The sequence below is a fragment of the Enoplosus armatus genome, chromosome 2 (genome assembly GCF_043641665.1).
Source record: "Enoplosus armatus isolate fEnoArm2 chromosome 2, fEnoArm2.hap1, whole genome shotgun sequence".
Taxonomy (NCBI): domain Eukaryota; kingdom Metazoa; phylum Chordata; class Actinopteri; order Centrarchiformes; family Enoplosidae; genus Enoplosus; species Enoplosus armatus.
The window spans coordinates 6,024,230-6,168,408 of NC_092181.1; the positions used below are offsets into that span (position 1 = coordinate 6,024,230).

General features: G+C 41.8%; 4 protein-coding genes and 1 pseudogene across 4 annotated transcripts; all 5 read right to left on the reverse strand.

Moving 5' to 3' along the window:
• Positions 1-11,745: 11,745 nt before the first annotated feature.
• Positions 11,746-18,157, reverse strand: LOC139303193 (high-affinity choline transporter 1-like). The gene is made up of 8 exons (XM_070926928.1): positions 17,974-18,157; positions 17,238-17,351; positions 16,777-16,932; positions 16,537-16,685; positions 16,072-16,215; positions 14,256-14,409; positions 12,476-12,693; positions 11,746-12,309 (listed from the first exon to the last, which is right to left on the reverse strand). Exons 1-8 carry the CDS (start codon positions 18,155-18,157, stop codon positions 11,746-11,748), a joined length of 1,683 nt encoding a protein of 560 aa, XP_070783029.1.
• Positions 18,158-22,252: 4,095 nt separating this feature from the next.
• Positions 22,253-28,768, reverse strand: LOC139293952 (multidrug and toxin extrusion protein 1-like). Its single transcript, XM_070915662.1, has 16 exons — positions 28,577-28,768; positions 27,637-27,738; positions 27,475-27,543; positions 27,108-27,256; positions 26,353-26,395; positions 26,168-26,212; positions 25,977-26,074; positions 25,505-25,602; positions 24,709-24,890; positions 24,448-24,556; positions 23,792-23,867; positions 23,157-23,226; positions 22,921-23,053; positions 22,742-22,836; positions 22,575-22,638; positions 22,253-22,494 (listed from the first exon to the last, which is right to left on the reverse strand). Exons 1-16 carry the CDS (start codon positions 28,766-28,768, stop codon positions 22,253-22,255), a joined length of 1,767 nt encoding a protein of 588 aa, XP_070771763.1.
• Positions 28,769-31,859: 3,091 nt separating this feature from the next.
• On the reverse strand, positions 31,860-40,583 carry LOC139303202 (multidrug and toxin extrusion protein 1-like). The gene is made up of 16 exons (XM_070926940.1): positions 40,422-40,583; positions 39,395-39,496; positions 39,221-39,289; positions 38,926-39,074; positions 38,706-38,748; positions 38,262-38,306; positions 38,069-38,166; positions 34,355-34,452; positions 33,991-34,172; positions 33,704-33,812; positions 33,385-33,460; positions 32,786-32,855; positions 32,553-32,685; positions 32,369-32,463; positions 32,230-32,287; positions 31,860-32,104 (listed from the first exon to the last, which is right to left on the reverse strand). The coding sequence occupies exons 1-16, from the start codon at positions 40,581-40,583 to the stop codon at positions 31,860-31,862; spliced, it is 1,734 nt and encodes a 577-aa protein (XP_070783041.1).
• Positions 40,584-42,647: 2,064 nt separating this feature from the next.
• On the reverse strand, positions 42,648-48,743 carry LOC139303211 (multidrug and toxin extrusion protein 1-like; annotated as a pseudogene).
• A 3,468-nt stretch (positions 48,744-52,211) lies between these two features.
• Positions 52,212-72,135, reverse strand: LOC139300089 (FERM and PDZ domain-containing protein 1). The gene is made up of 14 exons (XM_070923076.1): positions 72,017-72,135; positions 71,540-71,703; positions 66,560-66,662; positions 66,355-66,400; positions 64,741-64,845; positions 62,288-62,383; positions 61,620-61,745; positions 61,340-61,459; positions 60,535-60,671; positions 60,007-60,226; positions 59,701-59,883; positions 58,962-59,106; positions 57,544-58,857; positions 52,212-55,693 (listed from the first exon to the last, which is right to left on the reverse strand). The coding sequence occupies exons 1-14, from the start codon at positions 72,133-72,135 to the stop codon at positions 52,212-52,214; spliced, it is 6,360 nt and encodes a 2,119-aa protein (XP_070779177.1).
• Positions 72,136-144,179: the final 72,044 nt, after the last annotated feature.

Consider the following 144,179-nt stretch of genomic DNA (forward strand, 5'->3'; position numbering starts at 1 on the left):
AGGGGTTTTAATTGGTTGTAGAAATACAATTTTATGATTTGTGGCAAATCTTTATCACAAAGACAAAGAAACACTCCAAGCAACTCCACGAACAGGTGATTGAAAAGCACAAGTGAGGGGATGGATACAGGGACATTTCACTTAACATCCCTTGGAGTACAGTGAGATCAGAATCTGCCTGGAGCAGCAAACTGAGTGAGCGTGAAGGAAGGAGATGAGTGAAGGAGGCCACCAAGCGATCTATGACACCTCTGATGTAGTTCCAACATTCAGGGGCTCAGATTGGAGAAAGCGTCGCAGCTTTACGAGAGTGGCTACAAAAACAGGGTTAGATATCATCTCAGCTACAGTTTGTGGTGGAAAAATGTAGCTTTTTGGCCTAAAGGCTAAATGCCACGTTACACTTTGCGGTTGAATTTGTGGTTTGACTTTGACTGAATGTGCAAAGCTGATAGAGACCTATCTGCACTGTAACTGCTGCTACTAAATACTGACTTGAAGGGGGTAAATACTTCAGCAAAGTATTTTGTGTTTTATAGTTGTAATGACTTTGTAGAGATCTGCTCTCCCTTTGACTTTTGGACTTTGGATCGATGTTGTACAAACAAAACATTAAAACTCCCAAGGTGGGTGAATACTTTTTATAGGTACTGTGATGTTCACAGTGACAATAGCATTACACCTACATATATGTGTGTACATAGCAACAGATCCAAGAAGCTCCAACTTAATTTAAGCACTGGTCTAACTCAGTGTAGTTTGTGGGTAATCAACAATGAGCTAACCTGCCAGTTCAAAAGTAAAAACAGTACTCATTCAGCAGCGACGCATGAGCGGCACCTGATGCAATTTGTTTCAGGTTGGAGATTACGTTTCTTTAACCTCGAATAAACTCTAACCTGCTGTTTGAATTCTAGTAGATGCTGGTTTTATTGACACAGAGAACACATTTGCCCAGGCAGGAGCGTTCAATTGATCTCAACCATCACAATAACAATGTGCAATAATCTGCAGGTATACTGTAACATAGCCATCTATGTATTTTCCTTATAACGTGGCACTAGCACGGCCGGCTCATACTTGGCGATTCCAAGAAGTCATTCAACATCTCATTTCCATGGAAGTAAAACTTGAAACCACAACAAAAACACAATGAGTGCCCTGATGAATGCCACTCTGGCAACCTAACAGAGATATTGGCTCCTTCTGTTACAGCTGGCCTTGAATACCTGGCAACACTAGCACTGGGGACATCTTTGTTATGGCAATTGCAGGGGAAAACTGAGCCCAATGGTATCATGTGTTGTGGAATAAGAAAATTATCAGAAAACTCCAATAAGAAAGATCAATTCAATTCTGTATAACAAGAGGGGTAAAACATGTTCTCACTAGCTTTTAATGGATGGATGGATTATTATCACTACTGTAGAATAATAATAGGCAATTATTTATTTATTAGAATAAATATTTGGGCACGGCAATCCATCCAACAGCTGTTGAGTTTTCAGTCTGGACCGAAGTGGTGGACTGACTGACCGACCAACAGACTGCCATTCCTCTAACCATGCAGCTAGCGAGGCTAAAAATACCTGCACTTTGGAAATAGGTAGAGAGTAAAGAGATGCTTTACACTTTCAGCTGAGCTTGAGCGTGGCTGGGAGGGCAGTTATTATGGAGGTAGAGGAAACCAGGAGGTGTACACTGTAATAGGCCTTAGCCAGGCAAGAAAGGCAGGTTGCTGTACATTTCTTACCATATATGGACATGATAACAGAGGATGCTGCTGTGTCAGATCATTGTGTTCTTACAGTCAAGTCTGTGTTGTCTGCGATCACGATGTACTATCCTCGATGCCCAGTAGGCCGTCAAATTTTTTAAAGAAAGTACGTTTATTGATACAGAGCAGACACAAAGTGCTTCACAATAAAAGATAAAAGACCTGCACTGCAGCGATTACTGGCAACTTAAGTGTTAGTCATTTGTACTTTGCAGTCTTGAATATCAATAGCCTTCATTAAAAACGCATCATTTATGTTGTAATGTATCTCTAATTAGTTTTTTTTTCCCTGTTTTCTATGAAGACTCAAACTATTGTCTGGGTTTTTACTCATCAAAAATTACTATATATTTCAACACCACAAAAAGGTATGTGTGGGGAGGGGTATGATAGAGACGCACTGTGAGAGAGGCTCTTTATTTTCATTATTATATGTCATTATGAAAGACGCCCCAATAGTTCTGTCTGGTTTACGTTAGACTGCATGTTTACATAATTAGTGACTTCAAGTGAAACTTTGAGCAGCAGTTCTTCAATATAGTCAATAGTCATCTAAAACAATTACACTAAAGCCAATGTCTCAGTAGGAAAACACAGAGGCAGAAAGGTCCACAGGGGAAAAAAATGTGTGAAATAAACTTGTGCAAGCAAAGGTGCTCCCAGAATCCTTTGTGTGCACAAAGCTAACAGACCAGTCTTAAGGGGAGAAACTCTACTCAGAGTGAAACCAGACCAATGCAGTCAAACTTCTAATGAAAGACAAACTTCCATGAAAGATAAAACAATCCAGGGACATTTTGTCAAAACAAACAACAAGCGAGCAAGTCTCATCAGGATAAACTGGTTGTTTATAAGCGTGTCTCTGCTCTTGCTCATGAATTCAAATTGATTTAGATTGCATAAGTCAGTGAAGTATGGTCTACAATAAGTACGTCTCTGTGTGAGGGGCTTTTGGCACAGAGACGTGTGATACCGCTTTAAAGGTTAGACTGACTTCAAACAAGTATTTATATCAGTGTGGGGGACACATTACAACCAAAGCTTTTCTCTAACCGACACAGTACTACACTGTATGTTGTATGTTTTAACAGGCTTAGGCACACCAACTCCATCTTAAAAGTACACAAACTCACTACTTTACATTCAGCCCTCTCCTCTAGAACAGTGGTTCCCAAACTTTTTTAGACCACCCCTTCAAAGGAAATGTATCATCATGGCAACATAAGCCACCTGACCTACATATATGTACACACATGCTCCCTGGTCTTCACATTTTTAGATTTAATATTATCATATTATATCATAGAGCACAACCCACAGGTCTTAGGTGGTTTCTTGTTTTCATGTATACCACGGATGACAGAGCCAGATCACAGATACATGATATTGGGAACGCGCAATACTGCACTGAAGGCACAGAGAATGAATCGAACAATGATGGATATCCGTCTGCAGCCAGTGTTCAGCCTGATATATCTCAGCCCTCAACACAGTCTGACAGGACTGAATCTGAGCCCACCAAGAAGTTTCAGCTTGACTTTGAGCTCTGTGTATTGTGTTGTTTATCTCTCCATTGCTTTGCCTGACCGACATGTCATTGGCTGCGGCGCAACTGCATATTACAGTTTGTAATAGTAATTTCCATATGTATTGCTTTTTTCTTCATATTTGAAATGTTTGAAAACATAACATAAAGTGTAGTGTAATGTTGACTTTTTAAAATGTGGTGAAATGTTAAATGTAAAAACGCACACTAAATGAACAATATACGATACACTGTACAGTGATAATTTACTTATCCAAATCACAATGACAATAAAACACAGGCAATTATTTAGTTTGTTGATACCAATTAGTAAATGTTCAATAATGTCCCTTAGTGTTCCTTGGGACAGAAAGACAGGACTTTCACCCAGGAGGACTCATTATTTTAACCCAAACCATGATCTTTTCCTAAACCTAACCAAGTAGTTTTCATACCTAAACCAAACTGGGACCATTTCACAACGTTAACCACGTGTTAGAAAGGCTTTCTGGCAGAAAGGCATGAGCCATTTTAATGTTTGTATATTAACTGGCCCCATGGCCTACTGTCATTTTGCAAAAGTGGCCGCCGAGCAAAGCAAGTTGAGTATCCCTGCTCTAGAGGATGAGAAAAAGCAGGAATACAATTCTATAAGAACACAATAAGAAAGAGAAAAATGTTACGTATGATTGAAATGAACGACCTCTAAAAGGCAAAAGCGTCACAGCCTCCTCCTGCATCACACAGCCTCCTGATTTCTCTCCAAGAACTATGTTTCTTTGGGGTGTCTTTGTTGTCTCAATGCAATAAATTGGGGATACAAATGAGGAAAATGGCGCACACTTTCAGACACTCTCTCGTCAAAGGCATTCATGGTGTTGCACTCAGTTGTACACATAAGAAGTGATGGAGGTAGCTGTGCGAGGAATGAAAAAAGAATAGCTTGAGAAAGAGGGTCAAATTCTGCCTATTTTCTCTCCTCTGCAAACCTGGCCAATCACTGCGTGAAGTGGACGTGCTTGTTGGACTGTCGGCTTCAGAAAGTCCATTCTGACGTGGTAAAGGTGTGGTGGGGTTACGTTGAAAGCCAGGGTGAATGTAATAACCACACGTGCAGTGCTGCTTTTCAATCCGTATTTTCCACAACTGAGTGTGAGTGTGTTTGTTGCCGACTCTATAAACTGTCCAGACTTTCTTCTTGTTGTCCCTACAGTGACGCACATCAACTATCAGCATTGTCTCCGACCTTGAGAGATTCACAGCCGACCCACTGAACCTAAACAAGTGGCCACAGGATCCTAGCATCCGTAAGAAATCATTACATGAGATTAAATGTACCAGCACTGTGAGAGAGGCTATCATCCCTGACATCATGCTATCTGGGTCACTAAACCTCCGATTGAACCTTAAAGGTACATGTCACCAATTAGTCACAGAGGAAGCACATTTAAGTCCACAATATTTACCAGCGTTCTCTTTCTTGCTGCAGTCAGCTGAAGAAGCCTACATCACTTCATGTACTACTTCTACTGTATTAAGTCATTATGGAAGGTGGAAGAACTTTTCCTCTCTTTGCCTGGGAACCTCGCAACAGTTCTGACGGCTACCAGAGCTGTGAACTGTATTTCAGAAAGACAACTTTGCTGATGATTATGTGTAGACAGGTTTATTCATATTGCTGGTATCATTTTCAAGTTAAGACACTGATGGCTTGAAAATGACCAGATCAACTGAAATTACTGTTTAATTATATGGTTTATTGTCTATCCTTTGTCCTTGGTTTTGTGAATGCTGTGCAGCCACTCCTTGACTATAAAAAAGCTCTCATTGTTTGGTTGTTGTGTGTTGTGTGTGGCATCACATGCTGTAGCCCACATAACATGTTGCAATACTTGCAATGGTTTTTTTTTCAGTAGGCAGACATAATAAGGAGCTTAGATCAACAGGCAGGTAAACAACTTATTCTCCAAGTTCAGAGTTTCCAGTTAAGAGCCTCACACTGTTGAGATGGTTTGTCAGTTTTAATGGACCACATAGACCACAGGCACACTGTTAGACTACATGCAGAACAGTGGAACCATTGTTTAACCACAATTACTGTCTGATATGAGGTTCTTTTGATGCCAAATATTAGAATGTCCATTCTTGGTTAATGTACACACAACCCACACACACACACACACATAACCCCACCCTTGGCAACGTCTTGTAAACCACACATTCAAAAGCAAATTTACATTTGTCCTACAACAAAGTTAGGCAAAGATTGGCAAACACACCTGACATGAAACACCAATCTGGAAAGACAGCTACCTTGTAAAGACAGGAGCTTTCTCACCTGAAATGGGCTCAGGCAAGAACGACACATTATCAAATATACTGTAGACACAAAATTTGATAATGATCATTGTGCTGGAACAGGATGCCGGATCTGGACTGGCACATACTGCAATCGTGGGATCTGGCACTTCATGTAGTCAAGTTTTTGTGTATAAATCAATATCACACTCATTGTCCTAAATGAGCTTTACAGGGCTTAACAGAGTGCTGTTGTTGCATTATTACAGATGAAAGGCCCTACTTATGAGAATGATTAAGTTGTATGTTTCCCCCGAAAGAAAACAGGAGCGCCACTGAAGTGCCAGAATTCTTTTTTTTTATCTTGTTGCACACAACAATAAATTGTGTTCGAATTATTATCTTATGTGCATTAAAGATATAATATATATATATATATATATATATAGAGTGAGTACTAGGAGTTTTTAACTGGTTAAGAATTTTTTAACACTGATACCTCTATATGACCTACATAAGAAAACGAGACCATCAGCGAAGAAGATTGGCTATTTCTATATAGTAATTCTTGATGCCTGTCTCCGGGGCCGATTCCCTGTGAAATCAGACGAAATGATTTACGGTATGCAGACCAGAAGAGCCATCGTTTACATCTTCCCAGGCAAGTTTCGCAGTGAGTTGTACGTTAAAAGTAGTAGTAGTAGTTCAAAGGAAGCACGTTATATTTTGTGGTTGTCACTGGGGGCAGGATCAGCAAAGAGAAAAAGAAAAGAATGAATTGGTATTTGAAAGGATTCAAAGCTGACCCTGAAGTGACCTTCTTCCTCCTAGACAGGTTTGTAATGTGTCTGTTTTATTTATGAAATACATTGTGAGACGTGGTTTTACGTCAATATATGAGTTTACATTGGTGGCTAAAATAAAGCTAGCAACCAACATGCACCAGACAGGCAATCGACAGTAGTTTGTATATAGTTGAGAGGCTAGACCACTGGAGGGTTAACATATTCATGACGAGGCTTTGCCCTTCCAGTATGTGAAGCAAGTTTTTGATTGCCAAGACTGACTTTAGGTAATGTAAACATTGTGAGGCTAGGCTTTAGGTAACGTTAGCGTGGCTAGGCTAGGCTTTAGTGGGTAATCGCTACAGTCACATTGATTGCATATTGCGTTTTTGTGGTTGCGAAGGAAACATGCAGACTTTAACGCATGGGTTGTGTTGTGTCTTTATTTCACTCGCTTTCAAAACGAAGGTATGTGTATAGTTATAGTAAAACTGTGACGTGTAGTCAGAACCCTGCTGTTTGTTTAGTAGGTGAGTTGGCAGTGTTTCAGTCCAGTGACACGCCTGTACAGCTCTCCACTGACACCTCATAAACTTTGTTTTCCTCCTAATCATTCAACACTGGGTGTTTGTGACAGCTGTAGCCAACACATTCAAATGCAAAAAACTAACCTTGACCTGAAATGACACACACAAGCTCACCCTCACACTTGCACCAACAAATACCTATTTATCCACATTCATCTGTTTGTCTAATGTTTGCTTATAGGACAGAGACTGAAACAGGGTGACGTAGATCATGTATATTTTCATGTGCAATACACACACATGCTCCATCTGTCTTGTACGCTGTCATTTCAAACTCTTTTCTTAAATTTTCCTCTTTACCTCCTCCGCCCACGCCAACTGCCTGACAAAAGCTACTTGTTTCCGTTTGGCCTGCAGACATCTGAAGTTTAGGGACACACTGTGCTGGAACAGCTAATTGGTTCATCAAAACTCCAGTTGTTTTGATGACAGGGAGGAAGCTCCCGATTCAAGTTAACTATCACAACCTACAGATCGGGACTGCTGCTCGTGTGGACAGGAACTAGAGGGAGACCAGACAAGGCCGAGCATTCCTACATGTTATCTTTTTGATCATGAGGCATTCTGTGATAATAAATACCTGCTAACCTCTAGACAATGAGTGAGCTATTGAGTGATACTAATGAAATGTTTCACTTCTCAGTTCATGATGCTTACTCATTAGAGGCTGCAGGCAAAATAGGTAAAGAAGCAAAGCAGTGTGTATGTCATGGCATTAAAGGTAGCGATGAAACATTTTGACCATATTTAGATTTGAACATGTGACATAAAGGCTGACATAATGTTATCATGGCAGCAGCATCTCTGTCAGTGGTGAACACACAGAACCAGCTGGCTCGAGAGAGAGAGAGAGAGAGAGAGAGAGAGAGAGAGAGAGAGAGAGAGAGAGAGAGAGAGAGCTCAGTACTTTTCCATGACGTCTCTAATGCATGAGAGTGTGTGCAGTATATTTCCTGTTACATCATAGCACTTTTGTTCAGAAGAAAATGACTTATTGCCAGACCTGCCATCGAGTGACACATAAAATCGAAAACTACATCATGATGCGAATGTGACACCTAGCTTTTCTACGAGTAATACCTAAGAGAGTCGATGTTTATGGACAAATAGGTTACGGTGGCATGCCCAGAACCTGTACAACTGATGGGAAACCTCGCAAATGTTACCACATTAGTTTGGACAAGTCACACATTAAAGAGATTTCCTCTGTGTCATCCAACTACAAAGGGATGTGAGCAATTGTACACCTTAAGACATATCCAAGAGCAATGATAAACTACCGTCTACCGTGACAGTGCGGTATCGAGGTTGAGCAACATCATAAAATCTTCCTCTAATACACACACGCAAAGAGTGGCGATAAAGAGGAAACACATGACTTACACATACACATACTTGAATGCCATGCAAAACTGTGCCGTTTTTAAACACACAATGTGGCGAGATCATTCTCAAGCCACAGTAATCTGTGAGAACACCGCGATGGGAAAAGCACAGCCAGCACCAAAACACACAAGCATTTAGTGTCATTTGCTTTCGATCCCTCTTCTGAATAAATGAAAAGGAAGTGCGTAATTTGGCTAAATGAATCAATAGCAACCTCTTTCGGTAACTCACAGCAGTTATGAAATTGCCGAACCAGTGGTGGAAAGTAACTAAGTACATTTACTTAAGTACTGTACCTATGTAGAATTGTGAGGTACTTACGCTTAACCTGAGTATTTCCATTGTTTACTACTTTATACTTCTGCTCCACTACATTTCGGGGCAAATGTTGTAATTTTTACTCCACTACATTTTGCAGATTTAGAACATTCATTCAAAATAAAACTCAACTAATAAATCATGATATATTACTATAAGCTATGCTACTCGAGGGTTTAACGACAAACGGTGTTGTATGCTATACAGACTGTAAAACCCCCAAAGGTAAACTTGTGATATGTGATATTGGGCTATATAAATAAAATTGACTTGACTACCCAGCAGCATATGAAGTGATTTAAATTAGACGGGGAAACAGGAAATGGCTCAGCCAAAGAAATGGACAAGCATGTGGTGGGAAGCAGTAACAGAAAGGCAGAGAGAGGTTCCAACAGAAATCCAACATATTCAGGCTGAAAGATTGGGTCGGACAGATGAAGGGAGCTGGCCTACTGGGTATCTGTGGAATGAGAACACGGGGAAAACAAACTTACTGAGAGATAGTAGGAGACCTAAGCAGCTGATAAAGAAAAATGAGGGCCTTGGTGACCAGCAGTAGGAGAATTAATGAACTAAGAGGTTGAAATAGAATTGGCTGATAAACAAGAGAGGAAATAAGACGCTTCATGGTCATTGCTAATAGCCTGACTAGCCTGAATAAACAGATCAAATTTTGTAGTTCCTAGGTTTAGGCTAATGTAGGCTGCCACCACTCCCAAACCTGCCCCTCCTTCCTCTCTCTGTGGCACCTGCCAGACAGATCAATCCACATTAGCAGTAAGGGGAGGGAGGACAGTGAACTATCTTCTATGTTCTTCATTCTTTTTAAGATATTATTGATTTTATATAGTATTTTGTAGCTGTTAACATCGCAATTGCTGCTCAAGAAACAATATTTTGTTTAATCTAAAATCTAATAACTAATTAGAGTCGATAAACTACCGGCCAATAGGAATATCGAGAGTAGTAGTATTGATTAAATCCTAACGGTACCCATCCCTAGTTTTGCCACTTGTTATCAAAGCTCGGTGTACAAAACAGTCAGGTAGCAGCTTCTCGTTTTCAGCTGGCTCTGATCGTCTCTTTCGCCGGTTAAAATGGAAAACAGCAGGTCACATCAGCTAATGCTAATTCCATGAATAATTTGATAATGGACCAAAATGAAACTTTGTTGTTGTCAGGTTCGTGTGCTCACTGCAAATAGGTCTTGTTTCAATGTCTGTTCCCCCCTCGAATAGTGTTTCCCTCCACTTCAAACTGTTTCCCAAGCCGTTGAACAGTAATTAGGCTGCCACTCAAAACTTTCTGTCTTGTAACCTACAGATCTACAGATCTTTTGAGCTTTAGTTATTTATCAATCTAATAACTTTTTCAATTTGAAGAATAAACATAAAGAGGTTCACTACCAACTATGAAAGAATTCAGATTAAATAAGCAGCTTCGATACTGGATTCAGATTGGATGAAATGTTGAAACCATAACACTAATTTCAAAAGATCTGGATTTTTGTTCTTGTTGAAGGTACATCCTGTGCAATAATGAGTTTCGTTTCGTTTTAAAAGGCATTAAAAAGTAGCCAATTGTGACTGGCAGGCTGTGGGATAAATTGCTTCTGTGACTTTGGCTATGACATAACACTAACTGAGGTTATATATGCGCAGGGCTGTTATAATGGACAGCATCTAGATCCGGTTTTAACCTCTTTCTCAAATGTATAACAGCTGTCTTTAGTGGCTTTAAATACAGCATCCCCTTACCAAAGTTGCCAAACACTCGAGAACCCAGGGTCACAGCTTTGGTAACATGGTTGGTGTTGGGATCTTCACGACACCAATCTCATCACAAAGAAACAAGTGTCAGGGCTTCTTGTCTAAATTTAAGATGCAGGCCTATAAAGTCTTGCAGCTCTAAAATAGACTGACCCATATCTTAACTTAGCGGCCTTTTTAGGCCCCATACAACCCCATCCATCTGTGTCAGAAGCATATGGTGACAACCTCATGCTGACAAAAGGTCAACTCCAGACAAGTCACTAAAGAAGTTACTGTCTCTTTGCAGCTTAGACTACATATTCAGCTTATTCAGCAACACCAACAGGGCATCCCAGTACAAGTGATTAGTACTGCAGGTTCACAGTCATTATCTACATACTGGGTTGTTTTGCAGAATGAATCGGCCCTGTTAATAACTGCGTCAACAATAGCACAAGGCCAGGCACTAAAGATTATCTGCCCTTCAAGGCTTATGTTACACTACTATAGGAGCAAATTTAACTCACTGGCATGATGTTAGGAAAACGAAAGGTATTATATAACTCCAGGAGTATCAGTGTCTGTATAGTACACAGGGGTAAATGTCTTCTCTATTATTATTATTATTACTGTATCGTAATAATAATATTAAGATACAGTAATGTGTCTAGAGATTACTGTATGGTAATAATAGTCAAAATAGATTTTTAAATTGGAATAAACATCAATATTAGTCTTAAAGTAGAGCAGAGTAGCATCGATCAACAAATCCACTTTAATTGTATGCACATTTGTCACTAACCACAACCAAATAACCCTAACCCTAAGACAATAAACAAAGACAAATCATTAAAACTGACCAACAAACAAACTTTAGTGCCATTAAAGTGACAAGTAAAATAAGCTTGGTCATATGGTCCTACTGTTGAATTTTTAAAAAATCTCAATGCTTTGAAGAGCACAAATAGAATACTATTCATCTCCATCATATCTGGGTAGCAACAGAAATCTGAAACTGATATCTCAAAACCTCAACAAACACAAAATATCTACGTAGGTAGATACCATTAGGCTATCTAATCTGATGCTTACTGTGCTCATTGAGGTCTTAGGTCACTTATTAACTCTTGAAAGGGTGATACCTTTTTTTTATTTTGAGTAGTTAACTGTTTTTTGAGATAATCACTTTTTCATACGACTTGAAAGAAAGAAACAACTACTAGCAGTTAGCAGCTAAAAATAAAGGCAACTTGCAATTTCTCTATATATACACTCTAAGATCATATTAAAATTCAGGCCAGCAACAAAAGACAAGCGGTTACGATCCAGTCTGCAACATTGGCTGTAAGGCAACTCCTTGTCTGTTCTCGTCACACTCAGCATCACTTTCAGCTTCTTCTTTGAGATTCTGTGTGACGGCATCCGCTGGTGATACAGTAACATTATGTTTTACTTTGAAAATGTCCCACCTCTCAGGCAACAGGCCGTGGTTGAACATGAACGAAGCCAGCAAGGAAAACACTAAGATGGTTACCAAAGTGCAGAGCATAGAGAGAGTTTTGACAGGGGACTTTTGGACGTAGACGCCATCTTCCAATGTGCAACCCGGAAGATGAAGAACAACAGGAAGACCTATAGCGTTCTCTCCCAGCAAAATCCTTAGACTCAGCCCTAAGATGTAGCCCACCATGGCACCATAACCATTCGACACTTTAAAGAAGAGCACTGAGACCAGATGGGGGAACATAAGGGTGTAGGAGATGTCTGCTCCGAGAATCCAGAGGACCAGGGTGCTGTTGGCGTAGAACGTTATGGATGTCCCAACCAGACCCACCACCACCACTGTGACCCGAATGACCCATTGCATTTCATAGTCTGATGCCTAAGAACATGGAATCATACAAAAGAAGACGCTTCATTATTCATTCATATACCTGTGCTTTCCAAAACGGATTGTTTTGATTTGTTTGTGCTTTTTTAGTTTGCAATGATTGGTAAATGACAGGGCATCCTAACCCTGACGCCTTTCAACATCTTATCCTCCTTACCTGTTTACGCAGGATGTTCTTGTAGATGTTTGAAGAGAAAACAGAAGTCGCAGACAACAGGCCAGAGTCAGTGGATGACATGACAGCAGCGGCCACAGCTCCGATTCCAATGATTGAGATGTAAGACGGAGTGAGGTATTGTAGGGTCAGGGGCAGGACAAATGTATGCTCACCACGTACATATGGAGGTGGAGAGCCGTACAGCGTTAGGTTCCAATCTGGACAAGAGAAATAACAAGTTTCCTCACCACAATGCTAGATCAATGCAGCAGTCACACAGAAACCTGGGCTCTATTCTATGATTGAAAGGTTTTACCATCTAAGGCAGGGGTATTCAACTAAAGTTCGAAGAGGTCCAGTTAGAGAAAATGTCCTCAAGCAAAGGTCCGGAACATCACAATGTCGAACTTGCGTTGTGAGTTAGCGTGATATAAATTGAAGTAGCCTAGTAGTTGTATCAACGTCTGCATGTAATCAACAACTGACTGTCAAATTAAATAAAGAAAGTACAATTCAAAAACATTTTGACAATATTTATTGTCATTTAACATTGAACTCTACAGATATATAATACTGTAGATATGTATAATGTCCTTTTCTCATTAACTAAAACAAGCGCTGCATTTAAAAATAAAATAGAGAAAATAAATAAAATAGCTTTTGAAAAATTGTGCATCTTAAAATGAAGTGCTTAATTTTAGAAAAACAAAATAAAGTGTAGCAGCAGCTTGAGATTCCCCTTTTCTTTGTTAACTGTTTCACATCTTGACTTAACAGTCTCAACCAATTTCATAAGAAATAATGTGTCTTCTCTCCCTCCCGGAAGCGCCCCGTCAAAAATTTTAAATCCCTTAATAATTTATTGATTATAGGTCCGGGTCCATATAGGACGGCGTCTGGGTCCGGACTCGGACCACGGTCCGCCTGTTAGTGACCCATGATCTAAGGTAATTGCACTTTAGCAAGTAATTGAAATTCCTGAGGGAAATATCCATCTCTTTAGCTACTAAATGTTCACCAGCTAGTCGCTAACTTTGTCTGCCTTTCGTTCAGCGTTGGGCAGGTAGAGTGCAGAGCTTTTTCACTGAAAACAGCTGCTTGCTATGATTAGAAATGGGGTTGATGAGAGCGGTGAGAGTGATACATATTAAATTGCTCCATAGAGGGGAACTATAGAGCTGGGAGATGTTTCTTTGTGAGTTTGTCACTATGAGTGACCCCTATCTCATATCACGTTTGGTCCACACTCAACAAACTATAGTATTTGTCGCTTTAGACCATAATCTATAATACATGACAATTTAAGGAGTAGTAATGGGCTCAATATCTTCCAGGACATAAGTATCCAAGTGTTATGAGAGAGTGTTATGGTATGGGCGATACTAACTGCTGGTGTGACAAGCAGCTCTGTTTATCACTGAGCAAATTGACTGTGGTCAATCAAGAGATAAGCAATGAGTGTTATACAGAAAATCTGCAAACAAGTGTTTGGCACCACCATAAGTTGAGTCTAGTTGGGTTTCCAGTAGTTCTGCACATCTCAGCACTGTGTTTGTATAGCTTCGGGAAACCCCAAGGGAATACCTACACTGCTAAATGTAAGCTACACTTTGTCAACTTCTGGTAATGTACAGAGGCCATATGTAGTCTTAGGAAGGCAACTATCCTGTTCTCTCTGTCATATTATAAAATGACTGAATCAATATTTTGGCCAAACAATCCAAATAGCTCCCAGCCACTGTCTGTATTAAAGGTCTGTCATCTCTAACCTAATTCCCACCTGTGGAGGCGGCGACAGCCCCAACCAAGACAGGGGGGATTCCCAGTATGGCGATGGCAACGGCAGCAGCGTAACAGGTTAACTGGGCTGTTAGTGATGAGGAGGCAGACAGCGTTCTCTGGTGGAAGCTCTGAAATGAAACACTACCAAGACCCTGGGGGAAAAAAAGAACACAGCAGGAAGGAAGATGGACATTGAGGACATGAAAAGATGAGGAAGATAAGGGAAAAAGGAAATATAGTGATATACAAGTCCTGACCATTTCTCCATCAGAATGAAGGAAATGTTCATTGAATAGGAAGAAACAAAGCTGTGCAGATTTCTAATAATGCTCAGACAAACTGAAATATTTGCAATATTTACTTACTTCTGTTCAAAGGTTACACTCTACCCCAGGATGCATTAGGCAAAAGCCAGGGCAGAACTTTAGTAAGGTCACTGTTACACGGACAATTTAGACTCTCCATTTCACCTTACTTACATGTCTTTGAACTGGGGGAAACCAGAGCAACCACAGGAGTTCACACAGAAACCTCAGGGACGTCAATCAGACCAGAGACCTTACTTGAGTAAAGTGGTTCGGCTGCATGTGTGAGAAACATGTTTCAGCCGTAAGAAGCAACATGATATACTGTACAACTGCTGTGGTGGTGACTACAGAGCTGTCCTCCTGTCGTCTCTCTTCAGCCTCCAGTTACTCTGAATAACATTGCATCGCCTGTCTTTTCAGAGCCTGTCAAAGTCCACATGCCACAACTGCTGATATTCAAGGCAATCTTACCCCAGCTGTTCCCCTTTTCTCCAATCAACACCAATTATACAGTATACGTTTGCCAGCTTAAGCTGCCATGTAATCAGTGTTGCCCAAGATTGCCAGTCTCATTCAAGTTCTGTATGCCTCCGCCTGCCTTTACGACCACCTGCCTGCCCTTGCATAACACACTTACCAACTGTAAGCTGACCAATTTATCTAGTAAACACTGCTTTGACCAATACTTTCTTGCCTGTGGGTTCACACTCTGATCAGCAATTACAACTACATTATTTATAGCCGCAATTACCTACTGATTTTCCACAGGAAGAGCTGCTTGTCCTATTTTGTTTTTTCACGTTCTTGATAGACAGAAGCATGTCAATACCACCATACAGGCAGACAAATATTAAAGCAGGAGAGCGGGATCCCTGCTGTTGTAATGTCAGCTACAGGTAGGTACTGGTATTCTCTTTTGGCTCGTCCTGCGAAACGTCCATGTTCATCAAAATGCCAACCAGAACAATCACTTACATTTTTGATGAGCACAGTGGATATTTTTTCCCACACATACCCCGGTAATATTAATTCCGTCCGTATGGCGTCAGTTAAAGTTTAACAATTCAATTGCTTTGGATACAAGGATGCATTGCTAAGTGTAATGATTATTATCATTTCAGTCTGCCGCAGTGCTGTTACAGAGATACTTTGCCTTTAGTCTTTGTCATGCATATAAAAAGCTGATTGGAAACTTGATTTTGCATCTCCATTGCCGAGAAATTGTCTTTCGCCAGGAGAAATCTAGCTGGGGAGATCAGGTTTCTCCAATCTCCTTCCTAAATTGAGATGACTTTTGTTGTGATTTGGCGCTATATAAATTAAATTGAATTGAAATTGAATTAAATTACATAAACAGGGTTTCTCATTTACATGACATTGAAGAATTCAGGTTAAGTGCATGCATGAAAAGGCATTGATGGTGGTTTGTCTGTCACTGGCATGTAGCCGTGCTCTGAGCTTAGGATGGAACCAGGAAAGTATGATACTGATGAATATTCAGCTCACAATCATGAAGAAGTCATCAATCCACTTCCAGATGTTGTCCTGCTCCACAGTGCCGACCCAGGGTTCCTGGAACGTGTGGTTGAAAGCAGTCTGGGCAATGTTTGCAGATGTGGGGTTGAGCAGTAGGAAGGGGACACACAACCACTGCAAATATATATTGAGATCATCAGACTGACGACTTTGGCAGAACAAGTCAGTTATTTTGTCAGATGTTAAAATACAAACGTGACCTTACATTCAATACATTGTGTTTACACACCACACCTAACATTTCTGTTTTTTTCTTGATTTTCTGTGTTTCTTTCCCTTTCTGTTGAAATGTTCAAAAGGTGTGAACTCTGTATTAAATAACTTTTATAGCAGGACTGACTTGAGACATTGTTGTTGAGGATTAACTGGATTGTTATGCTTTATACTAAGAGTCAATATACAACGTGTGCTACTGTACGAGGCACTGTAACTCACCAAACTGAGGAATGCTAGAGAGAGCTGGATGACGTCAGTGTAGGCCACTGAATAAAGGCCACCTAACAAAGTGTAGATAATGGCCACAGCTGATGAGAGCCAAACAGAATAGGAATAGGGCAAGTCCAGAATCACACTCATAGTAGCTCCTGTTGGACAAACGCAGAAATTTAAATGTTTTAATTGCATCCACTAATTTAAAAAAAAAAAAAAAAAAATCTGGTAGGTATGTATATTTACCTAAGCCAAACAGAGTGCAGGACACCCACAGCACATCCACCAGCAGACAAGGCAGCACTAGAGCACCACTCAGCACTCTGCCATACTTTATCTGAAATGGGTCCATCATGGTGACATACTTCTTCTCTCTCATTGGCTTGGCAAAGAAAAGACCACCTTGTGCAGTTGATGAGAAACTATTATTATATTGTATTTATGATAATTTATCAAAAACACTACTTCGTTGGTGCATAGTTTGCCCTGCTTCCTTTAATTACTGAAGCTGTGGGAACTGTGTACTGTAAATTGCTGATATCCAGTACATCAAGCTCACCAAAACAAATTCATGATGATGTTTAAAGTGTTACAGTGGCACATTTTACTCATAAAATGTTTATAAAACAGATCAAATGGGCCACACAGAAACAATACGTTTGTTTGACATTATCAAGAGTGTATGAATAATGTATGACTTGTCTTACCTAGTATGAAGGACACAGAGTATTGTATAGGCATAAGAGCCCATACTAAGCCCATTTTAGGAGTGTACACCGCCTCAGCCACACCAAGGATAAAACCACCTCCGACCCACGTAGCTGCAGAAGGATGACATTTACCCACACACATTAATAAGAATATACTGTATTTTTGTGCAGTATGTGTGCAGTTGCAAGTGTGAGTATATAGCAGGCCAAATATTGCAGAGGGCAGATGATGTCGTCTGTCCTTTAGAAGTCCAGCGCTGTGCATACTAGTAGGAGAGTATACGGAAATACAATGATACGCGAGGGCATGCCTAAGATTCCTGGAAACAAGCTAAGGTAGCACCAGCAGCTTAAAAGAAGGTCTGCCAGCTAACTTTACAAGCAACAGGAGCAATGAAGCCAGTTAGCGCCGAGCTGCTAACTCTGTAAGGAGAGCAAAGGATGGAGCGACTGGTTTCCTCCAATCTGGACCATCAGAACACTGCACAGCAAGGACTGCATTCAACATCGGAACTGCAACTTTTCCAAGCTTGGCTCATCCACAACCGACGGAATCGCCAGCTAACAAAGCAGCATTCCAGGGAATCCCTTTCTTCATAAACTGGTAACTAACTGGGCATATCTAGCTAGCATAGCGTAACAGTAACAGTTAACTAATAATAAGAGCTAATATCTACTCTGGCAGCTCTCTGGTGAGCTAAGATGAGTTTCTGACCTGCACAGAACAACTTACCAGTCATGGTGAAAATCCCAACCAGCAAGCTGATATTCCTGTCTCCGAGGAGAACCACTTCGGTCCTGTCTCCATGGCTCTTCCTCTCAGTCTTCCTCGACTTTCGGGCGGCCCACAACCCTGTCCCCAGAATCAGGATATAGAACAGCACCACTGCAACCACACCGGGGATGTTTAGAGACATGGTGGCCAACCACTATGAACCACACTGACTGGCAGAAGGGCTGAATGGGCAACAAATACAAATATATTACATGGGCCAAGAGTGTGCAAGAACAAAGGTCACAGACATAATCAGGAACCTGAAAACATGAAAAGCACTCCTGAGTTCACCTGAATTGGCAATGAAGAGTTCAGTTAATTTGTCCAAAACCAAGATTTACTTCTCACTGGTTAGCGTTAATAATACTACTACTAATAATAATTACTAATAATACTAATATTTTGGAATATCACCAAGCATGATTCAAACACACAATTCCTATAAGCCTTTTTGTGGCTTATGTTGACTTCTAGTTGTTTAGTTGTTAAATATTAACTATTCTTCCTCTCAAATTTTTCAAACATTTTCACTTGATTTAAAAGTTGTTCTCAGTTTTACTTGCTTACTACTTTTATTGATTCTACTACAATTACTATTACTAAACTCTACTGAATCTATGCATTCAAAGGTCATGGTGAAAACATTGGGAAAACATTTGTATACACAAGTTTAATACTAATAGGTCAGAGACACATAACAGGTGCACTGTGGCTGGTGTCAGTGGATGTAAGTAAAAATGGACATAGACTTGTACAACATGGCATACTGGAAATACTTACATAACATAATAGAGCCAACAGTATTAGATTAAGTCAATTAGTAGATTGATTAATTAGTCAACTGACTTAAAATCAATCAGCAAAAAAAAAAACACCTTACAAATTCTCAGTTTCCAGCCTCTTAAAAGTGCTTTTCTCTGTTATTGTAAGTTGCAAATCTTTGGGTTGTTATGTTTTATAGACCAAACAATGAGTCTACTAATAGAGAAAATAATCATGAGATTTATCAATAATCATCAAACATCACATGTCAAACCACCACCATGGGTCATCAAAATTACCACTAAAGCACAAAATTGATGTTACTACATTGACTTGCTCAAAGGTCAATGAGAACCTGCATATACATTTGAACCCTTTAAGACCAATACATTATTTTAAGGTTAGATAACTGCCTGCAGTATGTAGACTAGCTGTTATATATTTGACAAATATGGCTTTGCATCTAACCACCCAATTTACAGTAATTATGAGGACCAAACTGCTTCTGTCTTTATTTTTATTTATCTGAGCTACTGACGTTAAGTTAGTCAGCACTACAGACGATGACCTACTACATGAATGACACTAAGTTAGCAAACTGCTTGAAACACTGAAATATTAACGTTAGCTATTATTGGGTCACAACTATGCTAGCTAGCTAACGTTAGCGTTAATTTAGCTAGCGAATTAGCTGTCTTTGCACCATTCTAATAAGCAATGACTAAACAGTGAGAAGCTTAACAATTCAAAACATGTTTTGAAAAACTCATTCTACTATGTCAAAGAGAAATGACATAGCAGAATGGGCTTTCCAATAAATTCAAGCAGGTTAACATTAACTTACTTCACTTTGACATCAGGAGGTCCACCACGGTCGGTTGTTGTGTTAGCTTGGTTACATTCACATACAAACTATGATTCTGACACGACCCATTCCGCCGTGTAACAATTGAAACGATCATTTCCGAAAAAGGAACAACCACAAATCACGGTTTAATTAAGAAGACACCGTTAAAAGTTAAGAGCCGAAGTTCAGATTTGGCTCAGCTGCGCGTGCGTGGAGGCTCTCCTCGCGTGCCCAGTGATGGAAGGTTATGTTAGGGAGAGACCTCCAAAATGTAATTACATTAAAATGATTACTTGTTTGGTCATAGCAGCTGTGGTTTTAAAGCAATAACAAATTTATGTGTGACTCTTCAGCTGTATGTGGTGTATTACTATACAACATTACAGATTTTTAGTTTAGCAATTGAGCAAAACCCCCAAATTCCCAGACAAAATACAGACGGCCTGATCTCAGCGTCCTCAATGGTAGCTATAAGGCCCAGGAGGGGAGGCCCTGAATTTTGTCTGAACACTGGACATCCCATCCTGCAGAACATGGAATCAGCTCTTTTCCCACACTCAGATTCTGGAGGTCATGGTCAGTTTACCCACCCATGCTACACCAACTTTGTGGACTTAAAACCATATGTTATGCTGCGTGACTTGCTGCAGGGTTGCAAAACCATATGGGTGTTGTAGACTCAATCTCTTGACAGTTCCTTAACTCACCTTTGACATGTACATGGTGTCTGCACTCTGATGGTTTTACCAAGTTGTAGAGTTAATTTCTAACAAACAAAACACACATTGTACTTTCAACATAAAAGTACTCAAGTTTGGTTTGTGGTGTTACCCTGAGCTTGCATGGTTTCTTTAATTACAGGTTTATCAACAATGAAAAATCCCAAACTCCACATCCCCAGTTTGTAACACAGCCTTTCTACGAAAACAAAATTGTCTCCAAGCTGATGAAATCCTCAGGGAGGGAGGTGAGACAGAGCACACCATCTTCACAGGCCAACAGTACTTACTGTGATGAATAAACTGAGCTTATGTGTTAAATCAGTGGAGTGAGAGGGGCATTTAATTTAACTTTGCTTTCAACCATTTTTTCCCTCAACAAGCTACAGTATCTTCACAAAATCATGGTCAGAGCCTTCGAAATCACTTCAAACAGTAACTAATTACTGAAAACAGTAGTTTTCAAAATAGCAACTTCTGTACTTAAGAAGTTTTCAGCACAAATCATTTTACTTCTACTTGAGCAATATTGTGGTCAAGCTACGGTACTTGAGTTTCAGTGGGATATTCAAGAACTCCTTCCACTCCTGGACTGTAGTAGTTTAAAGACATCTTCCAAACAATGACACAGTCTCTTGTGTGCTGTGAAACACAGCTTTGAATATGAGGTATAGTGTGAGGTACTATTGAATACACACATAAATACAACACGCTTATATTAATCATTTAACTATTTATTTATATTGAGAGATGACAACGAAGAGAATACTACTCATTAGAGATACTCTCAGTGTATTGCTTACATTATGATTTTCACTTTGATTACCGTTTTTGGTATTCGGCAGAAAAACACATATTTTGTCACCAGTGTTGGCAAAGGCATAAAAATAAAAAAAAGTGGTATGTAATGTATTTCTGAAATGAACACATTTAGAGAACACTAGATGCCATTCATGTGCATACTATACCACAGACGTATTCAGGAACATCTACATCTCTACTCCATGTATACAGTGTATATGCTACAACAATATCCACAGCAATTAACCAAGATACCAAGAGTAACTCTATCTTAAACGGAGCCTGAATAAAACAATAGTATCAGAGTTCTTATGTTTTGGCCTTGATGATAGTACTAATGTCATATAATGTTACAAAGACTCTCAGCTGTCCCACTGTGGGGCACTATTTACCTATACTAATACCTATAAAAGTACACTCACATTTAAGTGTCTGCACTTTAAATTCACTTGAACCCAAGGCACAGTGTGTAAACATCTCAAAATGTTCCTCTAAAATCAAAACATCCTGGAATTTTCTTATCATAAAGATGTACAGCACCTTACTCTTAGTGCTTGTTGTGGTGATTCAGGCATAATGTTTGAACATTGCATGCCTGAGCAAATTCTTCAGTAAAGTTGCATTTCCTCCAAAGCTTTGCGTACTACACCAACTTTTATCAATTTGTTATGGCTATCATGTAGGCAAGCACTTGCATGATGTTACTCAAATATTTAACAGAAACAGAACATGAGCATCCCATTAAAGCCCTTTTTTGTTACTCTTTGAATACGTACAAATACTTGCATTTCAGCCCTGGTATAGTCCACTAACTCCGCAAAAGATATCTGGGTCCCTTTGGCTTGCTAGATATTCCGCCTTATCACTTTGTTTAAATCAGCTCTCTGTCATAGAGTGTCTGTCCACTTGTATATGAGAGGGTTGTTGGCTTAAAGTTCCACAAAGCTGCAGACTCGGGTGTTGATCCTCGGTGGGATCAACAGCACGAGTAACCCTTTCCCACTACACGGTGAGTCAGTGCTAACGTGAAAATATTGGTTAATGGACTATTATGCTGTCAATCCTGACAACCATCAGTCTGACTGCCAGCTTTACATCATCGGACGACTCACTTCAGCAGCCTGATGAGGAAGTGGCTGGCAATGACTCCAGCGATGAGGATGACGACCATGAGCAGCAACATGAGGCCACGCCGTAAAACCAGCTGTGTTACTGACAGAACATCTCCCACTGTAGTGGTAGTGGATTTATTCTGGCCTGGAATATGCACCTCCTCGTATGTGTGGTCCCGCTCAGCACCCTCACAAATGGATGGAGTCGTACTGACCTGAGCCTGGTTATAATTCGAGTCTGGAGGTTTGAGGGAGAGGCTTTAGTATTAACAAAATACTGTCACACGGGGGTGTTTCAGTTAGTGCGTCAGAGCTTACCTTTATTTTCCATCTCGGCCATATCTTTTTCTTCTTTGATCTGGACTCCTGCTCTCACAAGAGCCTGATCAGAGACATTAAAGACAGTTGTTGATAGCAGGTTTTAACTTCAAATACGTCATAGTAAAAAATAGCATTTTGATTGGTCAAGGGATACAGGTACGCACCTCTTCAGCAGCCTTCTTCCAATCGAGTTTGCACACAAATGTGACGAAGAAAATGGACTGCATTAACACACAAATGGTAAGTCCTGTCCATAGTCCTTTTACAGAAGATGAGAGAAGAGCTTTAATGGCTACATACAGTACTAATTGCATAACTGTACATGGTAATGGTCTGCTCTTACCTACAATGCCCATATTTGCTGCAAACATTAGGGACACACCAATAGGAAAACCAATGAAGTAGTACCCCACCAGGTTACACAGAGCACCAATCAACTGCTTTCCTGCTCCTCTGAGAACGCCTCCAGCCACACCCTGTCCATATCGAACAGAGATTTAGTCAAATCACAGTCTGTAAGTATATGTGTGTCAATATTGGGTCTGAAATCCTGATTACTTGCATGAAATAGTTTCTCACCGCAATGGCATCAGCAAGATGCATGAAACAAAATATGATCATGACGTCAGCGACCCGCTGTAAAATGTCTCTAAAAAACATGCAGATAGAGATTCTTGATGGACACTAAAACATGTTCTGGCAAGGAGAGGAACAGGAGAGGAACTGTGAGTACTTTAGTGAGGTAGCTGTATACAAAATTATCTCCGGCTGACTGATAAATACAATGAACATAGAGGGATACTGCACGGAAACACGACCTTTCCACTCATGATGAAATAAGAAAAGTGTAATTATATGACATGATGTGACATTTTTCTAAACCTCCATAATGGCTAAGGACTGTTATATGTCACTTAAAACTGGAGAAAAAATGTGCTCACCTGATGTAATATTTTGAAATGAATTAGGTTTGTTTAGGTTAACTGAAATGGAAACAAACTGCAAAACACTCGATGAATAGCTGTCTTAGCAGTGTTTAATGTGGCATCACCAATAAGGAGTTCAGTGTTAGTGAGCCAGCATGAAGATGATGACCTTAGTTAATGCAAGCCTGGAAAGCAATATGAAACTCCCATGAAGTGCAACTAAAGATACACAAAATAACTGAATCAGTCCAAGAAAGTGAAGGATATTGTGTGAAAGACTTTACTCACTGTTCTGATGTGAAAATGTATCCAATAACATTTCTGGCAATGCTGAGGCTGGCTCCAACAAAACATGCAATTATGACTGCCGTGGGAAAAAGAAACAAAAGACAGTTGTTAATATATTGAACGCTGAACGAAGGGAAAGAAGTGAACACAATAAATGTATTTATTCATCTTTTTTATATTTCAAATGGATGTTTCCATTGTAAGAAGTAGTTTGTAGCTATATATATATATGTATATACATCCAAACTGAGGACGTTATTATTGCTGCCATTTGTGGGTTGAGTTTTCTTAGATTCAGTGTGTCAAAAGTTCAATTACATTCCTTTCTTCAGGCCATGCTTCTAATTACATGACAGTCATAATCCTTGAAATGAACATTCAGACTGAACATGAGTTCAAACTAAATGTATTCATGAGGTTTTGAGAACAGTCCAGGTGACACAACGCTGCCATCTGGAGGTGACATTTACAGCAGCATTTACAACATAATGATGTCTGTGTTGCTGTTAGCGTTAAGAGGGTTTTGTGTTGATGAGACACTCGTGACCGATGTGTCAAATATATTCTTATTACAAATGGATATTAAACTACGACTACTGCTCAGCCCAAGTGAAAAGGAGTTTCAGGCCGCATGTACTGTATGCACTGGTTCTTACATGCACAAATGATAGGGACTTTGCAAGACAGCTTAGCCTGCTCTATGTTTCCTGCACCAAGAGCATTCCCAACCCGCACACTGGCAGCAGCAGAGAAGCCTAATGGGAACTAATGGGAAAAAATAGATAAGTAATTAAATTAAAATGAAACTAAAGCTACTTTTCCTTAACTATAATTTAATTGGAGCAATGGCCAAGCAGAGGGTTGGCATTAACAATTAATACATAATTAATGGTAGGAAAAACATTTAGAGGAGTTACCATGTAAGCTATAATCGCCAGCTCGTATGCTATGGACTGAGCTCCCAGCTCTGCCTCACTAATCACTCCGGCCAGGAATCCTCCCACCTCAAACATCCACCACTCCAGACAAAGCATGAGCATACTGGGGATGGCCAGCTGGACGAAGGGACCCCACTCCTGCAGACAGTCCAGTGACCAACCTGTGGGCCAGAGGTCTGTGCGTTAAGCTGTGGGTTGTTTCATTTCATGTTAGAGCTAACTCCTGCGTGCCGCTGGTTATGGCCACTAACAGTAAAGAGTAAACTCACAATACAGACAAGGATGGACATATGCTGATGTGAGATGTGTGCTTGACAAAATCTATCCATATTATCTAAATTATACAAATATTGCAGGTGTATTTTAGAAGTCATAAAGAGAGCTTAAAGTTTAACAGAGCCCAGGTGAAAAGGGTTCACACAGAAGAGGATCTGAATTCTTGAACTACTGGCAAATTTTTGCTACTCTTACATAACAGCCTTCTGACAAATTTGAACTTTAGTAAATCCTAACTCGGGCCAGCGGTGTCACCACTGTAACCTCTCCTCTTCACCACATTACACAGTTATAGAGTTGAACTGATTTTGTCAAACATTACACACTGGAATGTTCCCAATGGACAACCAATTAATTAAGTTGTGAAAGACCAGAGATTTGAATGATGAAAGAGGGTGAAATTAGTGGTTAGATTAAGAGAATGAATGCAGTTATCCCCATAAGAGCACATTTTGATTGAAGTCATATTGTGGTCAGTAAAAATCTGAAAACAACTCACCTCCCCATGTGGCCTTATGCAGACCCCTACAGCAGATGTAAACATATAAGACCACAGCCAGCAAGTACTGTGAGATAGCATTAGCTGCTGCAGATCCACTTAAAGAAACAAAAACAAAAACACTTAGTTGACAGCTTATCATGGTTATGAAACTAGGCTTCATATATACTTTGTGTCCAGAATCCGTATCTTACTGAATAATAATACACTGAGTGACAAGATAAATAGATGCCTCTGTACAAAGTCATACAACACAACAATCCAGTGATATTTGTGAAAAAGTAAAAAATAACTCCTGTACTGTAACGTATTTAATATACCTCAACCAACTTTTGAATCAGTGACAGAACATGTTAATCATTATAAGCAGAAATAAATACACATCTGATTGTTTCACCTCATGTAATTGAGTGTTACAATATTTAATAATTAGTTAGCTCAACTACAAAAAAATGATGATATAAAAACTCACGCAACGCCCAAATCCAGACGGTAGATGAAGACATAGTTGATGATTGCGTTGAAGACATTTCCAATCGCTCCAGTTATAACCTGGGGCCATATAATACCCTGTAAACCACAGCACAACCTGGTATCAATATTAATATGAATAACTATGGTGCAGCCATTAACTTTGACGTCCGTGGGTTTGCATCGCTGTACCTGGTTTTGAAGATACCTCCCCTGCAACTGGTACATAAAAGCAGCCTGAAGAAGGAAATACACAATTGAATTGTTGTCACTTTGGCATACTGTAGACTAATTTGAGCTTGAGAGTAACCTCTTTGAAATCTGTATGTATTGCATCACCATCTCCATACACAGGGTTCAGAATGCACCAAACTCACTGGCAGAGCAGGCATGAAGATCTTCACATACAGCTGGGAGAGACTTCATGCGGACACACAACAAGAAAATATGCATGTGAAATTGTGTGGTTGAAACATATGACTTCACACATAACGGACACACACAATATGAGGTTATGAGAAATTACAATTCATCCTCTGGTGACAATGTTGGGTCTGGATCTAAATCAGTGCATGAATGGAACTAAACATTTCTTATATGGCTGATAGACTGTAAACTACCCAATCTCAAAAAAACTGTTGGTGCCTTTAACTGGTAATGTGTGCCAGTTGTTCCCATTATCACCAAACAGTCCTGATACAGACAAAAGTATTTTGTTGTTTAGTAAGCTGCATAGGTATTAAGCCCTGTGGACAGACACTGATAGCAATGTGGTGGTGTGCATTTAACAAATGGTGAGAGAATACTGGACTTGAATAAATGCTTTTGTTGCTCTGTATCTGTTGGATGTGTAAATCAGCAACTATTTGCTTACAAGTTTGCCATGCCTATACTTAAAAAGGTGACAGTGTTGTATTTACAGCTTTTTTCTTCTGCTGCCCCCAAGTGGCCAAAAAATGAAATGACTGCAGAGGTGCACTTGAATTATTAAATTAATTTGCAGAAATGAACAGCGCAAAGTTACTGTATTCATTCCAGTGTAAAGAGTTTGTCAGCAAGGTCACATGTCAAGTAGGGTCACTAGATGAGGTGCTAAAGGTGCCTGTTGTTTTGGGGATGTATAATGACTGACCTGGCGACCTCTGGGCTCTGTTTGACAGCAAGTAGGAGGGGTTCAGTGTTGATGAGGATGGCCCAACAGGGGAAACAGGCCAGCAGCAGAATCAGAATCCCCCTCTGGAGAATCACACCCACACGCTTCAAGTTACCGCTCCCATACGTCTGCAGGAAAAAAGGTAGACAGATAAGCAGAGTCGGAAAACAAAAAATCACACCAATAACCAAGGGTATGACTGGTCAAAGAAAACTAACTTGATACAACTCAATGTTGAGTTGTTTTACAGGAGACCCCAGGACAACCTGGGAACCCAGCAGCTGTGCTTGTGTTTGTCTTGGTTAGATGAATACAGTGAAAAAACAACCTCTGGTGAGGACATTACCTGAGATATGAGGGTATCACATGTTAACGACAAACCAGTGCCAATGGAAATGCCAGTGACATTAACCACCTGCAATTAAAAGAAAATCATAATTCAGGGGAAAACACACACACACACATATATATATATAGACACAGATAGGGCTTGAGCAAGTCTCCTCACTGCGATTGATAATGATACTCCTGCAAGTTCAGTTTTCCCCAGGTGACCACAGAACACAGTGCTGACAAAACTGATCATGAAGATCATCAACTGGGAAATGACCTGGAGTACAAAAACAAACACAATACTCGTTGCTCATTTTCTTGTTTATACAAACACCAGACACATTCATACAAAAATAATACAAACATGTGGCATCATAGAAAATTTTGAAAAACAGCCAGTAAAGACCTAACAGATATCGTTAGTCTTACTGTATGAAATATGACAAATATATGTGTGTGACAATTTGATACATATTCCAAATAACCAACTAAATACCAATAGTTGCATAAATTAGGCAAATAAATTCAACACTGTAATTATCTATAACAAAGTAAAAATGTTTTCCATATAAAAGTCCATATATCTCATCACATTTTTAAAACTAAAGCATGAAAACACGTGAGTGTGTTAGCCTAAGTAATTAAATAAGTAAACATACAGTACATAGTATACCTACAGTGCAATCCCTAAATATTTATACTATTATAATACAGTGATTATCAATGATTAAGTTTAAGTGTCAATTTTTTCAATGTGAGGACATTTGTTCCCAGATCCTCAAGGGGCCAGAGGGTTCCAGGTTTACCATGTTATGTTTGTGGCAATTTGATTATTGCAAATGTGTTTGACAAAACTATATGTAGCACTACTGTATATGCACAATATAAACTGACCTTATTTCAGTGTATCTATACTTACACAAATACTGTATTCCTTAATAAATGTGTGCTTCATAAAGTTATAACAAACGTATTGCTAATACATACACAAAGCACAGAGAGTGGGAGATACAACAACAGAACAAATCTGTTCAAGGCCCCAACAGGGCACATGCATGACATACTGCCCATAAACAAACAGTAAACATGGAGCCGCCGCGGTGTGTCTAACTTACCACTGGTCCGGCTAGCTTAAAAAGTTGGACGAGCTCATTCCGGTATTCCGGCGAGATGAAGCCCCCCATGCGCTTCAGGCAAGAGCCACAGCCTTCACCGGAGCCCTGAGCAGAAGAAGCCGCTTCACCTGACTTTATATCTTCCTTCACCCCCTCAGTACATTTCACTGATGTTTTACCAGAAGCGTCCATGACAGAACAAACGGTGGTGTTCTCCACAGACACGCCGGACTCACTTATGTTCCCCTCTCAGTGACAATGTCAGACGGGGTTGGTACACTATGTATTTGACAAACAGCGAAGGAGGGAGAGGAGGGGTTTCGCACGTGCTTCAGGAGTGTCCTCGAAGCCAACCACCTCGTGCCGCAGATTTGGGGCGTCACTTCCATTGGGTAGACCTAACGATGCATTCAAGTGCAAATTATGAGGTTCAGGTATCAGAGTCAAACAAATTGTCTTTATACTTTCCACTACATTTTGGAGGCAAATATTGTAACTTTTTTACTCTACTTCAACATTTACTTGATAGCTTTCTTTACTAGTTAATTTGCAGATTTAAATTATTATTAATATAAAATATATATCAAGTAGTTTATGATATATTGTTATAGGTTAACCTACAGTAATTAAAATGACCCACCTTAACCAGCTGCAACATTGAACACATTAATGCACTGTAATCCAGTGATATAATACATATGATTCTGAAAGGGCCATTCTGCATAATAAGAACTTTTATTTTTGGTACCTAAATATTGATTAGATTTGAGTATTTTCACACTGTAGTACTGCTACTTTTACTTAAGGAAAAGATCTGAATACTTCTTCCACCACCGCACATGGCTCCAGTCATACAACATGTGTGTCTGCCATCTGTGTGCCACATGTGCCATAGCTCCAGGCTGTGCCTCTCATGTACTTTAGCCCTGATATCAAATATCAATGGCATTTGTAAATATTAGTAAAATATCTAAGGGGAGTTTTGTAAAGCTGATAAAGATGATCAGTTAAGCTAGGTTCATTTTCAGGAAGTTAATCAGGTTTAAATAGGTTTGACAAAGCTCATCGTGGAAACTCATCCAGATTATCCTGGTCCCAGTTAGGCTAGATTTCAAGCTTAGCTTCACTTCATCCTTTATCAGTGAAATCAGCCTCTCAGTCAGAAGACACCGCATGTCAAAGAGTCACACACACACAGCAGTTATTTGCTAAAAAAAATGTGAAACTCAGACATGAAAGCATCTGCAAAGCATTACGGTCAAAATATGTGCTTACAAATGCACTGAAAAATATTTGCTTTAGGCTATTTGAGTAGTGAGTTCTTTCATTAAAATAAAGCTGTTAAATGCTGTAGACCCATGGCTGCAACTCACTTTAAATTTCATATATTTGTCAGCATATTTAAACAGTATTTCCACCATATGGAGACTGTTATGTCACTTGTGCAAGCTAAACTGCGTAATCCAACAGGCCTTAAATAGCTAGAAAATGCTAATTATAATACATAACCTGTCTAGAATCATTCCTACGTGACGCTTCAGTATCTTGCACCTTGCACATGTAGATTAATTTTCAACAGTCACGAGAAAAAGGCTCACACTCACACTGGACTTGGACCAAACAAAGAAGGCACGGGCACAAACTGAACCAACAGGGAAGCTTGAGTTCAAATGAACATGTGCACTTTGAATACAAGTGGAACCCTGAGGAACTCCAGCACGTTTCATTCTGATTTGTGCTGACTTGAACTACAAGGTGAACCTCAACACTATATATTCCCTTAGCACCTGAAGAATGAAAACATCTCAAAAATGTTAATACTAACACTTAAACATCTTTGAATTCACATTCTAACCCCACTTATGGCACCTATTCATCTTTTCACGTGTCCAGTACCTGTGCTGCTGAACTTATATGCATAAAGATGTACAGCACCTTACTATTAATGCTCACTGTGGTGTTTCACATATAGTTTTGGAATATTAAAGAGGGAACTCCACTGATTTTTGCACAGCAAAATCAGTTTGCAGGTGTTGGGGAGTACGACTGCACATGTGGAAAGAGTTGTATAAAGCCTTTTGTGGCTCCAGAGGGAGCTGCATGAAATCTGATAAACTGCCTCAAGTGACCGAGGAAGTGTCAGTTGGGTCTGACTACATGTCTGAAAATGAAAAAACTCCGGTGGTGTGGAGTTACAAAGAAGTGATCTTATTAGACCCCTGCAGCCCGCTCCTCATTTCTGCTTGAGGCTAGCGGCTCGAAGCTACAATAGCTGCTACTGGCCTAACACACCCGTATCTCTGACCGCATTCTCTCCACCATATGGAGACTGTTACGTCACTTGTGCAAGCTAAACTGCATAATCCAACAGACCTTAAATAGCTAGAAAATGCTAATTATAATACATAACCTGTCTAGAATCATTCCTATGTGACGCTTCAGTGTCTTGCACCTTGCACATGTAGATTAATTTTCAACAGTCACGAGAAAAAGGCTCACACTCACACTGGAAGGCACGGGCACAAACTGAACCAACAGGGAAGTTAAATGGCACAGAGGTCATCTCTACTAAGAGCTGACCTCTGGGGGCAACATGCTGTGGTATGACAGTGGTTTTATCTTGTCTCTGTTTTCTTTATTGTGAGGCACTTTATGTCTTGATCCCATTAGCTGACTGTAGATGGCTTTATGGAACAACTTAAACCTGTTTATTAGGCTCATTCAAGCCAGCCTTTATGAAACACCTCACACACCTTGCTCATACTCACAGTTACACACGGTGACGCCTAAAAGCTGTCCACTTTATCCACAAATTAGCCAATGCAGAATCAATTGATTGCTCAAAGGAACATTATTTTTGTCGTCATACACACATGGCAATTCAAAGTGCTTTTCATTACACATTGAGACTAAAAGAACAGTAAAAATACAAAAAATAAAGAACGATCTTCACATCCGATCTAAAAAAGTTGATTGCACTTTTACTCCTTCTCCTTTAGGGACCTTCTCCTTTAGGGACCATTAGCTGACTGTAGATGGCTCTATGGAACAACTTAACTGCCTCAAGTGACAGAGGAAGCGTCGGTTGGGTCTGACTACATGTTTAAAAATGAAAAAACTCTGGTGGTGTGGAGTTAGAAAGAAGTGATCAGTGTCTCTGACCGCATTCTCGAAGGTCAACTTGCATTGTGGGTAATGTGAAAATCAACATGTTGGGCAGCCCTTTGACATTCAATGTTAACATTACAACATATTTACATTACAAAGCTTTTAAAATCAGTCATTAGAACAGTTTCACCAGCAAGTTGCTGGTTACAATTCCAGCAACGAGAATGCCGATCATGATCAGCAATGTCAGGCCACGCCGCAAAACCAGCTGCTTTACTGACAAAACATCCCCTACTGTCGTGGTAGTGGACTGTAGTGGACTGTGGCTTGGATCACGCACTTGTAGGTCTGCGTCATCCTCCTCAGCACTTACAGAGCTCGACAGAGCAGTACTGACTTGGGCCTGGTTCTGACTTGAGTCTAGAGGCAGAATTTGAGAACGACTGTCTAGTATTAACACAAAACTGTCACACAAGACTCAAAAGCAGGGATCTTTCATTTCATTACACAGAAGAGTAGAAAGTGAGGGCGGTGCCTGTACTCACACTTGTGTTCCAACTCAACCGTTCCTCCTGTGATCTGGAGTCCTGCTCTCACTACAGCCTGATCAGAGAAATTAACAACAGGTGTTGAATGTGTGTTTTAACCTCAGATACATCCAGACACAGTGATGTAGCTACCCACCTCTTCAGCCACCTTTTTCCAATCAAGTTTACACAAAATTGTGATAAAGACAATCGCCTGTAGTGACACACAAATGGTAAGTCCTGTCCACAGTCCTACACAAACATGGGAGAAGAGTTTTAATGGCTGAATGTACGTTGACTAGTAGGTGGCATGACAATGCATATCAGTAGTTTGGTCTTACCTACAATCCCCATGTTTGCTGCAAACATCAGGGACACACCAATGGGGAAGCCAATGAAGTAGTACCCCACCAGGTTACACAGAGCACCAATGAGCTGTTTTCCTGCTCCTCTGAGGACACCTGAAGCCACACCCTGACAATATCAAATACAGATTTCAAATCACGTTTTATGTCAATATGTCTAAGATGCTTAATGGATTATGCGCATGAAAAAGTGAATTGTCGTTTCTCACCGAAGTGGCATCACCAACATGCATGAAACCGAATATGAGCATGACGTCGGCTAATCTCTGAATAATGTCTCTAAAAAAGATGCAAATACAGATTCTTGTTGGACACAAAAATATATACTGACATGTAAGACTAAAAGACAGGAGAGGACTTTTTAGTGAGGAGACTGCATTATAAATGACCCCTAGCCAACTGATGAATACAATGAAGAAACTAAGAAACTGCTGAAACTTTAATTGCATGTGGAAATGATGTTGACCTCCCCAATATGACCTTTTGTTTTATCAGGGAAAATGGGATGAGCCGCTTTATACACATAATACAAACTACACATAAATACACATTTATACAAACTGAAAGATCTGTTAAACATAACTGAGTCTCACTAAACAGTCACAGTTCAGTGTTCAGCACGAAGATGATCAACATGAGTTTTTGTTTCTGTTACCTGCACCGGCCTGTAAGCCTCTTCTACCTTCTTTGTGGCAACAAATCATTAAAGATCCACCTGTCTGCCTCGACTGTCTGCACTCTGGTCCTTCCCCTGTTGCCACTTTCCTTCACTGTTGTGACAGTTATTGTGTCAAAAAGTATACTTAACTGCTCTGAGGTGAAAATGTATCCAGTGACATTTCTGCTGATGCTGAGAATGGTTCCAACCAAACATGCAACGACAACTGTCGGAACAAAGAAACAAAAACCTGTGAGAACAATGTAAGATTTCTGTGTTTTCTGGTACTGTATTGCCATGATTAGAGCGTTTATTTGGGTTGATGTGATACTTGGTCTAACCTATCAAATATATTCTTTAAATACAATATAGTAGTAATATAGTAATAGTAACATCACTACTACTACTACCTGCCTAAGTGAAATATGTGTTCTCATTATTTTACTGTACTGTATGCACTGGTTCTTACATGCACAAATGATGGGGACTTTGCAAGACAGCTTGGCCTGCTCTATGTTTCCTGCACCAAGAGCATTCCCAACCCGCACACTGGCAGCAGCAGAGAAGCCTGATGGGAACTGTGTGAAATCACATAATGATATAGATTATTGTTGTGCAAATACATTATTTTAGGTGATATTCAAAAAAAACAGCTAAAAATCTCCCAAAAAGGTGATAAAAGCTGCCTTTCCTGAATTAGTTAGTTCGTCATTAGCATCTCTAATTACAAGGTAGGAAAGTGGGAAGAAGAGTTACCATGTAAGCTATAATGCACAGCTGGTATGCTATGGACTGAGCTCCCAGCTCAACCTCACTTATCACACCGGCCAGGAACCCTCCTATTTCAAATATCCACCATGATAGACAAATCATGAGCATACTGGGAATGGCCAATTTGACGAAGGCACACCACTCCTGCAGACAGTCCAGTGACCAACCTGTGTGGGTCAAAGGTATGCAGTTAGTAGAGTGAAAATGTATAAAAAATTACACACCGGACTGTTAATCAACTACCACACTGGAGTAGACATGGATGATCACACAGGACAAAAGTCTAGAATGAAGACAAAAGAAAACATCATGAGGTCAAAATCTACACAAAATTGAGGAAAGGACTGACCTCCCCATGTGGCCTTGTGCAGACCCCTCCAGCAGATGTACACGTATAGGAACAAAGCCAGCAAATACTGTGAGATGGAATTGGCTGCGGCAGACCCACTTCAACAGTATCATGGAGGAGCAGCAGGTTTCAGAGTGAGAGCAGAAGAAAGAAAAGGTAGAAATAAGTCATTTGTTGAGAAATGACAGCTATTAATGGCTATTACAGTAAATTATGCTTCAAATACATTTTGTTTACAGGTGGATATTCACAGTGTTGCTAAATAATATTACAATAATTGACCTGAATATTAACGAAATAATAATATACTAATAAAAGTTTGAGTGTGCGACATTTACATTGAAGTGAACGTCCATTACAGGCCGTTGCCCAACGAGTCTACGCAATGCTGATTAAGCATACCACGGCCATTTCACAGTATACAGACTTTTTAAATCTGGTGTTGACATTCCCGCGCTGGCGCACAGGTAGTGATGCCAGCAATGATTGGTTTGCCAGAGCTGAAGGGGAGCAGGACTGTAGACTCAAACTGTAAACACAAGGTGTTTAAACTCGTTGTATAATTCAATCAATGAAGTTATTTTTTTTAAAAACCACAGACGGTTAAGCATCTTTGGTTAAAGCAACTAGTTAGGAGTATGGCGGAGCAACCTTTCTGGTGCTCAGTGTTCAGAGGAAGGGTTACAACAACAAAAAAAGAAAGCGATCGACAGCGAGGATTAACAGGGATAACCATCAGTGTAGCTTTTCCTCGCTGGAGAGCACTGAAAGAAGAGAGGGTACTGACGGCACACACGGAATGTCGCGTTACTGCTGAGTAGCTTATATAATTATTACAATTACTCTACCTAAATAATGGATTATTGTCTTGGAACTGTGGATATGTCTCTCTATTATTCTGAACAGGAGTCTGGGACTTTCCAGGGCTTTGAGTGTTATGCAGTGTTATGACACATTAGCGATCTAGCTAGTGTCGTTAACCATTTTTCCCAAAACATAGGTGACTGTTATGTCTCTGATAACTCAATTACTCCAACGCCAACCCCTAAAAGAAAATCGCATTTACCCTGCCTGACACGACTTACACTGCACCGAGTCTCTCACCAGTGGATCCCAAATTACAACTTCCATCCATTTTGTTACAGTTACGAAAGGTACCCAAAGGGCACGATTGCATCAACCCCCATGAAGGCTGGGGGTAACCCCCAGTCACTGTCCTGCTGTGGCACTGAATCTCAAAGGTAAGCCTGACAGGATAGAGGCGTTCGATTGCTCTAAAAGATACTCCATGGAGTCGGCTGTTTATTTTTTCCAGTAAGTACATTTACAACCTAACTTTGTGAGCAGCTACTTTGCACGCCATGGCCAGGAGCCAGGTTGCCGGTATAGGTAGGCGTGCATATTGTCTTCTGGTTCTCAGATCCCCAGCTCCACCCTCTCGTCCAAATATGGTCACTTCTGGTTCCAAAAAAACAAGGTTTCAAAACGGTAGTCCACAAACCAATTGGTGATGTCACGGTGGCTACGTCCACTTCCTTTATACAGTCTGAGTGTCAAAGAGGTGTAGATTTTTATTATAATTTTATCTCTACTGATTTTGCATTTGTTGTTGTATTTGACTGATTATGTAGAAAGGTGCTTGTAATATTTTTGCTCCTCCATGTATGTCGAAATTAGAATTAGAAACACCTTTGAAGAACTTCCCTCCAACACAACACAAATAGGAGCCTTCCAACTCTACCATAGAAGCAATACCTCTCTGACACAGTATCAATGGCAATTACCAAGATAAAAGGCCCTGAAAAGCGATACTGTCCTACACACACATTTTCTGACGAAATGTGGTTATTTCACATTAAAGATTTTAATGTTACAGAGAAATACAAACCAGGATTTTCAGGGGCTTTAAAAGTCTATAGCCACGATAGCAGCCCTGGTGACTTTTCTATTCTTAGATCCTTACTACGAGTGGCGCCAGAAAAGTGAAATTCGGCCCCCCTTTGGAAGCCATGTCGTGCCCCAGGCAGGTGAGTATGACGCAGCAGGAGAAGGACCCAAATGCAGATAGTCGAGGCAGATTGGGACAGTTCAATGATCTAATGACCGGTTGAAGATACAAATAAGCTTACAGGCAGGCAGGCAGGTGGCTCAAAAGCACAGAAACATGGCAACAAAGAACCTACAGTGATCTGACAACTAACTGGGGGTAAGGGGCTGGTTTATGTGCTGCAGGGCTGATTAGGAAATGATCTCATCTTGAAAGTAACAACACCCACACTTTTTGTTGATGTCAGCTAAGCTTTCAACACAATCTCCCCAATGAAACTGAAACTTAGCACTGGCTTGACTACCACATTCCACAACTGGATATTGGACCTCCTCACAAACAGACCCCAGACAGTTCGGCTTGGCGGTCAACACCACCGCCACTCCAGTGCTCAACCCCGGAGCTCCCCAGAGCTGTGTGCTCAGCCCCCTCCTGTTCACAGCGTACACCCAGGACTACAATCCCTGGCATGGAGAGAACTCTGTTTGCAGATGACACTACCATCATTGTCCGGATTACAAACAACAAGAATTAATATATGCGTAACGGCAGCAAAACCAAGGAGCTGATCATTCATTTTAGAAAAAATTAGACAGAAACATCAGTGGAGCTGAGGTGGAGCAGGTGAACAGTTTTAGGTTCCTGGGAATCAGCATCACAGAGAACCTGTCATGGACATCACACATCTTCACACTGGAAGGCAAAATTACCGCGCCAAGTCCTCGCTCTACTTTTACAGAGGAGCATTAGAAAGCATCCTGACTGGAAACATTACACATTGGCACAGGAGCGGAGGGCTCTGTAGCGGGAGATTGAAAGCGCATTTTGTTGTACAACCCTGTGTTGTATAATGATAAATAAGTGACCCTTGAACCGTGAGGGGAATTAGGTGATTGCAGGACAGATGGGAGAGGGTGTATCTGGAATAAAAGAAAAGTCTGGAGGCATCTGGTGGACAGGTAAAGAATAACACTGAAGGGGCCTGGGGAAGGGGAAATGTGTCTGAGGAGAGGGACAGGGAGGCAGAATGAGCAAGAATCCACACAATAGAGGTGGATATTGTGACACCACAACACTGAGGGCAGCACTGAGCTGAAGGGTTCACCTGAGGTGAGGGTTCATGTGAATATAGTTAATTGCGCACTTGCTTTGTTGTATAGCCTAAGGATGCTCATTCAGCGCTCAGCTATACCTTTTATATAAATGCATATTTTTATCTATGAATAAAACGTGTTAAAGTAACGTGTGTCCAGTTCTCCTAAAATATGCATATATTTAGCATGCTAAGGTTTGTTATGTTGACATGCTATATTAGCAGTGAGACCAAGCTGAGGCTGACAAAAAAAAAATCCTGTCATGAATTTAAGTATTAGACACATAGACGTTAGCATTGCCAGTTCAAAAGACAGGGGTTTGATTATTAGGATTCATCTTTTCTGCAGTTCTGATATTTCACTCTTGAAAACAAGATGTTGGGCCAGATGGACAGCCAGATAAATGACAAGAATGATTCCTTTTTCACATTTATTACAGATGGCATTCTATTATAATAATTAGCAGAAATTAAAACACATTGATTATTCTTGCGTGAGAGACCTAAAAACTGACTGTTATAGTACACTAATAATTCACCTCTAACACATAATTATAGTGATGAAAAAACTCACGCAACTCCCAACTCCAGAGGATAAAGGAAGATGTAGTTGATGACTGCATTGAGGACATTTCCAATCACTCCAGTTATGACCTGAGGCCACATAATTCCCTGTAAACCACGGCACAAGTTAATGTTGATTTTAATGACTGTGTTTCAGCCATTTTTAAATTTCACGTCGGTAGCCTTGTGTCAAGAGACTGCACCTGATTCTGAAGATATTTCCCTTGCAGCTGGTACATAAAAGTTGCCTGCAGAAGGAAGACAGACACAAGTTGAAACAGTGCTAAATCAGCAGAGCAAAAGAGGACGTAAAACAGTCTATGACAATGTCTACCGTGAGAAAATAAAGATTTGTGTCTTCTGAAGTAGCTACCCCTCCAATATCTCTTGCTGTATTAGGCAACTGTGGGCAATGTTGCAAATCATTGAGCAGGACGGCCTTATGGCAATATGGAATTGAAAGGCTTTGAGCTGCAGTGTGCTAAAATACAATACAATACATTCACAGGATTAACCAAAAACAGAACTGTATATTATGATTGTTTTGCAATGTAAATGTACATAGAAGACTGTAGTGATATCACCCACCATAAAGTGAACAGTTAGTACCTTGGGTGGTCAAGGAAAACAAAGAGCACCAAACTCACCGGGAGAGCTGGCATGAAGATCTTCACATACAGCTGGGCAAGACTTCATGTGGAAAGACAACAAACAATGTGCATGTAAAAAACATGTAGAATTTAATCATATGACTATTTATCATGGATATGTAGTATATGAACCTACTGGTAAATCGTAGGGCAATCAACATAAGCCCAGTTTACTCTGCTCCTATGGAGACAAAAATACTCCACCAATGGGACTGACCTGGCGACCTCTGGGCTCTGTTTGACAGCAAGCAGGAGGGGTTCAGTGTTGATGAGGACGGCCCAGCAGGGGAAACAGGCCAGCAGCAGAATCAGAATCCCCCTCTGGAGAATCACACCCACACGCTTCAAGTTACCGCTCCCATACGTCTGCATGAAACAGGTAGATAAATAAGTGGAGTTGAACAACACCGATCACGCTACTAAGCAAAGGTGTGAACAGGCCAAGAAAACAAACCTGATACAAAAGCTCATTGCTTTTAAGAGGAAAGAACAACCTCTGGTGAGAACACTACCTGAGATATGAGGGTATCGCATGTTGATGACAGACCAGTGCCAATGGAAATACCAGTGATATTAACCACCTGCATTTGACAAAAACCTTATCAATACATAAAAAATTCAAAGGGAAGCTTATAGAAGGCAATAACAGGCTGGGGTGCCAGTATATACACAGACAGTCTTCTCACCGCAGCTGCGAGTGATACCCCCGCCAGCTCTGTTTTCCCCAAGTGACCGCAGAACACCATGCTGATCATACTGATCATGAAGACCATCATCTGGGAAATGACCTGGAAAAGAAAAACATCAAACATCAACAACAAAAATGTCAGTATTAATATATACAGTATATATATTTAAAATGCCTGTTATACACTTGTCTATTTGGGGGGAAAATAACTCAAGTTTCCTAAAGCTTAAGCAAACACCAGAGGTGAAGAAGACATCTTAACATCAACTCACCACTTTTAACACCAGATATAAGTGTCTGACATCAGCACACTCACCTTAAAGCGTCTGCCTGACTGGTTTAGGATGTGCTGAAAATGTCAGCTCCAATTTGTTTTTGTCATTTTCACGTGATAAAGCTTGCCATCTGCTTGAATGAAAATATAGCATCTCCTTTTTCTACTATGGCCCTGAGAATAGTTTCTTTCCCTCCCCTGTGAGTATGTGTAATATCTGAACGGATGATGGCAAAAGCTGAGTCGTTAGGAAAATGAAAAGTCCATATTAAAGAGGAAGTCTTTATCTAAAGAGTTTGCAATAGTAACATTTTCTCATGAGGCGTTCGATGGATTTAAGGAAAAGGCAAAACAATGCATATCATCGTTTGAAATGTAGTCATGACAACAGGTATGTCATCTAGCTGTAAGATTTATAAATACGTTAACACACTGTACACGGAGAACAGCACAGGTGGGACTACAGGTGTGGTGATGATTCTCGGACCCTCAGATGAGAGTTACGAATTTAAAGTGTACCAGAGACAATCCAGGACCAGCGTGGGGTCACGCATGCCACCTCAACATCCCCTTTTAACACATGACTTCTTCACGTGACCTTCGTTTCCCTTTTTAGCCAAGTAACAATTGAGACAAAGAGTATTTAAGTAGAGTTACTGGCATTTAACGATTAAAAAGTGGCCTACGGAAAAGCGAAACGGTCTTTCCTGCCCCGCACAGCAGGAGCGGCGCCCCCCCCCCTCAGTCTTACCACGGGCCCCGCTAGTTTGAGGAGCTGCACGAGCTCATTCCGGTACTCCGGCGGGATGAAGCGTCGCGTGCGCTCGGGCTGAGCAGAGGGAGCCGCCTCAACGGCTGTCAGGGCTCCGTTCGCTCCCGTGGTGTGTTCTGTCGGTGGTGCGGGACCGTCCATACCCGAGCAGGCGCGCTTTAAATAGACGCTCAGGTCTGCTTTCTGGAAGTGCGCCGCCGTGTCTCGCCTCTGACCAACATCCTCGACAGTTATGCAGAATAAGAAATAAAGCTGGTAAAGGTTTGTGTCAGATGTGTGTGTGTGTGTGTGTGTGGGGGGGGGGGGGGGGGGGGGTGTCACACTTTTTTAGAGTCCACCAAAATCGCCTCGCGCTTTGAACAGAAACGGGATGTGGTGTGACGTGTCTGACGTATGTCTCCAGGGCATTTTGATTCGACAGGTAATAACACGCGGTGTGTTCCAGCCACCGTCTCTCATGGCGACGCGACAGTGTGTGGTGCTGCGCGGGTACAGTTACTTCAGTAATGACAGAAACGGTGGCACAGTTGGCCAGCGCGGAGCCGTTTCCACCGACTCTCCTCGTTGTGGTGACGTCACGTTGACGGGCAACCAAAATATCACGAGACCGCGGTGGCTGCAGCAGGCGAAAGCTGTTGCTCTCTCGCGCGCGGCCCGCGAACTCGTGAACTTGGCGCAGTCGCTCTCCGTTTTTAAAGAGACGCTGTAAATGTGTCCTGCCACAGCCTGGCCAAATGTGCAAGCAAAGCCTTTCTGGCGTCAAGACCAACCTGAGTCAGCATTATTCCCAGTAGCAGGCCATCTCCTCTGTCATTAGTCAAAGCAGAATCACCAGAATACACACCCCCTCAGATAACAACGCTGTCATACAATGGTGATGATCAACATTCTGTATTTCTTCCCGCAGGACTGGTGAGTATCCCATTGTAATAATCTACTGGGCTGTCACTTGGAGCTTAACAGTTTTATAGTAGCAAACCTCCACAGACAAGACACCAACGCACAAATAAGAGTTGTTTCATTTCTAACATTCGCTTCACTATGAAAATAAAACGCTTCCTTTTGGTGCGCTTACATTTGTTCAGTGCAAAACCGAATCAGATCAAAATGAAAAACAAAACACAGACAGTATCAACACTGTCTCTACTTTATGTCCACTTCATTTTATATCCACTTGACACCACAAAGTACTGAATAAAAATACAAAAACTAAACTAAAACTGTCCAATTTAAACATTTTAGAATTCACTTTCTAACCTGTTTTGACTTATACAATACCATACATGATGCTCTGATGGTGTCAAGTAAATTTTAGTTATGTAGCCCAATATCACAAATCACAAATTTGCCTCAGGGGGCTTTACAATCTGTACAGTCAAGTCTAATGTTACTTACACATTCAGCAGAGTCATAGCATGTGTATCCCACTGGAGGCCTCTTACTTTCTGCGCATAAGAATTAAGTCTAATATTTACTTGCATTTTAGTCCTGGTGTGCTGTAGCTGTGAGTAAAAAAAAAAAAACAGGATTCGTACGAAGTCTTGAGAGTTTGGAAAATGCTTAATAACTGTTTTCAAGGTTGGAAATGTGCTTGAATTCAAAAAGACTCCTTGAAAAATGCTCGATTTTCAACATGATCCTGTGTTTCATCTACACAATCACTCATGTAAACCAAAAATCTTTAAATGTTCAAAATGAAACGATTCCGTCGTCACATTTGTTTGTCTCCTGGCGTCTCAGCAAGCATTAAATAATCACGATCAAAACATACAATCAAAGTTCATATGAACAAGCTCGTAAAATGAAGTTAAAACATACATTGATTGCTGTGGGTACAAAGGAATTCTGTAAACTTGATCTTTCACAATTGCATTCATTGTAACAGTTTAGATTTGATGATAAAGGCCACGAGAGTCTGGAAATTTTTGGTTTAGGTACCCTAAAGGTGCTGTGAAAGTGCTTGACTTTTACTCTTAAAAAGCTGTACGAACCCTGAAAAAAGGGGGCCATTGAGAGCCCGTGCAGACAGACTGGCAAGCTAAAATATATGGCTGAGAGCAGCTGCAGACTGAAGTGTTCATCCTCAGTGTGATCAAAAGCACAAATACCCCTTTTCACATTTACAAGGAGTCATCGTAATCAGTGTAAAATATTCTTTAATGGAGTTTATAAAAGCTGTGACCAAAATCAGTCTGTCTGCCAGAGTCATTTCAACAATCTGACAAAGAAGTCACTGGTGAAGATTCCAACAACAAGGATGACAATCATGAGCAGCAATGTGAGGCCACGCCGTAAAAGCAGCTGTGTTACTGACAGAACTTCTCCAACAACAGTGGTGGTGGATTTATTCTGGTCTGGAGAATGCACCTCCTGGTATACGTGGTTCTCCCCAGCGCTCTCACAACTGGGGGAAGTCGTGTTGACCTGGGCCTGGTTCTGACTGGAGTCTAGAAGTTTGAGGGAATATTTTGCATTAACACTAAACTGACACACAAAGGATGTGCCACGTAAACACACACTTACCTGTATTTTCCATCCGGTCAGTCTCCTTTTCTTCTTTCATCTGGACTCCTGCTCTCACTAGAGCCTGATCAGAGACATTATAGACAGTTGTTTTCACTTTTTTTTTTAGCTTTCAATTATGTCTCAAAACAAATTAAAATGTACAAAGAGGCATTTTGACTGTTAAAGGAGTTTAGGTACGCACCTACTCAGAAACCTTCTTCCAATCAAGTTTGTACAAAAATGTGATAAGAAAAACAGCTTCCAGTGACACACAAACGGTAAATCCTGTCCATAGTCCTATCACAGACATGAAAGAAGAGTTTTAATGGTGGAACACTACTTGACAAGCAAGACATACATACTAACATACTAATTGTAGGATGATATTTTAATGGTCTGTTCTGATATAAAAAAGATGGCATGGCTGTGTCCAGACGCCATTGTGGCTTTTGGTATGAAGAATTTTAGCACATCCTCTCTAGAGTATGCCATCCCCACATTTTACTGCGTATGTTGAAAACATGTGTATGTGACAAATCTTTGAAAATCGAATCTTACCTACAATGCCCATGTGTGCTGCAAACATCAGGGACACACTAATAGGGAGGCCAACAAAGTAGAACCCCACCAGGTTACACAGAGCGCCAATCAACTGTTTTCCTGCTCCTATGACAACACCCCCAGCCACACCCTGACAATATCAAACATATTTGATCAAATCACATTCTGTATATGTCCATATATGGTCGGAAAAGCTTCGCTGATTACTTGCATGAATATTTTTTTCTCACCACAGTGGCATCAGTAACATGCATGACACCAAATACAGTCATGACATCAGCAACCCTCTCTAAAACAAGCAGACAGAGATTCCTGTTAGACACAAAAATATCTAATAGTCGACCGGAAATATAAGATTGAAGAACAGGAGAGGACTTTTGAGATCTTCTGGGAAGTAACTTAATGTGAGAATATGGGATTTTCCCACTTTTCTGGGATTTATTATTAATTCCAAATAGGTATCAGTTAATTCAGTTTAGATCAGCCACCATGTTCATTTGTCAAAACTCCTCAAAATATATCCAAACAGTAATCTCAGTTGTAATGAAAGTACACTGTGTGTTTTATGTGTATTTAATCACAGGTTGGTGCCAAAACAGACCAAAAAGGAGAGTGAATATTGAACTCACACTGATCAGGTGAACAGAAACACAACTCTAAATGAATGCTACTGTTGTGTAATAGGCACCTGATGGCTGACATGTTCACCATAACAACTTTAAGGTAATAATAATATAATAATAATAATGTCAGTGTTGTACTAACAGCTTGTTTCACTGCTCCAACATGGATAGGAAATCAATTATTGCTGTTGGTGATGTGAAGGTCATTGGGTTAAAGTCTCTACTCACTGCTCCGTGGTGAAAATGTATCCAATGTAATTTCTAGCGATGCTGAGACTACCTCCAACAAACCATGCAACTATAACTGCAATGAAAAAAACAAGAACAAAAAATGTAAAAACCATATAATATATGTAAAATAGACACTTCAAACTTCAGTCAGCATTCACTGGCTATGCTGTGCTAGCAGTTCAAGGCTAACAGGGTATGGAACTAAAGTTTGAATGACAAAAACATTCAATGTATTTTACATGTATAACATTGTTTTTGCTGGTTTCAAGTCCAACTGAAATCACTATTAGTCATCCATTTTTGCAGTCAATAATCATGTCACATTTTACATTTACATTTTCACATGTTGCATTTACACTGGGCTTGCCATTGCTTGGGTTTGATTGACAACTGAACTGGTAAGGGCACAATGACAATGTAAATAAATTTGCACTGGAAACTAAAACTAATAGCCAAGGACAGTATTTTGTTAGCAGTGGTGTTGAAGAATGAGGACCGAGCGGATGTTTGGTTGCCTCAAGTTCAACTTTAGAAACATGAATATCAAATCATCTGAACAGAGCTGATCTTTGAATGTGCAGGTGATCACTGGGGCTACAAATGTATTCTTAATACAAAATGAAGTAGTACTACTGCTGCTATAACAGTATATGTAATTTCTTATTGCGTTATCAAGATATATTGCGATGTAATACATTTTCTATAAAGTTTATTGAGAAACTGACAAGAATGGCCCATACACACAGACAGATTAAAGGGATAGCTACCATCGAATGGCAAAATCTCTGATGTCTGTAATGACAACTTTATATGATTTCACGGTATATATCATCATATCGCCCAACCTTACCACTCAGCCCAAGTACAAGATGTGTTCTCACTAACTTTGATGACTTTGTGTGCAATGCAGGCAATATGTCCTAAACCACATTGGTTCTTACATGCACAGATGATTGGAACCTTACAAAACTGCTTGGCTTGCTCTGTTTGCTGCACCAAGAGCATTGCCAACCATTACACTGGCAGCAGCAGATGATCCTACTGGGAACTAGGGAGAAAAGAAGAAATGAAAATCAGATGATTATTTTGGCTATAAATGATTTGTCTTTGTCTTTGATAACATGTTTATTGTGCCCATATCATTATAGGTGTAAATGAATAGTTGACAACCAAATCTAGCTGCTACATAAACAATATTGTTACTTGAACACAGACTTATATAAATCTTTATGCAGATGATACAATTTTGTATTCGCATTTGGCTGTTCTCCAACTCAAGATTACAGTCTGCCCTACAGCTGAGATTTTTTGTCTTAAATTTATACCAAAGGATGTCTTGTTTGTTTTTTGTCAAACGTCTGTGTACCTGGTTTTGTTTGTTGTGTGTTGTCTCTCTGTACCTACGACTTCTGTTGCACTCAGATCTTGCCAATGAGATATTGATCTAAATGAGATTACCTGATTAAATAAAGGTGCTCTTAGCCTTTGCTCTTAACCATCAAACTACAGCGTGATCATTAAAATGTAATTACCTGGAAGCCACCAAATGCTGCCTAAATGCTGTCTGCCACAGTACCAATTAGCCTTGTTAGCATTTTAGACTTCCCCAATATTGAAGGTACAGTAGGAAACATTTTAAATAAGTTACTGACCATGTAAGATATAATAGCCAGCTGGTATACTATGGCCTGGGCTGCCAGCTCAGTCTCACTAATCATTCCGGCCAGGATTCCTCCCAACTCGAACATCCACCACTCCAGACAAAGCATGAGCATACTGGGGATGGCCAGTCGGATGAAGGGTCCCCACTCCTGCAGACAGTCCAGTGACAAAACCTGTGGGCCAGAGGTGTGTAGGTGAAGCGTGTGAGTAAAAACTTTGCCTTTTCATTTCATTATGTTAGAACTTATCCTATGAGCAGTTGGTTATGCTGACTTAATACATTCAAAAAACATATAAAACAGATGTATGTGTGACATTATTGTTTCTGTTTGGTTTTATTCAAATACTGCAGGTCTGAGCAGATGTGTCACCACTGTAACCTCTCCTCCACATGTTTTTACAGTTATAAAGATGAACTATTTTTGTCAAAAATTACACATGAAAATGTCGACAATGGACAACCAATTAAGAAGTTGTGAAAGACCAGAGACTTGAATCATGAAAGAATTGGCATAACAGTGTAAGAAAATGTGTGTCAAAATCTCTAAGAAATAGAGAAAAGAATTAACCTCCCCAAGTGGCCTTTAACAGACCCCTCCAGCTGACATAAACGTACAAGACCACAGCCAGCAAACACTGGGAGATTGGAGATTCTTTTATCTTGGAATGAACTTAAGAGTTGGACGAGTGGATATTTTGAAATGAATGTTGCAAATGATAGCCAATGATGACTAATGACAACTGATGCCATTAGAATTTATACTCTGGCGACCATGAAAGTCTGTACAGAATGTCAGCCCACCCAGATACTTCATGGAATGGTGGCTGACCAGCCAGGTGACGTCGTCCTCCCTACGGACACATCACTAACATGGCTAAAATGTTTGGTTTCACAAAGGTAATGTTTATCACAGGATTGTTTGTTGTATCAGATTTTGTTACGATTTTTCTTGTCTCTCAGTGTTCTGTGACATAGTTTAATTCATTATGCAGAAATTATGACACATCTCAGTGGTTGCTGATGTGATAGTGAGTGTTACACACAATCCCCATGGTAGGATTACATATTATTATCATATTGTTAACATAGATGAACTAAACTGATTAAAAGAGAAAAAGATTGAGTGTTCAGTAGTTTGCTAATAATGTCTAATCTCTAACTCATAGTCATGATGATATAAAAACTCACGCAACGCCCAACTCCAGACGATAGACGAAGACATATAAGACATATAAGACAGATAATTACATTACACATGTTTGCAGTCACTCCATTTATAATCTGAGGCCATAAAATTCTCTAAACCACAGCACAAGGTCACAATATTGATTATTTCTGACATTATTAAATGTCACATCAGTAGCCTTGATCGTTAAGAGACTGCACCTGATTGTGTAGAAACTTTGCTTGCAGCTGGTACAGGAAAACTGCCTGAAGAACAAGGACAGATAAAGGCCAAATGGTTCACATCACTTTGGCATAGGAAGAGACACTTTGTGTGTGAGGGTAATGTTCAACCAAAAATCACCAGGAACCTGTCCAAAATTCTAGGCAGTCGGTTAAGCATCTCCCTCCATTGTTTTTCATTACCTATTTGAAATTTGAATCTACCCAGCGGAGCTGTTGCTTCTTCATATGTGCTGTAACAAAGTGCACCAAACTCACAGGGAGAGCAGGCATGAAGATCTTCACGTACAGCTGGGCAAGACTTCATGACACAAAAAAAACACAAATTGTAAGAAACTATGTGAAATCAAGAGAGAATGAATATATCATATACTGTATTACAGGGCTGGATTTGGTTGCAATAAACCTGAAGGTGATGCATTGAAAATCTGCGTTTTAGGTGCTGAAGGTGATTAAGGGATGTATAACGACTGACCTGGCGACCTCTGGGCTCTGTTTGACAGCAAGCAGGAGGGGTTCAGTGTTGATGAGGACGGCCCAGCAGGGGAAACAGGCCAGCAGCAGAATCAGAACCCCCCTCTGGAGAATCACACCCACACGCTTCAAGTTACCGCTCCCATACGTCTGCGGGAAACAGATAAAGAATCACACCAATAATGAAGGTTAGGACTGGACATCACTGTACATTGCAGAGCTCGTTTTAAAGGGACTCCAGCACAATCACAAACTGAATCCTGCAAGGTCAAAAAAACACTACCTGAGATACGAAAGTATCACAAGTTAATGTAAAACCAGTGCCAATGGAAATACCAGTGACATTAACCACCTGCAGTTGAAAAAGAAAAACAATATCAATTTTTGTAGAGAAAAGAGCCCAGTTTATGGGGCAAACGTACATATTAACAGATAAATTCACCAACAGGTAAATGAAGCCAGCTCCAACAGTTGAGGGCATGGCAGCAAACAGGGTGGCGGCTAGGAGAGCCAATCAAAGCTCCTCACCGCAGCTGCCAGTGATTCCCCCGCCACCTCTGTTTTCCCCAAGTGACCGCAGAACACCATGCTGATCATACTGATCATGAAGACCATCATCTGGGAAATGACCTGGAAAACAAAAACACACTTCCTCATTTTCTTGGTTACAGGGGGATGCAGAGTAAAAGGCTAATGGATCAGATTTTAATAAAAGAGACCAAATTTAATAAGGGAAGTGGGGCTGTTACGATTTCTATAGAACTGAGTTTGACGCAGGCGAATACTGCGCAGACAGAGCTAGCTTTGATCTTTTACCACTTTCTTATCTTTACACATGGGGTTTATTCTGATTTAGGACATTCTTAAAACGTACACAGCTCTAATTACTACAGTAATACGGCTTCAGATTAAGTTCATTTTTTTGGCCGTCTCCATCTTTGGGTGGAGGTGGGGATCAGAGAACCCGTATTGAAGAATACTTGAAACTTTCTACATGACACCTGCGACGCTCCGTATGAAATAAAAGCAGCAAGTAACTAACTAACCTGAATAAATAAACATACGCACATATCAAACACAAGTAACTCCTGTACATGTATGGCTGAATGTATACAGAGGGCACAGGCTAAATAGAGACACTAAATAGCTTCATCAACTTTTACCGCTGGCCACTTCCTCTGCTGTCAAGGCTCCGTTCACTTGGTCGGTATTAATTGTGGTCTTTGCAGAGCTGATCATAACTGAACGCAACAAGTACTGTTAAGAGTCAGCAAGGTCCAATTTCGACTGCTTCAGTTTCAGCCGACACCGACATTATGAACCGAGGCTGATAAATGTTTACGTTGATATCTAACAGAGCAGTCTGTGGAAGCCAATTTCCGCCAGTGCACCTAACCACACCCAACAGTGATGTCACCGTGTGCTGAGTACACTTGCTACAGCAAGGTGAGAAGATAATCCACCAGGGGTCAGCAAAAACAAGACATTCAGCTGTTGATAAGTTGCTTCTTAAAAAATCATAATTTTGATCCATAACAATGTTATTGGACTCCAATGACATTGGGGGGGGCATCATGTCTCATACATAAATATTAACATTGGTGCACTATAGATAAACTATTTGGCATAGGCTATAATAATGGTTATACAGTACATTGCCTTAGTGAAATCACTGACACAGTATAAACTGTCATTGCTTTTTTCTTCTTAAATGTTTCTGCCCTCTCGTGGCGAAATAATTGAATGCAATTAAAAAAAACGATGTATCTGACTGCAGTCTGACTAAAGCTGGAGAAATGTGACGTGATGGATGCTTTGATGATTTACTATGACCTACATATGCATCCCCTTCAGTGAGGTTTCCCGTGTGAGAAGCTTTGTTTTACTGCCTCAGCACTGCATGCCACTATACCATATACTAGAAGAATCCTATTTTTCAACATTAAAAACATGAGCACTGTACCAATCCCTGTGTAATTGCTCCTTCTCTGACAGTTGTTTTCAATGTCACAAATAATGTTTCTATAAAAACAGGCGTGAGACTTGTCACTCGTATTTGGTATCCTAGTCTATTTTTGGTTTCACAATACAACTTTTTAATATTTGCTTTCTGGAGAGTGAAGACGCAGCTGTGCTGAGAAATAAAGGGATTGTCAATGAACCCGTCCTGGTGGCTGTTTAGCTGACGAAACAAAGACGGTACACTTGGATGAGCAATTAAGGACTCATAAAAAGAAAATCTTGACATTGTTTTTAATGGTGGGAGTTGAGCATTACAAAGCAAGAGCAGACATCATCATTCAGTCATTCACAGATAAAATCCCTGATGAAACAACAATGCATTTTATGGCTTATTACAGCATGCTTTGTGAGCACAGAAGATTTAATAAAAACTTTTCCATCACTTGTTTGGGGCGATTTTCTCATGGAGATGAAGGTAAAAATAATTAAATCCTTATCTGCTGCAAATTTGGAATAAAATACAGGAAATTATATTCTGTTGCAACCACATGAAACAAAACAGGACAAGTTAATGGATAAAGTGTTTCAATTGCCATTATAAATATATATAGAAACACTGTTTGCAATAAATTGTGTTCCCAGTACTGCAGTGGTAAAATTATTTCTGATAACTTTTATTTCTCCAGTGAACATGCAGGTCCAGTGTGCGTCGATCCTTTTTATCTTAAGAAACATTCCGAGTGAAAACGCTGCAATACGACAGCTTATCCGCAATAATAACCTTTACGTAACTCAGTGTTGTAAATGATTTTGTGACAAATGTGTTGAGTTCAAGGAACTCCAATGATAGGCTGTCAACCAATAACTGGGTCAGTTCGATGGGTGTTCTCAGACCCTCCCACACAATATGTCAATCAAAAGCTGAAAAAGCACATGCAGATAGCCAAAAGTGCTACATACTGTAATGCGGCACTGCTTGGGATATCTGTGCCCATATTCTGTCACTGGTTTACCACTATTTGTTGTCATACTGGGAAATCTGTAGTAATAATGCACTTAGTGTAAGGGACATGGTAGTGTAAGTCCTTCCTGACTGTCCCCAAAGCTCAGAGAGAGGTGTGCAGGTTTTTATGATTGCTTGAAACTTAAGATTCTTAAAGATGATATAACATACCATACATATCTATTGGGAAGAGTCACCAAGTCTTCTATAGAATGGAAACTATTGTTCTCAATGGACATGTCAGTACTAAATGGAAAAAACCAAGGACTGGTGGTTGACAGCCACATCACCGTGCACTGGAGGGTTCAGTGTTTCAACTGGAGGTGGAGAAAGAGAGTGTTAACAAATAAATTAGAGAAAAGCTTGAAAATGTATTACATGTCCATTAATCATACCAAATGTCTGTGCAACAAGACAACAAATTGAATGTGCAAAGGCCTGTACCTCATCCAAACTGTTGTTTCATAAAGTCACATAATGCGCATTCATTGGCATTCGGCTACTAGAGTTATAAAATGGCAAACGCAGCTTCAGGCTTGATTTGTGTGATTTGGTCAAATCACTTCCCACTCCAGTTTTTGGTTTTGTAAACAGTAACATTCAAAGAAGTCCTCACATTGACTGCCTGGAGAATGTAAAGATATATAAGCAACAGTAAACTGCAGAGTTTCTTACCTTAACACGGTCAGCCAGTCAAACAAAAGGCCTGTGTATGAATGGAATCAAATACTGATTCACTCTGTGTATTTGAGGTTGTGTGCATGTGTATGTGTGTGAAAGACCCACTCCTCTCACACACCACTACTCCTCTGTCTAAAGCTGCGCCTGTAAACATTTCCAAATTCCTTTCTTTACATTCCTGGCTTGCTCACTGTAGTAACTCATGAATTAAATAAATGAATGAATAAATAAACATAATACATAACAGAGAATACATTCAAGTACATTAGTTCCTCAATACTGGAATGCAAGCAGGTTCTGCTTTTGCAGCTAGCACCACTCTGCAGTCTGGTTGTTGGCTGACTGTTTGGTTTGTGGGCTTCATCACGTGCACAGCATATAGTCAGTAACCACATGCGCCTCAACGATCTCAAACTGGCTCTATGATGTTGAGAGCGTTTGCGATCATTTGAGCTGTCATGGAGCTCAGTGACACAAGCGCGTTTCCGAGGTAACCTCCCCTCACGCTCTACGGCCCATCCTAAACATGACTGTCCCGGGTCGCACTCTGTCCACATCTGCGGCACCTGTGGAGCTCACTGGTGACCTCATGTGTCTGAGGTTACAAACCACAAGTTGCTCGAAGGTCACTTCAAGAGCCTTGAGAGGTTGTGGTCCACTCATAATGCAGTGAGGGTGCGGAACAGCTGAGTGAGGCAGAAGACTGAGGCGGTGAGCGCAGTGCACTGTTTGGCTAACAGCTTGGTGCTCAGGTCCTGGCAGCTGCGCTTGCTGCTGGCTCGCTCTGCTGCCAGACAGAAGTCCCGGAACGAGCGGGCCACATCTGCCAGACCTGCAACTGCCTCGGCGTTCCTCCGGTCACACCTGTCGCAACCAGAGAACCAGAGGCATACACCTGCCAACTCCACCAAGGTCCGGAAACTGTCAGCCAGGGAGTGAAGCATTTCCTCTGGGCTCTGTCCAATCCCCACCACCTTCTGGCAGCCGGACATCAGCCGCCGTGCCTCTATCTGGAGCACCCTCTTGTTCTCTGTAAAGTGGGCAGGACAGGTGTCCCTTGGGTGGCGACCTCCATGGCCTGCCACAGATCGGTCAGCACCACTACTTTCCAGAATGGAAAGGAGCTGGTCCACGTCTACGCGGAGTACTTGGAAACCTGTTGGGGGTTCTGGGTAGCGCTGCTGACCTAGCCGACTGATGGTGTCCTTGTGCGTCTGAGACAGGAAACGGTCAGAGATGTCAGTCAGTGGTGAAAGGAGGGGGCTGAGCTCAGAGGTAGAGGAGGAGAAAAGGATGGAGCGTGGGAAGGAGGGAGAGTGGGTGGAGGAGGTGGAGAGAAAGGAGGGAACAGGTGGAGAGGTGAGAGGAAGGCCTGCTCCAGAAGTCTGAGTCACACCGCTGCTCTGTGTGCGGCAGGAGAACTCGTAGACTGTCAGCTCGTCATCAAAGCTGTCCCCGCCGCTGAAGCAGTTGGTATAGACCGTTGGGCAACCACAAGCATCCAGCGGTATCTGGACCCCTTCCACAACTGACTCACATCCGGACGCTAGCACAGAACTGCAGCCAAACTCAGACTTCAATGGTGGGGTAGTCCCCACCTCGGCTGGGGTCTTTGTCTGGGGTGGATCCTCACAGATGGTGAACACCCTGCAGCCTGAAGAAAGTGTTTTTGGGGAGTCTGAATTCTGCACTGTAGGCCTACAAAGACCCAACAACGGCCTGTCGCTACTGGTCCGTTTTACATTCTGTGACTGACTATGAAAAGGGAGTCCTGGCCCATTTAGATTCTGTGTGGTCACCACTATTGGAGCGGGGGCAGAAGGTGAAGCATCTTTTATAGGGCCAGGAGTGTCCATCTTTAGGCCTGAAGTGTCTCTTTGGAGGCTGTTCACTATGGAGGCTGGAGGCTCTGTTATTGGTCCTGGTGTGTTCTTGATAGGTCCAGTGTGCAAAAGCTGATTTCGGTGTTGGGGTTTGGGCTCAGTCTGGACAGGCAATGTAGCGCTTACTTCCTTCACCTCGGACACTGAATGAAAATTCTTCGCTGAGGTCGTTTCCACAAAAAAATCCCCATCCACCTCTGACCCTGTGACCGTTGTATCCGAATCGTCTGACTCCACTGATTCGGCAGTTGTGCCCATTTCAAAGTCTATTGTTTGTGTGACATCATGAACGTCTGTAACTCTGATGGTGATCTCGACGTTGTTGCTACTGTCCTCAGCAGGACTCTGAGCTACATCCCCCACCCCAGCTTGGTTGAGGGTTTCCTGGGAGTGCGATAAATAAAGGGGCAACTTTTGAATCTTCCCCCTGAGTGTGGAGGCAGATAAGCGACCCATAATGCTAGGTGTACAGGTCTGGAAGAGGAAGTGAGTTGGAGAAGGAGGCTCTTTGGAGAGACTGTGGATTGTGGCTGTGTTAGGTTTCGCTAAGCTCGGACTAGCTAAAATATCTTTAACTTCAGCACTTGGCATGGGGGTCACACATATGGGTTTGTGTACATTTTGATTCGAACATGAAGCACTTTCACACGTAACCTCACTTTTCAGTCTAGTATCTGAGTTAAATGTAGGAGATGTGACACTCGTTGCAGCTCCAAGCTTCGCAGTGATAGAGTTTATAGTACGAGTATAATCAGAGTTAGCTGAATGAACTCTTGTATGAGCTTCAGTGTTGGTAAGAGAGAGAGAGAGACTCAATTGAGACTCAGCTTTACCTGCTGTAGCTGAATTAGCTCGGATACTATGCTTTGTAGCTGTAGTCCAGTCATCTTTCTTGTCACTTGAACTATAACTTAAGGAATTATTCGCTTCATCGTCATCGAAAACATTGTCTGAATTGGTGCTGTCAGTAACATCATCGCTAGCAGTCATAGTCGACCCAACAACACTGATGGCTTCATCCTCATTAACACTGGTGGTGACTTCTAAATATAATTGTGCTTTGTTAGCGTGATTTTGTTTGCTAGGTGGCGTCTCCTCAGAATTAGATGAAGACCTTTTGGGTGAGGTTCCCGTGTTTTCACTGCACCCTTCTTCCCTCACTGAACAGTTGCTTTGGGATTTGGGAAGAAGAGGCATTGGAGGTAGAGGGGATGAGGGTGGAGGGGGTGGTGGTGAGTATGATGGAGGGTTTGACTTTTCACATACACCTTCAAGCATATGTTCCTCTACATATGAGTTTTGGTCTAGGGCAATCAGATGGGCTCCCAAAAGGCCATTACTACCCTTTTTATTCACATCCATCAAACATGTAGGCAGTGTGTTGGCCTCTGGCTGCCTTTCAGCACCCATGAGTGGTTTCTTTGAACTGGCTGAGGTCCCTCTCACCCCTTCTGTCTTGTCTTCTTCGCCCATACCTTCCTCTTCAGTGATTTCTGGCAAAAACATATGACTAGTGAATGGTCCATTCCCCGACACACCTGTTGTCTCCTCCCTCTCTCCCTCCTCTTTCCCCTCACCCACCTCATCCTGCCCCCCCGCTTCCTCCTTTCCGTCACCCCTCCGATCAGCACTCTCCTTCCCATCTGGATCCACCCGGCAGCGGACAACGGCGATTGTAGGAGACACTGCCTTCACCAGATCTGTGACTGATTTGGATTCCATTGCGTCAGGTTCCATCTCCATTTCTTGCTTCCTGGTCCTGGAGGGGGCCTGTGGGTCTCTAATCTGATCATGAGACCCAAAACCACAAGGAGAACAAGGTCCATGCGATCTGGGTTTGGACAGGATGGGTTTTGTCTCAAGCTGAGCTGGTTCCCCTTCAGAGTGAGTCAGGGAAGAGACAGTAGGACTGGGATTCTGGGTTTGCTCTGAAGGTTCAGGATCTGAACTCAGCATCTGCGCATCATTGGCTTCTGCCAAAAGGTTCTTATGAAGCCTACTAGAGACCAGGTCCTGCTTTGATTCTGGATCTGGCTCTGGGTATGACACTCTGGAGGTGTAATCAGTTTCCATGAAGGAACGGCGCTTCCGGGATCTTTTTCTGAGCTGGAACAATGTTTCTCTGCCTCCTCCTTCCTCATCTCCTCCTTTTCTGTCTTCTTCTGCTTTTCCACCTTTGTCTGCGTCTGTCACAGAGACTCCGATGTCACTGAGGCTGAGGCTGCTGAGGAAGTCCAGTTTCATCTCTGTGCAAATATCTGCAAGATAGTAAAAAAGGCTCAGCCAAACTTGTGTTAAAAACAGAGTGTATATCAAAATGTGCTTTTTAAGTTTCACAAAACAAACAAATTCCATCTGTGTTCTGTGAACAGAGGTAGGAAATAAACATACTGTAGGTAATCTAAGTTAACCTGTAGTTTTGTATCACACTATTTTAGTTTGAAGGTTTACAGTATGTCAAAGGTGAGTGGCAACCTTTCTGTCTCCCTCACTTTTACAGCTTCAGTTTGACTTACTCACAAAAATCTAAACACTGTCCAGCGGCCAAAAAAAAGAGAGGAGATTATAAAAGTCAGTTGTTATGCTCTGACAAGTAAACTTTACAAGCAGCAGTGGCTGAAGACATTTTGGCCCTCTCAGACTACATAAGATTATTTGTGGGTGTGGTTGGGGCTGTATGCAGCCTGTAGGTAGTACTCGGCTATAAAAAGTAATGATTCCTCCTCTGCTTGCCTTTGGGGTTAAAAAAATATAAAAATATATATCTTTATTTACAGTTAATATGATCCTAAAAAGATGCTACATTTTAACACCAATCAAATAATCAGCAGGAAAAGACAAGTTAAGATGCAAATACAACATTTGTCATAAAGTATTAGGTCTCTATCAAGGAAACTAAAGGTGATTTGGCTGGTGCATTAATAGTCTTATATAGAATTGTTTTTGTTTTTTTGATGCTGTACATTTGTAATTTGTGACTAATACAGTGGCTGAAATATTCAGATCCTTTACTTAAGTAAAAGTACGAATACAACTGTGTATAAATATTCCATAACAAGTAAGTCCTTCATTTAAAATCCGACTTAAGTAAAAGTACTAAATAAGTATTATCAACCGCCGCTAGATGGCGCTGCAGTAGCGCTGCCGCCATTTTGGACTGTAAATGCCCATGAGACAGTGTGTGTGTTTCAGCATTTAAACAAACACTGGCTATATTAGGGGCTCTCAGCAAAAGGACAAATTAAATAATTTCACTTTTATTACACTAAATTCCAGGGAATGTATCTTCTTAGAGGGGATTCTTTCAGACAACATCCTCTCACAGTCTGTGGTCTGTGCATCTATTTTGGAGGTTCTTGACATGACAAAGTTTGAGATTGTCTGGTTTCTCAAAATCCAGAGAGTGCTGATTTTTTCTAGCTTCCATTCATGTCCATTGCCTTTTGCTCCTCTGGGAAAGAAAGTTTTTATTGTTTAATACATGAAATTCTGGATTCATGTTTTACAAATTTCTGCTGTGATTCTTTCATGAATTAAATAAATAATAATAGTTTGCATATTTATAATATTAATGGTTCAACACAAGCCATTTTAGTAGAGGCATTAAATATATGACAATGAAATAGAAAGAATTTTGTTTAACTTTTGTACAGCACTTTTGTAGACGAGACGTTTTACTGGTGTCATTAAGTTCTTTGATAATCTCTGCTGCTGCACACTGATGTTGCAATGGAATGACCAATTAGCTTTCACTTCCTATTAATGCAAGTTCTTTGAGTGGACTAATAAATATCTTTGGACAGTTAAGAGTAATGGATGAAATGCAGGAGAGCAGGCACTGAGCTCTATAGGCTCTACAGTCTGTCGTTATAGTCAGTTGACCACATCACTGTGACAGTAGGTGTGATCGGACGTGTGGTCTACTTCTTTCCTGGCAATTATGTTACATTGCTCTGTAATGGAATGGTGTATCACCCTTGTGGAGTAAAAACTTCCACCACTAGATGGCAGCAAAAGCAGAATGAACAGCCTGTGCTTCCATCACTCGACAGGGCTTGAATATGACAGAAAATGCATGTGATCAGCCTCACAATGAAAACCAAATCACCTCTTGGCATGGCCCCCGAGGTTGGGTCTTCAGGTGAGGTGAAGCGATCTCTGGCGTCAAAGAACTCCTCATCAGAGCTGCTGTCTCCAAAGCCGGGCGGTGGCTGAAGGATGGGGATAGGCTCCAGGTCAACTGCCTTAGCCAGTTCTCCCTCGGCCTCCACCTCCTCCAACTCTTCTCCCTCTTTATGATGCAGGGGGTGGGGAAGGCTGCGAGCACTGTCGGGGGTGATGCTGGAGCAGAGTTTGTAGTAGCAGCGAGCGTCGCTCTGGTCGAAGTTAAACACAAAGTCCATGTGGGAGGAAGGGGAGGACGGGGACAGAGTTAGTGGATGTTCTTTGAAAGTACCGTCACTGCTCACGCTTCCTCCTTCGCCTGCTCTTCTCACTGACTCATCCATTTCTTTCAACAACTTCCTCCTCCTCCTTCTCAACTCCTCCTCTTCATCCTCATCATCGTCGCTGGCCTCCGGGGGGCTCGGCAGGAAGTCCAGGCGGGAGAGCTCGGCGAAACACAGGGAGCTGTCATCAGAGCAAGGGTTCCCTGAACATTTTTGGACGTGGTGATGGCTCAGAGAGGTGTACACGGGTGCGAGGAGTTGGGGGTCGGCTCCGTCGCCTGACCTCCTGCAGACCCCTCCTCCTCCGCCTCTGTCGTGAGCTGTGAAGTGGATAAGGGGATGAGAGTGAGCTGGTGGAGGAGCGAGGAGGTGAGACTGAACTTGCCTATGAGAGTAGGGATGAAGCTGAAGGGGACCGTGGGCATGAGCTTGTGAGGGAGCATTGAAGTGGATGGAGGAAGAGCATGAAATTAAGTCGTCTTCCTCCAAAGCGTCAAGGGAATCGCTGGAGGGGCTGGTGAGGACACGAGAGTCAGAATGACAGGAATCTGATGCTTCTGATACAGATGGCTGCTCCTCTCCTGCTCGCACCTCTTCTCCACCTCCCACTTTTTCCCGTTGTTCCCCCGATTCATTGTCTGTTACCTCAATCTGTATTTGCGCTCTCTCTGTCTCCTCCTTGTGCTCCGTATCTTCAGTCTTACCCTCTCTATTCTTACCTAGCGGAGACTTTTCCTTTTCATTATCAGCATCCTTTTCTTCCTTTTGCTTTTTATCCTCCCAAAGTTTATCTCCCTTTTCTTTGCCATCTTTGTCTCTCCTTCTGTTTCTGTCTTTTTTTTTCCTTCCCTCTGGGTCTGATGAGGATCTGACACGAGGGCAGGGCTTCTCGTCATGAGACACCTTGGTAACCAGCGGCTCCATGTCCAAGTCTGAGGAGTTGTCTGAGTCGCTGCCACACCGTGACACATAACCTGTGAACATACACCACACCAAACATTAAAACAAGACAACTGTTATTTACTATTTATGGATCTATGCATCATTTTTATGGCTGTATATTACTGTGAATGTGTACCTTCCTCTGCAGACACTCTGTGCTTCTTGGAGTTATCTATCCAGGGAAAGATGTTGAGGTTGGGGTCAACGAACACTCGGCAGTACCCTGCTATTAGGCAGGACATATCTTTGGCTGCCACTGATTCCAATAGCAACGTGATGGGCTTTGTATGGGAAAAGAGGCCAAATGATATGAGATGAGACAAGAAAAGAGAGAGAACGGTAAGACAATTTCAGTAGTGGAAAAACACTTCCACGTATAGTAATCTTCCAAAAGGGTCATAATATTGATGAAAAAGCAGTTCTACTTCTTTTCATGCTGAAGTCTGCACATTGTTTACAGGAGGGGATACACAAATTAATGTAAACGGGTCAAGAAAAGAATGAAAACACAGCTACAATGGTGGGCCATGTTAAGTTTGATCCGTGAGCTTCCAGACCTCCAAAGTGGCTAAATCTGCTGTGTCCAAACTGCAAATTGTCAAAATTACACAACTCTATTAAATAAGTCAAGGTGTATTGTCTCAAAAAAATCCCAACACATGCTAAATACAGACAACTGCACCAACAAAGGGTGAACAAATAATGCTAATTGGTATGCAACCTAATATAACCCACCTTTGTAGCAGTGTTTGTAATGCGGATTCAGTTACTTCAAAGTAAAAGTGCTTTTGATCAGCTTTACAGTATTTTGTCTTCTTGCTGTATGTGATGTGTGTGTGATGTGTGTGTGTGTGTGTGTATATTCCTGCTCTTACCTTGATGTCCTGCAGGTATATCTTGACCAGGCTGACCTTGTCGGATTCAGGCAGCAGCTCGATGCGTGTGATGCTGGTGAACTCGGTGAGGGTGGACAGGATACTCAGTTTGTGGTTGACCACCTGACTCATCCCATAGCGCGCCCCCACCAACAACGTCACCATCGACTCCCTGTCCTGGAGCTGAAAGGTGGGGTGGAAGGGGAGGGGTCGTCCACCAGAAAGACAGAAGGAGGAGAAATTATAGAGAATGAGAAGTTTGAAAGAAAAAAACAAATATATAAATTAAACAGTCTAAATCGCTACCATCATGGTGGCACTGAAGGATTTTCCTCCAAATGACTTGAGATCACTCAGCTCCTCCAGGTAGTTTATCCGTGCCTGATCAACCGACAGGCCCTTCTGCTTGGGGTCATGCTGTGATTGGCTCTTCTTCATGTGGTAGCTGATGGCCTTCCTCAGATCTTTCTCTCGCATGTTCCTCAACAAGGTGGATGACACAAAGTTCTCTATGCCCCACGTCTTCCTGGAGCAAACAGAGAAACACAGACTGAGAGGGTCTGTTTGTGTGCACAAGACTGTTGAGTGCTGAAACTTCATTCAGGATGTGTGAATGTACAGTATATATGAATGGAATAGCATCTCCTTCATCCCAGACCAGTTATTTCCTAGGAGACTAAATTAATTTCAAATCATGAAATGCATCCCTGATGCAAAGGGCCGAGTGCTACAAGACTGCAGTTATACTGTACAACTTGTGTAACTCATTGCCCTGTGTTAATAATGGATATAAATATCATTTAAAATGTGTGTGTGTGTGTGTGATAATCTCACGTGATAATCTTTAAATTGGTTTTTGGTGACTGTCCACAGCTCGCCAATCTCTCCTGGATGTGCAGCGCAGCGAGTCGCAAGGCGGTGTTACACCTCATCTCTATTGCAAAGCGCTCCTGCAGCACATCATTCACCCCCTAACACACACACAGGCACACACATACACACACACACACACAGTGAAAAACAAACAAATAGTAAGAAAAGGACATACATGTATATATATATCCAAATTTACGTTTTATACTCATTTCAGGACCATCCATGGTTTGTAAACTACTGGTAAGTCATTTGCAGCATTTACTTGAGTTGAGCAAAAATATCCTCAACAACAAACTTCATTTAAAAAGTAACAAGAACTTACTGTGGGAAGGATGTTATGACTTTCCTTCATAATGGTGAGTCAGCACTGACAGAGTTTCTTTCACTCATGCAACATGGTGTATTTACAGGTTTTGCGTGCTGACTGACAAAATCCTTGTTTTCCTTATTTGAACTACAGGACAGGAATAAAAAATATGGTGGGATCTGATGTAAAACTGCAGCGATAACTGGACTTTTTGGAGGTGTTACAAAACTTTGCTTAATTATTTGATTCAGATTCAGAATCAAATCGCCTCTTCTGTTGATGTTGCTGGGGAGTTTACAATTATAAGCAGCTGATTATGTAATGTTTCTACCCCTAACATACTGTAATACAAAAGAAAATGTAGTTAAGGGAAAACTATCAAAACAGATGAGTGGTATGAAGAGTTAACTGCTACAGCCTGGAGTTTAGCTGTGGGTCAGAGATTCGTCGGTCTACCTGCAAGTAGAGGTACTCAAAGGTAGTGGGATCCTCCTGCAGCAGCGTCACAAGGTTTTTGGGCATGAAACAAACACGGAACAGACATCTGTAGTCATGGGCCTCTTTCTTCTGGACCACCTGAGCACAAACACATGCACACTTTGCTTCAAATGTGTATTTTTGAATGCAGAATTAATATCCAAATGGAGCTGTGGTGGAGATATGTTAAACAACTGTTATTGGTGTGTGTGTGTGTGTGTGTGTGTGTGTGTGTGTGTGTGTGTGTGTGTGTGTGTACCTGCTGTATTCTCTCCTCATCATGCAGCAGCAGTAGTTTCGTAATGCTGTGCTGCTGCTCCAGCACCAGGGAGAAGTGTTCAATACGGCTCAGAGAAAGCTTTTCCTTCAGTGTCATCACAATGTCCTGATGCACCAAAGAAAATTACATCTTGAGAGACAGCATTTTACAACATCAGGAAACATAATTGCTGAGGTGAGCTGAGCTGAGGGTGATAGGTCTCAATGAAGCAAAGGAAAGTCTGAGTAGTTGGCAAATCTAGGAAAGTATAGTATATCTAATATTGATGAAACCTGGAGAGTGAGTGAATCACATCAGTTGTAGCTTTTAAAAAGGACCATAAATGAAATCCAATATCGTCTCAATTATATGGTTATATCTAAATATGACGCTTATTGCAGGCTTGACACTACATCACATTCATTTAATGAGCTGACAACAGTCTCCTTGACTTGACTCCTACAGTTAAAATATTTTGACCAACAAGGACATGGGCATGAAAATTGGCTTCAGGTTTTGACTTGATTAAGAATCACAGAGAATACTTCCATTAAATAAGCACCCCAAAAATCCACTACAGTTGTCAAGTATCCAGTATTAAGAAGACATGACGTTGGTAATAAATAGGAATGGACATCAATATGGAAGACTATATCATTGCATAGTACCTTGACTGTGGTGCTGGGTTCAAATTTAAAGGCCTTGGTCTGCCCGTTCTCCAGATAGACCTTCAGAACGTTAGGCAGGAAGAGTAGTGAGTTGCCCTGCAATAAAGACATGGGGTCAGGGGTCAGGGGAAGTGCCAGATGAAACTGAGAGCATCGTAAAACCTGCTGGTTCAAGAGGATTATAAGTAACAGCCTGACAGGGAGACATGAGATAGAGTCAGGAAAAGAAAGTGGTTTGTGTCTCTGTGTTTGAGACATAGATTTAATTGGATGGGGTATTTTGGAATGTTTGTCTAAGATAATAAAGTTTATGAATGCAGCACTTATCAAAACAAGAGATTAAAAAGTCAATTACAAGGAAAAAAAGAAAACACAAAAAGAGAAAAAATGCACGTTACATATGTATTTCATACACACATAATACACATATGCAGACAAACTGAATTAGGTTATAAAAAAGACTTTTGTTAAAAAATACGTTTTCAGAGGCATTTTAAAAGAAAATACAGATCTTGGAAGTCTGAGTTTGTCAGGTAGGTTGTTCCAGAGTAACAGCCAAAGCTCTATCCTCTTTAGTCTTAAATCTCGACATGGGAACAGCCAACAGGCTCCTGCCTGACGAGCTCAGACTGCATGCAGGTTGATAAAAGCACAGTAATTAAGAGATATAGTCTGGGGCCAGGCCATGAAGTGCTCTAAAAGTAATGAGTAAAATCTTAAATTCCATTCTGTAATAAGCTGGTAGCCAATGTAAAGGCATTAAGAGGGTGTAATACGTGTGTATGTCATTTGTGTTAGACGTTTAGCTGCTGCATTTTGTACAAATTAGAGTCTATGAATTGTTTTCTGATTTATGCCAGTTAGGACGTCATTACAGTAATCCAAATGTGAGTAAATTAAAGCATGTATGATGAATTTCTCGGAAGCTCAGATATGAAGAGATTTTAGCGATATTCCTTAAATGATAAAAGCAAAATTGGACGACCTTGCAAATATGCATTTCAAAAGGTTGGAATCAAATAACACACCGAGGGTTTTGACAGAAGACTTAGTGTTGTTGGAAAAAGGGACCAAGTGAGGACTGTAATTCTGTATGCAGACTGTCAGGGCCAAATGTAGCACAAATCTTACCTGAATTTCCAGAATATCGTCAAAAGAAAGTGCCACCCACTACTATTAGGAGGAGTTATTATCCAAACTTATTTGAAGAAATTTCACAAGCACTCCTGCTTTTACACCCAAAAATGAAGCCAAATTAACAAAATAAAAAACACATTTCAACATACTTACAGAAGGAAATTAGTCTCATTTTCAGCTCTTCTCACAGAGCATTTCTTCCCATCATATCTTCTGGCCTCTTTCTGTCTGCCCAGCTTGTTCGCTGTGGTGAGTCATCTTTCTCTGCCTCATCCCTGTTCTCTTATCATTTTAGAAAGTGTTTTTCTGTATTGACACTGTGATGTAATGCAACATTGATGTCTGTATGTTTTAAAGTTCAAATGGAGAGCTTTCAAATTTTAGACAACCCCTCCCTTGTCACCCTCCCATCTTCCATTTCTCCTGTTTCCTCTCCCTTTTTACAGCCACCCCCCCCCCCCCCCCCCCCCCACCTCCCTACCTATCTCCCCCTATCTCTACCTCTCTCCTTAAACTGATGCTTATTGTCCTGTAATCACAGACATTAGGACTGGAGGATGAGGCAGATATCGATCCGGGTTTTCTCTGTGATTAGTAATGGGCACTCCAGCCTCTGTGGTTTTCCCCATCCAGCTAATTTCACATCCGCTGGCAGGATGGGAACTCTGACCAACGTGAGCCAGGCTTAGAAGAGAAAAACTGCATATGGTATGGAATAATACTGACCGATTACAAAACATCACGCCTCGTCATTGTGCATAGGTACATCTGGCATCAATAACTCCCAGTTTAAAGCACTGTCTGTTGTATGAAAAATGCAATGTTACTCACTAAATGCATTGTGTGTATCCTTGAGGTCTAACAAACATATTTTAGTGCATTTCCTTCCTCAAACATTTGCAAAGCCGTAGTATTTTAAATGTATTGTTTACATCCATGTTTACTAGCTGTCAGTCTTCTTCTTCTCTGCCTTTGCTGCAGCATATCTTTGCATGTTAGCGCCACCTGTAGATCAGTGGAATAGTGTGAAACCATTGGTAGGACTGCATTTGAAGTCTAAAACTCCACAGGGAGCCTTTAAACCAGTGGGTTCCAACCTGGGGGTCATGACCCTCCAAAGGGTTAGATTTTTTTGTTTTGCATTGTTTTTGTTAACCTGCCCATAGCAACATGAGATACATGGCTTCAAGTTGTTAATGAATGTGATGAATATCAACTGTCTGATAATTATACTGTAAGCTAACACTGAAGAGAGGGAAGGGGCATCTGATGCTGATTTGTTAAGTTATTAGCATTAACCATGTTCTCTCACTCACCTGAGAGTGTCCGTTGACTTCCACCTCCTCAGCAAAGTGAACTTTCACTGGGTTGGACCTGAGCTTGGCCCTCTTCTCTGGTGTGATGAATGATGACTTTGGGCCCTGGGAGGAATACAAATCAATAAATCAGGCTGGCATCGTATTTTTCATAATTTAATCAAGTTATTTTCAGTAAAGCACAGTGTGGTACATATGAGGGAAATGAAAAGATTAACGCTTTTGTTTTGCATTTCATCCAAGCATGCATACAGAAAGTGAAACTAAACACATTTTATTATTTAGTTGGTTGATGACATATATCCAGGTTTCCTTTGGTTGACTTCTACAGCCAGCTTCAATATCATTACCTTTAAATTAAAGGTATTAGACTGTTCAAAAAGAACTGTTATATCAAACCAAAAGGACAGTGTCAGCAAGTATGTTGAGTTTATGCAATATATTGAGGATAAGCTTTGATTATTTCATTAAAAGAAGTTCAAATTGTAGCAAGTTCTATAAAATTACAAGCACTGTCCAGAGACGATGGATAGCATCTAATATTGCAGAAATGTAGAAGACAGGACAGAGAAGGAGAGAAGTGATGATGATATATAGATGGGTGCATCCATTTTTAAAAATGCATTAATGCAGTAATAGTAATACTATTTCGTTTTCAATACAACACAGGCATCCAAATCAATTCTAACCATTTTGTAGTTCTATCAAGGGATTTATATCAAGGAGATATCCATTATGCATTCATATTAAGCACAGGTGCTCAGTAACAAAGAAAAGCACATTGTTGCCTTCATTACAGCAAAACCAGGTATAAAGCTGGTGGATTGAAAGCCCCCTCCTGATCTTATATGACTGATTATTATAAAAAATCTTAATCACTTAAGCATGCCTTGGTTAAGAACTCTTTTGATGTTTTGTTCCCATCAACAAGCACGAAAGAGATGAATATTTTCTGGGAAATGCTAATACTTCCTTAAAGCTCAGTAATGATTTCTGGGAGGAGCCGTGAGCTATGAATCAGATGGTAGAGGTGCTTCCATCAGCAGAGCTCCTGATGAGAATTACTGAGGAGCAGCCATTTATTTACCGATCTACTTCACCTTAGTGCTAACACATACATCAGCTTCACAGATTGAGGTCCACAACCTTCACACACACACACACACACACACACACACACACACACACACACGCATAGATTGAGTGATCATGATTGAGTGTGTGTCTGTCTGAGTCGGTGGGGGGAGTTTCCGAGGGTGTAACGTGTTGTCACTGTTAACACTGATGTAGTGGTGGCACATTGGTGACAGCCCGCTTGTTAGCAATGAGCCTCATTGACATGCTGATTAATGGGTTTGTTGACAACAGTGCTTTAAAGTCCCATGTGTATAAAGACACTGTACATTTATAGTATGTAAGCTGTGTACACATGCATGCTTGTGTATGTGTTTGTTTTTACAAGAGGAAACAAGAAGAGTTCATCTTAAATGCTGCTGGAATTGGATGTGTCATCATCCAATTAAGTGTCCATCAGCGTAACTTGTGTGTGTAAATGTGTGTTTCTCTGGAGTGTGTGTGCATGTGTGTAAGGTTAGTTAGATACGGCAGACTCACCAGCATTGTTCTGAGGACAGTCATTGTCAACGAATCCTGACACTCCCTGAAAAGAAAAAAAAAAGAATGAGTGGCTGGTAAGGTTAGATGTGATGTGCATAGCTTAATTTTAATCAGCATTTTGTGGTGTATGTATAATAATCACGCGTGTGTGTGTGTGTGTGTGTGTGTGTGTGTGTTTGTGAATGCAGTCGTCGGTGTAGACCTGATTATTTCAGCAGCTTGCTCCGGGGTCAGGTCATCGACAGCGATGTTATTGATCTTCACAAGCTGGTCGCCAGGGACGAGCCGACCATCTGCAGGACCACCTGGACACACAAAATGTCCTTGTGTTGTCGTGCCTGAGGGTGTTCAATTGGTCTACATTCATACCGCAACTGGGGTTTGTGGCAGGCAGACAGTAGCTTGTATTCTAGTGATCTCCTTTCATCTCACACCGATGCATAATTTTTCACACAGCTTTCCAAACCTAACTGTCCCACTGCAGGGAGACCAGCAATCTAATCACTGCACATCCAATTTAGGGTTTATCTAACTGTATATCTCTTCACCTTATTTAGCATTCTACCACCTTCCTTATCCCAGTGTTCATCAACGTCACCTGTCCTTTACTGTCCCTAGGTCAGCATCCAACACTAAATAGCTGCTGTCACCACTACTAATAACATTAGGGGCAAGTTCTTCTCTCTGTAGGATTCGCTTCAGTGGGGAATACACATGTAAATGTGAACAAAAGTTACAGCAGATGTTTTTAATTAGAGATTTTTTTTTGAACAGCCTATGCTCAACAACTTCTCCAAATATATTCTTTAGAATATATATCTTTGCACACAACAAGGACTGTTAATCTTGTCTTACATTGGGAGAGGGGGTCTTAAAATGAACAGGAGGACTGATTAGAGCAAGAAAAACCTGTTTCAATCTTCATATCGCCACCTGACTATTGTTTTAAGACAAGCTTGAATCTTGAGTTTAACTGCTCTCTGGTCAAGCTATTACAGAAAGTACGGTGCAGAAGGGGGCACTGAAATAAACTGAAACACATTTTCTTTAAATGAGAATGGCATTGCATTTGTGAAGCAAGCAGTTTCACAATATTAGGCATGGCAAGATGTTTTCAGTGCTTCATGCCAACTGCTGAATTTTGGGAAGATTGTACTTTATACAGCTACTGATAGCTCTAACTCTCGGTATGTATATTTTATTTATACAAAATTTAACAAGATATTTTATTTTTTTATTTTATTATCATTTTCAAAATCTGATTTTATTACGCATATTGTATTTCTTTCTTTACAATGAATATCCCGGGAGAAAGCATGTGATGCTATCTTTTGTGCATACAAATGCTGAAAGACAAATTGTAATTTGAGGCAATCTGAAATGGCCAGCACAGCAAAAATCGTGGTTCTGGCCATAGACAGCATACATGAATTCATGTAGGTATATGCACAAAAATACACATGTTGAACATTAAAGTGTGTGTAATCTATGTATACTGTGTCAAGAGAGACAACAGTTTGTGAGACACAGACATTCATCAGCCCTTTCACTGCCTCCACAGACCACGCCCCACCATCGCCTTCCAAATTACTATCAACAGCATCCTGAGCATATTTTCTTCCTGTAAAACATCAGGTAACCCTCCAATACTGAGTCATACAATTGTGATACAAGTTATTAATTGATGTAACATTAAAAATGAACACAGTCAGATGCAGGTGACACCTCTGAAAATGCTTTTAAATAAAGGATTCATATTTCACTGTCAAGATGTGTCAGCACGTGCCAGAGAGACAGAGAGAGGAAAAACTGAGCCAAGCCTTAGTGGGGCCACTGGAGACATGAGCAACAGTGTGTGTGTGTTTGTGTGTGTGTGGGATAGGCAGAAGCAGATGGTGACAGAGCAGACTTGAGCCAGACAGGAGAAAGCGAGGTAATCTGCCCTTGGACCTCAGGGGGATTCAGATCCTTGTGGCTCTGCAGCTCAGCAGCAAACTGCACTTCAGAGTGCAAATGTAGGCAGAATTCAATAAGCAGTATGTGTTTAATGACTATAAGTATATGTTCAATTTTTAGTAGTAGATGTTAATAATAATTAGGATGCTTTAATTTTGTATTAGCAGCAGTTATAGTATTTTTTTTTAGTATGCACTGGATCTCTGTAAGGTATACAGACAAAACCTTCTGTTTTATAGTATATAAAGTACAGTGATGGAAACCCTGTCATTGTCATTAGCTGTAGCACATTCATGGATGTAGCATCTAGCTATACACCACTATGACAATGTTTACTATTGGAGAAGTAGCTCAATATATACTATATGCACTAGCAGGTGAGGCTGGGGAAAATCACATCCAGTACCCAGACAATCAGCACTGGCGCCTCCCAGGGATGTGTGCTGTCCCTGCTGCTCCTCTCCCTCTGCACCAACAACTGCACCTCAGGAGACCCATCTGTTTAACTCCTGAATTTTAATACTACCCCCCATCACCATACTCAACAGCACCGTGTCTGCTATGGAAGCCTTCAGATTTCTGGGATCCACAGTCTCCCAGGACCTGAAGTGTGCATCCAACATCGACACAATCATCAAAAAGGCCCAGCAGAGGATGTACCCTGCCTCAGGAGCTGCTGATCCAGTTCTACTCTGCAGTAATCCAGTCTGTTCTCTGCACATCCATCACAGACTGGTTTGTATCGGCCACCAAACAGGACAGGAACAGACTACAACAGATAGTCAGAACTGCAGAAAAAAATCATTGGTGCCAACCTGCCCTCCATTCAGGACTTATACATCTCCAGAGTACGGAAACAGACAGGAAAAATCACTGCAGACTCATCACACCCTGGACACAGCCTGTTTCAACTTCACCCCTCTGGTAGGCGCTACAGAGCACTGTACGCAAAAGAGAACAGTTTCTTTCCACAGACCATCACTGATGAACAGTTAACATCAGAAACAATCTGACACTATTAAATATCTTAAATTTTAACATGCACATATCATCACTGTCAAATATAAATCTAAGCCGCTGTGTATATACTGACATGTATACATGCATATACTGTACATATCCACCTACTTCATGTGTATAAAGCACCCTGTTATATTAATCATTCAATATTCATTCCACTATATTTGCACTTTTATATTTTTGTGCATAATAGCCAAATGTTTACCTTTGTTCAGCTTTGTTGTCCTTGTTTTATATTGATTGTTGATTATTGACAGCAACAAAAAAACAAGTCAAATTCCCTCCACACATAAACAAAACAAAGCTAAGTCTGATTCTGTAATTGGCTCCCATTGTTGGAAGAACATAAACTTCTATCTTTTAGTTGTCATTCAACAATGACTTGATGCTTGAACCTCAAACAGGTAAGGTGTGTTCAACCCCAGACAAGATAATGAGACTTTACTTGTAGAAACACTGAATACAAACAGAACGTCATTTTCTAAAATGTACATATCAATTTAGAACAGTACATGAGAGGAGTGGTGTACAAACACTGCAAGGCAAAACATACTGTAGGCACAGACGGCTATTTGGTTTAAAACTATTTCATTAATCTTGGAATGATTCACTATGCATGGCACACAGGTTGGCATCCTCTCTAAAAAGCAATTAACTATGATGGCTGTAAGTAGATCATATTCAAGATACTGTGTGATGATGAATGATTCTATTTTAGGAAAGATACAGAGGGACTGTAAGACTGCAGCTCTTCTTTAGATGTGACAACATTTACAGCAGCCAATTGCTGGAGAGGAACTTTATGTGGTTCAGAACAGGGGAAGCCCCTCAAAATCATGCAGCATGGGTACCCATTATTTTCACATAACTCCTTTCTGCAATTTCTGCAATCAACACACAAGCTGAGCATCATTATTAGGGGTGTACTGTATCTGTGAATGTATCAGAATTGTGCAAAACCATGTGTTTTACAGGTTTTACACCTCCAGCTGTATGCACATCCCACCTCCTTTGCTGAGACCCTAATCACACCTCTAACCTCCAACCTCACCCATCTATTACATAACAGAAAGTACATTAGGTATTTGTTTGGAAGAGGTTCTTGCTTGGAAGCCTGGGAGGACCTGTTGCCTGAAAGCCTCAATTAAGGGCAAAAAAGTCCCTCTCCTTGGACAGCACCGGCTTTGTTTTGCCTCTTCATTATACTGAAGGTGCTTTACACACACACACACACACTCACACAGTCGTGTTTCCATCACTTCAGAGAACATTACATTCACTTACATTTATTTCCTGGATAATTATCCTAACTATAACCCCTACTTGCCTAACCCTAACCCATACCCTAACCTTAAACCAAGTCTTCATCCTAAGATTGAATGATTACTTTATGGACCATTTTAACCCCAAAAGGAAGGTGAGGCCCCACACTGTGACTGTGTAAACAGATTAATGTCCCCATAACATGAGTAATACATGTCCACACACAAACACACTACATCAGTGCCACAGCATACTTCCTTTGTTAATGTGTGCATGTATGCAGTATGAGCATACATTATCAGCCTCCCTTGGAGTTTCCACTTTTTACAGTTTGTCTTGTACGCTGGCCAAAGGCCTGCAGTGGTCTGGCACAGCTCCACTATTACATTGGCTGAAGAGACTTTGCATGCTCTATGCAAAATAAGAGACAACAGGGAGAGTGGGACAAAAAAATGTTCTGTTCCTGAAAGAAAAGAAGATATTTGACACCCTCCTACCAATTATAGCATACCATGATTGGTAGGAGGATGGTGCTGTCAGCCTCACTGCATGCAAATGCTGTACTGTAAAGCTCTTTACAGAAGCTTATATTTCAATACCAAGAATAATAATACTATTTTTAGGTAGGTGAGATGAAGAATGAATGATCTGTCCCTCCCATGGGTGGGAGAGATCACTCCAGGGCTGCTGCCGCAAGGACTCACCACCTACAAAGTGATCAGTAGCAGCTGTGCCTGTTGAGCAAGAGACACTGACAAAGCAGACCAAAACACTGCAGACCTTGGCAATGGAAACTGGCACGAATGGGAAGGAGCCTGAGCTGGTGCTGGGGGAGACAAGAGGTGCCAACCAGACATAGCTGGGCTCACCTAAACATGCAGTGTCAGCGATGAAATCAAACTCCCTGATACTGACGAGTACTGTATTTTTCTTCTTGACGTACCTGGGGTGATCTCCTGCACCAGGATGGGCATCTGGGAGGACAGAGTGAGGCCATGAGAGTTGAGGCTCGGGTCCCGTTGGATCTGAACGATGAAGCGGAAGGGGTAATTCCTCTGATCAGAGCCACTGGACTCTGCTGTCTTCCCATCCACTGCAACCCGGTCTCTGGAGAGGAGCAGGTGGGCATAAATACAAAACAAAAAGAATTTATTCAGAATGACATCTTACCTCACGTATTATGTATTTCTGTGGTGAACAAGTTCCTATTTGAGTATATTAGAAGAAGTAAAAGGAGAAAGAATAAATACAATGGACAGTAGCAATATATAGCATTGACGATTTGTTCTTTGATGGAAAAAGCTAATACAGATGGCCTGGTGGGTCACTAACGTGGACTTCCTATGATAAGCCCCTCCCTCAGTCAAAGGACATACAGGTCAGATGAAATGAAGAAATTAACTAATGACTAATGGTTTACCTGCTCAGAGAGTGAGACCTGCTGCCTAAGTCTCGGGACCGTCTCAGCCATCGTCCCACCACCTGCTCCACCCGGCTGGTCCTACGGGACGGGGAGCGGCTCCTGTCCTGCCCCTCCATTTACCTACCAGGGGGCAAATGTCAAGTCATACATGCAGTATAATTGGTTAAACGGCTCCACATTAGTGTCAATGGAATGGAATGAAATCCAACCAGGAAATATTAAACCAGATTTCCTGAGCTCAAGTGTTTTCTGTCCATTTTTATAAAAATGAGATGAATGCGAGAAAGTGAAATGTGTGTTAATCAGTGTTTTCTGAGACTGTAAAATCCAACTCCATCAGATCTTTGCAATCAGAATACAAGATGCAAAAATGCAAAGCTTCAGAGACACAGCACACACACACACACACACACACACACACACATTAGGCTTGGCAGTGGGACTTCTGTGTATGAGACATGGACTGAGGCCAACAATGATGTCACTTGTGACTTCATGCAGCCTAATGGGCTCTTAGCCCGAGTTATGAGCCAATTCCTTACATGTTGCGTTCAACCCTCAGTAAACATCGATACCATTAATTCCTAATTCTCAATGATGATGGTGTCTCCTTGAAATGGGTCCCTGTTGTGTTTGCTGTGAGGCAGGCGGTCATCATAAATGATTGTTGACAGGCTGTGGTGGTTGTTGAGCTGGAAGTAATGGACATGGGTCGCCTCTGGTGTCTGTGGGGTTTAGTCAGGCCAATACAAGGACCTGTAGTTGCGAGTTAATGGGTCTTTGTGGAGCCGTGCAATATTTTAGGTAATGCCATATCAGCTTACACACACACAAAGGCCTACATGAGTTGAGTTTAGGGCTGCAACCAACAATTATATTCATCATCGATTAATCAATTGATCATTTTGTCTATAAAATGTTGGTAACTCGTAAAAATGGTTCATTTTAATTTTTTAGAGCCCAAGATGACTTATTCAAATAGCTTGTTTTGTACAGCCAACTGTCCAAAACCCAAAGATGTTCAATTTCCTATCACATATGGCAAAGAAAAACATCAAATTCTCACATTTGAGAACCATCAAATGTTTAGCCAAATTACTGAATTTTATCAAAATAATTTAGTAGATTAATAGTAGATACCTTTTTTTGTTAATCAACTGATTGATTAATAGACTAATCGTTTCAGCTCAAGTAGTTGTGCTACACTGGGTTTACACACGGATGTGTTCACAGCGTTTGTCAGCGTGTACAGTCCACGCCTGTAGTCTGTATGGCCATAAATTCTGGGCTGCATGTGGACTGTTCATGAAGACCCTTTGGACCCTCGCAACCCACTTACAAAATGTTGTTTGCTCTTTAGTGAGTACAGTAAGTAGTTTACTGTTGATCAGCTTTTATGACTTTGCTCTTTAAGTAAACTTGTCAAAGGGTCCAAACATTAGCGAGGAATACAAGGAATTGAAGTCTTCCTCTCACTCAGTACACACACACACACACACACACAAAATCTTCCTCCCAGTCTGATGACAGAAGCAGTCAGACAAAGACTTGATCATTAGCCGTTACCCAATACCCCCATCACATCATCAAAGGCCGAGTCTACCAGACTGTGACTGGGAAATAGATACTCATGTAGTCGTGAGCGTTCATGTAGAATCACCTCACTCTGAATGACTGATTGAAAGGAATATAAGAAGTGAATGAGTGAGTGAACAGATGAATGAAATCATTTACAATGATTAAGCGATCAGTAAATCAATGGTCAAAAAGGTGGATGCATGAGTCCAAGAAGAATGAAAGAATGTCGTGTCCCTCAGTGAGCAGATGCAGGAAGGAATCTCCCCCAGATGGACGTTGTTGATGATGCATTAGCACCATCCATTAGAGAAAACAAGAGGGCGGGAGGGGGAGGAGAGGAGGGAGAGCGGAGTTATCTGAGGTATCTGAAGAAAGACAGAAAAGCAGAGGTGTCCTGTGTATCATCAGGTACAGTCTGATGTGACGAGAGCAGAAAACTGAATGAAAGGAGGATTGAAATCAGAGACGTGTGATTGGAGGTGCAAGAGGAGGAGGGCTTAGTGGTGAGTGACACAGCCAAACAGCAATGTCTCCTGGGGGATCTTCAGTCATAAGCACATTATCCATCCATCTGTCTTCCAGTACCCCTCTCCTGCTTCTCTCTCTCTCTCTCTCTCTCTCCCTCTCTCTCTTTTCATCCTGTCACTTCCTGTTGGCCTCGCTCACAGTATCTCACTTCTCAGCTTACAGAGACACAATGCAAAAGTGTACTTAGGTTTGTTCGGGTCAGAATAATCCAACTAGCTCACCAGCATGGTGATCTCACGAGTGAAATGGATACACACATAAATATAAATAAACCCTGAAGCTAGTCAGGGATGGATTACAGCCAAATGTCAAACACTGGGACAAAACCTTCATACACACCTAATCCCCTCTAATCCCACAAACATGTATTCCTTCCTAAGTGGCTTTGATTGACTACACTAATGAAGTACAAGACCAGTGGTCCAGTGATACAATCCACTCTGGTAAAATAGCGCTGAGAGCGCATACCACAGCGTTCAAGACAAGAGATGAAGACAGGAAATGTCGGCAGATTTCTTTAAAAGGTGTAACATTAGAGGATGCTGGAAATGTTATACTGGACTTCCCTCTCACATCAATCATATCGCATTTCTCAACCTTACATCTGCACTCACTGAATATTCTTGGTGCTTCTATTGCTGACAATTACTTTTGGTTTCTCATTATGGAAAGATGGGATTTTAAGCATTTTCTACTCATGTAGTCATTGTTATCCATTTTGGATGACAGCTTTATGAGTCAAGAGATGAACTGGAAGATTTCCAGGTTGAACCCTGGGACTGACAGTAAAGTCGCTTTCACACCGGAAGTTCAGTTCACTCTACAGACCAAAGAATATAATATAATATAAAGAGCTAATAATAAATAAAAGAGCTGCCGATGTGTGTTGCACTTTGTTGCACAATAAAACTGTAATATTCTTTATTATATAGAAAAAACAGACCTTGTGGTTTAATACAGTGGTTCTCAACCTTTTTGGCTTGAATCAATGTCTACTTGTGGCTTCCCACCATAATTATCTAGCAATTTACAGTAAAAAAAAGCAAAGGAAAGTCTTGTTTATCATCTTGCAAAGGGTCAGGATTTGTGAGGGTCCTGACCACTGGTTTGAAAGCACTGGTTTAAGAAGTAGTTAAACAAGTGGAGGTATGTCTCAACAAACAGGTATTTAATCATCGGCCCAACACTTTAATTTATATAATAAAGCTTCTACGGCTGCAGGATGTGCTGCCAGGTACTTGCAGTAACTAATGATCTGGATGTTGTTGCCGACAGAGTTACAACACACCAATCTGGCAACCCCACCTCAAGTCTACTGAATCAGCTTAAAAATTCAATCTACATGTTTAGTTTTATATTTTTCATTTCTTATATATAAGAAATACAATGTGAACACATATAGTTGCTTCTCTCTGCTTCCAGTATTTATAGGCTTGTTAGAGATGAAATTTATATTATTTTCTTCATCTTATCTTACTATCCATGTAACTGGGCAATACCTGTACCTCTGTTACTTCGGCATGCTGCTCATTCATTTCCCTGGTTAAATGAAAGTTAATGAAAAAATTGGATTTAATCTACATTAACGTCGATTGTCTCTTCTTTTCTCATGAATGTTTTGCAGCCATCCCACTATTCGCCATGCAGTCCCTCGCTTGTGTGTCCCCCTCCCTCTCTTTCTATTAGATTATTGTTTAACTGTGGGAGGAATCAGATTTCTCACATCTGTTTATCTGTTTCTCTGTGCCTCTAACACAACTGCAAACTCGGAGCTTAAAGAAAAACTCACACCATTTGCACCATCTTTGATAGACATAATCCATCATTTATTTTGTAATGAAAGGCTGAAATCTGTACAGATTGTATAAAATATACTTGAGATTTGAATGACCTAGACAACCTCTGCAGACCAGGCATGTTCATGGGTGTGTTACTGTGTCCACGCCCACACAGTTTGACAGTACTGCTGAGGAAGATGAAGTCACTTTTGAAGTTGAATTCACCATTTTTGACATACTTTATAAACTTTATTTGCAATCACAGTGATTCACACAATAACCTACTGTTGTGAAGATTAAGGTTACATTCAATTAAATTTAGCTACATTGGAAAGTAATATGTCAGTATTGCCAAAGTCAAAGACCATTACCCTGGATGTTTCTTGTTTAATTGTGGTGTGCTGCTGGGATGACAATAACACCTACATTGCACCTGCTTTGGTACATAATAAGTTACCAAAATACCAAACAGACGAAGGTGAGAAACAAAACCTGCAAAATTAACTGGAATTACCTCAACATGGTGTCATGTCAAGGGTTTCCCCAGGAAATGGTTAGCGGAGGTGGTGAACTCTTCCATCCAGACCCGAGGGGTCAAGCTGAGGCTCTGTGCTCGTCTCTATAAAAACTCTATGATCAGAGTCATTCATGCAAATAACACACACCTATTGAAAAAAAATGTGTGTATTATGAGTTAACTAACTTCAACTTGATTTAGACCTAATTGGATAAAACATGTCTCCAGCAGGGGATTACCTTTGACTAAACATTTTAGTCCACCGTAAAGTTAACTTACAATGAGATCAATCTGTGTTACCAGGTGGGCTGAATCAGACACATCTTCTGTAGTTTTGTAAAGGAAACGCCTATATAAGACTTATTTAGTTTATTACAGTACACAGCTTATTTAAATACATGAATTTTATGGTAAAAGTAATGCTACTCAAATAACGTTTTTATCAATGACGAGACATTTCTATTATACTGTCTCTGTTTTTGACACATAATTACCATTTGTATGGTTATGTTTTGGCACTTGACCACAATGAGCATGGTCTTGGTAAAATATCGAAAACACTGACTTGAAGCATGAGATGCATTCACCATTTGAATGGGACACGTGGGACGCACAAATCACAAATCCTTGTCAAAGTCTTGTCTTGGGCTTTATACAACCCTCCATCCACCCAGACATGCTCCCTATGACTTCTCTGCAGTAGAGGTACGTCATACTGCCTGGATTTGAAAAACACTTGGCAGTGAACATACTCCAAGCTGTAAGTATGTTTCCTCCAAACTGTATTTGACAAAGCTAAGTAGTAGTATATACACACACACTTTGTAGGAGGCACGGCTGAGTACAACATGCATTACTTACAACATGATACACAACTTGTGCATAATGCTCTGAATGCACACACACACACTAACGCACAGAGCAGGCAAATGGGATTACAGAGTGTGTTTGCAGGCTGTGACAGGGAGTTTGTGCGTCACTCCCGCTGAGCCAGATTAGACTGAGCTTCACCGCAACCTTACAGGTCTGTTTAGGGTAACAGACTGGCTGAAACTATAACACAGACACTGTCTCACTCTCCCCTTATCCCACACTCTCTCAACCCTCTAATCTTGTCATCTTTCTTTTTGTGTACACATACAAACAAAATCTGTTTCACATTTGTATTGACAGACCAACACACACACACACACACCTGCTCTCTGCCCTGTGTATCAGGGCTCCATGAAGGCGCCTGTTACAGTCCCGCTCTGCTTTCTCTCCGTCCATCGTTCTGCTGAGGAGGACCAGCGTGACGTGTCTTCATCTCCTGAGGGCAAACACAATGTCAGAATTAAGAGTTAGGGTACACTGTGGGGTACTTGAGATTGTTGTAGTCAGAAGTCAGAGTCAGAAGTGTTTGGCACAATGGAAAATAGTCAGTCAGATTGATGGATGGACAAGTGCACAGACAGACAGACAGACAGAAAGATAGATAGATAGATGCAGGAGTTTCAGTATTAGAATCATCAATAGTATAATCAATGACCATGCACCGCACGTGATTTTCATCTAAAAAGAATGGAAAACTATGAAGAGGGGAGTGAACAATGGAGGGGAGCTTCCCTCTTCATTCACATGAGCTAATCAAACAACTCAGTAATCATCACAGGGAGGGAGAGACAGGTGTGAGGAAGCAAAGAAAGGGAAAGAAGCATTGATGAGAGGAGGAGGCACAGAGGAGGAAGAGGATGAACAGAGGAAGAGAGAAAATGAGTAGAGGGAAAAGACAAGAACAGACAGGCCAAGCGGTGAAAAAAGACGTAATTTATCATGAAAGCGGTCGATAGACAAACGCAGAGAGAGAGGTCGGAAAAGAGGAAATGGAGGAGGGAGGAAAAGGGGGACAACAGTGAAGCGAGTGAAGGGAGGAGAGGAGGAAGACAGAGAGACAGATGAGGCTCCATCACAACAGGATGGGCCTGACTGGGCTGCTTGTGCTGTTTGTGGAGTCCCACATGCCCCTGCTCTGCTCCAAACACCATGCATATTTAATGAGGCCCTTACAAAGCCCTGGGAAAAGAGATGCTGGGAACTCTTCTGCCCCCTCCGCCTTCCCCACCACTCAAATTGTCACCCCTCAGTACTTTGCTCTTTCATAATTCTCCCTCCTCTCACTTTTCTCTGTTGTCTTTGCCTGCTTTTCTGATTTTTCTTTACTTATTCTTAGAGATTGATTGTCTCCTCCCAAAGTGCTACAGGGTGTTAAGCAAGCACACAACTCTAACCTGGTACATCAGCATGCGGTTGCCAGTGTTTGCTTAATTTTAGTCCTGCGCATTTCAAACAGAACGGCTGCTTCATCTTTTCCTAAAAACAGAGTTGGCCAGGATCAGCTGTGTTCTCTCAGCCTTAAAGAAACAGCGTGCACGTGTGCTGCCGTTCTCCTAGTCTCTCTTGTACCCACTTGCATTCAAAAACAAATTGAGGCACATGCTCTTTGTGACTGCGGATGTGTGTGTCTATGTGAGACAATGTGTTTGATTTTATGAGTGTATGTATGTTTTTATTATGCGAGTGAGTGGCTGGAGTTTGTGTACGTGTGCATGTGTGTGTGCGCGTTAGTCAGAGTGCTGCGTGCATCAATAATGTATCTAGATAATGCAGCCGCTTCACTCTACCAGGAACAACTAACAGGCATACCGACGCACAGAGTAAGACAGAGAATGAGGGGGAAAGAGAAAGAGAGAGAGAGACAGTGAGACAGAGAGAGAGAGAAAAAACCCACATGAGGCAGCAGAGAGGAAAGATGAGAAAGGGAAATGTGAGCGACACAAAAATGGAGCATATTACTTGGGATCAATTCTCAGTCTTTTAACCCACTTAGAGCGGGTGGGTGGGATTTTTGCAAGAAGCTAATTCAGGTATTGTCAGACTTGTGCTCTAAACATGCTGACAGACTTTGTCATTGTATTAGGATTACATGTATTATGTTGGATGATGGGGGCATTTAGCTAGAACCCATTATTTAAAAAGTGTGGGAATGTATCTGTTTATTTTACATGTAAACTAATGACTGAGATTATACTTAAATTATATCCATAATACAAAAATGCAGGTGAAAATCATTTGCGGTGTCCAGCTGTACTCATATTATAGTGTATTACTCATACTGGGGGGAGTGGGGGAATTACAAAAACAAATACTACTACGTTAGTTTCTAACTAGTAACAAGTTTTATGACCTGTTATATAATCTGTTCTGATCAACAGGATATATGACTTCTGCAAAAACCTACAGGTCACTGCTAAGTTAAATTGCTCACAGTAATGGAGGAGGCGCATGCAAAAACTAAAAAAGTTTATTTTTTTCTTCTTAAAAAAATAATTACTTTACTCTGTGTTACAGGGACATTTAATGGGCACTTCTGGATACATGGAGACATACACTTTTGGTAAGAATCAAAGTGAAAACAGTAAGACTTTCTAATAGCAGATTAAAGGCCCTGCTTACCTACTCAGGTGTTTTCAGTTACCCCGGCTGATTAGACCTCAGGTCAGTTCAGTCACTCCAGATTAAAACAAGAGGTAACTTATCTACAATGCCCAGAGCTACTGTATCATCCGTAAACTGACCACACCACTGTTATGTTTACCAACTCTGTGACAGCTTCAGGATATATGCTTCCCCTGGTCAAGGCTGGTCTAGAGAGTGAAGACGCCCCCACTGATAATTCCCACTTCAAAGTCAACCTTTGACAACAATCGCAATATTTCTCAACACATAAACCCAGGAGTCTCCTCGATCATTCAATAATTAGATAAAGATTAAGTCATGGTTGATGTTTTAAGTAGCCTTATGGAGTCTGTATGGAATAATACAGTACTCAGTACTTATCAGCTGTTGTTGAGAGGAAGTAGAGCCACAAAGTCAGAATACAGTATACAGCATCTGTTAGGAGACACATTGCACTGCTTGGGCTTCTGCATAAGGTATTAGGGGCAGGAATCACAATAACATATTATCACGATACTTAAGTCATGATACAACATTACGAACGTAGACATTTTGCAATATGCTGAGTATTGCGATAACATATATTTTCAACTGCAATTATGTCCCCAAAGGAAAACTTTGTCAACATGTTTTATCTAATTAGATAAAGTTTTCAGTCTGGACTGTTTGTATTACAGTCTACATCGTCCAGCTTAACTGAATGCAAATGTGTGTGGACGACTGTTCTATTACAGGTATTTTGAGCAATGCAACTTGTACAAAAAAAGTTATGCAGCTCCTTCAGCAACTTTGCATTTGCAGTCTTGATTATTTATAAGCTCAATACTTGGTGTGTGTGTATTGATACAATATTGCCCCTACAAGGTATGCCATTTCTGCTCAGTTTGAGGGAATTTGGGCTTCCTTATTTAGATACTCACTTGAAAATAAAGCTAGTTGTAAAGTAAAGCTACCAGTAGTCTGTGTTATTATAATTTTTTAAACCAGTCTGTTTTCTTTGGGCCTGTTTATATTTTCCTCTTGACCCAAAAGAATTACATGTTCACTCCTCTAAGGGCAGCAGATAGGGGACACAATCCAATTAGCAGCTCACGTCGCAGTCAGACACAGACATACAAGCACACACTCTTTGTAACCTAATGACCTGTGTCATTTAATTGACACAGACAGTGGCTGACACTGTAAGTATGCATATGTCTTTAATTCACACATGCTAAGAGGTGACTTACAGTACATGTAACCTACATTGAAGTTATTAGTTACTTCAATCAAGCACAAAGTTTACAGAGATTTCTCAAGAATTTTGGTTGTGTATGTGGTTCCAGACAGAATGAAGGTTAAGATGATATGTTGCCTTTCTTTCATTAGTTGATTCATATTTCATTACAATTCATAAAGAGTGTTTAGTCTCAGGGAGCAGAAGGTTGGCTTTGATTCAGAGAACACATTTATCTTCCATCTGCACTCCATCAATAAGGTAAATGGTGTTTATAACAAATATGAAAATAGAATATGAGGAAACGCCGCTGCTATCGTATTTACTCATGTGTATCCAGTGTTGCAAACCTTGTTTCTATTTATTCAATTCACAAAGGCTTTTGTGAAATGATTAACGGCAACAGCTTTAGGTCGTGATTCTCCAGTTAGTTTCATCCTGTTAGTGAGATATCCATCTACTAATGCCAGAGAGACGAAGAAAGAAACAGACATCAAGTGCTGGTCTTACATATCATTACATTTTTCTCAATGTGTTTAGTAGGGTAATTAATCCACTGACATGTGGGCAATGGGATTGGGTCTGCTAACTCATGATCACTAATGAGGGCAAACACACAGCTATACTGTAGCTGGAAATTCAGAAACATAGTTTACATAAGTCATTTGGTTACTTCGCCAAGTTAGCTTGCTCAAACCAAGCCTGTCAAGAACAGAGATGAGTTTGCTACCGCTGGCTAGTTCTTGTGTCCACTGGATGTGCCATTCAGATCCCACTGAAACCATTTTGGAACCGGAGCGTCTTCAGAAACAACATTTCATGTACTGTTTAGTTGTTTTGCTGACATTCTTTTGTGTTTCACAAGCACACTGAATAAATGTGTGTAGCTCATTTATGATCCATGTCGCAACGGATACTTGGTGGCTGTACTTCACATACAGTTTTAATAACTGTACCTTTAATTTGCATCTGTGTTTCCTGAATAGTGCTTATTGGCATAAAGAAAATAGTAGCATTCCTTCTCTTTCTCCACAGACCTGGTCAGAGAAGTGACTTGAACAAAATTCCATGTCAATTGCCTACAAATATGAGTATTTACAAACATTAGCAAGTGAAATTCACTCTGCAGAGAAGTGAGCTGGTTCAACAAAAATAGACCCAGCATGTCAAGAAAGCTGAGAGGAGAAAAGAGCCGTATGTGAGCTGCAAAGTGAGAAACTTCATTCACACATCCAGTGGACATTAGCGCAGTGGGCTGGAATGGAACTCAATGTAACAGCACCAGGCGAACATAAAGGTTTAGAAATACATTATACTGTTGATGCTATGAGCACCTGAGGTGTACAGGAAGACAACGGGACAGCAACCAAACATGTTTTAGCGACATCTAATTGGCCCCACCTATCTGCGGGCAGAGCTAGAAGGGAGAAAGGGAACATTTTAACATGGCCCTGGACAAGGAGGGGCCCCTCAGACAGACATGGTAATACTATACTGAATTACATGGTTCAGGGTGGGGTGCCACACCACATTATGTGGCCCAGAATTAAGAAAAGGAGGGGAGCTGCAATCATATTTTAATTTTAAGATATAATGTTCTTCTCCAGGATCCCGAAGACGGCAATGTGCTGAAACATCGATCTTTAATTTAATCTGAGTTATGAGTGTACGGCTTTCCCCTTCTGTGTATTGATGTCTGCCTGTAAGCCAGCAACTCACTCAGGATAGGTATGCACTTTCCTTCAGTTCTTCATACCGTAGGAGGCCTGGAATTCCCTCCTCGAAACACGTCCAAATTTATGTAGGTATCTGAAGTAAAAGAAAGTTTACTGACTCAGCAGGCAGGTATCCGTTTATTGTGCGTCTCCGTTCAATGATAACTGATGGATAGCCTCTGATGGGGCCTACTGCACTAAAAGCGCTTAAAGAACTATTCCTGCTGTTGGCGGAAAACCCTTTAATCAGGAGTTTCAGATTGAAGCCAAACGGTGCTGAAAGTGCTGTCTATATGGCAAAGGAGATTAGGCTTGACCTAAAACCTTTTAGACCTCATTAGAGCAGTTCCTCCTAACCTCTTTAGTTTCTGATTCACCATTACGCCGTGTTAAGCAAGGGCAAGCTGAAAATCTTTTGTGGCAGAACCAGTTTTTGCTATCTGGGAAGACTCCTTTGCCTCTAATTTTCCAACGCCTTCACATCCTCAGATGTTTTGAGATGCTTTTAGAAGGGATTTGCCTCCTACAACATTCAGGTTTCAAAAGTAGCCAAATATAGCACAATTTGAGGTGTGACGTTTGGGGTCGATTCTACGTCATGTCTTTGGTTTGGAGGAAATAACTAAATTTGACTCTGCTTCTTGTTTTACCTTTGGGTTTAAAGCTTTGAGGCTCTGACGGTGAGGAGGGAGCTGAGGGAGATTTGGTTACATCAGCGAGTAAAGCTGAACAGTGCACTTGTGTCTGAGTGTATAGCTGCACAGTTTCATGTCGCGCACCTTTTTTAACGTCGGTTTTGAAAAGTGCTACACCAGTTAACTATATTATCATTATTAATAATGCAGTGCCATAGGGCCTTACAAGTATCTCAACACACGTCATTTGTATGTCTGAATGTGTGCTGCCGTGTGTGTGTGTGTGTGGGTGCACTGTATGTTTGTGTGCACGCAGTTACGTACAAAGAGGTTGACAGACACACCCGAGTTTTCGCTCTGTATTAAACTTGACAAATACGAAGCATCAAAAATGTAGCCGAGCCTAAAAATAACATCATAAATTAGTAAAGCCTGGGAAGGCCTTCAGAACGCAGCCAGCCTCATATTCTTCTTCTTCTGTTTCACTTCTGCACTGAGTGTCAGGGCTCGCTTTATATTCATGTCTCCTCATGACACACAGATGCATGTATACACTGTACACACCCACAGATGTGGGCACATACACCTGACATGCAGATGTCAGGTGTATAGAATATAGAATATTTAGCATGTTACAATAGCATCAACACACTGTGCTGTGTTTCACAAGGCCAAAGCATGATGCAGCAAAATATCTGGAGCAATATCTTACTGTAAAAGGCATGTAGTAGTGTGCGTTTGAGTGTGTCTGTGTGCACGTAATGAGTGTTAGTGGCTGTTGCACTGATGCATTAGTAAAACACATTTTAATTTCACACAGACTATGTGCTGTTAGTCTGTTCATCAATTCTTTAGCAGCAGTTGAATAAAGAAAATGACTGAGTCATTTGCTTTGTAAGGGGACAGGGAATGCCTCAGTCTGTTTGTGTCCAAACTGACTGAAGTGAGACATCTGGAGCATTAGGGACACCTCCCAGTCTCAGAGTGTTACTAAACTTTAAAATCCCTCTCACCAACCCGCCTCCTCCCCTTCATGAGCGCCCCTCTTTCATCATAGGACTTGGGTGGATTGGAACAGGTGAACGGGTGGACACTTTCACCTGGCTCCCCCTCCTCGCTGGAGTAGTCTACTTTTGGGGAGAGAGTATGTGTTATTGGTTCAATGACTGTACGTTGTGCTTTGCACGTAGTGGCAAGGCTTGAATGATACATGTTGAAATTACTTTTCTCATTTAGGGCATACAATGGACAGCTAAACCTGTCAATATTGTTTTCTTCTATTTCTACAATAAACCGGAGGTGAACTGGTGGAAAAACACGGACTTTTTAATAAAAATCTTTTTTTTTACAACAAATAACAATGTCGTTTGTCGAGCCGAAGCACCGTCATTTGCTTTGCTAGCTTGCAGTGAAGGGAAACAAACAAATACAATTTCTATTGACAGGAATCTATTTTTGGCACTTTCTGCGGCTGTTATTCAGTCTAGTTGGCTGTGCGATAATAATGAGGTGTAAAGACCTTACCGAGTAGCGGGTATCTCCTCTCTAATCCCCCCCTGAGCGCAGGGCGAGCCGTCCCGACCGTCCTGGATGAGGAACAACTTCGAAAAGCGCCGAGAAAAAGAGAGGAGGAAAAAAAGGCGCACCTTCCTCAAACAGTGAGAAGTCAGTTAATCCATATCACCTGGCGTTTAAGCGGCACGAGGAGCGCGGCACGAGATCCCCTCGAGAAAGCTGCGTTTGATAAAGTCCCGGTGCAGGTGAGCTGCCCGAGATGCGGACGGGTGAGGCGCACGCGGCTTAAACGACAGTAATCTTCTCTCTCTCTCTCTCTGTCTCTGTCTCTCTCTCTCTCTCTCTCTCACACACACACACACACACACACACACTTGAAGTTTTAATAGTGATGACGGGGGTCTCGCGGAGACAGCGACACGCCGCGAGCTCACAATTGTGTGCACACCTGCATCTCTCTCTCCTCTCTATATTTGCGGATTTGTATGTGCGCGCGATCGCGTGCGTGTGTGAATGTGAAAACCGCAAGAGGCATACCTGTACGAATGTACCTAATGCTGACGTACAGTCAGTTTCCTCGCTTCAGAAATTGGGGAGAAACACAAATTTCCTCCTATCTCGTGTTTTTATGGGGAACTGAAATGCCGTACATGGTCAGCACACAAAAAACAATGGAATTAAGTGGTCAGATGGATACGTAGATAGATAGACTGTTAATTGGTCTCTGTCGCCTCCTACTGGCGCTTATGGTTTACTGCCACTCTCAGCTGTCCACTAAAGCACTGGTTCCCAACCTGGGGATCGGGACCCCCACAAAGGGTCTCAAGATAAATCTTATGGGTCACTGGATGATTAAGAGGATTCTGCTACACCAAATTATATTCAGTGTTTTTAGACTTTTCCTATAATCTTTGCTTTGTGAACTGTTACTAGATAATTTTACTTTTAATGAAAATGGAAGCTGCCCTGGGGCCCCACACATCCCAGGGCCCCAAAGCCCTCAGTTCGCTGTGTGTAAGTATTATTTTTGTTTGTATTTGTTCACATGGTGAAATAAAGTTGTGTTTCATCAAATTACCACGAACTGACATACAGAAAACCTGTGGCAGGAAGTATTCCAGTATGAGAGAGCAGTATGAGACTTGGTTTCTTGGTCTCTATGCAAAAAAGGCAGCTGACATCCATAGTGTGCTGTGTGCACTGTACTCGATGGGAACTTGGAGACAACAGGGGCCCAACAGCAAATTTATGCCGCAGGCCCCCCAAACATATTAATCCAGCTATTATCATAGTCAACTGATACTAAATTTAAAGTAGTAAACAGCATTATTTGTCCAAACTTATGTCCACTAACATGTGCAAAGTAAAGCAAAGTTGTACAGTACAAATTAGAGGTGGGTCATGTAAGCAATATTGGTGTTATGAATTTTCCTGATTTTTCAAGTATGTATGTGTATTACTTATTATATTGATAACATAATACAGTGTAAAAGTATATATACCACGATAGAGGATTTTATCCGTACTGTCTGCCCCCCGCCTGTACAAGTGATAATTAGATGAGAATCTGTGTTTGTAAATGTCAAGATTGGTTATGCGTCAACATGTTTTGAGGAGTTTGTCATTATTTATGTTTGCTGTCTGATAACGGCAGACTGCCTTTTATGGTCCAGCTTGAAGTTAATAGCTTAGTTTGCACATCTGGCCACAAGATGTCAGTGTTGTACAACTGTACTACTGCTCCCTCTCTCTCTTTTTGTCTCTCTCTCTCTCCCTCTCTGTCTAACTTTCATCCACACACACTATGCTGCCTTCATTAATAATATCATAACCACACAGTCCCCTTCCAGTCACTACTCAAGCCCCCTTTATCCTCTCCAGGAAGCCCACACTGCCATGCACGTCTACTCTAATTTAACAGAGATTAGGAGAGGAAGCCCTTTTGTTGCTCTTGTTTCGACCCCCCTGCTTTGTGGTCGGTTTGATCTCTGTCCTTGGCTGTCAGCTGGTGGACAGAACTATTTTGGATGGGAGCACGGGGATTTTTTGGCCTGTTGATTGTACTGAGTCATAAGAATTGGCTCTACTGTTCAACTAAAGGAGGGAGACTCCAGTGGGAGTAAAGGCATATTCTAGTATTAAGTGAGGGGAAATATAGCATTTTATCCGCATGGATTGATGGAAAAAAGAGGTAATAAAAACAAAACAAATTCAACACTAATCTTACAACATATAAAGACAGAATTCGACCACAAGAGAAGGTGAGTGAAGACCTGTTTGTGCTGCAGTACATACAGAAGAAAATACAGAAGCAAGTGTCAAAGGTCATTATGTTCCTCATGTCCCCGGCTTTATGAAAACATGTTGTTTTCCTTCCTCGTATTTTCATTTTGTGCGACTTTAATTGAGCACACCATCAAGACTGTGAACAAGAAATACACGTCTCCTTTTGACCACGTGTTCCAAAGTTTCAAAGGAAAGTCCAACAAACTATTGTATTGACTACAGAACTGAGCATATACACATTCTCATTGCTTCCTTTCCCTTTTCCTCTCTATATGGAGATGAAACGATCTTTCATGTTGTTTCCTCTTGTTGCATTATTTATTGCCGTGTGGCGCTTTATTAGCCGGTTTCATCTCAGATTTCGCAGGCTGTTTTTGGGGAAGCCTTTGAAATGTGTTTCTGACTCCAAACAATCCTTTTCCCGCTTTCTCTCACTTGCTCCAGTCGCCTCCTCTCTCATGATAAAAAAAACCCCCTAGATTTTCAAAGCGAATTGAGCTACCCTCTGAAGCCAAAATCCATTCAATACTGTCCTAAGGAAGGGAGATGTTGTTCTTGTTTCGTGGCTGACATGAAAGGAGAACAGAGGACCTTCTTTGTCATTACCCTTATTAGCATCATTAGCGCAGTATGGATGAACTTCAAATGATTGGCTTGGAGTTATTTGTGTTACCATAGAAGCAACATGAGCACTATTTTATGTTCTGTGCTGGAGACTGTTGCACTGGGAATGAGGTGGGTGCGTTTTGAAGGAAGCTGATATGTTTCAGATATAACCACTAGATGGTGGAGCTACTCCTGATTCAAAATGAGACCGACTGGAAGTGGAGAGGAGAATTGGTATTACTGGAAGATATTAGAGATGTTGAAATATTTTAAACCACATAATCTCAATTTCAAAACAGGTCTGTTCCATTCCAGTATTAACAAACATTACCAAGTTATACACACCCTCTGAAATCTTTTAATACATCTATCTACATATTACATATTTACCTGTCACGTATCCAGTAAAACCTCAGGTATAACAAAGAAGGAGGACAAAGCCAGAAGCATCCAATTTAGCAGTAGAGTAAAACATTACTTTAACAAGCCTGCTATAACAGGGTGGGTTCCTGTTACAAATCTGAAATGAATTGGCACAGCTAAACACTGGTCGTTTGATTGGTACGTCTCAATTGGCCGCCACAGACCGTTTGATAATGTTGTCATGGATAACATCGGGTTGGTACAGCACAAGATGATAATGTTAGAGGTCTGCATGTGGCATGAAGGGGCCAAGAATGTGCATGTTTTCATTCCAACGTAACTTACAGTGGGAGGTTTCACTGATTAACATGGCTTCAACCAGACAAGAATAAAAAAAATCTGTAGTTTCTGCCCATGTGTCCATCTTCTCTGATTTAGTTCAACAGTCCAAACATGTTTGTGTGTGCCTTGTCCATCTTGAATTGTGCAAAAAGGGCATGACCTAGAAAGGTACTACCCTACATGCTCATAGTGCCCACTGGTGGTAAGTGCTCTACATAATTCTTTATAAACCAGATGTAGATGTTATTGAAACCAAATGTAACTGTCAGTGGTGTGTCTAATGAATAAATAGGTTTGACAATTTCCCTCATCAGGGAATGAATATATGCAGAGAAACGTCTTACAGTACATTATAATGTGGATAGAAAAATCTTCTTTGGCCGGTTAAGCGCTTAAAGCACCAGCATGACTCTGGAATCAAAGCGGCCATCACATCAGGTAAGAGATGAGGGTAAAAGAAGAAAAAGGCGAGCAGATTTTGAATAGCATGCAAGCAGTTGGTGGTGGAGGTTGAAACCTATGTAAACTTAATGGTTCAGGGTTTTATTTTTTTCCTACTTCTTCTTCTCATCGGGGGTTCCTTGCATCTTTATCAGGAAGCTCCAACCACTCTGCAGTTGATGGTGGATAAGCCCAGCAGGCCTGATTTGGTTTGAACTCGTCTTTTATTCATTCCATCTCTCCCAGTACCCACACCTCCACAATGGCCCGGTATCTCCTGGCAGGCCTTAATCTCTCTCCCTAATCGGCTGCAAACGTGAGGCTTTGCCATTCCCCACAGGGCTGCGCATGGGATATGGACAAGTTTTCAGAGTGAGTGCGGTGGTACTTGGTGCAACAATGGCAGAAGTGTCGTCACTTTCAGGTTTCGAGAACTCAGTGTGCCACCTTGCCTTTTTCCAAATCTACTGAGATGAGGAGAGGCAGCACACGCTACTGAGGAGTAGCAGAGGTCGTGCTACATCACGCCTAAATGTCAGCAGACGTAATGAACTCAGAGTAACCAGCTGATCCCGGCATTCAAGACCACTTGGGTCCAGCATCAAACACAGACAAGCGCTTTGATTCTCTGAGGGAGTCTTCCTTAAGGTTCCCATTGCGAACCCAAGGCATAATAAACACACATAAACAGCTCTGTCTTTCATGTCAGCCTTATAAAAGAGGAATAAATAAGTACAATCCACTTCCAGTGAGGGCCTTTGTGGAGAGGATGCAGCTGGAGATGGCACTGGGCCCTGGTATTGTTTGCCAGCAGCTCCCTAATCGGACCATGGTGCCTTGCTGGCGTCTCCTGGAGAAGCGGGCAGGACACGTCACCCACATGAAAGAGACAGTTTTGAGTCTGAAAGTGCTGCGATGGTCACTGTGGGTCACAGTTCTTTCCACATTGGGTGAATGGTTCTTCATTTCTTGGTAGTTATTGTTCATGTCAGCAATTAATCTCCTCATGGGACTAAAAGCAATCAAATTGCCTTTGACAATTTCTTCAGAGTAACAACAAACAAAACTCATTGTTAAGTGAGGATGGAAGTTGTGCCTGGCTCCAAGGTTTATTTTGGATTAACCCCTGTTGAAAATGTACTTCTCTGTCTTCCATAACCTCTTGCATGGGACTTAAAATTAAAAGATTTCTGGGCCTGAATATTGAACAATATGGTATTTTTCTCTCTCCCTTTCTCTGCTCTGAGTTGGTGTTTTCTTGCTAATTCTGTCTCTCCCTTAGATGTGGTTCAAGCTATTTACAAATCCAACTTTGGAATGAGTGTCCAACTCCCTTTCGTCTGGGATTAGATAGAAAGAGAGGGATGAGGGATAGGGAGGGAGCGAGAGACGGATCATAGCACATACAGTGCTGCCGAGGACAAACTTGAAAGGATTAGGGGAAAAATACAAAATGTCTAGCAAGTAATAAAAGTGCACGTTATTTGTTGTCAGCTACAAAGTGAGATCAGTGGGGCTTCAAAGGACATCTGATTAGTGCTGTGAATTCACCAGATATACTGTCAGGGAAAAAAGTGGCCAGAGAGCTGTATGGAATATTTACCGATACACAGAGCATGGCTTGGGCTCCCAGCCAGCTGGCAGCAGATACTGAGAAGTAGACGGAGAAAGTGTAGAGGAGGCCAACAATGATGACACAACTAAAAGAAAGGGAGAGGTATGTTTAATGTTAAAGCATATGAATGCTCTTAGGGAAATAAGGTGCTCAGCAGTGCAGGGGAATGACAGATGACTGTTTGGTCAAATGCTAAATCCATCACCAAATATTTGTCAGCATCAATATGTAATATGTTTTGAGTGAAAAAACATCGCTCTCCTCCAGAGAGGAAGTCATGCTTGTTAGCAGTTCAGTGTCTTAATCAAGAACCCTTTAGGCCAGACTATGCTTGTCTTGGCAAAAGTGTTTATGTATTCTCAATGGCTACCCTTGAATGAATCGTACAAATCGGATAATAGCCCACACTCTCCTGGAAGGCATTAGTGTTACACTTAGTTGTACAAGCAAAAAAGTGACGGAGGTAATTGTGAGAAACACAACAAAAGACAGCTTGAACGAGAAGTTAAAATCCTGCAAACTGGTTGTCGGATTGAACGCTTCGCAAAGTTACAAAACTTTTTGGCCACTTTTTGGGTGGGGGCTTAAAACACTGTTGGACGATCTGACAAGCAGTGTTTGAAGCATACCAATGCCTTTTACTCTCACACCAAAATGCGTAAGCACAACATTGCCCAGTGCATCGGAGAATGGGGCTGCCAAAGAAAACTTCGATTGAGTCACAGTGGCGTGTGCTGCCCTGATTTTCCGTCAGAATTTGCAGCCAAAGTTCAACTAAATTGAACTATGACCCCAAATATGCTGACCCCCATAGGCACATCCAATGGTATTCCAGCACTGACAGCAGGCACCGATTTTACTGTAGAGGTGCTGGTATAATCCAAGTTTTGTAACTTTATCCTCCTATACCACCAGGACTTGGGTAAAAACCTCAAGCAAGGCTTTTGGGATACCTGGCAAGAAAATAACATTATTGTTTCCATTCCAGTGTCGTCTGTAGCGTCCTAGTTAGCTTTGTAGGAAATTCTCTACGTAATGTTATTCATCCTATCCTCCACCACTTGCAAACTACGTGCACCTGGCGAGAAAGATGGGGGTTAGGGTGGGGTTGTTAACCCTGCACCCTCCTACCAGTCTACAAGGTGTGAAGCTGTATGTTAGCAAAGTCGGATAAGTGAGTGGCGTTAGCAGACTGATGATGTGGCTGCTGGCAGCAGGGCTCCAGTTGGACACAAAGCAGTCTATTTGTGCAGCATGGCAACACATGCTGGCCTTATGTTTAGGGGACGGTCTGTCTTCAATGCACATTGTTAGACCCTTTTTCTCTCACTCACTGAAGAATGAGAGAGACAGACAAAGAGAGAGAAACCTTCATTTTCCTTTCCATCTGGTCAAGATCTAGCTGGCGTGCAGATGGATACAGTAAACCAGAGTCATGGCTGTGAGAAAAAGCAGCTTCGTTACCATCAAACAGCTTGAGCTGGAGAAGCATATGAGCACCTTGAGCACCTGATTACCTGGTTGTCACCTGAAGTCTTTCCATAGGACTTTGAACAATCTGCCACCGACACTAAACATTTGCCATGCAGCACAGTATCACAAATGCAACATGGGTGGCCTTCGTAAGAACTCAACCGAGAGCAGCATGCCTATTTATTTTCCATGGAAAACTTTGTGGGCGTTCAGCAATACTTCAAAATGTGTATAAGATTATGTTACATCAGATTATTTGGTTCAAAGAGTTAATTTGTTCATTTATATCTGATTTATTAACCATCTGAGTAACAGCAAACAAATGTGTTTAACTGCTGTTGTGTTGAAACGAGTGCCACACAGCGCCATGTGAATACATTAGTCATCAGCAGGAAGCTGATACTAATAGCTCCCAAGTTGTGGTTTGGAAGGACACATGTCGTGACAATTAACCAGGGGCTGGAGGAAGCGGGTTACTGGCAACACAATGCCCCAGACTGGCCTGATATATGCTTGTCTGATAAACACTTTGGTCGGAGGAAAACCAAGTGTCAGCCGGATGTGCTTTTGAAGTCTGTTTGTATTGTTTTTTTCAGATAAAAGAGACAGGTGCCTTTGTTGTCGGAGGTTGGAGGAATGTGAGAAAAGAAGCTGCCATTTTGTCATTATATCCTCTTTCATATTGGTTCCCATTGAAAAAGGCACGTACTGTATTTACAGGAAGGCAAAGCTCCATTACCTGCTAGTTTAATGTTACCTTGAGGTAGTGGAGGTTAAAAAGACTGCTGGCCTTTGATGAAATAGAGCAACACTTAAGCCCCAGAAACCAAAAGTCTTTGATCACTTAACCCGATCTTCTTATATTTAATAGCAAGACCCAAGGAACAAGCATGGGAACAGGCTGCACCTCCTTTGATGATCTGAACCGGGTTCACATGCGCACCTCCAGTAGAGGAAACATCGCAATGTAATAGTCTAAATCACGCGCATCCAAGACAGGACAGTGAGCTTTTTAAGCTTATTTCAGATCATTGTTTTGGTTTTATGGCCCGCAGCTTTACTGTTTTGATTCACTCTCGTCACTGTCGCTTACAGTGCTGCTTTCAGTGGAAAAGCTCCACTGCAAGACAAAGACAACGTTCGCGACAAAGTTAGCTAGCATTTTGAAATGTACAAATGAATTATTGTTTAGGTCAAACAGAATGAATCTAACTGAAATGAAAGAAAATAGCCTTTATCAGGACTTTCTTTCACACATTAACTGCTGTCCACATACAAACGTTTGTCTCCAAAAGCAAACCTGCAAAGGCAGTGAGAGTCTGTAGTTAATTTGATCCAAGACAGCAGTTTGTTGTTCTCGCTGAGAACATCCAAGTGTTTTGATTTCACAATGAAATGCTGTGGAGGTGCTCAGTGAAACACGCCGTCACATTCGTACAACAGTATTTTATTTCTATCATTAAATCATTTCTGTGAGTAATGGCTCAAAAGTGGACTGTCTCCTCAGATGTGTGCCAAAATTGCCAGATGGCCAGTCTGGATCTGGCTGCCGCTCTGCATTTTTTCTCCTAATATATGTTACATCTGATTCACTGACACTGACCTACATGGCAGTGGGAGAAATCCAGGATAGACAAACCTTTTTTTCTTTATCCAAAACAGAGAGAAAAACAATCTGTGGCCAAGTTTAATGATGATGACAGTTTGTCTTTTATTTGAGCAGAAAAAAACAACCCGCTGTTTAAAGTGGCCTTTGATGTAACTCTTTCTGACTTGTACCATTAAATTTTACACTGAGTACAACTTGGCATAAAACTCCTTTCTTTTTCTCTCTTTTTCCTGTTAGTGCTGTGCTGTGTTCAGTTTGATAAACTTCCATCAAAGGGCATATGCTGATCCATCAGACATCTTATATAATCTACGCTTCTTGTCATTACTGTAATTTACTTCTACTGGAGAGATCAGCTCCTACTTGCGGCCTTTATTATTCCATTGGAGTTAAATGGACTCCTAAGTGTCATGGATGGCTGTTTGGGTTGTACTAAAGATGAAAAGGCTTGCCTTGAGCAAAGAGAGGCAGACAGAGTCAGAGAGGGAGGCTGATCTTTGTATGAAACAGGCTTTGCCTTCTCACAGTTTTTGTTTCTTCTTCTTTTACCACAGAGCTGACTTCTAACGGCCACAGTTGCACAACCAGCATTTTATTTTCATCTCATTCTACACACTTCGTGTCATACATGTACTGAAGCTTGAAACCACGTATCAGTACTCAGCCTCTCTTATAAGACATATTCTTACTGCAAGTGTTGTTTTTAAAGCTCACTCACACTTTTCATTCAGACTATCTTCACCTTCAACCTTCAATATTTAGCAAGAAAGTTAATCATGAATATAAGTCACAGTTGCAGTTTGTTCCAATAGACATTTATATTAACAATGGCTCAAATGATTACATGTAATGTGAAAGGGTTTTTCTCGTAGTGAAAGACCCACAGAGAATTATCACCTGACTCCATGGTTTCCCTCAGCTCTATGGAACTTTTCTGCGTCTTTCAGCACGTTGTTTTGGTTTTCCAGCCTGCAACTTTACTGTTTATCCTGTTCAGTGTCACAGCGTTTTTAGCCTCATACAGGCAGCTGTTTTTAAGCAAAAGCTTTGATAAACCAACATATTTGGGGTTTTTTTGTCTTGATTTTGACAGCAACAGTTTCAACAAGGTATAAGAAATCAGAAATTGTAAACTCTTTATGACTCTGTATTTTAAGGCAAGTCACAGCACAGTGTGGCGTGGTTTTGCAAATAGTCTCCATGCTGAACTGGGCACTCTTACAAAGTGCCATTGTGGGATCTTTAAAGAGTTGCCCGACATTAAAGCGGAGGTAGTGGTGGCAGGTGGTGTGCTGGAGGAAGAGGATCTCCCTGTGGTCTCATTCAGGCCTGAGAGAGAGGACTGGGACAGGTGGTCAACCCCTTTAATGTTCCTGGGCTTTTCATCTGTGCATGTGGCTCTAAAACAGGGCACACTGTACACTGACCAAGAACTCTTTACTGGCAGCCCTGTGATATAGTTTCTGCTGCTGTTGCTGGCCGTTTCATGTGGTTCCACCCCGCTTACGTCTGCAGCATGGCTACTTAATCCACCAGTGACATGTGTATTGCTTTCGGTGTTCTTGACACGAAACGTTCAAGCTTTGAGATATTCTTTGTCACCTGTCCACAACAACTGGCAGCTGACTTCTAACAATTGATGTTTCTGTTTGGTTATTCTTGGACAGGCCAAATGTTATTAGGAAAGACGAAAGAAATGTTCACGTAATCCCAGATATCAGAAACTATTCCAACAAGAACACAAAACATAAATGCAGATAGTTAAGATGCTTCCTCAGTAGCCACAGTTTGGACATGTTTGGATTTTTGATTTATGATACACTTCCGTGCTACTTGAGTGTGACCACAGCCAGTCAGAGTTGGGAGCCATTAGGTCAATATGTAAAAAGAGCCATTGGCTCACAAATGTGAGTTGTCCTGTGTTGTGGAAACAAGCAGGTGCATTATGGGAGCCCTAAAACACAACAGTATCACTTTGCATAGGGGCTGCCCCTTGTTACTGTTTCTGCTTGATGGATTGCATCATTATCCTAACATTGTTTTTCTGTGTGTGCTAACAGGAGGAACTGTCAATATGACCGTTTCGGGTTTCATGTTCCCAGGTCCAGAGAGCCACAAAGAGAAAGAAAAATTTTGTTTTTGTCAGGGGTTGTTGAGGCTCATTTGTAATGGGCCTCCTGGTTTGTTTGATGTTCGCAGGGTCTGGCCAACATCATCACGTACAAGTAGTGATGAATTTGACAGTAGTGGCAGGTTCCCAACAGCTAATGGATCATTTCTGTTCAAATGCTTAAGGTTACACATGAAGTTTCACCGATGTAATGCACACAGTATATCAGAAATGCTTGAGATAGACCCTTAATGCTGCAACTAACGACAATTTTCATTATTGAGTAAACTGATAATTATTGTCAGAAAAATGTCAGAAAATAATGAAAAATACCCATCACAATCTCCTTGAGCCCAAGGTGACATCTTGAAGTTGTTTGTTTTGAATGACCAACAGCCCCAAACCCTAAAATACTCAATTCACTATCACATAATCTTCACATTTTAGATGCTGGAACCTAAGAAAGTTTGGCATTTTTGCTTGAAAATGCTTTAAACAATTAACTATAACAATTAGACCATAATCCAAATGTTTTTTAATTAACTTTCTGTCGATGTAAGTACCAGTGCCTGCAAATAAATACTCTCCTGCTCTATTATACCATTAAATGCATGTTAACGTAATGCTGAGTGTTTTGCCACAGTGTCTCTAGAAGTGTCATACTTTAAATACAAATTGTGCCTTCAAATAACTTGAATTGGCATTTCAAATCACCCTTGTTATTTCAGCTGTAACTAGTAGTGGTTGATTAAAACATCCATAACACCACCTAAGTGGCATTCAGAAGCACTTCTATCGACCCCAAATTGCACATAATCTTGTGAACCTCAGGCAGATTAAAGGGGCACTCCACTGATTTAGTATTGTAATTGCATAAAGGAGGGGAAATTGCAAAAGATAGATTCAAAAAAGGATGGACAAAGTTGGTGCAGCAGAGGTTAGAATATCCTGAATTTTTGTACCAGTACGGGTCAAGCTCCAAAAATACTGGATCCTACCATTCCCATAATGAAATTTAGTAGAATATTTAATTAGAGCCTTCCTGCCTCGTAAATATCCACGTCTTTTAAACTCAACACCCCCAGTTTGTAACTCGGGCTTTCTTTTATGAATTCGTATTCTCTAAGCTTAAGAATGCAATAACCCTGATGACATCACTATGACATCTTCAGGGTTATTTTCTCAAACATGACAAAACTACTGTAGAGCCACAGAAAACAGTGCCCCTGCAAGAGAAAACATTAAAGTAACACAAATTTGCATTTTTCCAGCTAAAATATTTCACTGCAAGACATCAGGTTAGAAGCCTCTGTAACCTCTTAGCTTGGCGACAGGAAGAAAAAACACAGTTCAAACTCGTGAATCGGTGACCGTAGCACCGATTCCAACTTTCCCCTTGTTTTCCATATCCTTCACACGAGGAAAGTGCTCTGGCTTTTTCATTAGTGCCTGTTTGTTCATCCTTGGTAATGATCTCATAAGGGGCTTTTTAGTAGAACATGGTGCTCTGTGATTGAATGGTTTTATGTGGAGTCAAAGCACTCAGGTTTGCACAGCGGGGCGCCACTTCAGATCACTCAGCGCAAATCCCCGTGGAGCTCTGGGGGAAAAAACCATCGATTCCTGCTCAGCCTCCCTCTCCTTTTTCCCTCTTCTACCCCCAATTTTTTCCCTCTTGCAAAATAATCCACTTTAACCGTCCCACTCCATTTCCCCTCTCCCTTCCCCTGAAACTAGTGATTAAGCGCTTAACCACTTTATACACAAAGAGAGATGTGTTTGAAATGCAAACAAATAAACACCTGGGATTTCTGAGGTTGTGTATATTGTTTCATGAGTCGTGGCAGTATTTAGTTCAAATTGACTTCATCGGTATGTAAATGTAAAGGGTTGTAGGCAGTGATTAATGTGTCTTTCCATGTGCAGCACTATTTTAACAATTCAACAATTTAATGAAATTCTCCGTAAAGCCTGTTAAAGATTATCAGCAAAAAATAGGATGAATATTTTGGTCAACATTTAGATCTCATGGAAGTGTGTCGTTTCAACCTGCGGGATAAATTAAGGTGTGATAATGAGTATCATAATATTTGAAAATATTGCTTACAGTAGGTATTCAAATATGGTAATTACATGTATATCACTTCATTAAATAATTTGCTTCAGTGCCACTCATTACATAAAACATTCTGGAGTCTTAGTGCCACAAAACTTGATTATTTGATAAGTCACACTGTGATGATCAGAAAGACTGGATACATACAAGCAACCTGTAAAACTTCCATTCATTGATTTTTTTTTGGCCACTACGGGGCAGTGCGCCGTAGTCATATTATCACCTCATGAGGTTAATATGGCTAACATGTTGGCAAAACAGTTGGTTAGTTACACATCCAAACATTAGCATTCTGTTGCTGTTTCTGGTCACGTGGTGAAGTCCAATAATCACTCTCCTCTTAGCTTTGTGTTTTTGGTCTCCGCTGACTCCTGAAGGAAATATCTGGCTCTATAGCGCCGAAATGCTAATGCTAGTTGCTAACTTTGTCAGTCTGCCCTTTATGGTTCTGGGTTTACCAGAATTTTTCTCCTGAAAACAGCTGCCTGATGACGTTGATGAGAGCAGTGAGAGTGAATCAAAACATTAAAGTTGCAGGCTGTAAAACCAAAACAACGACGCTGAAGCGCTTCTCAGAGCTAAGGGGTGCTGCGGAGTCGGGCGATAATTCTCTGTGCGTTTGTCATCATGAGTGACCCATTTCACATTACACGTTGTCATTTCATCCGTTGTTACTGTAAAAAATATTGATCAGAGCAGCTTTAAAGGCACAGCTCACTTGCTAACGACAGCTAATCCCAGGTCTAAAAACTGAGAGGTGGTGTTTTGGAAATAAACCAACGGATCTGTGCATCTGTTGACATGTCTGATTAACCCCCCCCCCCCCACACACACACACACACACAGGTTTAGATAGTATCTTCCTTGGTCTATCAGAGTGCCATCTGCAGGGCCCAGCCTGAGCCTGTGACATCACTTCCTCTCACACATGCAGGCGCTGGTGGGAAATTGTACCACCATGACATCATGTAATGGTTCCAACATGTGGTGAGGCGAGTTGTATCCAACCGCCCGTGGATGCAGGAATGCAAGCTCAACTTCACAACAAAGTTTCTGTCCACCTTAACCGCCGTGGCCTCGATCCTGATTGAGCTCCCATTCATCTGGACTTAGATTTCATGTTGTGACCAGACCTTGCCTTGATATTAAGCCTTTCCAGCCTACTTAAGTAACAACAGACCACAGGGAGATTAGAGTCCATTTCCACCTTAACTTTTAAGGTGAAACTGCGCATTAATCCCCCTTTTTAATGATGTCACGATGACCTCCACTCTCTCACTCTCTGCTGTTATTATCATATTGCTCAAAGTCTTAGTCCTATAACTCAATATGACTCCTTAAACTCTTTCATCCTGCCTTAGGATCTTCACACATCTTGTATCCATCATCTGTCCCTCCCACACACGATACACTCCTCCTCTGTTCTCACGTTAATCTGCCTGTTCCTCCCTCACTCATTTCCACTCTCCTGCAGCTATTCGCTCATGTCAGACCCCCCCCCCCCCCCTTCCTTCGACATGGTACACCAGGAACCATTGAGAACAGCCAGTTGTGTGTGCTAGCTGCATTTGTCTTGGCACCGGCTCAGGGTTCTAATATTGCCACTTCAGATTAAGTGTACTAGATGACTGTGGAAGGGGAGTGGGGGGGGGGTCCTTCTCATGAGGCTGCAGTAAAAGATCAGAGGATGTGGGAGGAGATGTCCACTAATCCATCTACTTATGATTCTCGCCTTTTTGTTACACTAACTTAAACCACCAGTCACGGAAAACGACTTGCGAAAGCTATTTACTGTACGCGACACAGTTTTGGTAGCATCTGTGGATAAAACATTTTCACGCGCCGGCAGTCGGCCCGCTCTCACAATCCGTAAATAAGAGGAAAACAAACGATAATGCCGGAACTGTTCCAAAGCCTCCCAACTTTTTGGCCAAGTTGGACTGTTTATGAGGCGAACTCTCCCCTCTTGTAGTTGACTCACACACACGCTGTCAAAGAGGGTAATAGTTCTGCCACTCGTAATGAACTTCAGAGAAAGCAACCCCAAATATGTAAGCCGGTGTTTGTGTATGTGTGGGTGTGTGTAAGCTGCTGTGCAAATGGGGTGGCCTTTGATGTAGCGCTGCTCGGATACTCGTAGTTAGCAGTTCCCAGGCTGTCTGAGCCTGTCCTTTTCTTTTTCAAGGGCAGGACGCAGAGAGAGATAGAGACAGGGAAATGAGAGACAGAAAGGCCGGCTTTCTCAGCTTTACTGTCTTTTGGTTGATGCTGTGAAAAGAAAACAAGCTAAAGAGGGCAATTTTTCCTAAATACCTCTATAATTGCTTCTGTGTGTGTGTGTGTGTGTGTGTGTGTGTGTGTGTGTTGTGGTGCGTAAAAGTGGGGGTACATTCCTATATTCATGCACATGTGTAAAACATAGCTAAGTTCGTGAAAACAACCTGCAACATTACATTTGTAATGTCTGTCAATCATGTACACACACTCCCAAACACACCACTCAGAGTAGAAGTAGCAAAATTACCTGAACATTTTGTTCATTTCAACACATACGGCAAGCTTTCCCAGCGACTTCAATATAGTCTGAGTCTTCATCGTCGACATTGTTTCCCATTCATTCCAATGAAAGTTCCTTGCTGGACACATCAGCTGAAGATGTTCTACAGGCTTCCTCAGTTTTTCCATGTTTTTTTGTTCCACAGAGCATGTCCATCAGAGTCCTCCTCTGGCTGAGCCGACTCCCCACACACATGAATGGCATGAAAATAGTTTACCAATACAGCACTTTTTAATTTGTATAGGACCTAATGGCTTAAATTGAGCTGATATAAAGAGTCGATCATTTGTATATGAAAAAAAAAACATTTTTGGGAAGTCTCTTGTCCTGCAGTTCTGACTGTGGCCACTACTCCAAAATAACAGCCCAGCGCTGATCCTGGGGGCTTGCTTTATAGTCCTGTATAAATCACTTCCTTTGAGGTCAAAGGCCACATATTTTTTGCTCCTCACACCTTTCCTGCTGTCTCTCTAAAACAGCGCCTTTGGAAACATCCAAGCTGCTCCTCCTGTGTCTGAGATGTGCTTTTAACATACCAGATAAAGCTTGTTTTACTGTGTGTGTGTGTGTGTGTGTGTGTGTGATTGAAGCAACCTGCAGGTGGAGGAACATCCAGTAACCTACGGTATCTCCAGCCTTCAAAAACCCCTTTATGTTCCACCGCCAGATGTGGAGAGAAGCAGCGAGAAATTGTGGCAAAGAGCCAGAAGGAATTGTGTCAGAAAGCAGCTTTAACGGGTCATTGTGTGTTCTCACTCGCTTCTCCTTTCTGTCTGTCTCGCAATAATTTCACCATTGCTAAAATGCTCAGATCCATCAGAGCACTTCTTGCATGTGAGGAGGTGGACTGATTAATGTGAGAAGGATCATCACCAGCCAAGTCACATAGTTGCCAAAGACGCCTCTATCCCCATCCAAGAGATTAATACCACATTTTACATCTATGTTTTCTGTTTTGCCACAGTTAAAACGTAACACCTGATCTTGAGATGGTCCCAGCCTGCAGTAAAATACTCTCTGACCCTGCACACATCCTCAGAAAAGAGAGGCTCTCTGACTGAATTCGCCCTCTAGGGGTGGAGAGCTGGAACGACAGCAGCTGTCACCGCAGAGAGAGGAGGTGAGCGTATCCACAACATTCAAGATCTCAGATTTCTTTTTTTTTTCCACCCTCACGCTTTTGGTTTGGGATTTCATCTCAGATCTCATCTTATCTTGGAGGCAACACATCTCGGAGATAAAAGGAACATTTATACTGCAGAAGGGCAAAGATTTGGTGCACACACTCCACCATCAAGTTTAGTCAAAGACATGATAGAGAGATCCAGCCTCACAAGGGCAACACATTAAGTCTAAACGAAGGTGTTAGGTCGGCCTGAATGCTGCTGTCTATCAGTCGTTCACATTTCAAAGCTTGTAATTTTAAAGGTATGAAATGCTTCCTCCAAAGCTTTTCTGCCTGAAGGATGAAGCTCTCAGGAAGAGGGTTCCCTCAGGGATCCTCTATATCTGTTATCTCACACATACCATAACACACACACACATGCTTGTATTGATGCACACACATACACGCCTCACTCATCTTTGTATGGAACATCTGCTAAGCTATACTCTTTACCCCTCCACCTGAGCGTGAGTAATCTTCCCTCTATTGATCCCCCATTAAGGCTCCACAACTTTCCCCAGAACAGATGTCAGGCGAGCATCACACAGATTGATGTTTTTAATAAAAATGCAATAAGGAGAAAGAAGAGGAGGAGGAGGAGGAGGAGGAGGGGGAGGAGGAGGAGGAGGAGGAAGAAAGGACACTCTTCTCATGGAGGAGAAACCTGGAGGTAGGTGTGTTAGTGCATGTGCGTGTGTGTTTGTGTCTCACTTGGCAGCCCTTTTCACAAGTTTCGCCTCTACTGATGTGGTTGGCGAGAAACTTTTTTTAAAAGCACATTTGAAGAATCTCTGATGTTACAAGACGAAACACCCACATGTGTTTGTGTGTGTGTGTGTGTGTGTGTGTGTGCGTGCGTGCCAGTGAGTGAGCTCAGATTGACTTGACTCTTTCACTTCAATCGCATCTTTGTAGGTCTGCTTGTGGATCCTATAAGCAAAGCACAGGGGGAGAGGTTGCATAGCAGAGCTTCAATGGTTTCTTTGGCTGAGCCATAAGGGATCTATAGCACCAGCAACCTGACTGGCAGGCAGATGGGTAAGGATGAAATGATAAAATATCAGATAAGAATCTGTCAAAATTCAAAAATGCACCGGTCAATAATCCATATTTTTACCCAAGCACCTGAACAAGCACTCTGAGTGTGAGTTTGAGAGACAGACAGACAGAGAAAGAACAAAGAGAGAAGAAAGTGAGGGAGGAGATACTGACTTGATAGAACAGCAGACGGACAGAGATAGATAGAATAGTGTTTTGAAAGCTACATTGAGCAAAAGGATACTCATTACACACTTATAAATCTGAGGCCCTGTTTACACCTGGCGCTAACATGCGTCTTGGGTGATCTGATCACACGTGAACAGCTCTGAGTACGTCAGTCCACACCTGGCATTGGAATGCGTCTCCACATGCGTCTCGAGTGACCACTTGTGATCGGATCTCACCTCACCACTCTTGTGCAAATAAACACGTACATCATTTCCGTGTGCAAAGACCAAATGCGTTGTTGTTTTTAACCGGCAAGAGGCAGCAATGCACTTCCTGTGCTCAGTCTGCTGGAAATTAAAATTAAATTTCAAAGACCTTGGCGTGCGAGCAAATCAAAACAATACAGACTTGGTCTATTCCTTGGTGCGTGCCAGGCACTTAGAATATATCTTGCGCGAAGGAGTGCGTACTTCTGCTTATGAAGAGGACGTCAGTTGACTAGGCAGTCCTTCAACGTGGCCCAGGACACATTCGCATACACACTGCTAAAAGAATGTGGACACTAGCGGCCCAGACCACCTCCGAATGTGGTCTGAGTGATCGGATCTCAATGCGTCCTCAATGCGTCTTGGGTGCATTCACACCTGTACTTAGAGCTGTCCACTTGTGATCGGATCACCCAAGCAGCACACACACACACACACACACACACACACACACACACAATGGTGAAACTCCCATCTTTCCAAACCTATCACTAACTTGAAAACGCTGCACAGCTCACCCAGCTCCTCTCTCCTCCTCCATCGCTGATGTATTTACCCGGCTGACAAATACATGTGTCGGCCCATCGATGAATTGAAAAAGATGTGCCTATGAATAATAAATCTATGGCAGCTGTACATTTTTAATTGATTCTTCCCAAGTACAAACAGCATGGAGATTGTGAGGCTTCACATCTCCCTCCGGGAGCCGGTTTGATTTTCTTTTATCCACTAATGTATTTATTACTGTTGAAGCTGGAATGAAACAGGGTGGGAAAAGGGATGTGATGAATATTTGACAAGGAGAGTTTGTGACGTGCAGTATATCAGCGAGGTTTCCCCGACAGTCAGTTTTATCCTGCTGAGCTTGTTTCACTCGTCCTTTCAGGAGCTCTTCTGTTACCTCTGCTTCGGTAAAAAAATGTATTTGCATTTATATTTCATGATGGCTGGTCATTTGAGAGGCTCCATCAAGTAGATAGATACTCTTTGATAACTATGGAGCCATAGTATCACTATCAGCACCATTCATTTTTCTTCTTTCCTATTACTTTTCCCCTACGCAGACCACCCCATACCTTACCTTATCATATCACACTCCTGTTCATCGAACCCTACTCTATGAAAGCTGAGTCAATAAAACCCAAGCAGCTATTTGTTGTTGTTATGATGACAATGGAAACAAACTGTAATAAAATCCAGAAACAAAACTGAGCTATTCTAAAATTGCTGTATAATATTTAACCATTTAATAGCTCTAAAATGTACAGTCGCTCTTAACTTAAGATAAGTAAGTAAAGACTAAGGCGGCTATATTCAATTTGTCGATATTGGAAGGGGTCACCTTGAAGTACAATGTGTCAACTAAACATAAACATATTATTTCAGTTTCTTCCTTTATCTTCTGCTAAATCAACATTTTGCCTTGCGATAATGGTATATGCATAGCATGACAGAACAAAAAGGGAGAAAAGATCCACACTTCTTTCCAGTGTGTGGCAGTAATGCAGCATAACGTTGTTTGCCAACCGCCATAAAAATTAAACCTAACCAACCAAACCAGTGAACACGAACCAATCAGAGGCAGAGTAGGGCGGGTCGTTGCGTGAGTGTTTAGGGTGCGTGCCTTGACTCGGAGGTGGCGGTATGCAATAAGTAAGGATACTCATGTGGACAAAAAGGTGGAGTACCGGCCCATTTCAGGCACTGATTCTACATAGTGTTTTAGTGTCTTTCAGCTCATTGTTTTGGTTTTTACTGCTCTGCAACTTCACTGTTTTGGTTCACTCTCACTCTTCTCAACATTGTAATATTCGTCCACAGGACATTCATCAGGTGGACACTAACACAACTCCAAATGAATGCTAATGTTGCTCTGTATCTGCTGGATGGGTAAATAGGCAACATATCAATGTTACATATCGTTTCTGCTGCCCCCAAGTGGCCAAGAAATCAATCATTGCAGACGATAATATTAGTGGCAAACAGCAGTATTTCTCTCACAGGGTTTTTGCTAGCATCATCATCGTTTAGCACTGAAGCAAAAATGTAAAAAGGGGACAAATGCAAAACTATTTTGAGTAAACACTGCAGGACTTTTTACTGGAAAAACTCTCTTGCTTGTATCAGTATCAGCTTTTATCCACTAACACCCCAGTGCTGCACAAATGGTTATGACGGGTTTCGGAAGGATTTCACCAGTAGAAGTAGGATTAGTAAATTAACAGTTACAGATACAAACTTACAGATATTGTGTTTTGTGGGTTGATTTTTTCATTCAAAGTGGCCTACACATGCTGAAAGGGGCACATATTATAACATGATGCAACACAAATGGCAGAGAGAATTTCCTCATCTGCATATTTATACAAATATGAGAGGTCACAAGGGTTAGATAGTTCCAAACATACATTCATGTGCTGCTTCTTTCACAGTCTGGTTGTTATCTCTTAGTGATTGCTCTGTCTAATATTAATGGATATAGATTCACCCATCGCATGTTTATCAGCTTCATTTATGTGCAGTTAATTCCCTCCATATTGGCGAACAGATGGTCCCTTCACTTTAGCAATTTCCTTCTGGGAGTCAGAAGTTAATTCCAGTCAACTCAATATGTTCGCCCCCACATGGTGACACATCAAGCTGATAACACTGCCGAGGTCAGTCTTCACCTTCCTGTAATGATTTCAAAAAAGTCACACTTTATTAATTACTGTCTGCTGTGGTGGTTTATCTTCCATAGGAAAATGGCAAAACCTGCAACACTGTTGTTTATTATAATTGCTAATATATCATTAAAGATACCAAATTGAGACAACTGACGAAGAGGAGAAAAGTTAGTATTTTGTGCTCTCAATGGAAGGTCATCCTCGTAACAAGCCACCTGAATTGGGGCAGGGAAAGAGTGCTGAAGAAGATATTTTTAGATGTCTGACTCTTGAGTGGTATCCTCGTTAACTGGATATCAGGAAGTGTGGGAGAAAATCCCAGTGAAAATCCCCACTCCCGTATGCTGGGTACGTTAAAGAGAATATTTGATTACGAGTTGAGAGGCCTAGTTTGAACTAATTACAACATATGTACGCCATTACGGCATTTCATCCAATAATATATGGAGGAAAACAATATGTTCAGCGCACAGAACGCATTTGCATAAAGTAGTAAAATAAAACAGGATGAACACTTTCACTGTGATGATGTAATCTACTATTTCTCTGATTCACACATGCTGTAAAAGTCATACATTCCAATGCTGACACAATAAATTATTCTCTAGTGTAATGCATCACTAATTCAGGCAGTGTGTTACAGATTAAAGGGTCAGTTCACCCAAATTATGTACTAGTAACAATGCAAATATGTCGCGCTGTTCTGCTCGTCCACATTCTCGTATGTCATTACGTGACATGCGCACAAAGTACAATGCAATAAGCAAATGTGGCTCTTGTCTCCTGAATTTCTTTCATCATGTGAATGCACCGTTCCTGATGAATGCCTTGTGCACATGCACACCATTTGAATACAATGCAGGAATGGCGGACTCTGCCAATGCAAACTACTATATAGAGAGGTAACTATACACAGTATAAACACATTTGATAAATGCCAGCCTTAAATAGTATCATTTGGCTTTGATATGATGGAAATTTTAAGGGTCATAACTTTAAGCAGAAGATAAACTGAAAACTATATTTTAACTCGGGGCCTCTCTATGAGATGGGGCCTCAACCTTAAGGCCACTGTCTTTTCAGTTTACATTGTGATTTTAATGCTGCTTTCAGTATTACCAAACAAATGCACAATCAATCAAATTACCACAAACACCCTTCTGTGAACCTGGAGCCTTCAGGCCCCCTTAGGGTCTGGGGCAGTTGCCCACTTTGCTTGGTTGGTAATCCAGCCCTGTCTGCATGGCTACAATAGATACCAATATTGTTGAATTGGGTTAACCTTGAAATTCCGCTGTGCAAAGTGAAATATTTTCCTATGAGAAAGTAATGATTGCAACCAGCATAGAGGACAATATGAGCAGGAAGGACGGGCCCTGGGCCTGACTGATAAGAACACATGATCAATATTATATAATTTAACTCTCCTGTTTGACTGTGCTCAGTAATGTCATCATTGTTCACAGGCAATGCAGGAAAATGCCATCAAAGAATGACATCTCCTTCTGCACACGTCCTTGGACCGGTGCTGAGTTGAGATAGACAGACAAAGTCATTGTGAAAGACTTTTTTAACATTTCCACATCGATGATGAACAGACAGTCACAGCATTAATGGATTTTCTGCCACCGGCATTGGGAAAAAGTATGATGTGATACAAACTACTCAAAGGTAATTTTCTGCTGTTGGGGCCGTGTATATTGACCTTGCTCTAATAAAACTATACAATATGTCTCGCTTCATATTTATATAAATATGTATCTCACATTTATTTCTAAGAGGAAATAAATAGTGTCGCTTTCCATTTGATCTGTTCCATAAAAACGAGTATTCTGATCTTTTATTCTCATACTGAACAGCAATACAATACTTAAAACTACATTTATTATTACTTAAAAGTTTATTTTTCAGGATCAGTTGGACTGCTCACAGAGCCACTGCTCTGCTGGAGGTCCTGCACCAGGACTCCACGTTTACGTGTGCTCCTGCAGCAGCAGCAGCAGCAGCAGCAACAGTTCTGCAGGTCTTCAACAGTCTGTGTATTGTCAGCGAGCCGGTTACGAAACACATCAGTCTCGCAGTCAGATTGTTCCCCAGATGTGGGGGCTGACTGGCTTCCAGCTCCTTTGATGTGACGTTGGAGTTTCTAGATTCCACGTCTGTCTATCTGCCCAGGCTGACGACGGAGGCTGCAGAAGGTTAGATCTTATTTGTGGCGCTCAGCGTAAACAAGCCGGTCGCGGCGGTCCAAGTCAGCCTGACATCCAAAGAACGGGAGTGTAAGCAACGTCGGGAGATGGGGCCCAGGCTTTCTGTAAGCCGCCGTAATCAGTGACTCCGAGATGGAATCGGTGCAGATGTGAGATGGAGGTCTTGCGCCATAAACAAAGGGTCGGGGAAAGTTGCATCTAATCTCGCCACTGTGTTCTTATTTGTAACATTGTTGGGTAAACAGTCGCCGTCTCAGGAGGGCCTCGGTATCGGGCGGCAGAAGTTCAAAGGCGATGCAGGGGTCATGGGATGGAAGAGGCAGGAGGCAGGAGGGGATTTGGTTGGGACAGGGCTCTTGTTGTCCCCAGCTGTCCTGTCCATGTCTCCCCTGACCGAGGGGCAGCCCCAGGTCAGAAGGCCACCAAGAAGAAAGGAAAGAGCAGAGATGAGGGGGTTCAAATGCAGGCTATAGACCGGAGGAGGGGTGGAGTCTGTGTACACGAGTGTGTATGTGCGTGTTTTGCGACAGCACACACTGTCATCCACTCCCCTCCCCTGTTCTCACACACACAGGGACAGCGTGACCAGACTTCCCTTTGGCCTCTGATATATTTATATGCTCAGAGCAGTCTCTGCTCAGAGAGGGAGACCCGCGAGATGCACCTGAGCAAATATTAACATCCTCCATAAGGAGCCTTTGATGTGCGGGGGCCAGAGCCCAGGGTCGGCACCCCTCAGCGGGCTGGGCTCGGAGCGCGGGGTCTACAGAGTCAATAAAGGAGTGGGAAGATACTGAAGAGCAGACGGGTCAGACTCCCAGCCAGACATGAAGGCTACGCGACACATTTTGGGGTCAGGGAAATCTGCATCCAAATTATGGGGGTTATTGAAGTGAATTTATTTAGAGGTGTGATTCAGAAAGAAAAACACACTCAGTGACCTGTTAAATACATTCAAAGCCAAAGCATCACAGCAAAGTTCAATCAAGTTTTTGACTGAACAGCAGAAAAACTCATTCTCACAACAGTTTTAAGGCAACGCTTAAGATATTTTTTTTATGTTACAAAGGCCATAGTTAGCACAGGGAACCCTGTCTCTCAGCCCTCCCTGAACTACTGTCGAAAGTTCATAAAACTCAACAGTGCACACACACAGACACACAAAAAAAAATCCACAACTTATTTGAAAGAGGAAAAAAGATTAACTTCCAGAGACTTAAGTGTCTTCGCTGCTAAATCCCTTTTCAAACGTAGGGAAGAGACTTGAGGGAAATAAATATATAAAGTCATCCAAGAACCAGGCTAAGTGGTTTATCTCCTTTCATCTTGCCACCGCTATATGAGGACTAATCCTGCCTTGTGTCTTCACTGCGGAGCCGGGGCCCCTCTGAACTACATTAAATAGAATAGATTAGCTCCTCCAAAAAGTCACGAGGTGGCATTTCAGAATCTGCCTTGTTTTTTGGGGGGGGGTTTCTTTTTGGTGCCATAGATAGTGGATGGCATGAGTCAGTATCTGCGCTCGGCTTTGTCTTTGGGTGTGTGGCTGACATCTGAACTCTCCACAGAGCGAGGGGAGTTTTTTTGCAGGATTGCTGACGATAAGGGGCCATTGATTGTCTTTTGGTAACCAGGTTTATTTGAAGTCCGTGAAACACTTGTTTTTTTGTGTGTGTGAGATAGGTGTTTTGGGGACGGCTGTGTTTGTAGCTGCGTCAACAGGGAGTGAAGAACTGATAACGCCCATGTGCACCATTCAACAAAACATCATCTGCAGGAGCATTGTTCTCCATCGATTCCTCATGATGTCCATTCCTACAGACGAGGAGGACGAGCTTACCGCAGGAAGTGGAGGGTGGGTGTGTAACGCAATTAAATGACTCCTTCATCTTGTTTGATCTGCTTCATTTCATTTGGTCTTACTAATTTGGAGGGAAAAAATCAGATAAGGCGAAGCCATCATGTGTTTTCACATCAAAAGTGATGGATGACAATGTTTCCACTATGTTTCCTCTTCATCTCCTCACTCAGACTTCTGAGGGCAGCGGTGATTAGATCATCTCCAGCTCTCTACACAATGAGCTATTGTGGGGAAGAAGCAGCCATAAATTGGACTTGTCAAAGCGATCTAGTTAAGGCCGGATCAAAGGCTTGCCTGAATACTACTACCTCTTGTTTCTGTCTGCTAATTTCTCCTCTTTCCTCCCAGCCGAGTAGAAGTGTGAGTTTTTGGGCAGGAGACATGGAATCAGCTGAAGAAGATGTAATGGGAGCTCAAAAAAGCATATTGGCTGTGTATGTTGTAATGTATGTGTTTGTGAAGTTGTGTACCTCCCTTTTGAGTGCGTATCTGTACATCGTATGTGTGGGTTGTCTGATACAGCTAAGGAGGTGTGCGGGAGGTTCTCCAGATGCACTGAGTTGGGGGAAGTATTAAGAAGGCCGCAGCTATGCCAGATATGCCCAAACCATAACAAGAGGAGGTGAGAAGACAACGGGCCGCAAACCGAGGGCTCTCTCATCAAGGGAACAGGGCGAGAGGCGCAGATCTCGTGTCAGATCGAGGCCAAGAGCAATGGATTTCAGCGCGTTACAATTATAATACTGTGACAATTTCAGGGGAAATCATGAGGTTTTGATTTGTTGAATGATGGGCTGGGTTGTTGTTTCCCATGTCTTATTGATTTGGAGAGAGCATTTATTAGCACGTCAAAATGCAGGCAGTCTGATGTTATTTATGGACACTTATAAATCCTCTTACTCCATCTCTGCACGTCCGTGGTGCCGCACATAACTTCAAGGTTAGTAAGACACAAAGCAGTCTGCATTAGGAAACATCATCCTGTATATATCTGCATCTAGTCACAGCATGCGGCTGTCCCAGCAGCCTTTGCTGGAAGTGTTTATGGCTGTAAATTAGGATATGAAAGAGCTGATACCACACATGTTGCAGATACATAACTGTTACAGTGCCACCAGGACATTATTTATCTTTGCCTCCTTTAAAATCTCTTTCAACCACTACACCTTTGTGTCGTATGTGAGTATGTGACCGACCCTTCTCGTGTGTTTACCTCATTATCAACATGAAGCCGGCTGACAGCAGTGTTGATCTGTTAGTTAAGTAAGTGTTGCAGTAACATCTAACAATGCATTATATTCTGTGATCAGGTCACACATTTTGAGTGTAACATCTTGATCTGCAAAGTAGCTCGTCACTACAGCTGTCATGTAAGTGCAGTGGAGTCAAACACTTAACCCTGGAAAGGAGCTGAAGCGTAAAGTAGTAAAATGCTGATACGAGCAAATGGTAATACGTGAGTACCTCAAAACTGTAAATAACTGGAAACGTATTTGCATGTATGAATACAGAGTAGGACCGTATGCTTTTTTTGTAGCCTTAACATCCTTTCATACCCTGTGAAAAACACTGACTACTATTGGAGAAAATGAGAAACAGTAAACTGATTTCAGATTGCTCCATGTGTGCATAAACAAACAGACAAATAAATGAACATAGTCAACAAAGTGACGGTGAAGAATATCTATGTGTAAGGTTGAAATCGGAACGTGAAAACCTCCCTAAGGCGGCCGTTATACCATCAAAGCTCCAGTCACGCTTTATAACACAGTGTTGTCTTGCCTGCTGTTCTATTTTGGTATGTGTAAACACGGGCCAGTAGTGGCCCTCTATCTGTCAGCAGAAACACATTTGCGGGAGCATCAAATGAGGGCCAGAGCTGGAGAGCAGGCCTCCTTATTTAATAATTAATCAAGGTGCAGTTCAAGGCACACAATCTGATGAAAGCGCCGTCTGTCAGGCGAAATTAAGCCCTTCTATCATTCCATTATTGTTGTTAGTTTAGGCTGATCCCTCTTTCATTCCTCAGCCCTCCTCTCCCTCCCTCCCTCCTTCCTTCCGTCCTCCTTGCCCCCCTCCCCTCTTCTTATCATAAGTTAGAGGTTGTCAATGTGTCAATTAAAACAGGCTGCGGCAGGTTGTTTCATCGCATGGGACGTTTGATGTCTCGATATAAAAGTGCTTTGAAATCTGTTTATTTTGCCTTTGCGTTGCGTCTTTCTGCAGCACTCTTCCTCCTCTCACTGGCTGGTATGCTGTGGGTTTCTCTTATCTTTTGTGGCTGTGAATTAAAGCGTGGAACAAAGGTATGCAAGCGGGCCGATGATGTCACATGTGGACGCCGATGAGTTGAAAGTAAATAAAGTGAAGTGCGGAAAGCTCCTCCAGGGCACGTAGACAAGGCGGTGTAATCAAGGGACCAACATGTTCCTCATACACAAGGACAAGGTGGGGGGGGGGGTCAGGTATGAAGCCAAAAGAAAGACAATTCAAAAAGTGTGTCAATTTGAAATGAATCTCTTGATAATCTTGTCCCCACAGAGGACTCTTGAAGAGAGACGTTCATCAAACCACGAAAGGTTGTTCTTAATCCAAGGTATGCTGTCATCGCTGGTATTTAACTATTCAAACAATCAACATTTTCATATTAACGATGGGTCAAAGGATTATATGTGATGCAAAAGGTGTCGAACCGCAGAGAATTTTCACCCTACCCTGCAGATCCCTTCAGCGCTAAGGAGCGTTTTAGCGTCTCTGAACGCTCTCAGCAGCTGCAGCAGGCAGCACCAAACTGCAGACAGACACAGTTAGCAACTAGCTGGTGAACATAGTGGAGCACTTAGCAGCTAAAGAGGCTCAAACAAATCTATTACATCCATTTTGAATGCTTGATCAAGACTCTGCGTTATTGTCCGACCACACGTCCTCATTCGCCCCACTGGCCTCTGTTCCAATATCACATCTTCAGTTAGTGTGTAAAATGGTCTCATAAGTGAAACTGAAAAACCCCCCAAAACAAAACAAAGGATTTTCCTTTTAAAGAGAGGAGCGCTCACCTTCCATCACCACCATCCATTAACATCAACTCTTGGCTCTGAACTTAAAAGCCTTAATCAAATAAGTCTTTCATCGTCAGGTGTATAAACCTGCACCTTCTGCATTCCAACATGCTACCCTTGTGTGTGCATGTGTGTGCGCGCTAGTGTGTGTTGCTCATTGTTCACAGTATGTATATCTATCATATCCATATGGCCATACAGTACATTCCTCACTACCCACACAAAGAGCTCTTAGACATATTTGGCATGAAAACACAAGCAGAACTGACAGGAACAATATGTGCAACAGAGTGTCTGTTCTTCATACCTGTACAGCAGCCTTTCTTCAGCATGAAAATGGCCTACTGAAAAATCAAAGAAACACTATAACTTAGAGTCATTTATTTATTTATCTATCTATTTATCGACCCAAATAATTAAAAAACACTTTATGTCATTTCATAAAGATGCACCGATTCATATTTTGTGACCTCATCAGGGCGGTGAAACATACTGCAAACACAACGGCTGACATCAGTCACCATTTAAAGTTGTTATTGCAACTGTGTGTGTGTCTCCATCTGGCTCTTTAGCCCCATCAGGTAGTCTGCCATTTGGTGCTGGGCAGTGGATTCATCTGGGCTTTTTTTTTTTTATGCTGAAACGGTCTTCTGCTACGGCTCGAGTGTGACTGGCCTAAAGAGTCAATGTGTGGTTCTGTTAATCCAAAACAGTTTGCTAAAAGACGCTAAAATGCTCTGTGAAAGCTGAGAGGAGTTGGGGGATAATTCTCCGTGGGTTCGTCACTATAAGCGACATCTTTTACAGTCTATATAGTAATTTGATCCATTGTTAGTATACGACTATTGATTAACGCAGCTTTAAGGTATCAGTTACAGGCATGTGTCCACAGAGCACAGTTCTCAAATCTGCGGTGGTGAGTTTTTAACATTGTTGAAGTTGACATGCTTGTTGTAGTATTCTGAGCAAAGGTTTAAACTGTCTATTACAGTGCACACCCTGTTGTTCCTGTAGATTGCTGTTCATAACACCAAACCAAGATTTTATTCTGCTCATAAGCATTTAATGATCTCGGCCAGCATGTTTTTCATGCATGTGAGTGTCACCAGGGTCGGCTGCATTGTGAGAATTACTTTTTACAGTAGGACTAAAAATGATCTGTGAAAACTGTGCTGTATCTGTTGCAGTTTTTTTGAAAACTTGGGTTTTTTATTCAGATTTTAACATTTTCTTATTCATAACTTAGATTAATTTCAGTTTTTACTTTCACACCAGCTCGACCTTTCGTCGCTGTGTCTTCAGGTTGGGAGAATGTGGGGGATTTCTATTGTAACAGACAATGTGGGCCTGACCGTGTGACTGTGCTTCTCCTTTTCAACTGCCCTCATGATGTTTTGTGGGAATTCGTCGAGCCAACTTTACCTTGCAGAGTCATCAAAGGCCGTGTTTAAAAGAGAAAATCAGATTAGATGTAAAAGGCCTTCACACAGCATGCCTGTGATCTGTGAGCAAGATTCATGATTCACACGTGTAGGTTTCAACTAAGAGGCCATGCCTGCTTATTATAGCTGGACCAAAAGCAGCAGTTATTTTAAACTGACACTGAAACTGTTTCTTTAGCCTAAATACTGGTTTCCATCTTTCGAAGGAAATCTGATGTGCACGGTGTTGAATAAGTGAGAGCAGATATAATGCCAATGTGCAGGTGTGTGCATGTGAGTAGATAATAAATCTGATTTCATTCCACAGTTATTGGCATGTAATTAGGTTTCCATTTTCAGATGACGTTGTATCTGTTTCATCTTTCGGTTTGCGTCAGCTTATAAAGAAATACAATTATATCGCTGGGTGAAATGGTAAGATTTCCAATATGGAAATTCCCAAATGGCTTCATTATGGACAGCCCAGAGAGAATTTACATTTCAATGGAGTAGTAGTATGAGGTTGTATACATGCATACACATAAATTATATATTATTATCTCAGCAATGGAAGAAACGGCCTCTGAATTATATAATTGATTGAAAACCGTGAAAAACACACATCTCACCAGACATAATGTGTCTTTATATATATTATTTATCTTTCTGATCTTTATATATGAATTAATGTTGTTTCTGCATTCATGTAAATTGTCAGAATTAATCAACAATACAGGGTTTTGCTATTAAATTATAAGCAATCAGACAGAAATTAAGTCCAGGAATAAGATTATTTTTGATGCAGGGAGGAAAAAAAGCTCCAAAGAGTATTTACGTGAACAAGATCTAAATAACCTTTAGTCAACACACAGTATAGCATATAGTTTAAGTATCCATATTGCAATGTTAAACATGAACATAAATCTAAATATACAGACATTTACAGATGCATGATCACAACATCAGATGTGTTTTTCATGTGGCCATATGGTCTTTGCCTTGCTGTTAACCTTGCGGCTAAGAACGTGAAGGTGTGTGTGTGTGTGTGTGTGTGTGTGTGTGTTGAAGAAGGCGCTCAGGCTGGAACCCAAGGCCCCGGGCCTAAGTTAAGTAGAGGGGACGGTAATTAGGACGGACTTCGTCTGGGGCCAATGGTCTAATTCAGTGGTGCTGTTAACAGCCTCACTAAAGATCAAATGCAGTGCGAACAGATCAAAGCGAGCAGCGGACTGGTTTGAAAGGGGAAGCTGCAGCCTAAATTAATCAGGGCTTTTATTCTCCTCAGTCAGGTGGCTGAGAGGAGACAGGTATGTGAGCAGCATGAAGGCAACACCTGGTCAGTGTCCAGGGGTGCAGTGTCAATTAAGCTGTAACCGAGGAGTGTGTGTGTGTGTGTGTGTGTGTGTCTAAATGTGTGTGAGTGCTTGCTTGCACACCTGCCCTCTCCCTTGAAGGAGGACACCTGCACCAACCCTTCACCTTCTTGGTATGCTTGATTTAAAGGATAATTCCGTTTTTTTACAACTTGGGTTTTGTTTTTTTTAATATTTATTATGGTTAACACTGAGGCTGGGCAACATGGCCAATAATAAATAATTGTGATTTTTTTCACGCTTTTGGCAGATTCACTAATTAACTAATCTTCAAAAATGCAAAACTAGAATATGATTGAAACATCATATTTTCAGGACTTCATGTGCAACCAGGAACCAGGAAGGCAATCTCTAAAATGTGATGAATGTTAACAGGCATTCATTTTACACCTTTTGTCTTCCAAACAAGTTTGGTTAGCCTGGAGGTTTGTTTAAAACCCGTCTGATTGTCAGACTGCTTGTGTTTCTTGCCCCGTCTGGCTTTGTTTTAGTTTAATTCTTTTTTCTTTTTTCCCTCTGTCTTCACAGATCTCAGCAGTTCACTTGATGACCAAAAATACTAATAATAGTAATAATAATAAATCGCAATTATATTTTAAAGGTCCCCTAAAAACATGTTTTCTGTGAACATGCAAATATTGTTTTGTTTTAAAAGTTTAACTGCTTGACATGGACGCAAGATGTCTCTTACTTATAATATAAAGTCCAGTCTCAGTGTATGTGCGCTGAACATCCACATTTTTCTGTGGAGTGTACACATTATAGGCTTCTGTCGAATATGAATGAATGAAATGGGAACACTTGGTTTACTTTCTATAATTTATTATTCTCTCCTGTATTAAGATTTTATCGTTTGACTATATGGTCACTTTATGTTTTTTTTCTTCTTTTTAACTTTATGTCTTATCTCAGTGTAGTTATGTGACGTCCTGAGGTTTGTTTTTTGTTTTTGCAACCAAATTCCCATCAATTAGCATTGAATTATTCTGTGTCATTGAAATTATTTTTTTACTCGCACATTTGCTTTAAGGTTACCATGTTAAGGCTGAGCACAGCTTCCACCCTTAAACGAAGCACTGCTCTTGAACATTTCCCGCTGATGTCACACTTGATCGGCTCCCATAGATGATGTCAGTGTTTACTCTGTGTTTACTCGGCTCCTGCCTGAGAGATATCACACCAGGCTACCACGTGGACTTGGGCCTGATGAGTGGATTCCGCAGTCGCCGAGCCAGAGCCTCATTTAAGGCTAATCTGTTTGGCCGTGGAAAACAATGACGACGTCATCCGTAATTTGGCCCCTTGTGTGAAGTATGGCGAGGGGTTCTGGCTTTCATCTCTGAATTCCACTCCCGAATCCTCTTCACTGCACATTTTTGACTCTGCCTCTCCAAAATTCCCGGAGATTCCCTCATGGGATAACTGAAATTCTGTTATTGCTGCAAGAGCTCAAGCCTTGTGTCCCCCTCTCCTAGTTGAAAACACTTCTGTTTTCTTGAGCGCTTCATGTTGCTGCAAGATGACAAACAACCTATGTGAAGTGACTAATGGCCGCAATGCATTATGAAGGCCTATAAAGATTAAGCCCAGTGCTAAGTGGAATCAGAGGGCTGTTGGGAGGTAATTACATGCCAGCCTTACGAACACCATGTTTCCTTGGGTTGCAGCCAAACCTGCTTTAGTTTCCCTCTTTGAACTGACTTAACCCCTGGCTGTAACCTGAGGGGGATATACAGTACAGTAATGTTAGGCCACAGGACTAGTTTTGTTAATATCTACAAGATTATCCTGTGGATTCTGAATTTGAATGAGTTTCTTGCCTCTCCTTTCACATCAGATGCCAGAACCAACAGAAAGCATGACTTCGTGACCATGCACGGGGATAATGAGATCTCATAGAGTTCTGCTACAAATACCACCCAGAACCTCCTGATCTCATGTCCTCTTTTCATATCTATCACCCCCCACCCCACCCCACCACTCATTCACTTTATGGGTGGGAGCTCCTGGAACGCTGATCTGACATCAACCTCCTTCTGTCACTAACCTCAACTGTTGCATGATGATTTATAAAGCCGGTGCGGGTGCAGTCGAACTGTTTTGTGTAACTAACATCCCCGGAGTCGGCTGGGTGTAGTGATAGATGAATGGGAGGAGACTTCTGACAGAAGGTGTGCATTTGGTGCCACCTCCAATCTGTCTGCATGAATGGTTATTAGACTGAAGGGTTTGTCTGCGCTACCTGCAGACACTTTGACTGCGGCGCTCTGATAGCACAGTAAGATGTTTCCTAATCATCCCACGCGTGTCGGTCTTTACGCAGCACTGTGCACTCTGAGGACAAACAGATTGGGCTGAATAAATTACACCATTCATTAACAGCTGCCCAGTCTGGGAACCTGATAAATGACGAGATAGGGCGAGCGGCGTGCGGAGGAGCTGAGCTAATTAACAACTAATTAAGCATTCACAAGCTGAATCAGAGCGGGACTGAGGCTGCGGTTGGTTGGAGCAGCTTGGACGGCCGCTGCTCTGGCTGTAGCGCCGCGGCTCCTGCAGTCGGCAGCACACAGTTCAGAGCAGGAGGAGAAGGTTTTGCGAGGGGCAGGATAATCATAGCTCCATAGCCCTGTGAACAACTTCAAAGTGGAGTGAGCAGCGTGCAGGGTGCATATCAAGTGAACAGTGCAGAATGGGAGCTACATGGGGGTTGTTGTAGAGACCCGTTGAAAGCTCTCAGATAGCAGAAAGAGTTAGGTTGTGTCTGTTTTCTTGCAAGTGCACTTTAATAAGCAATTGGCCTGTTGCTGAGGAAGTGTCTGCCATGCATATATAGTGGTTGTTCTTGTTAAGCTAGCTTGTACTGAAGGAAGGGTGATGCTCTGCAGTGTGGGATGGCATTTGTTTTCCCTCTCTCTGCCTCTCGGTTTCACTCTTCCCTCTCTCTTTTCCCTTCTGTTTCTGTTTAAGGTTTCTGTTTCTCCATGCAAATGAGAGAAGCCACATTGATTTGGCCTCCAGTTTCATGTTACTATGGCAACAATATAAAAACTACAAAGTGCTTAAAGCGCAGCACTTTTATCCCTGTGTCCCTCTGATCATCATAGGAAATTAGCATACCGGGAAACAGGAGAGCTCACAGAGGAAAGCAATTGTGCATTTGGAAGGCCGCGCTGGCTGCCTGAACAAAAATGGTTTTTTTTTTTTAGGGGGACTTGGCGAATGAGTGGGAAAAAACACACTGAAAAAAAGAAAAGGAAATAATCATGAGGAGAATATATACCAGCCGCTTTCATGGCATCTCATTCACTTTTCTCACTGTGTGTATCAGCGTCATCCTGTCAACACACATATACATGTGTAAAGACACAAACTAGTCACATATCCTGTCCCCGCCCTCTCCCTCTTTCATGCAAACATAAAAAGCAAACATAGGTGCACATCCTTCCTCATTTCATCATCAGCAGAGTGCTGCAGGGGGAGCGGAGCAGCCTGTGTCCTACTGGCAATGTAAATGAGTATCTGCCTGCGCGTGTGATGCTGCCTGTGTGTGCAAAAGAGTGTTTGTGTGCGAGAAAGAGGGAGGATAGAGGGGTGGACACCAGGGCCAGAGCACCAAAGGAGATTTGAAGGCCAACATCAAACACCGCATCAGCTCATTAATGCATGTAGGGGTGACCCCGACCCAGCACGGAGCAACACAAACACATCAAAAACGCCTTCCAAAGCCCCCATCTTGACCGTCATCACACCGAAGCCATAGGAAGGCTGTGAAATCCGCCCACCAGCCCCACAGATTTGAATTGTTGCCTTGCTTATCATGTCTCGCTGAGCCGCAGAGACGGACAAAGGCTACAGATTGAGTTTGGAAGGCATGGCATGGGGCGGACAAAATTAGATTCACACCAACACCAGTGTGTAATGGGTGTACTTTCGCCATGCATGAGAGCAAGCCCAGACTACTTTTCTGAAAAGAAAGGAGACACAAAAAAAAAAGAATTGCCTTTTCTCACACTGGTATCTGAGCCATTACATTGGTCAGATATCAATATTGTTTTCCAATTTTGCCTGCTGCACGAAGTGGTTAGCCGCAGATGAAAAACGTTACGCTTCAAACTGTCTCACTCGCTGAATCTGTCTGCCTGAAGGCTACCCAGCATGCAATTCTGAAACAAAGACGCCGCTTTTTGATTTCTACACAGCGTGACCTTTTTTGATTGGGTGAGATTGGTTGGCATGGAAATCAATACTGCGTTGCGCATTTGATGCAGCCTTATCTCTTCTCCACACTGTCTGCAGGTAGAGGCAAGGGAGGTTTTGTGTGTGTGTGTTTGTGTCTGTGGGTATATGTGCGCTTAGCACTAACACTCTCTCACAGCGTTTGGAACACAACAATAGTTCCTCTTCGTGAAGTAAATTACTTTTGTGTGCCAGACAAAAAAGGAAGAAAAACAGTTTGAAACGAGTCTGAGGAGACTAAAACTGAAAACAAAATCCACAGGATTGTTTAGTTCAGTTTGTCGGAGGTTGTGGAAACATGTTCAGATGTCCTGACATTACAATCAAATATTTTCTCTTTTATTACTCCAGCTTTGGTAGACTGGTCCAGACCTCCAAATCACCTCCAACATCTCAGATTTGTTCTGCAACCGGTTGGACGTCATCTTCCTGCGTAGCAAGCTAGCTACGTTCCAAAAAAAGTTGCGCCAAGCGACGCAGTTGTTGTAGGTCGACTTACAGTAATAACCACCCTTAAATCAACACATTTTTCTTTGATCAATTTGAAAAACGTTAACTGCTGCTAGTAACTGCTAGATTCTGCATCAATTGGACTTTACTTTGGCGGGACGAATATGTCATACGCCACTGATTTGTTATGGCAAAACCAAACCAAACACTCCTCCATCCCACACAGAAATCGTCTAACAGAAACATGATACCAGGCTAAATAAATGAAGTGAAATGAAATGTCAGTTCAGTCTGATCATCAGGCTAAAGTTTTAGGCCATTTACACAGCAGCTTGTTTGAAAAAATTGTAAAACATTTAACAAATGTGTCTTTAGGAAAAACATATTCACGTGTAATCATGTTTAGAGCCGCCACTACATCAGCAAACATACAGTATAGTGAGTTCAAAACTCACAAAGCGCGGACAACAAATCTGTTGTCTTTATCCTTGAAAGTGAGCGCTCATACATACAGTCTTTCATCTGAGGACAAATATAGCTTCGTAGTGTTGTATCTCTTCTTTGTGTTGAGGTGCCATATGAAGATTAAAATACTTCTCAGAAGACGTTCAGTTCTGTAGGTGATAACAAACTCAACTCAACTCAATGCTCGGTCAATTTCAGCTCCCAGCGGAGCCAAGCAGCATGTGACGGAGAACCATCAAAGGTGATCGGGTGGAACTACATCCTGGTTGGCTGCTCTCTCTGTGGCAGCATGCTTGTTTTGCTCCCAAATCCCAGAGCGAGTCAGAGCGATCACATCAGGTCAGTCCAACCACGGACAAAGCCAAAGGACCCGGAAGGAAATTGAACTTCACTGGAGCTCAACACAGACTGAATCCTAAATCCCCCAAAAGACTAAAACTTTATCGGCTGTCTTTCTTGTTCTATGTGCTCGCCAAGAAGGTTTAAACTCAGTGACAAACTTTTCTTGTGTTCAAACTGTGCCTTCAAGTGCATCGGGAATATAGAATCCTGCTAGTATGTGTTTCAGAGTCGCCATTATGTGATTCTTTTCCTCTGGGATATCTGCTAAAAACCCATTTAATCAAAAGCAATCTACAGTCTTTTAGAAGATTTTTCAAAGAAGTTTCTTGAAAGGAATTCAGCAGCACATAGGCTGATGCTCATTGTTGCATTTCAAAGCTCAACTGTAATTCCATATAGTAATTTGACAGTATAATATATATCAGTTCAGGGTGTTGGGCAGTAGACATGCTTTTGTGAAAGGACCTGTGCAAATCAGCATCATGATAATCTACTAAAAACATCTATCTACATAACAAAACACGATACATAAGGATAAGAGCCATGTTTTGGCAAGATCCTGCCTGAATCCAGCCTACGGGGCTACTTTAACAGCCTCAACACTCTTTTTGTGCATATCAATAGCCACAGCAACCAGCTGTTTCTCACTGTGCACCTCCAAAAGGCGCATCTGAAACCATTTAAATCAAAAGCAGTCACAGTTTCCACAGTGCATTATAGGCATTCCAGCATGGCCTTTCACTCCATGCTGCGTAGCCTCGCTCGGCAGGGGAGCGCGGTATAAAGTGGGCACACAGCAACACAAATATGCGGCCCACTGCGCATTCCCCTCAGGAACACTAAAGGAGGGAGAGACAGAGAGAAACAGAAAGAGAGAGAGAGAGAGGGGGGAAAAGCTGAATAACCTCTGAGTTTCTTTGCTCCGGCTTCTCGGGTTAAAACCTTTCCCCGGCTCAGATAAGAACCTTTCTTCTTCTTTGAATGCTTTGTCTTCTGGCCAGATCAGGGGGAAAAGGGAGAAGAAAGGGGAGAGCTGTCTTACTGGCACACCCCTGTGGTGGGTGCTCGTACAAAAGCAGACGGAGGGAGAGAACAATGGTTGATGCTAGCCTATGGAGGCAAGCTCCATTTACAACACTGCTAGGCATTTAAACACATGTGTAAAGAGATTTTAAAGCTCAGTTAAAGGATATTTTTATAGTAACATTGAATCAAATGACTCCCCATAGTGTCAAGTGTTGCTCTTGCTGTCGAGCCCACTGAAGATCAACACAACCCTGCAGCAGTACCAAACCAAACCAGGACCAAACCACCAAACCAGAGCTAAATGGCGAGGAACCGTGGGGCTTATTATGGGACTATATATAATCCATTTTGTCATCATTTTCATATATTGCTAAGTCTGCTATATTCTACATCTGGACACCTCGGAGTGCATTATTGTGCTTAAACCACGGTTTGCTTTCACAAATGAGAAACTGTGTCTAAGTCATCATCGATTTTTAAAAGTATATAGAGTTAACTTCCAATTTGTCATGAGGAGAGGTTGTTGCTATGGTTATATGCATTGTAACATACCATGCACACTTATTAAACAGCGGTTAAACTGTTGGCTGGAACTGGTTTGAGTTGTCCTGTTTAACAGCCACCACTGTCTTCTGTTGATGAGGAAGACCAACAGAAAAAAAAATACAAAGAGCACACACAGCACACACAAGTTATTTGGCATTTAAATGACCACACCAACGCCACCCGTATGCATGGGTGATGTAAAAAACGATGACAAATACATAGTTATGACATCATGTACAAGTGTTTTCATTTTGGCTGGCCGTAAAATGATTGTATGGATTACTGAACATGGTACTGATCAGGGATGTCCCTTCAAGTTTTTTGGCAAAATCCCAATCCAAGTCCAATCGATATTTATATTTATCTAACTGTTGATTAAATGTGCGTCTGGTTTATTGAAATAACAGTTGTAGCTGACTTAATCTGACACAATCTACTTGATTCAAATACTGAAGGTCCTGGTTCAGAAATATTCAGTTTCTAAACTGAAATGATTGATATGATGAATGGCCGATCCTCTAGAGAGAAGAGGAATCACTCTGTTAGTGCTGTGGGGACTACAGAACAAAAACACTTGAACAGTGGTGTTGCCGCTAGCCCACATGAATGTTATGTGCACTGCTCTTTTTTAATCAGATTTAGTGTTGGAGTTTGCATGTGAATTCATGCACTCACCTGTGTGCCCAAATCACTTTTCCCATTCACACACTCAAATTCTCTCTTGGATTTGCAACGGACCGCTGTCATTAAGGAGAGCAGCGGAGCAACACCGGCATACTGATGTGGACAACACGCAGTAGAGGAAAGAAAGGAGTGGATTTTGATCTGATTCATTTTAGCTGATGTCAGTCCATTAAAATATGCCCAGATTGGCCCGGATGCCAGTCTTTAGGATTGACTCGGGACATCTCAAGGACTGATTTTAAAGACATTTTCATTGGGGAATCTATCCATCGGTCTATCTTTACAAAGTGTACCTTCTGGACCATATTTTTGAAACTCTTGTACTTCTTACAGCATCTTCAGCATACACTGTCTTATAGAACATTTATGAACTCATTCAGTTCCTTCTTAGATGAAAAAAAAGAGATTTAGCTGTCATCTGAGCACCCCTCAGTTTAAAGAAAAAAGTGTTCCTTTGTTCTTTAACTGAAAATACTCTAATGAGAAGTTCATTTGTCAATGGAAAATGTTGAGAAAACAAATGAACTAAACATATATTATGGAGACAAAACAGTAAAATAAGTGAGATAAGTGATCCCAGCAGGTTCTCTATTTTTGTATGTTTGATCACAGCAAACCAAGGAGCTGCAAGGACTGACCCAAACGCTGAAACCCATAGTCATAGCCATGGAGAATACTTCTGATACTTACATTGGAATCAATGCTAAGATGCCATTGTATCATTGCATGAGCATGGCTGTATATCCTGAGCACTGAAGATTTACAAGACATGTTATCTGAGAAATGGGACAGCCGTTGACACTAAGAGAGAATGGCCACAGAGTGAGAGGTCATCCTTGCCTTTGCCCCCAAAACAACTGTATTACCGCTCCAGGTCCTTTGGCCAAGTTTAGGCCACCAGATGACTCCAGTTGTTGCCTCCCCCTATGGCAAAGGCATCCCGTGCTCACCCGGTGGTCTGTAGCCATCTCATCTTTCATAGAACACAAGAGGCAGGAAGTATCCACAGGGATCAACAGATGCAGGGGAAAGCCACAAAATGGCTTCCCCCTGAGCCGGCCATGTGGCTCCTGCAATCATAAAGCTTAAAGCCTCAAAACATACAACACACAGCACAATGCCTATGTTCTCTGCCACTTTGAGGTTGCACCTCAATGACATTTGCTTTCTTGAGGAATGTCTTGGGTGAAGATCAGTGACTGGTGATGTGGACACAGCGGCAACACGACAGTGTGAAGGAGTGCAAGATCTGTTAATGGTGCGTCCCCAAAACCCAAGCAAAAGAATCGGTCTCAGTAGTTTTGATAGTGCGTGTAGAAAAGTTAGATTGCTTATTCAGACAGAGAAAACTTTTTTTCCGTAAAGCAGCACAGCCGAGAGAAATGATTTTGGAGTATGGATGGCAGCGAGAGAGAAACCTGCTGAATGCCAGAGTAAATAAATAAAGTAAATAAATCGTTGGATAATGTGAAGCAATTGTAGGGGTGTGCATAATCGGGGATTTGGAGGCTGCTCACTCTGCTGCTCATCTTCTGACTACAAAACCAGGCCCGGCCACCCCTAACCCACCCACCCCCCCATCCCCCCCTTCTCTCGCTCGCTCTCTCTAGCCGGTGATAATCTGTTCCAGTACACTTGCCATGAAATGAGCGATGCAGGACTCGTAATGCACTGGACAGGCAAAGCCTAACAGATAACATAAGCCCCCTTCGCTGCCCCCCCCCCCCCCAACCACCCCCCTCTCGCCATTACCAGCCCTCATCTCCTTCCACTAGTATATCAAGGCCCTTCAGCTGTAAACAAGAGCAAGAAGATTTGGTTCATTACAAGGGGAGTTGTTTTCTCTCCCCGGCTCTTCATCTGATATATAATATCTGTGGCGAGCTGTCTCGTCGCTTTATGCTTGCGTCATATTTCATCTTGACTCTCGTGACCTTCGCTGTCAGGCGTACAATGAGAGGCGGTTGTTGTGGGTTTTGTTCTCCTCTCCTGTTTATAGTTGTGATTGTCATTTGGCTAATGTATGCATGCATATATATACACGTGGGCCTTGAAGCCTCGCAGCTGACAGTGGTAGTCTGTACTCTCAAGGGGTGGATGCAAGAAGCCTGTTTTGATGGTGATGAATATATAATTTTTGTATTATTTTTCTTTTTTCTCCGCTGTAGCTGTCTGCCTTTTAGTCCTCTCTCTTTCCTTTAGTTCCTTTGATCTGGCTTTGGTTTGAATGTCATACCATCTGGATGAGTTCACTCTGGATGAATCTCTCTCCACAAACGCTCATAAATTAATATATATATACATCATATCAGGAATTTAATTCCATATGTACATGCGCCTTACTTTAAACCACGTGCATTTCACTCCCACTTACTCACCATGATAAGCGCATCTCGAACAGGAAAAGCTGGGTCCAACAAAGACGCTCTTTCATTTCTACACAGTGGCCTAATGTGTTAGAGCAGGCAAAATGAAAAGTAGAGTTTTAATATTGTGCAGAACTATTTATTGTGACACTGTAATATGGGACAATAAAACACAGCTAATGAAAAGATCTCCACGATGCCTGTTGAATTTCTTTTGTGATTAAACTGTCGCCTCTATTCAAACTCCCCCAAAGGAAACAATCCAAGCCCTACAGCATTTCATTTGGAATCTGTGTAAATGTAGATCAAAAAGACTTCATGAGGGCGAGGAGTGTATTCATCTCTGTGAGCGACAATTACATTCGACTGTTGATGGGGACCTCCCTGGCAGCATGTTTGACAGCAAACAGCAAACAGCCCCGGCTGTGATCGATAGACTCCCAGCCCCTGTCTTCCCAAGCGCCTTGTGGTTTTGGAGGTTCGGAAAATCCGCCACGAAGCGGGGCCCTCCCATCTTGTCTGAACCAAACATTGTCCGGGTGGCTCCTGCTCCCATGCTCCTCGCTCGCTGGAATGCCGGCACGCTGAGGATAACAGGGTTTCCTAAGATCCGACCGGGACCTCTCTAATTTGGGCATCCACTCCTGCCACTTCCCCTGACCAGAAACCATTTTAAATTGGTGGCCACGTAGGAGCTGGCATTCCCCTTTTCCTCCTTTTTTAATGGTTTGTTCACTTCTGCGGCTCTTTCTTGGTTTGCTCTTTTATTTCTATCTGTCTCCTTCCACCTCTGTCTTGGCTGAAACTAGAAAGCAAATTTATTTCCGCTCTGTATTATTGTCCATCACATTAAATTGTGGGCTTCATGTACAAACACAAAACCCCACCACCACCGTCAATACCACTCCACACACACACACACACACACACACACACAGACACTATCAGTGACGGGCACAGCACAGCAGCAGCAGCAGCGATGTGCTAGCGCTCTCCCAGCTGTGTGTGTGTGTGTGTGTACGAGCAGGTTGTTCCTGCCAGTGAGCGCTGCTGAGAGAGTGACAGACCACCCACCTGCTCTGGCGCTTCCTATTGATGTCAGTTTGGCGTCAGTGGGAGGGCAGCTAATGGGATTTCACTATCAGCACCTCAGTGTAGCCACCATGTCAGCTCTCCCTCCTCCGTAGCGCTACGCACAGTCAAGCAAGGTAAAACTGCTTGGCTTGGATTGCTAAAGACTCACTGTGAAAGGCTTAAGACGTTCAACATAACATAATGCAGTTTTCAAAACAGACACTGTAAAGCAAATAGTGACTCACAGGCGATGGAGGTGCAGGGGGCACAGAAATAAACCAACCTGTAAGTGAACTGTCGAGGCCGGCTTGTCGTATCACAACTCGTCCGGCAGCGCTGGGCAGTAATTGATTCCTTTTTTCAGTAACGAGTCGTGAAAGGCCTGCAATTAAAAATGGAATTATTAGATTATAGTTACAAATCCTAACAAATAGGGCAGTTGACAGTTTGCTGTCTGGTTTGGAGGTGTGTTGAAGCAGTTCGCATCTACCAAAACAGAGAAAATGTCCAGATACCTGCGGGTAACTCAAGAGTTGACTTATTTACATGTTGCGTTGATTTTTTTTGCTGCCGGCTAGCTCCCAGTAGCGTTGCCGACATTTAATTGGTAAGCCTTCACCAGGGCTCGGCCAACATCAGCTGTTGGTGGTCGGTAACTATCGGCTGGCTGCATGTTAAACCACAACGTCTTGTCTTGTATTTCTACACCTGAAGTGTGTGGGTGTGGAGGAGTTGTTTAAAGGCACCTTTGAGAGAGTAATTAAAGTAAAGTTATGAGTAAGGATGATTTCAAGGAGTAACTGAACACATACTGTGGCAACACTTTACTTTAAATACCCCCATTTAGCATTCACAAGTAGCATATAAACATTGAATAAATGGTACACATTATAATGAAGTAATGTACGTGATGAGTGACAATATAGTAAAATATAGTTGTAATAATATATAATATGTCTTCATAGGAGAAGTTGTACTTGCTGACAAATCATGTAGATTAATAAGCACTTTAAAATGCTATAACTACATTATAGTGTCTAAAATGTTTGTACACTGCTTATAAATGCTAAATACTTGAAGTAAAGGGCTACCCACTGCTATCCCTGTTGATACAAATCACTTCTATCCACGCTGTCTTTCTTGTCAAACTGTGGTTGAGCTGGAAGTCCTCGAAACTTGCAGTCTGCAGGAACAGATTGTGAGCAGAGAAGGTTGGCGTTATGATATGTACAAATAGTGAAATATATCAGTGTGAAGCCGCCGCAGTCTTTTGGTGTTTCGCTGCCACATCCACACAATCCACAGGCTGGAGTTTTGTGAATGGTGACTAATCAGTTCAAGGTGTTAAGAAGAGTGTAGGAGCTGAGTGCGCCTGGAAGAAATGAGTACCTCATTACTGCAGCGAGTCACTATTCCTTCAGCTGGCACTGTCATAACAACACTGCACTTTTAAAGCCTTGCCTCACCTTCTTTCTCTCTGTGTCTCACTTTGAGCTTTTCATTTTTCAGCCTTCTATGGAACTCTCTTTCTCTGTCTTTCAAAGTTTACAACTATTGTCTGAAAGTTCACACTTTTAGTTTGGTGGCAGTGTTGCACATTTTTTTCTTCTCCCTTTTTTTTTTTTTGTCTTTATTCCTTTCTTCCTTGTGTTGCTTCACATCAGAGATCCAGAGAAGGGCCTTTTGTGTCTGACTTTGCCCCAAAGGCAGTCGTCTTGCAAGGCAGATTAATAATTACAGAGTACACAACATTGGGGAAAACAATTTCAACATCTTTGATGTCAAACATGAGAGAAACCAAAATTACAAAGAAAAAAAGGATGACGAGGAAAGGTCTTGAAAGATGGTCTTTCTCTCTGTCTCCCTCTCTCTTGGCAGTATTTCCTGTTATTGTTGCTTTCTACTGTTTCGCAGTGCATTAAAAACATTAAGGAGGACTTAAAAGAGAGAGGCGTCTGCCCCTGGAGGGCCACATTTGAGAAGTGGCATGGCAACTATTCTTTGTGACAATGTCACTGAAGATGAGAAGGAGCTATATATAATGTTTCATAGGATTTGGTCCATCTGTTTACATATTTGGGCACATCAATAAGCTCATGAGATGCTGTTTGTTTTGCGTAGCATTAGGATAAATAGAAACCAGGGCCAAATATAGGAGGACAGAGCTGTCATGGCCCTGAGTTATGATTATGGGCTGTAATTGAAAGGTTGAGGGTGCTCTTTCCTTTGCTTCACTATGAAACTCCCTGTAACTGAAAAAACCATGGATCATTGGAATGAGAATTTACAGTCTCTCCTGTCTTGTACTTTACAAAACCAATACTTTTTTTGTCTTGTGTAATACAGAATGATTGGCCTTGGACGGCCGATGATTACTATCCCCTTTTAATAATAATATTGAATGAATATCAACAAATCCCAAACAAAGCGACCACAACCACAAGTGAAAGTTTCCTGCGAGATCCTAAAATTCCTTCTGACAAAAGCCAGTCCTTAATTTGGCTTTATTGAGGTTGTGTTTCCTCCCTATCTTGGTTCTCCTCGTGTAATTGAAGCTTGTTTTGGGATTACCAACACCCAATACTCAGTGCCTTATCCACATCTGCTTCAAAATGCATCCAATAACAACAACAACATGGGCAGTGTTGGGAAACCGTAGCTATGTGAGGCCACTCTTCAGTGGAAATAGTGAAGCAACAACATCACCACACTTTTTTCTTTCATTTCAAAGTCCAATAGCAAGCTTTTTCAATTTTTTTTGTGGTGTAATTTATTTCACAAGAGATGACTATTAGCGAACAATTACAATTAAGTATACTCTATACCAGTTCATTGGGTACATCCACTAGTGCTACAGTAAATCTTACCTGCGTGAAAGTTATGATGTTCGTTTTTTGTTGAAACAGTTTTTAGATCAGTCAGGTTAGACTAGAAGCATCTCTCAATATAACACAACACAATTCAAATGCACCACAAAAACTACAGCCTACAAAATGAATGACAGAACACAGCTCCAATTACGTGGGGGGGTTTGCCTTGTTTGTTCTCCCATAATTTAAGTCCTGTCCATAGAGTTAGTGACCGTACTTTGCTATCAAATAAAAGACATGTCTGTGTGCAGCACACAAACATGCTAACAGTATGAATGCTACACAATACAGTTTCAATGGAGCCCCACCAGTTGAGGACCTTCGCCCTCCGTCCTCGCTGCCTCTTATTCTCACAGTATACCACCCTCCTAAACTGAGGCCAAGTTTTTCAGAAGAACTAAGTGAGCTGCTATCTAAAATCACAATTGACTATGCCAGCATAGTTATCACAGGTGACTTTAACATACATATTGACAATAGCATCAATTATGTAACTAAACACTTTTAAAAGTCGGTTGATTCTTTTGACTTTAAACAGCATGTTCTGCTCGCAAACTGGATCACACGCAGATGACACTAATGGCCCCAGATATATTGTCAAATACGCAGGAAGAAGCACAGAAGCAAGAAGCACAGTATCATTTTTCGCCGATATACTGTGTAGAATCCACATAAGAAGTTCACAATCACACACCGAAACACATTGACAGCAGTAGAAACATTAAATGGAGTTTTTATGGTGAGAGAAGAGGCAGTGTTGGCATTATCAGAGTTAGACCTGCCGTACACCTCATTGTTTCCCCACTGCAGACATTCTGGATATACAGCAGTGAATTTGACAGGTGTCAGTACGGAGAGACTTCTCTTTTGCCTTAAAAACAATGCTCGGTAGTGTTACACTGTGTGCTTTAACCGTGACAACAGGAACTGAGGCGTCAAAGCTAAAACGACACAGAGGAAAAGCCACATTGCACTTGAATCGTGACAGCGAGCTCCCTGTTTGACGGATGTTGGTGCGTCATCGCAGATGTACAGTGTTTGCTGAAAACACAACAGTCATCTGGAGCGGCAGTGACAGTTTTGATGTGTCTTCTGTTTATTTACTGTATCTGTTTGTATTTGGGGAAAACAACAATACAGATATATTGGAACATCCTGTCATATGGAGTCCATCTGATAGCAATCTGTGACAAAGGTGAATGGGTTCATCGCTGGCTTGGTGAAATTCAGAAACTGCTGAACACAGGCTCTGAATTTGTAGCGTCAATACCCAGTAAATACAATAATGACGACTGTGCAGGCTCCATTCACACCTTGAGTTTGTCTGACAGCATATCTGAAAATGTGCCTCAGATTACATAATTGAATTACCTAATTCCTCTTTCCTGAAAGGCACTTTGCCTTCTCTGGAGTTTCTGCCAGTTAAGGATGACTGATTGAATCTTTGCATATGAGCAGGGACAGTGTTTTTGCCTTGGGTTCCTTTTGTTCCACCAGGCTTTCTTGATAACAATAACTGACCCCAATCACAAGTCATTGTTCATTTCCTTTTCACACACTGTTATGATATTTTGTCAAATGAGCACGAACTGTACTGTGGTTTTCGATTTAAGTGAGTTTCCAATAGCACAAATTAGACCCGTCATTTTCATCTGCTCTACACATGAAAACATTACAGCTGTTAAGTTTAGTTAATAGGAACACGTTTAGGTTAAAGCTGCACAAAATCTATTTCATCAACGATGTTGGAGTACCAGGTGTAAACAGGGCCTCTGACCGCTCTCCTCAACCCACCTCCATCCCCAGCAGGCAGCTGTTCTTAGCGAAAAAGCTCTGATGAACTGACGTGAATTTAACTCAGGTAGTTAGAGTTGTAGATCGTTGTGTACGCCCATATAGCACCCTAACCACAACACTCTTTTTTTACCACATTGGTAGTTAGTACCAATGTGCTTCAGTTCTTGCATATATACTTTTACATGTGCAGCAAGCACCTGCAGGTCTTCATCCAACCAGCTGTGGCTTTTTTTCTTTGGCAATGTTCAATCTGATCAGCCCACAAACAGTGATAAAATATCCAAATCTTCCCTTTTACTGGAATAGGAGTTAAATTGGGTCTGTAACCTTGGTGTTAAAGGCAACACTTTCTCTGGTTGCTTCACAATAAAAGTCTTCCAGTGGTTTGCTGATGGAAACAGCTGCAGGAAGTGTTCAAACTGAATTAACTGTATTTAACACAGTAAAACCCCTTATTACTGTTCCGATAGCTCGGCAGAGGCTTTAGATTTAGAACTTCCTGAAAGTTGATCACATCTTTTGAAAATGGCACCTTCTCTCCATTTGTCTAAATAGTGAGCCGTTCAGATTACTGTGACATGGAAACAGCTTAGTTAATGTTGTGGACGATCATGACGGCATTGTGGTTGTTTCCTTTCAATTAGGATGCTTTGTAAACAGAAAACCACACCATGCTCAGCTACAACCTGCAAAGCTGCACCACTGAACCAACACGGACCCCCCCCCCCCCCATTTTCATGCTGTACCGATGTGGTCAGTTGGTGCTTGCCTGACTTTCAGTGCTACAGTTCCAACTCAACTTACTAAACTCCCAAAATAAAAGCTCAAATAAACCACTCCAGACATGCTCGGTGCGATGGCACCCGCAGTCACTGGGCTGACGGTAGCAGTGTTGATGGGAAGTAAGTGGTTTACGGGCGGTGCGGGCAGCTGTTCGCTCAGCAGGTAGCAGCAGCAGTGAAACCACATGGAGCAGGTGTGTGTGTGCTGGGCGGTAAGGGAGCTGACGGGCAGCAGCAGGTGGGAGAGAAGAGGTTCCAGACCTCAACTGTGAGGGTGCAGACAGACACAAAGAGGTCGATTCAAGCATCATGACCTCTCACTCCTCCACCACTTCTGTCCAAATCAAGATAAGATATATTTATCGGTCGATGATGATGATGATATAACCCTGTATAAAACCGTATACACTGTATATGCATTGGTATACAGTTGCAGCAAATAGACTTTTCTTCCCCAAAAATTCTAAATTTATATAAAGCGTGAAGCAATGCAATCATGTGTATTTCATTTATTCTTCAAACTAACTTTTGATGGAGTTAACTGGAGGGGAAAATACAATTTGACATACATTTCTAAATTATTGGGAAAATGTTGATAGTGTTTAGTTGTTTGCTTGGGCCGAACCTGCGTTTCAGAGACAGATGTTCAGAGACCGCTTAATCCTAGAGAGTCCAACAATGTTGAACATTCTGACTGAACATGTGTGAACTTGAAGGAAGTTTAACATCTTATTTTTGTCTTGAAACAGAAAGATACAAATCAAACTTTAACGTCCCCTCCAGACATGTTTCAAGACGGATGAAGATTTTACAATAGTTATTTGTGTCTGAAATGTTTTTTTTCCCCACAAAAAAAGTTAAACGAAGTAGTTTAAAATTCTCAGGAGCGCATGTACTCCTTCTGCCTCATTGAAAAATCTAGACTCCATGAATATGCAAATGTTTGTTGCTTCAAAAGTTTAACCACTGGACACAAAATATCTTCGACTTCACAAAAAAGTGCTGGGGGCTTCGTCAGTTGCATAGTGGATCACGATCCACCTCAGAACTACTTGTGATGTCACAAAACCCTGCCTGTATTTGCAAGATGAGCACAGAGAAACTGCCCCCCCCCTCTCAGCAGATGAATGTGAAACTTCACATACATCGATCTGCACAGTGAAAGTCAAATATCCAAGTGAAGGAACAATAAACTGAGTGGAGGCGGGCTTTAAAAATGTGAGGTAATTTGTGTCTGTTGTGTCTGTTTTTTGCATTTTCTTTCTCTATGCCATTCTCCAAGCATCACCTGTTCCCAGTAAAAAGGAGCATTAGAAGGATATATAGATACGGAAAACATTCCACTTGTGAAAGCTGACATAAACAAGTCGACTTCCAGCGGTTTGCTTGAGATATATAACGGGGGCAACGGGGAAATGTGTCAGCAGTGTGAGTCAAGCTGCCTCTGACTGCTCTGGAGATCAAACTGAGGCACCACTGACTGACTGCGTGCCTGACATCCACTTCCAAAGACCTCGGATTGCGATTGCGAAATTCCTGGTTTTCCCAGTAATGGCTGACGAAGACATTCTCCAACAATCCCACAGAGGGCTCAATGTGTGTGTGTGTGTGTGTGTGTGTGTGTGTGGGGGGGGGGGGGGGGGGGGGTTCACTGGATCACTGAATTTACAGTACATGCAGAGAACCTTTAAAAGGCATAAAGGCATAAAAAGTCTTAATTCTTCTGCCTCATTTCCTGAAAAAAAAGTGTGAAAAAGCTAAAAAAAAAAAAAAAAAAAAGAGAAGGGAAGGAAAAAAGACCCATAATACTGAAACAAACAACAGGGATGCAGCTGTATTCAATTTCCTGCGGCATGCTGTTTCTATCACAAGGTCTTTTCAGATGCACCAACTGAGCCGAGGTTGGGAATGGCCATGAATCTAAACCAGTCTCTCCCTCTACACTCGGCTTAATGAGGGCTGCACGTAGGAATGTCGGTTCTCACCCCACACCTTTTCCCCCGCAGGCCTTTTTCAGAATGATAAGGAGGAAACAATGTTTTCTTTAAATAATTCTCCATCCCGCGTGGTGAGCTGAAATCAAATCAAATCAATACGCCATCTCAGTCATTACCAAAGTAAACATCATTTTAATATATTCTATCACAGAGATCCAGCGCGGTACCTCAGAGCCAAACCTGCCTCAACACGATGTGCACCTGTACGGAGGCAGATTCTAACTCACCTGCCTCGACTGGGAGGCCTTTTGGGTCAACTCCTGTTGCTTTTAAAATGTGCTTCATAAATAAAAGTGACGTTACTTTCGACAGCGCAATAAAGGAAAGAAATTCCTACTGACATCTCAAATGGTCCAAATCAGTTCCCGGTCATGTCCGCGGATCTTCCACACTTTTACTGCAGCGATAAATACCAAAAAAAAAAAAAAAAAGTGGGACAATGAATTTTCCATCCTTAAGCTTTCCGAAATGATGTGTTCCATCTGGTTGCAAAGAGGGATTGTTTTTGTATGGCCAGATGAAATTGCAAACATCCCTGCATAATTATTTCAAAAAGCATCCTGTTTTGAATAACACTGTGCTATGAAGGAAACTGCGCGCTGGTAAACAACAACATACTCCTCACATGGCCCTGCTTTTCCTATTAGAGGCCTTTATATCAAGTCCAGAACCCGTTTTATTTCTTTCATAAGATCACCAAGAACATGTCGTCTTTGCTCTTGATGGTGAAACAGGAATATCGGCCGCACAGAAAAAAAAAACAGTTGGGAGCGTTTGTGTGTGTCGGATGTCCCTGGACCTCATTAGCTCGTGTCCTTATTAAGAGTCTCCTTGCTATCCCCTGGAGAAGCCTGGCCGAGAGTCTTCCCATGTCATCCCCCTCATCGCTCGCTCATTCCCTCTGTTTCTCTCTTCCTTGACATGCCCTTTGAACTTCCCTCAGTCTCCAGTCCCACATCAAAGCTTTGATAGAGGCTTCCTCTTTTCTCCTCTCAAGGTGAAGAGCTGGCTACATGTGCACGTGTGCGTATGTATATATATATATATATATAAGACTGAGGCGGCCAAAGCGTGAATGATGGGACTTTCTTCCCACTGTTACTACTGATGCACGTTAATTACGCTAGTTGTATAGCTGCATAGGCTCCACTATTCCAAACCTAAAGTGAGAGAAATTTGTCAGTATCACCATTATCTGACAAATGTAAACTAGCTCATGTGCTCGATTGATTGAATGATGTTTTGTCCCGTTCTGTGATAATAAGTATTAAGAAGGTTTTCTAAAGATACCCCAATTTTCTGTTTTGGGATCCTGGAGACCCTGCAGCTTTATTAAAAAGAAATCGCAAAAACATTTTTTAACTGTCTGCAAACATGAATGACATGTTTCAGATGTCTGCCACACACCCCAGCTGTAAAACATGGTTAAATGCTCTGTACCTGTGATCCTGTCATTGGTGTTGACAGTAGTTTTTATGCAGCCTCTGCCATGATGTCCACACTGAGAACACCGAGCCAGACTTAAGTGTGACATAGTGCCATAAAGCGTTACGTGCATCTCATGGGAGATCGTACCCACGCCACCAAGTCACATAGCGCAGGAGCGAATGAAAGGGGTACCATTCTCCCTATTACAAGTCAGTGCACCAACCAAATGATTTGGAAGCTGTTATTTTAAGGTAAAATAGTTGCATAATGTTGCTTTAATGTCGGACATGGTCACAGCCAACCTTAATACTCTTAGACTAGAAATCATCAGATTCTCTGTGATTTAAAAAAATGGTTAGACAGAGTCATTCAAATGGAAAAGCTTCGCTCATTTGATGCTGAAACACATAAGAGAGCTCTGGATGTTTGGGGGCTTTTCCTTGACTGTTTAGACAAAACTGGATCCCATTTTGAAATATTTGTACCAATCCACAGTCATCTTTTATTTATGAATCTGCATTATTATTCGTACTTATTTTCGTATTTTCTTTTTCTCTTGAGTTGAAAACTGAAAAAAAGAAAACATGAAAAAAAAAATACAAATACATAAAATCAAATTGTCTAATAATGGACCTCATGCTGAATGATAATCTATCCACTGACGATTTATACCACAGTATAAATATATAATATATAGAAGTTGATAACACAATATTTACAGCAACACTCAAAGTTTCATGTTTGTGTGACAGGATTGGTGATGGCTGGAGAAACAGGCCTATCATGAACGGCATGCATACAAACAGGACCTCTACTGAATAAATTAAAATAATAAAAAAAAGAACATAAATTGTGCTGTTATGCACACATTTAGCATTTTCTGATGACTATCAACATGAGCTTTTCCAGCATGGGGAACACAAGCATTTCATGCAACTGTGCGCCTGTGTCTGCTGTTATACATGTGAGGCTGAAATGCCAACCTCATGTCAGTGCAGCAGAAATAGGTCAAGCCTAACACACACACACACACACACACACACACACGCACGTACACATGCACTCACATGCACACAGATAGACGAATTACTCATTCTCTTTCATGGCCTTTGTAGATGGAGGAAGCGGATGCCGATGCAAAAAGATCAAAACCCCTCTGCGCGAGAAACAAGTGTCCTCCTCCCAGCAGCCGAGCAGGAGGGAGGAAGAGTCGCTCAACAGGTTTCAAGTCACTCCTCTGTAACTCTGCAGCTTTTCACCGCTGTCCTTGGCTGCTCCGTCCTGCCAGGTATCTGTTTTTGGATCCTTTTCTTCGTGGAAACGTCTGTGCTATCTTGCGCATCGGGTTTGAAGCTGTTTTTCCTCTTCCTGTGTCTGTGGAAAACACAATCAAAGAGAAAAATCAATGTATCCCCAAGCAATAAAAAAGTCAATAGCTTTCATAGAATCTATATTTAGTGCGGAGTGATGTAGAGATTCTCAGTTCTGCCCGGCTGCAATTTGAAAGATGGGTCCATTTTTTTTCCACATTCACTTATTCATCATTCATTATTTCCTGAACTTCTGCTTTATGAATCATAACTCTGTAAATGTATTTTCCATCTAACTCAGGCATGTATATGCATAGATGTGGGTGTGCATATGTGTGGGAGGTAGTGGTGGTGGTGCTGCTAATGCTAATGTGATGGTATCAATTCTCTGGGCTGATTGAGCGCTTGTACCAATTATAATCTTATGAATTTGCCCAGGTTCATTCCTACTTTCATTATATGAGCTATATTACATCCTGGACTTATCTAATATTAGTATCACCTAATCTTGATTAATAATCTTACCTCATTTCGCTCTGTGATTGAAACGTATCATACAGATGACTGTGTAATATATGCAGAAACAGTTCTATTGTTTGGGGGTAAATGGTTTCTTTTGAAGGAAGAACTCCCCATTAACATCCCATCCGAAGCATTATCTCAGCGCCTGTGTGGTTACACATGTATACAATGCAGCAGCCCCACCCGCACTGGATAAAATCCATGAACCAATCACCATCAGAGCGCTGCAGCAGGAGGGAGGCCCTAGCAACAGCTGGATACCTGTTGGCCAAATAGTGCTGTTGGCATCTATTCCAGGCTGCAGATTCCGTCCTAACCATCAGAAAACGGCACGTCTGACAGAATATTGCTTATCCCTCACTGCAGCACGAGCCTGCTGCAGCCGCACAGACTTGCTGAACAAAAAAAAGAAGAGAAAAATCATTTAGAAACTTTTAAATGAAGAAGTCCCTTTGATGGGAAGAGGTCCAGGGAGGGTAGTCTCCTTCCAAATTATACTTCAGATCTGAAGCCAGTTTATAATTTCTTAGTAATAAGTGTGTCAAATTCTTGATTGAATTCCAGCCAAGTCAAGTTCAGGGCCATGTAAATCTGTGCAGCTTTTTGGGCCATGTGTTCACACACACACACACACACACACACACACACACACACACACACACACACACACACACTTCCTTATTTTTTATTCTTTTTGAAGTAATTTTTTTTGTCATTTTAAACTGACTTGAATTATATGAATGAATTATATAATAATTATGACATAAAAATATCAAGTGTGTAAAATTTATCCTTATCTCAAGTTTATTTTGTGCTTCTCATGTGTAAAATCAACCCTATTGCTAGAAAATGACATCAATACAGTATTGGACGATTCTACAAAACCCTGGTTTATGTTCAGTGACAATGTTGTTTTTTAAGACCAATGCACAAGTTTTTAAAATTCCTGCTTTCTATGATGTTGATGAATGGTTACTACAGTTTGATTTAGGTTAGGGAAACCATGCCACCTGGTTAAAGTTAAGGAAAGATCATGGTTAATGTGTTAATTCATTTTTCTGACGGGACACAAACTCTAATGTCTTGATGTCCTGACCCGCTACATCCACCACCTTGAGCTCCACACCTTTCCTGTACAATGCACCTCGCCACATATAAGGCACGCTACATCCTGCACTGGTACTGAGCGTTGGCATTGGTGCCGAATCGTCCAATATGCTGGTTAAATTCACATGATGTAGGCACATGCATTTTATGTCTTAGTGAAGATAAGAGTTTCTCACATAATATCAATCAGCAGCATTTCACATGTGCTGAATTCATATACAGGCACATGTGGGTTTTAGACATTCCTGTTTCCAAATTTCACATGGGCTTTTTTTGTAAATACTTCATTGTTTTTTTGTTCACTTCAGAAGCAAAATCACAGTGCACTCCTGGAAAGAAAACAGTAAATAAAGTCAAGACACCATGAAACATTACTACTTCATTTAAAGGATCTTTTCACCCAAAATGTTCCCATTTGCACCTATTGGTGTGGCAGCCAAAGTCTGATAATATCAAGATAATGGTCAAGATAAGAAGATATGGTGTTAAAGGGGAACTACACCGATTTTACACATCAAGGGTGTGGAGTTAAAAAGAAGTGAGCTCACCAGGCCCCTGCAGCCCACTCCTCATCTCTGCTTGAGGCTACATTGGCTGCTACTAGAATAACCCACCCGAGTCTCCAAATGAGGTGTCTGCGGTTGAGCTGCATTGTGGGTAATGTAGGAACCAGGTTTTGACAAGGACGAAGAACGTTACAGCAGTGAAATGCTAAATTGGTGGAATACTCTTTTAACTTGTGTGGACAAGATAGAAGAGGAACTGAATTTCATCTGTGCAGCTCAAAACAAAATAACAACACTTCCTGTTTACTGTGGGAAATCTACAAACCTAGCTGTCAACAGATTTTAAAGAATCTACTTCCCGTTGAGCAGCACAAATTAAATTCCTTTCACCTCCATTATATTAGTGCAGCGGCAGAACTTTTACAAGCAGATATCTCAAAACCTGGGTCCATAAAACCAAAACTATCTGCCCAGCTGGATACCACTAGAGGCAAGTGAAAGAATATGCTTTTTATGAACTGAGCCTTTAACCTGTGTTTTCAGTACAAACACTACGAGCACGTCTGGTGGTCAAAACGTCACAATGAAGTTTTAACAGCTGAATGTGCAGGCTATCCCACCCTTCGCTGCTTCAACTTATTATAGTTCCAAGCTGCAGTCATTTGTGGTCCTTCACTGCTAATAGCGTCCCCTTAAATGAGCTCCCATTTCCTCATCTCATCTGAGCCCAGCATGACCCGCAGATAGGCCCTTGTAAATTCTCCCCCCATCTGGCTCCTTTTAAGTCTATGTCAGACTGTCCATAATCGCTCTGTCAAAATGGCATCCCGTCACCACCGCTTGTTATGAGGTAGCGCAGAGTAGGAGGCTGAGACATACCAGAGTTGGAGCAGTCTAGCGAGCCTGCCAGCCCCCTTCATGTAACATGAGGAAATGAGTTTGTGTCAGGACTATTTTGGAGTTGCTTTGAAGCCTTTTTTTTCTGCACCCTTTGCCTCCAGGGGGACAGCAAAGGGGTGGGGGTGGGGGGGCTGGGTGGTATAATGTGGGGAATGCCAAAATGCCCTGATAACCCAAAAGGCAGTGCTCTCCTGATCTCATGCCTGTGTGGTCAAAGCACATAGAAATGCATCAGCAGTCAGATCTGATATGTATGTGTCTGTGTCACGTACTGCACAGCATAGTTTTTGTGGCAGCTGCTCCATTCTGCATGCATAAACATGTCCTTAGGAGAGAGTTTCATTATCCTGAGGCCTTTATTACTCACTCTTTTATTTATGCATTGTACTCATAATGCGCAGAATTCTCAAGTCAAATGTAATTCTGTAGCCTAGAGTGATGTTTTCATATATGTAGCAGCACAAGGAAAACTACAGCGTATAGACAAGACTGAAAAGATGCTTTCAGTGAACAAGATGCTGTTTAGATGCGTTCTCTGTTGGCTGCTGTTGCACAAACATCTAAAACACACAAGAGATGGAAAAAAAATTAAACAGACACATCACAATCCCACTACTGAAAAAGACATATTGTTATTATCATATTGTACAAATTCATAGATCAATAGTCAGCAGAGGGTCTGTCGATATGAGCCGGGAGCGGCGGACTCCTCAGTGGAGAGACGGGGGAGGGGAAATATTCCTTAGGCGGACCAAACAATGATTTTTATTCACTCACAGGCAAACACAAATATGTACACACACTAGGGACTACCTTAAAATTGCTTCACACACTGAGGCGTAATGCATTAAAAAGTAATAAGCCCATAAGTGGCCAGTCAGCAGCACCTTGACCTTGAACACAACTTTCTGGGGCAATAAAGGGGCCCATCTTGTCTCGACACATCCATTTGCTTCTATAGCATCAGCAGTAACAACACTGGAGGAACTGCCGAAAAAATAATGTCAGCACAACATGAATTCACACATGCGCACATGCACACATACAGCCACATGTACACGCAGACTCTCTGGTGAAGATGGTGGATGCTTCCCACCCCCTGTTGCGTCCGGAGCGATGTTCCCGGAGTGGGGACAGCGAGAGGGCATCCCGCAGTGCTGTTTGAGCGTCCTTGCCAGCGCCAGACAACTTCACTATCCCTGCCCTAGCAGGGGGCGATAATCACATCAAGCTCCCCTGACAAGAGGCATTGAATTCAGCTCCGGTCCCCTTAAGAGTCTGGCATCCAGCAGTCTCTCCTGAACATGTTGCTGACGTTACAATGAGAAGGTTTGTGTTTTCATTTTTTCTCTCCGTGGCATCGCTCTTCTTTTTTTTTTTTTTCTCTCTCTTTTTTTTTTTTTTTTTTTGCCCGCCACCTGCGAAATGTATTTGGGACTCCATGTCACTGGGGCGAAAATCTGAATTGGCAGAATCGAGTGTTACCGCCATTGAGAAGTGTTTTTGTATTGGTGCCTTCTGTTTGTCATGGTGAATTCTATACAATATCTAGCTTTTGTTAGTCTGTCCCGAGGAACATTTTTGAAAAGTTTTCATGGGAAATCGCTTTTTTAAGTATGTCATTTGGAATTTCCGTAGATTATATCCTGCCATCGAAATGGTCAAAGCACTGTCAGTGACTTTACACACAGAATAAAAGGCTAAGGAGTGACACACTACCACTACGTTGACACGGGTTTACACTCAAGCTCCAACCCATGCTGGGCGGTGGTCAGAAAATAAAGGATGCTATCGCTTTAAGAGGTCCACGTACTCTCCCAAACCACGCTTGATCAATTTTTGCCGGCTCCTCTGGTTAGCAGCAGTATTATGATTTTCTTTTCAGTTGTCAGCTTTTGTGCTTCCGTACTTGTTTCTCCATGTAATAGTTTTGTACATGAATCTGTTGACGGGTGTCTCGTAGCGCACTCTGCCCTTTCATGGGTTGTGGGAGACGTTGTTTACGTTTTGTGAATACCCAATACTCGTTTAATATGGCTATTTTTGGAAAATGCTGTCCACTCATCAAGACTTAGAATAACAAGGACTGAGCGGGGGCATCCTTTTTTCTTCTGAAATCCACCAAAACAGATGAGAACCACACTGGACTGTTTTAAGCAGCTTTGTGGGCCTGCAGAGCTCCTCTGCTACCCAGGGAGCCTGGCTTCCAGCAGCTATACCCCATTCATCACCTGCTTTCAATGGCCACCACCAAGCCGCCTCCGGCTAGAAGACCAGGTAGGGTGCCGGGTGGTGCACAATGTTTGGGGGATTAGCAATCAAAGGAGTGCGGAGGCTAGGGCCCTCCGTCCCGGCCCGCCATTCACTCCTAGCAGGGGAGGAGAGCTCCAGCAGTGGCCAAGGTCAACGTCTCCAGCTCGGCAGGAGGTAACTGGGAAAGAACCCTGGGAACCAGCCGCCTGCTCTGTGCTAATCGCGGGCTAGCAGGCTAGCGGCACAGCAGGTGTCTCACCCGCCAAACATTCATCTGTTTGTGCTGCTGATAGCATGGCTGACAACAAGATAATGCCTTGCGTTTACTTTCCTCTTACATTCCCCCTCTTTTCTCTCTTCTTTTCGTCTTTTGTTGATCTCTTTTGCTCTGTTCCAGCCTGATTCGGTGGGATTTGGTTTTCTTTCTTTGAACTAAACTGTATGCTGAGTTAGCAGAACGATAAACTGGTTCAATAGTCTTTACAGTCCTTAGATTTTCATGGGAAGGATGTGGGTGAGAAGTGTTGGGGTGTAGTGACAAAGGCCGTTTGAGGATTGAAAGTGAAAGTGTCTTTCTCTAAAGTTTCTCTCAAGTTACCATGGTTTCAAACAAACCTGACCAAACTGCAGTCCCCTTTGTAAAAATATGTTTTTTTATGGATGGAACATGACATATCGGCTAAAGACATTTTACAGAGCAAACTTTTTTGTTAGAAGTCCCTCTTTGTATTTGCTATCGCCATCCTGAATCTCATGTGGCGGAATAGTGATTATGGCCATCGTTTTAAGCTGATTTGGCATCCTGTGGTGCGAGACATTGGGCTGAAAACCCTGATGGGACAGCTGGTTGTAGACTCACAGATTGTGGCAGAGTGTCCCATACATTCTTCCGAGATCGCGAACTGGACAGATTAGCTTAGCACGCTAGGACTGACAAGGGGGCAGCGAGCAGTGAGGTAACGATGATGTAAAATGAATCGTTGTCGTGTTCCAGTCGGAGGCAAGAAAGCAACCATGCCCCGCCACCCCACCCTCCCACAAACACACCCCTGTTGGGATATTGGCAAGTTGTCATGACGACAGGGATGTTCTCCTGATGAAGTCTCGTATAGCGCTGTCCAATCAGATCGTGGAGCTACAACCGCAGCGTGAACAGGGGAGGACGCACCTATTCCAGTTGCACAATGCTGAGAAAGGACAGGCGAAACCCTGGACCACCAACGGGAAATTGGCAATCCGGGGGAGGCTGTCAATGGGCTGCCATGGTTCGACAATACACAAACAGCGGGGGTCGTGGATACAGGGGCTGCCAGGTAGGGGGTCTCCATCATGTCTGATGTTGTTAAAGCCGCGATTCTTTGCTGCTATCAATACAAAGTATTAATGCATTATTTATTTTCACTGTTGGCATGCAGTTGTTGAAAATCTCCACTAATATGGCTTATATGGTGTTTCGGGATGTTGGTCGTAGCTATCGGACAGCTTCAGGTGCACTTTACCAAATTGTGAAATCACTCCTGCAGGTGGTTTTTACAAATGTGCAACAGCCGCAAGAACCTCAACAAAAAGCAAAGGAAATGATGTGAAAAGAGGGGAAATTTCATGAAGCATTAACTTAAAGCTAATTTTGTATTCATTTCACTGCGGGATGTAGATCAGGAGTAGAAGAGGCTAATATGCAGAAACCGCAGGTAGCAAAGTGAACGAAAAACTCTCCTGGTGTTAGTCTGATTCAGGCCTTTTATTTCAAACCCAGGGGAGGATTTTTCTT

Excerpts from the sequence above, each read along its gene's own strand:
- LOC139293952 (XM_070915662.1), bottom strand. The coding sequence starts at position 28,768 with ATGGACGCTTCTGGTAAAACATCAGTGAAATGTACTGAGGGGGTGAAG. Across the intron at positions 26,396-27,107 it reads CAGAGCCCAGAGGTCGCCAG|TCTCTCCCAGCTGTATGTGA; the intron begins GTCAGTCATTAT and ends GTCCGCATGAAG. Across the intron at positions 23,227-23,791 it reads TACATTTTCACATCAGAACA|AGACATTTTACAGCGGGTCG; the intron begins GTGAGTAAAGTC and ends CATGTTTTTTAG.
- LOC139303202 (XM_070926940.1), bottom strand. The coding sequence starts at position 40,583 with ATGGACGGTCCCGCACCACCGACAGAACACACCACGGGAGCGAACGGA. Across the intron at positions 38,307-38,705 it reads TCTTCATGCCAGCTCTCCCG|GCAACTTTTATGTACCAGCT; the intron begins GTGAGTTTGGTG and ends TTCCTTCTGCAG. Across the intron at positions 33,461-33,703 it reads AGTCCCCATCATTTGTGCAT|TTGTCGTTGCATGTTTGGTT; the intron begins GTAAGAACCAGT and ends TTGTTCCGACAG.
- LOC139303193 (XM_070926928.1), bottom strand. The coding sequence starts at position 18,157 with ATGTCTCTAAACATCCCCGGTGTGGTTGCAGTGGTGCTGTTCTATATC. Across the intron at positions 16,933-17,237 it reads CTCTGTGTCCTTCATACTAG|GTGGTCTTTTCTTTGCCAAG; the intron begins GTAAGACAAGTC and ends CAACTGCACAAG. Across the intron at positions 12,694-14,255 it reads GGCTGTCGCCGCCTCCACAG|ATTGGAACCTAACGCTGTAC; the intron begins GTGGGAATTAGG and ends TCTCTTGTCCAG.
- LOC139300089 (XM_070923076.1), bottom strand. The coding sequence starts at position 72,135 with ATGGAGGGGCAGGACAGGAGCCGCTCCCCGTCCCGTAGGACCAGCCGG. Across the intron at positions 59,884-60,006 it reads CCTTCAGTGCCACCATGATG|CTCCAGGACAGGGAGTCGAT; the intron begins GTAGCGATTTAG and ends CCCACCTTTCAG. Across the intron at positions 58,858-58,961 it reads CAGAGTGTCTGCAGAGGAAG|GTTATGTGTCACGGTGTGGC; the intron begins GTACACATTCAC and ends GTATGTTCACAG.